The 122,792-nt window shown below is 42.9% G+C and overlaps 1 protein-coding gene across 1 annotated transcript; it reads left to right on the plus strand.

Moving 5' to 3' along the window:
• The first annotated feature begins 17,680 nt into the window (after window positions 1-17,680).
• PRMT3 (protein arginine methyltransferase 3) lies at window positions 17,681-105,642 on the plus strand. Its single transcript, XM_063438619.1, has 16 exons — window positions 17,681-17,770; window positions 20,453-20,588; window positions 21,617-21,699; window positions 22,454-22,503; window positions 22,589-22,691; window positions 24,762-24,915; window positions 26,080-26,224; window positions 35,356-35,421; window positions 37,751-37,872; window positions 61,838-61,937; window positions 68,035-68,113; window positions 75,726-75,913; window positions 78,346-78,432; window positions 98,914-98,964; window positions 99,157-99,244; window positions 105,412-105,642. The coding sequence occupies exons 1-16, from the start codon at window positions 17,749-17,751 to the stop codon at window positions 105,519-105,521; spliced, it is 1,584 nt and encodes a 527-aa protein (XP_063294689.1). The 5' UTR covers window positions 17,681-17,748; the 3' UTR covers window positions 105,522-105,642.
• The last annotated feature ends 17,150 nt before the right edge of the window (window positions 105,643-122,792 follow it).

Here is a 122,792-nt window from a genome sequence, read left to right on the forward strand (position 1 = left end):
TGTTGCTGCCGTTGTTGGCACCTCCACACTCCTGGGTCGGTGGCCTGGTTGCGGCGGTGAGGTTGTCGTCGGAGTTAGGAGTCCCAGTGTTGCCATTAGAGCAGGTCCTTCGGAGGGGTCCATGACCTTATAGTGCTTGTTGTCTTTGGTAACCCACAGGGTTCCCGGAGTGGACCACTTGTAGGCGATGCCTGCTGCGTGGAGTGGTTTAGTAAGTGGGTGCATTTGCTTACGCCATAGAAGTGTGGCTCTGCTCAAGTCCTGGAAGAATGATAGTCGGCAACCCTCAAATTCCAGAGGTGTCTTTCCCTGTAGCGCTGCTAAGAGTCCTAGCTTGTCTGACATGGACTGGCACCGTAGTATGATGTCTCGTGGGGCTGCAGTAGGTGCTTGCGGGGATTTTGCAATTCTATATATTCCATCGAATAGGAAGGTTTTGGCTTGTCTGGCCGGGAGTAGTGCGGCTACGAGGCGTCTGATGAAATGTGGTAGTTCCTCCAACAGTACGGATTCCTGCACCCCCCTGATTTTGACGTTTTTGCGTCTCCCCCTGTCGTCCAGCAGGTTGACTTGTCTAGATAGGGTAGTCTGAGTGGTGTGCATTTTTTGTACTTTCTCCTCCAGCTCTTGTAAGCCCTGTTGTAAGGTCCCCACTACCGTTTCGGTGGCTTGTGTACGTGCTGTCACTGCAAGCACATCACCTTTCAGCGCTGCCAGGTCAGCCTCCCACATTTGCTTGAGGTTCTGCTGTAGGCCTGTCAGCATAGCCTGGATATCGTTCCTGGATGCTGGGGCATTTTCCTCTGTTACCCGTGAGTGAGCTGGGTGACAGGGAGTGAGTGGTGGGCTATCTGTTGGGTCTTCCTCCTCTGAGGGTGGTGGTGAAGCATCTCGTTGAGACGTGGGCCGCGTTGCGCCTGGGGCCTGTAGCATCTGGCTTATGTCACGCTGTGGCTTAGGGGTATGTGTGGGTAGCTTCTGAGATTTGCGCCCCATCTCACCTGTGTGTGGCAGGTTAAGGTACCAGTCGTCTAGGTCTGGTGCTCCCCAGGGCCAAACTCCTTCCCCTGAGTCTCTCTGCCGTCCGCCCGCGTGGTAGGCCTTGCCGCCTCGGCGTCGTGTTTTTGAGCCGGGCGTGTGGAAGAACGGCATCGGCAGTGTCGGCTGTCTGTCCCGGACTCAGACCGAGATTCTGCGACCCAGGTTGGTGTCGGATGCCCTCAGATTGGCCGGATTGTAGAAATCCGAGCGGGAGCTGCAGCGATGTGCGACCGCTCGGTTCCGTTGTCAGGCCCCGCCCCCCACCCTTGCTCTTATAAACCTCATACTGTTTAGATCGAATGGCACAGTTTCAGCGGGTGGAGCAGGTTGTTAGCTCTGCCACATGTAGGTGACACTGTATCCCAGCAGCAGATATAAATCCACTCACACATAGAACAGTTAACACTTTACAGTGAATTTTCAACCTATTTGCTAAATGTACAGTTGTCATGTTACCAAAACTCACAGTTTAGTGAATAAATCCCTTAATTTGGCATTAGTATATGACCCCTAACAGTAAATTCATAACAGAGCTATAAATACTCTTGGAGATGTCAAACGTTGTTTTTTGGTGTAGAATTATTTTTTTTTTATGAAGTATTTGGTGCTTCAAGGGATTATCGATGCTATATTATAGAATGTATTTAATATATATGAATATATATATCAAATAAAATTGAATTTGCATGGAACCTAATATGTTGTATAGTCTGTTTAGCATGGCATAAAGAGGTAGAGGAATCATCCGTGACACAGGCTCTCGATTGCCCCAACCCCCATAATGGAACAGTTGTGGTAATGTGTGGATTTCATTTTGGGCATTGTCTCCCCATACACTGCTAAGGTGCTTAGTGCCCCTAAAACTGGTTCCAGTCCATACATTCAATACTGGGGACATAGTGCCAATACATAAAATTGTTTCAAAAAAACACACATATGTAATGATATTAAATATGCGTTCAGACAACAAGCAAAAACACAGTAAATTGAGACGCAAAAATTCTTAATAGTGACTGATCCCCCCCCCCCCCCCATCAGTCCAAAATGTACAGGAAAAATAAAATAAATAAATAAAATGAGGTGCACTCGTTGACAATAGCTATCAGTTTGTATCCATCCTTTTTATAACAATGGTGAATATGAAAAATAAAAAACATAAAACAATAACCGTGCAGATTGCTTTATACAACCTAATCAAAATAAGTGTAAAATAACAATCTAGTTTAATAGCAAATATATGGACACATCCAATATCATAGCCCGTATCAATATGTTGTAAAGATACCAAAATGCACTCACTGTGTTTTATAACATATTGTTTTATTTTATTATTTAAATACATATTGTTTTATTTTTACCTATGATACATGGCCACCATTATTTCTGGGGTTATATGAGTTCCCTAAAAATACCAGAGCAGAGGTGGCTCTCTAATGAGACAATTTAGGTGGCCACCTAAGGCCTTCGCGCTGATGGGGGCCTTGCGGCCGCCTAAATCGCCTTAGGGCAGACTATCATGTCGGGTCCTCAGTCAGAGACCAAGGACCCGACACAAGAGGGGGCCCGCCGGCTTGCCCATAATGCCGCCGGGTGCGAGGCCCCTCCTGTCAGTCTGCCCGGGAGAGAGCCAGCTGTCAGTCTGCAGCTCTGGGAGTGAGTGTGTGAAGTGTGTCGGGATCTCCTGCCTGTCAGAGCGTTGCCGTGGGTTACCATGGCAACGCTCTGACTGGAGATCGTGAGATTTACCACGTGGTCTGCAGCTCACTCCCGGCGAAGCTGCAGACCAGAGAGCTGGACCACCGGGAAGAGAGGGCGCCCACAGGAACACCAAGGAAGGTATTTATGAACCCCCTACACCCTGTTACTGCCCCTCCACCCCCCCTGTTACGAACACCCTACCCCCTGTAATTTCGGTTTGGTTCGGAAATTTGGGTAAGTAAACAAATTTGTCGGCTTCGGCAATTCAGACCATTCGCATTCGGTTCGGCAATTGACTTCGGCAATTCGGAACTTTGGTAATTCGGACCCTAACCCTAAACCCTACCCATAACCCTTCGGCAATTCGGTTCGTTTCGAGACTTCGGAAATTCAGCAATTCAAACTTCGGACATTCGTAAGCATCCGAATGTCCAAACTGCACAAGAGAGCTGGACCACCGGGGAGGTAGGGCGCCCACAGGACCACCATGGAAGGTATTTATGAACCCCCTACCCCTTGTTACTGCCCCTCCATCCACCCCATTACTACCCCCCTACCTACTGTTACTGCCCCTACACCCCCACTACCTGTCACTGCCCCTCCACTCTCTTACCCCGTTACTACCCCTTGTTACTAACCCGTGTTACTGCCCCTCCACACCTCCTACCCCCTGTCACAGTCCCTCCACCCTCCTACCCCCTGTTACAGCCCCTCTACCCTCCCTACCCCTGTTACTGCCCCTCCACCCCCTATCACAGTCCCTCTACCCCTTACCCCCAGTCACTGCCCCACCACCCCTTACCCCCTGTTACTACCCCCCACACCTCCTGTCACTGCCCCTCCACACCCTACAGTCAGTCACAGCCACTCCACTCCCCACCCTTGCACAGCCCCTCAAGCCCCCACACCATGTCACAGCCCCTCCAGACCCCTTACCCTCACAGCTCCCCTACAATATCACAGCTCCCACACCCACCCTGTAACAGCCACCCATACATATTATCACAGTCCCCACCCACCCTGTCAGAGCCCCCCACCCACCATGTCACAGTGCACCCTACCCTGTTACAACCCACCTTACTGGCTGTGGGATGACAGCCCCCCCCCCCCACCCTCCCAAACTCCCTGTCACAGTTCCTCCATACACACACCCTGTCACAGCCCCTCCACCCCTTACCCCCTGTTACTACCCCTCCATCCCCCCTACCCCCTATCACAGCCCCTCCATTTCCCTACCCCCCGTCACTGCCCCTTCACCCCCCTACTCCCTGTCACTGCCCCTCCACCCCCGTCACTGCCCTTCCACCCCTCTACACAGTCACAGCCACTCCACCCACACCCTGTCACAGTCCCTCAAGCCCCCACACCATGTCACAGACCCTCCAGCCACCTTACCCTCTCACAGCCCCCCTACCATGTCACCCACACATATTGTCACAGCCCCCCCACCTTCTCACAGCCCTGCCAACCTGTCACAGTCACCCCCCTACCCAGACACAACCCACCTTAGTGGCTGTGGGATGACAGCCCCCCCACCCTCCCACATACCCTGTCACCCCTCCACCCAGACCCTGTCACTCCTCCACACACACACCCTGTCACAGCCCCCTCCAAACACTGTTACCCTGACACACACACACAAACACTTTGTCACCCCATACACTTTCAGCCCCCACACATTGTCTTCCCCTTCACCCAGCCACACTCAAATGAAACCCTCCAAATCCTGTTACTCTCATCCCCTTCAACCATACCAAACCCACCCACGCCACAATTATCCTATCACATTAACCCCCCTCAATCCTGTCAGACTCACCTTCTCTTGCACTGTCACACACAGTCCCCAACCCTGTCACACTCATCAGTCTGTCCCACTTAACCCATTCCCCCTGCCACACTCACATAAGCCCCTCCAATCCTATCCTCCAACTGTGCCACATTCACCCCAAACTCTGTCACACTCTCCCCCCAACCCTGCCACACTCACCCTTCCACATTAATCTAATCCTGCCACATTGACCCCCTTAATCTTGTCACACTCACCTTCCCTCATTCCCTCATGTTACACTGCCTCCTCCAAACATGGCACATTCAGCCTCAGATTTTCCCCATAGGAGAGCATTGAATAATGCTTTCCGGGGGCAGAGCCAAGCAACGAAAACGAGCAGTCGCATGCCTCATGAGCTCCGACCAAAGGGAGCAGAAAAAGCGAGATTTCACGGCACAATCGCCCGAAAAACGAGGGGAAATATCTCTAACTACCATGGGTCGCAAGACCAAAAAGCAGAGAGCAGACAAACCGTCGGAAGGCAGGAATATTGAGGAATTTCTCAACCGGGCTCAGGGAGCCTACGGGCCCAAGATGGCCGCCGACATAGAGGGCTACTCTGACTCCTCCGAAGAACTCCTGCAAAGCAGAGGGGCGGCGGACCTAATACCCCCGCTGCAATCATACTCGGTCCCACGGAACCCGGGCCCGACGCCAGTCACAGCAGCCACACTGAAGGAGATGTTGAATGACCTCCAGAAAACACTGCAGGCAGATGTGGCTGCACTCCGGGCCGACCTCACAGGCATGGTTGGGCGCCTGACAACGCTGGAGATAAAGTCAGACAGTCACACACAGAAACTAGAGGCCCTGGAATCTGAGGTACAAGCTATGAAATTACAACACGCGATTCTGGCACAACGCTTCGCACAGACAGAAGACGCCAGACGCCGCGCTAACCTGAAGGTGCGCGGGCTGGCGGAGGAGATCCCTAACGCGGAGCTACCACACCTCATGAGAAGGCTGGTGGGGTCTCTCCTGCCACCTAAACAGGCGAAGAACATCACCTTTGAAGGCGTATTCCGGGTGCCGAAGCCACGAGGGGCAACGGCGTCGGCCACCAGAGACGTGGTGGCGCGCTTCTCCAACCTCAGAGATAAAATAGCGGTACAGGCCACGTTAAGAGGGGCCATGCCAGTCCTCTTTGAAAATATGCAGCTCACCTTCTATGCCGACCTCACGGGAGACACCATGCAGTGGAGGAGATCCCTGCAGCCCCTCACGGCACAGCTCAGAGCCAAAGAGATCAGCTACAGATGGAGGTCACCTCGGATGTTACTATTTCAACATGGAGGCACCACTCACACAATCCAGGGCATACACCAAGCGGCTGAGGTAATGGAGACCTTGGGCCTCTCAGGGGACATTTTGCCGAGACCTACCCAGGGAGAGCCCGTGGCGCCGCAGTGGCAGAGGGACCCAGGGCAGCCGGTCCCGCCGAAATACCCGAACACTAGCCTTAACACAAAGGCAGTAGCCACCACCTGATGTGCAGCGCACACACCTTAACCCCTTAAGGACACATGACATGTGTGACATGTCATGATTCCCTTTTATTCCAGAAGTTTGGTCCTTAAGGGGTTAAACAAGGGGAAGCCCACTACCGCCATGTGAGTGACCCCCCATGGCACGGCTGCTGCCGCAGAGAGAACTAACGCCCATCACACGTTGTATTATTTTTTCGTATGTTTTCTGTTTCCTCCCTTTCTCCCCTTTTACTCTGGGCACATTAGAGCTTAGGCTCTCACCGACCACAGAGGCCGACAATACTTACCCAACACCCTCACAGACCGGTCGAGACTTACATATAGCGCTTTCTCGCATGGACAGTAGAGAGCCCACGGCCATAGCGGCTCCCAACCCCCCGCCTCTGCATTATATGCAGCGGCGTAACACATAAGGTCAATAGCCCGACCTCTAAACCCTCACAGACATAAAGTGCGGACCTTAGATCGTGGCCTACTCGCTAGCCCACAAGTCAGCCCACACCACATGACAACCACAAAATAGAATGGCACCACCGAGATAGTCTCAAGAGACACATCAGACCTTAACTGGCTCCACGGCCTTCACTCTCGAGCATCTCCCCACTTACTCAGGTGAACATGCCCGCAGGCAGAGCATACTCACAGCGAGAATTGCTCCCTCACCGACATATACCACATGAGCCGCGGACCACAATTAGACCTGAGCACATATACCAGACGTTAGCGATTTCTCTTATACACAAAACCCCCAACTCACCAGTTTTCCAGTTGTATTATACCTAGTTGGAAGGACTAATGTCAGACTATGCTTGTTTCTTATACAATGTTTGTACCGCAATAATATGCCCTTCTCGGACTCACGAGTAAGGGGAATAAATAAAGAATTTAATAAATAATGCTTTCCTATGGGGAAATACTAATGCGAGCGCGGTCTTTGCCGAGCATGTGTATTAGGTCTCCCGCGCCGGCTGATGTCGGCTCTCCCCACATTGCAGGTGCCTACTCTGCTAAAATGTACCAGGCCGGGGAGGAAAGGTTGCCAGTGGCAGCGAGGGAGCTCAGTCTTCCTGCTCCTCACGCGCTCACTCTGTATTGATGCCGGGTGTCAGAATATTACATGATTCCGGCACCCGGTATCACTAAATTGCGCATGTTAGGGAGCAGTGAGGAGCAGGAAGACTGCTCCCTCACATGCGCAATTTCGCACTGGACCCCAGGGAGAGGCCATACACCAGCTCCCAAAGGTAGGGAGCAATAAATAAAATGATGTGAGTGTGTGCAAGAATGTGTAAATGTGTGTGTGTGTCTGTCAATGTTTGTTTGTGTGTCTGTCAGTGAGTGTGTGTGTGCGCCTGTCAGTGTGTGTGTGTGTGTGTGTGTATCTGTCTGTCAGAGAGTGAGTGAGTGTGTCTGTCAGTGTGTGTGTGTCTGTCTATCAGTGAGTGTTTGTCAGTGTGTGTTGGCCACGGCTGGACAGTGGAGGATCTGGAGGTGCACGGGGGCATGCAACGCAACGTCAGATTCCGATGTGACGTCAACGTGCTCCACCTTCACAGGTTTTCAAGGAGTAGCGGTAGGATCTGCTTTGGCACAGGGTGCGGATGGCGCCATTGGGGGTATACCAGAGGCTGGACTCCGGAGTCGCATACTCGCAGCGGCAATGTGAGTGGAGTCTGCTTGTTGGCTAATATTTTTTTTAAAACAACGGCCAGGGTTTAGTAGAGGGGGATGCTGGGATTTAGTAGAGGGGCGGTGGGGGGGGGACTGGGATTTAGTACAGAGCTGGGAACTGGGATTTTGTACAGAGGGGGTTACTGGGGTTTAGTAGAGGGGGGGAGGGGGCTGGGGTTTAGTAGAGGGAGGGCTGAGGTTTATAGGGGGATTTGGGGTTATTAAACAATCTGCACTATTAGTGTTTTATGGGTTTTTTTTGTGTGCACCATTGTTGTACAAAGGATGGATACAAACTGACAAGAATTGTCAACAAGTCTATCTCACTTTATCACTTTTCATTAAATTGTGCCAAGCCTATCAATGTTACACCAAAGGGCACCAAGAATTCTTATAATTGTGTTAGGGGTGTGAGTGTCTTTCCTAAACTTGCCTTGAAATGAAAAAAATAAAAACCCACACAAATATTCTGAATGATCTATCACAAAGTGGCCCAATGATAGCCATGTATTCTCATCATAGACTGGAACTGATGCTTCATCTAAGTGAATGGATTTTATTAGAAGGTGTAGTGTCTTTTTATAGAGCATTACACGCACTTAAAGGATCATTAAGAAACTTCATCTCAATAAAGGGGTCTGGGTGAAGTGGCCCTGCAGTTTTAACACACCAATGTAAAACACGGCCGCTTTGTAGAACGTACAATATTTCCATTGCAGGGTTAAATTACACTGCTAAGGCTGCCTTCCCGACAGCCACTTTCACAGTAACGACTAAAACCCATGTGACCAAACGCAGCTCATAGCAAAGCATTGAATTTGCTTGCGCATCTGTCTCCGATGTTTCTCTACGATGATTTCATGGGAGGAGGAGAGGCAGCAGCATTGATGGTGTCTTGGTGTTTGCGAAAAGGTAAGTAAAACCGGCAAATAATAAATTGTATGCTAGATAGAAAGAAAAAAAAAAAAAAGAAATTCAGACTAAAAAAAGTAAATATTAAAACATAACCCTTCTTAAATTGTGTATGATTGCCAAATCAGGAAATAATAAAAAGGTATCAATGTAATATATAACACGCTAATCAAATGGAATGAAACCTATCCTGTCATAAATATATATTGTTTGGTGAAATGCTAATGGCAGGAGTAGAGAAAACAAGACTTGCAGTGTCTACACTACAAATATTAAGTAACCAAATAAGGGCACACAACGCGTAGTTAGTATGAATTTGTATCAAAACCAGACATAGAAGTAGCAGGGATAATTGGTATAAAATAAGAGCAGGGAGAGGCAATGACGAAAGAGATATAGTCGCTAGTAATCTGCCCCTGAAAGTGCAACATATGAGCTTATAAGGAGTGATGCTCCACCACTGGTGAGTGGGCACTGTTTATAAAATACGTATTTGTGAATTTGTATATACTGCCAATTTTACTTTTTTGAGGGGAATTGGTCCCATCATACCTATAGAGGTACACACTTGGTGGCATCATCAGAATTGCCGATTTTTAGCCAACCCAATGCTTTGGATTGGCTAAAATCGGCAAACGGGCAGGGCCAAACACTGTTTTTGCCAATCAGCAGCTCCTCATAGAGATGCATTGAATCAACAGCTTGGAAAGGTTGTGCAGACAGCATAAAATATGCATGCAACAAATTGATTCTAAGTTTATCTAGGGGGCATTAATAGGCAGGGTATTCTTAGACTAGGACGGTGTAGAGATAGGGCCTTACTAGAAGAGGGGCAACAAAGATGGTCATGTGCCATACTACGTATGCAACGTGCTTTCGATGTACAAGGTTGTTACTCTTATTATTCAGCTGAACAGAAATTAACCACTTCATTAAGCTGTAGTGGTTCAGGGGACTACAGTGTCCCTTTAAGAATTATAATTTTGTTGTTAAAAATATAGCTTTGTTGGTTTTAGAAAAAACAACAACCTGGCTCCTAACTTTTTTAGCTGGCTCCAAGATTCCAATGGAATTTGTCAATTCTTGGGCAATGGCGACACTCATGTATACATAAGTGCCGGTGTGTGTATTTCTGAGTGTGTCTGACATTGTCTGGCTGTGTATGTGCCTGAAAGTTTGTGTCTGACTGAGAGTATCCCTGTGTGTGAATGTATGTTTTTGTGAGCATGTGTCTGTGACCTTTGTGTGTGGGGTAGCTGCTTGTGGTGTGTTGTATTTATGGGGGCTGCCTGTGGCCTTTGTGCATTGTGTTATGGCACAGCTACGTTTCATGTCTGTGTGTGTGCGAATGATGAATGTCTTCAGTTAGTGAGTGTGACAGGGTGGGTTTGACATGGTTAGGGGGGTAAACGAGACAGGGTTGGGAAGGTGAGTGTGACAGAATGAGGGAGGGTGAGAATGATAGGGGGTTGTGACATGGCTAGAGGAGGGAGTGTGACAGGATTGGAGGAGGTTAATGTGACAGAGTGAGTGTGGCATAGTTGGGGGTAGGAGTGTGACAAGATTAAGATCAGTGTGGCAGGGTTGTGGGGGAGAGTGTGACAGGGTTTGGGGTGAGTGTGACAGTTGGAGGACAGGATTGGAGGGGGTTGTGTGGAAGGGTGAAGGGGGTGAGTGTGACAGTGCGAGAGAAGGTGAGTCTAGCAGGTTTGGGGGATTATTATGATAGGGTAAATGTGGCAAAGTGAGGGTAGGTGAGTTTGGTATGCTTGGAGGGGGTGAGAGTGACAGAATTAAAAGGGGTTAATGAGAGTGGAGCTGGGTGAAGGGGTGACAGTGTGTTGGGGCTGAAAGTGATGGTGATAGTGTATGGGTGTCAGTGTGTATATGGGGGATGATAGAGTATGTGTGGGGGTGACAGTGTGTGTGGGGGTGACAGTGTGTGTGGGGGTGACAGGGTGTGTGGGGGTGACAGGGTGCATGTATGGGGGTAGTGACAGGGTGTGGGAGAGGGCTGTGACAGGGTGTGGGAGAGGGCTGTGACAGGGTGTGGGAGTGGCTGTGACGGTGTATGGGGAGACGGGGTGGGAATGGCTGTGACAAGGTGTGTGTGGGGTGACAGGGTGTGGGGTGAGGGTATGTGGGAGGGTAGGGGCTGTGAGTGGGTAGTGGGGCAGTGAGAGGGTAGGTGGGCTGTGAGAGTGTAGGAGAGCTGTGAGTGGGTATGGGGGCTGTGAGTGGGTAGGGGGCTGTACGCAAAATGAAGGTAGCGTAGTTACAATCCCTTCCTCCCAAGAACTAGACGACACATAGCTTGGAGGTCAACTGAGGTTTTTAATTACAGGCACAGTATTTGTGTGGTTACAGATATACAGGGTTTCCCAAGTCCCAATGCAGGGTTTGTCCAGTAGGGGACTACATGGGGGACTGGGTTTTACACATCTTTTACCCAGCATACATTGCTGTACCAAGGAGATACTTACCCCAGCATGCATTGCTAATGGGAGTATCCCTTGGTACCAAGGCCAGATTAAGAGCCCAGTGGGCCTGGTGCTGACAATTATGATGGGGCCTAATTACAGAAACTTATCGACCAAAAACACTAAAACATTCATACCTCTTAAGAGTCATGTATCTGATGGAGTTGTGGTTGGAGGGAAACTCAAAGGATGCAGCTATAAGAAAACACATACTCTATGCTAATCTCTTTATCTAATTAATGCTTTCATCTTTCAAGTAAATCCATACCCCATAACAGCAGTGTCCATGGGCGGGGTAAAAAGGTTGCACCACTTACGCGAATCACGTGAACAGAACTGCCAAAAGGGGCGAACATGCCCAAAAAGGGGTCATGTCTGTCCAAAGAATTGGAAGCCAGCCTGGAATCAGAGTCCCTATGCATCACAGTGTCAATGTCCCCATGTCACCCAGTCCCCTAGTCTCCCAGTGTCTGTGTCCCCATTTCTCCCAGTGTCCCCATGTCTCAGTGTGTCCAATGTCACTAGGATACTAGGGGACACTGAGAGACCCGGGGACACTGAGAGACATGGGGGCACTGGGAGACATTGGGGCACTTGTGATTACAGACATGGGGACACTGGGAGACATGAGGACACAGTCATTTGGGGACACTGGGAGAAATGAGGAGACAGACACCAGGGACACAGACATGGGGACACAGACACTAGGGACACTGGGTGGGAGGCATGGGGACACAGACACTTGGGGACACTGAGAGACATGGGGCACTTGTGGACATAGACATGGGGACACTAGGAGGCATGGGGACATTGAGACATTTGGGGACACTAAAGACACAGACACTGGGAGACATGGGGACACTGAGACACTAGGGACACAGGCTGGGAGACAGGGACACTGGGAGATATGGGGACACAGACACTAGCTGGGAGTCATGTGGACACAGAGACGGGGACACAGACACTAGCTTGGAGTCATGTGGACACAGAGACAGGGGGACACAGACACTAGCTTGGAGTCATGGGGACACAGAGACATGGGGACACAGACACTAGCTTGGAGTCATGGGGACACAGAGACATGGGGACACAGACACTAGCTTGGAGTCATGGGGACACAGAGACATGGGGACACAGAGACATGGGGCACTTGTGGACATAGACATGTGGACACAGACATTTGGGGACACTGGGAGACATGGGGACACTAAGGACATAGATACATGGGGACACAGACACTGGGAGACATGGGAACACTGAGACACTAGGGACACTGGCTGGGAAACATAGGGACACTGGGAGACATGGGTACACTGGCTGGGAGACATGGGGACACAGAGACACGGGGACAAAGAGACACGGGGACACAGAGACACGGGGACACAGACATTTGGGGAAACTAAGACACTAGGGACACTGAAAGACATAGGGACACAGACACCAGGGACACTGGCTGGGAGGCATGGGGACACAGACACTTGGGGACACTGGGAGACATGGGGCACTTGTGGACATAGATATGGGGACACAGACATTTGGGGACACTGGGAGACATGGGGACACTAAGGAAACAGAGACATGGGGACACAGACACTGGGAGACATGGGGACACTGATACACTGGCTGGGAGTCATGGGGACACTGATAGACATGGGGACACTGAGAGACATGTGTCTACATCTCTCTGCTGCCTTTCCCCCCATCCTTCACATACCTGAGCTTTAGTCTGTCTCTGCAGGCAGGGAGCTGCTGTCTGGACTCTCTGTGCTGTGTAGCTGCTCCCCCGCGGATCAGTGAGCAGAGAGAGGCTGTAACTTCCTATCCCTGCCTATCTCCACACACAGTGACCCCTACTGGCCGGTGCTGGTTGTAACGGATCGCTTGGCACCCCGACTGGGTACCTCCATTGAAGGATGCTCCTAGCACTTACAGAGGACTCCAAGCACTCCGCAGACCCCACGAACCGCCGCAGCTTGGTTGGGGTCTCGCCGTCTCCTACCCACCCTGGACCAACGACAAGGCTCCAGGTTCCAGTGGGTGAACCTCTCCTCCAAGAGAGTGAAGTGAGCCTAGAAGTGATTATCCAAGGGAGCATGCAGAACATAGCAATCCCTTGTAGTGATATAGCAATTCCCCCAATAAGAGACAGGACTCTAGATTGAGGGTGAAGAAGAACTGACTGTGCTGGCACACCCAGCCTGGTTTTTATTACGGTCTGGTACATACAGTGACCGCGCACAGGGAGACACTCCCACACAAAATCCTCCCCTCTGCCTGTAATATGATTACTGAACACAATGGGTAATCTCATTATCACAGGCAGAGGAATACAGTTTTATAAAACATATCACAGGGACCCCAAAACATGCAATAACCCCATATAAAGTATATCCTCAGAACCAGGGGATCTGGGTGAACCACATATCCAAAATTCACCCAGATCCATTCAGTAGTTTGGAAGATACAGTTTAATGCAGATTCCGCAGAACATATACAGATTATATAAAAAATAATTACTGTATAATGTGTCCCCTGTTGTATAGTGTAAAACTACTGCACGATGTCTTTGTGTACCAAATACCGGCGAGATGGCACCGTGTAGAAAAGTCACAACAGTGTCTGTGAGTTAAAATGGCCGCCATCCATTGTTCTCACCATGTGCCTCTGATACATGAAATGGTGGCCACCCAGTAACTCCACAGTATGTCCCCAGATGGTCCTTAAAGGGCCAGTAGCAGCATAATATAATACAACATGCCCAAATAAGTTATTTCAAAGTACAAATTTACCAGGGGCCATAGTCAGCAGGTAGGAGGCGGGCAACCAGGCTCCTCCAAAAAGCAGTGGCGAAGTTACTTTCGCCACACTGGTATTGCAGAGTAATCTCCGTTTATACGGAGAAAATTATTTGCATTTGTATTGCTGGTATTACTGCAGTGCTGTCATGGCCAGGCAGCCTCCAATACCAGCTGTGCCTTAAAATACCAGTCAGGTGGTAAACCTAAGAGTAGTCTGTAACAATGGGCCTATTCCATGGGCCTGGAGCTCCATCAGGCCCTAAGTTAATCCGGCCCTGCTTGGTACAGAGAAATAGTTTTTTATATTAAAATCCATAACTCACATAATTTTCCTGATATACAGCTTTTTAACCCCTCATTACATAGCTGAAACCTGGACGCACAGTTAAGTGAACTTGCGCCCAGATCCAAGCACAATTGACCGAACGCCGTTCAGTTTCCCTTATCAGGCTCAATTCGTTTAAACGATTGCCTGAGTTGAGGGACTAAAACTACCGAAAACGGTAAACTCCCGAACGGCTTGGAAGTCCAGCGGGGCTTGTGTTGCCGAGTAGCCGATTTTAGTTCCAGGCACTCGACGACAAAACCCCGCTGGCTTTCCGCGAACAAAGATGGCCGCCGCCTCGTGGTCGGTACACGAATGGCAGCCACCCGCAACAAACCACAATTAACTTCGATACAATGTTACAAAGTACCTAATTGGAGACACACGACCGTCTATGGGTGGTCTCCCATTCGGTACTTTGCTTAACTCACGAACAGTGCGGGAATACACTGTTCGTGTAGATGTAGATTTAACATTAGCGGTATTCGTGTGTTTGAAACACATGAATGCCGCATACATGGTAAAATACAGAACATAGCAAGAACATTACATTAGTCCGTTTAAATCACAATTTACAGTTTCTGAGTGGCTGAATTTGCCACAAGGTGGGTAGGTGGGATGAAAGGTGGGACGGGGGCTGTGAGATGTGAAGGGGGCTGTGAGATGGGTAGGGGGCAGTAAGGTGGGTAGGGGGCAGTAAGGTGGGTAGGAGGTTTTTGAGTGGGTAGCGGGCTGTAAGGTGGGTAGGTGGTTGCTGTAAGATGGGTAGGGGGGCTGTAAGGTGGGTATGGGGCTGTATAGTGTGTAGGGAGGCGGTGAGTGGATAGGGGGGTGTAAGGTGGGTAGGGGGGCTGTGAGATTGGAAGGGGGCTGTGAGATGTGAAGGGGGCTGTGAGATGTGAAGGGGGCTGTGAGATGTGAAGGGGGCTGTGAGATGTGAAGGGGGCTGTGAGATGTGAAGGGGGCTGTGAGATGTGAAGGGGGCTGTGAGATGTGAAGGGGGCTGTGAGATGGGTAGGGGGCTGTGAGATGGGTAGGGGGCTGTGAGATGGGTAGGGGGCTGTGAGATGGGTAGGGGGCAGTAAGGTGGGTAAGGGGCAGTAAGGTAGATAGGGGGCAGTAAGGTGGGTAGGGGGCAGTAAGGTGGGTAGGGGGCAGTAAGGTGGGTAGGGGGCTGCTGTAAGATGGGTAGGGGGGCTGTAAGGTGGGTATGGGGCTGTATAATAGGTAGGGGGGCTGTATAGTGTGTAGGGAGGCGGTGAGTGGATAGGAGGGTGTAAGGTGGGTAGGGGGGCTGTGAGATTGGTAGGGGGCTGTAAGATGTGTAGGAGGGCTGGAAAGGTGGGTAGGGGCAGTGAGGTGGGTATGAGGGCAGTGGGGTATGGGGGCTGTGAGGTGGGTAGGGGGGCTGTGAGTGGGTAGGGGGGCTGTGATGTGGGTAAGGGGCTGTGAAAAGGTAAATACCTGGTGGTCCGGTAAACTGCTTTCCCTGGTGGTCCGGTGGGCTGCTTTTCGGTCTGCAGCTCCACCGAGTGTAGACCAAGTGGTAAGTCTCGCAATCTCTGTAGGGGATAAAATCAGCTATACACAAAACCCTCTTTCTTAGATGGATATTTTGTCGGAGCCACACCCTCCTAGATAGATAGACAGACAGCATCCTGGGAATCAGTCAAGAAGACAAGAGATGTGTTCTATAACCAATTCAAATTGTAATTATACGTCAGTTGCATTTATACCCCATTTTCATGTCGGTGGGGGAGCATTTAATTACATAATATGTTTTTCACAAGTTATAAACAGCTGTTTCTAGTTATAATCTTTCGTTATATAACGCATTACATATTTGATTAAAACCAGATATTTACAAATACCGATATCTTGGACAATTAACAAGGACATTTCGAAATCATTACTTTTCCCGTAACTAGGATTTTATATAAATTCTATTTCTGAGAATAGGAGATAAAATGCCAAATTTATTCTTGGTTCAAATGAACCCTTATATGAACAGCTAGGATAGATAGCAAAATGGATAGCACGGCAAGTCAGAGAGTTGCCGCTGTAACCCGCAGCAAAGTTTGCGATACTCCTCAGTCTGCAGCTCTGCACTCGGCGGAGATGCAGACAGGAGGCTGTCTCTCCGCCAGGGCAGGCGGTGTGTCGGGTCCTTGGTCTCTGACCGAGCACTCGACATGTCACTCTGCCTAAGGTGATTAAATCACCTAATTAGAGAGCCGCCCCTGTCCCTGGATTAAGTCCACATAGTAGCAGGTGTGGTTTGTGAAATAGGAGCCAGGGCATAAGATGCTGCCCACAAAGTATTGTGTAATGGACATGTCCAAAGTTAGTGTGAACTAGATCAGCTGTGTATTGTCCTACAAGCAAAGTAGAATATCCAAAAACGGTCAATGACTGCATTTTACTCCTTCTAGATGTTTAAAGACCACACAGTTTAAGGTGGGAGGGCGCTATAAGTCCAGTGTAGATGGAAGAATATTGAATAAATAAAATAAAAAAAGATTAACAATGTTTCTATGATGTGTCTTGCCTTTAGAACAGTGGCAAGCAGATGTAAGTAGTAAACACAGTGCCATATACCCATCCCGCTTTACAAAGTGTCAGATAAAATAAACCAGTTTTCTTTATTTTTCCCAATCTTTGGCTGACATGTCCTTATCAAAGTGTATGAAAATGCCCATGAAAAAACTACAGCCAACGGACAACAAGCTACCACAGCCCTTGCAAAATAAGCGGCCTACCCCAGACTATAAACCTTTTATTTTATTTTATTTTTGTAAATGTCCAAACCTATTTAATCTGTAAAGCACATGGTTGACTAGTAATAAATTAATACTTGACTAGTAGGCAGCGCCATTTTCTGCTACACCAAGTTTTACAAACGTTCTACAACATTTCTACAGACAGCCAGGAGTTTCTGCAGCCCAGATGAAGACTGGTTGTGAGTAAATGGTTAGAAAGACCATAAGGTTGATTACAGACCACACAGGTGTAACGTTAAAGGGCACTGTGTCGGGATTTTTATAGGTGGCGCTGAAAGACATTGCGCCTCAGATCTCAGTACGTGCTGTCTTGTGCTTCACATAAGTTAAAATCATTCCCTTTGGCTGAGAAGTTTGCAATCAATAAAGGTCCATTAGTGGTATAAAAACTAGGAATTCGTATCCTTGTAAAAGATCACTGTTAGCTGAATAAAAACTATCCCTGTAAAGGATCTGTGTGAGCAGGAGCTATAAAGGTCCTTTATCAGGATAGGAACTAGCTCTCTCACTGTGAGCATGCAATTTCCTATCCTCAAAAAATACAGGGTCCTTCCATATGTCTATGGGTCCCTCATAGATTATGTCTCTGTGTGTATAGAACTTGACATACACTGACTCCCATGATGCTCCGCTCTTGCAATAGTGTCTCCTGATGCTTTGCTTCGGTCTCTATAGCAACCGGGACACGTGGTCCCCATCCCAGCAGGCAGCGGGCGGGGCCTGTCAAGATGGCGCTGCACAGGGGAGCACGTGAGTCCTGGGAGAGCGCCGCGTATAACGGGGGTATCGGCCCTTGTAAAGGGAAAGGGCGGGGCTGGCGGACCTTATACACAGATAAAGAGTGTGCCCGGCGCTGTACAGGGAGAAGACAGCTGTAATATCCTATAGTATAGCGATACCCACCCCAATGCTTTCTGTATAAAATGACATGTTACAACCACCCCCTGTAATATCCTATAGTATATAGATACCCACCCCCAATGCTTTCTGTATAAAATGACATGTTACAATCCCCCCTGTAATATCCTATAGTATAGCGATACCCACCCCCGATGCTTTCTGTATAAAATGACATGTTACAATCCCCCCTGTAATATCCTATAGTATAGCGATACCCACCCCAATGCTTTCTGTATGAAATGACATGTTACAATCCCCCCTGTAATATCCTATAGTATATAGATACCCACCCCAATGCTTTCTGTATGAAATGACATGTTACAATCCCCCCTGTAATATCCTATAGTATATAGATACCCACCCCAATGCTTTCTGTAAAAAATGACATGTTACAACCCCCCCCTAATATCCTATAGTATATAGATACCCACCCCCAATGCTTTCTGTATAAAATGACATGTTACAATCCCCCCTGTAATATCCTATAGTATAGCGATACCCACCCCAATGCTTTCTGTATAAAATGACATGTTACAATCCCCCCTGTAATATCCTATAGTATATAGATACCCACCCCCAATGCTTTCTGTATAAAATGACATGTTACAATCCCCCCTGTAATATCCTATAGTATAAAGATACCCACCCCAATGCTTTCTGTATAAAATGACATGTTACAATCCCCCCCCTGTAATATCCTATAGTATAACGATACCCACCCCAATGCTTTCTGTATAAAATTACATGTTACAATACCCCACTTTAATACAGTATCCTATAGTATAAAGATACCCACCCCCAAGACTTTGAGCAGTGAAGTGTTTCCATTAAAGGAACCCATCTGACACTATATAATAAATTCATTGGAATGTAGTTGTTATGGTGTCAAGAGGTCCCTGGTAGCGGCTTACCTTTAGGTGTTAAACTGTTAACAGTTTAACCACAAAGTGTTGAATCCAGTGCCAGTTATCTCTGGTCATTTTTTTCCCCCTAGGTCTGAAACAGAAAGCCTTGGACAAGGGCGCTGCTGATTGGCTTAGAGCGTTAGTGGATGCTTTAGTCCTCAAGTACCACCTACCATTCCAGGATTTGGGGATTACCTTGATGTGTCCAAAGTGTTTTTTTTTTTTCTCTTCTCCACTACTGGGTAATCCCTAAATCCTGGACTTTTAGGGTGTACTTGTGGACTGGGCTGGGAACCACTGCTCTAAGCTAATCAGTAGCTCCCCATTCATCAAAAGGCTTCTTTTTCTCATGGGGAGCTACTGAGCTGACACTCAACTCTCTGTATCACTAGTACCCCTGTCCGAGGCATCCTATTTCAAACCTTGGAAAAAGTATAGAGCTAACCAGCACTGCAATAATGAATGGTTTAAAGGACCACTCTAGGCACCCAGACTACTTCAGCTTAATGAAGTGGTCTGGGTGCCAGGTCCAGCTAGGGTTAACCCATATTTTTATAAACATAGCAGTTTCAGAGAAACTGCTATGTTTATTAATGGGTTAAGCCTTCCCCCAAATCCTTTAGTGGCTGTCTCACTGACGTGCTTTCCTATGCGACCGGCTGAATGCGCGCGCAGCTCTTGCCGCGCGTGTGCATTCAGCCGACGGGGCGGAACGGAGGAGGATCGGAGGCAGAGATCTCCCCGCCCAGTGCTGGAAAAAGGTAAGTTTTACCCCTTTTCCCCTTTCCAGAGCCGGGCGGGAGGGGGACCCTGAGGGTGGGGGCACCCTCAGGGCACTCTAGTGCCAGGAAAACAAGTGTGTTTTCCTGGCACTAGAGTGGTCCTTTAAACCATTAAAGTAAGCTGGCTCATGGGAACTCCTGGCACCAAAACAACTTTGTTCCAATTATGTTTGGGGCAGGAAGGTCCTTTTAAGGTTATATACACACAAATTTGGATAACTTAGCTAGTTATAGGTTTTCAGTTTCTCTGTATAACAGCCCTCTGAATTATACTCCGTGTGTGTCTCTATTAACATTCTTTTGGATTGAAATGGACATTCAAAACTGCAATATCCAGGAAAAAAAAAATCACCATTATTATTTTATGGTTTAATTCTGAGCTTTTCCTTTTATTCCAACTACAATTTGGACTAATTTGATGTTTGATAACAAATTAGTCCAAATTCTGTACTCATGATCCAGAATCCTATTCAGATTTTGGCCATTGGATATATTTCAAATGTTCTGCTTTTTTTTTTTCTTCATTGTGAAATAGGGAAAAAAACCTTAAGGATTAAATGGTAGGGAAGTACCGGTAACTAAATATTTTTTGGGGGTAGGATTTATAACCTGTTTTTTTTTCTTTCTCAGAAGCTGACAATTAATATGTTTGAGTCAGTCATTCTTCCCTGTCTGTTAGAATTTTCATCTATGACAATTTAATATTAATTTCATAGGCATGTCTGTGTTAACAGTTTGAATTCAAGGAAATAAATTAAGTTGTTTAGGGATATACAAACGGTTTGGTGAAAGTGTCTCCACAAATCTGTCATGTGTAGTAATTGTGTGTCTGTATTTACAATAAGATCCTGGAACAGAAGACTGTGATGATTTACCCGAGTTATCGGACAGTGGAGATGATGCTGCGTGGGGGGATGACGCAGCCTGGGAGGATGAGGATGGCGAGTCTAAAATTGAGGTTCAGTGCTTGTTCTGTGATAGGTAATTTATTATTATATCATCAGCATTATATTTGTTTCCACCAGTAAAATGAGACATGACAACAAACCTGGTTTGATGGCTTTAATAATACAAGGTTTTATCAAATGCGATTACATTGACCTCACATCTGCCTGGCTGCTGTACTCTGGGGTGCGATGACTAAGACATCCAAATATTTCTTCCACAGAGGGGCCCTAAAACAAAACATTGGACTAATAGAGAGACAAAAAGATATAGTTAATATATACCTGGGGTGCCCAAAAGGTAGATCCCCATATGTTGTAGAACTACAACTCCCATGCTGCTTTGCATACCTTTACAAAGCCTTTAGAATGACAAAGCATCATGGAAGCTGTAGTTTTAAAACATCTGATATATAGACCATTTTTGGCCAGAATGAGAGCAGCTGGAGATGGATGGTAGGTAGTGAATGCATTTGGAATGGTAAGGTAGGTGGGCAGAGCAGGTGGAGGTGAAAGGCAGGACGAGCAGTTGGAGGGGGAAGTTAGGGTGGAAGAGCAGAGCAAAACAGTCCTTACATCACAAGTAAGAGGGGAAAGGTAGGTGGGATGAGCCAGTTGAAGGGGGATTTAGGGAGGGAGAACAGTTGGGAGGGGGAATGTATAAAGGCACTGAGAGTTTAAATGGGCTGTATGAGTCAGGAAGGTTTGAGTAAGGAGTAGCAAAGTCTTGAGACCATGATTGTTCACAGAAAGCAAATGTATCATTAATTTTATTCTTTTCAATCTTCAATTATTTCTGATGACCAGTTAATTAGGTGTGCCCTGCCCTTAGCTTTGCTCTTGAGGGTTCATTTGTGATAAATATTCCTCTGTAGCCTTATATCAGACAATCTCCCAATAAACCACATCCAAACATTTCCCTTAGATGAGCCAGTTTACTGGAACTCCTGTCTGATACGGAGGACTAATAAAACTGCAGCACGTAATTTACTGATTAATGTTTTGTCCACGTTGTGCAATGTATAAGGATCATGGTAACTTTTTAAAGCTCTCCTGTCTCCACAGGGTGGATCATTCTGCACAAGAGACTTTTTCACATTGTAAATCGCATCATCACTTTAATATTAGTGCATTTGTAAGGAAATACGGTGAGTGCGTGTTTTCATGTAACTCTTCTAAGAACTAATATTCTATTATTTTTTAAATATTTCTTGGCATATTTTTTTTTTTACAGATAAGATATAAGTAAATTCTATTTTATAACATGTAATTACTTTATATTCCAAACCAAATACAAGCTAAATACCAATTTCCATACTTATTACTCTTAAGTCTGCGGTAATGGCTTTTACCTCTTCTGTAGATTCCCGTCTTCAATCCATCTTGATCCCCTCTTTGTTTACTTTCTGCCTCCACCTCTCTAGTGCCTTCCTTATTTGTTCCAGAATAGAATCCAGAGCCGCATGCAACATTCTCAGTCTTCAGCGCTCTAACACTGCGCCCCAGCCTACAAAGCCCTAACTCATCCTAAACTTCGTAACGTTCACTCATACCCAAACAGACACCCAGAGAGTCACTGATACATTTACTCCATGTTTACCATACTGGAATGCTATGATCATTACTTTTTTTGTGCTAAGCCTACTTTATTGTTTATTCACTAAACAGTCACTTGTGATTTGAAGACTGAATTCAAATATTTGAGGCTAAAATTGCAAAACTGTGATAGTAGTGCGGACAGAGAATTTTTACAGATCAGCTGTTTTGCAATTCGGCTTGCAATCCACTGTTTGATGAACAGACCCCTTTCTGCTTTTTAACCTGATATACAAAGTACTGCTAGGTGCCGCTTGCCCATGTTGCTAGAATTAACGATCTATTGTAAATGTTTTATATTTTCAGGTCTTGATGACTACGGATACATTAAGCTGATTAACTATATTCGATCCACTGTAAGTACAGGTCTGTGTGTTTGTTCCTCTGTGTAATTGTACTCTGTTTACTGACGGCAGTTACATGCTGATTGTGTTTGCACAGAAATGCAGTGCAGAGTCTCTGAGCAATGTCAAGGGCCCCGTCCCCTGGTTAAACGAAGAATTCTTTATGCCTGTTATAAAGGACGACGCGCTCCTTCAATTTGGTAAGAGTTTCTTACGTGATAAAACTTACAGGGTTACTTAGGATAATGTTTTTAGATTATGGTTAATATTATCTGTACCCAGTTACAGGAGGATTATGGCCGTTTGTTATTGCCTATTTTCTCAGTGTTGAGCAGACCTATGCCAGTAACCCTCATATGATGTATGGCGGTAGTAACGTTGTTTTAGTGAAGCCTTGTGGGGGGAAAAAAACCCTGATTCTGGCTACACCATTAACTCAGTGTAAGATGTGTGATAAGTAATGTATGGGTCTGCAGAATGTTCCAGATCACTTTATATAAAGGGTTACTCCAAACACCATGACCACTTCAGAGATTTGAAGTGGTCATGGTGCCTGCAGTCTGTATATGCAGTGTTTTTACTATGAAACACTGCATGCACATTCAAAGTTTAAGCCCTCTTCTGTCTGTGGTGTAAATGTACCTCTGGCAGTGTTATTGGGGTGTCTGGAGTTCTGGGTGGCTGATGTCAATACTGTGCAACTTTCATTGCTCAGAATGCCAGTCATTGGCTGAGAGATATCAGCTGACACTCTCAGCCAATGAATGGTGACGACCATGTCTTCCGCGGCTGTGAAGAAGCCAAAAAAGCGCCAACAGACCACAAGCACCGGAGCCAAGCCGGGACCCAGAAAGGTGGGAAAATAACTGCTAACTGGTTTGCCCCATTACTTGGGAACTAGTCCAGGGAACTCCTGGCAATAATACCACTACAGTGTGTTGGTAATGATGATTGGAGAATCTTTTAATCACCATCATGAATTTGATGTTATAAAAGTGAATCAAAAACTTGTCTGTGAATAAACAAACAAACCCTGAAAATAATAAAGTTATTATGACATTGTGTCGTAGACTGAATCCCAGGAATACATAAAAAGGACTATTAAGTAGCTGAGATGGAAAATAGCTATTTTTTTTCCATTTAGAATATTTTGGCCTAAAATCTGAAAAGTTTCCTAGTCACTTACTGAGATTTTCTGACATTTGAATAACATGACAGTGTAGTCACCAAAACAACTTTAGCTTAACCCCTTAAGGACACATGACATGTGTGACATGTCATGATTCGCTTTTATTCCAGAAGTTTGGTCCTTAAGGGGTTAATAAGGCCGTTCTGGTGTATAGATCATGCCTCTGACGTTTCACTGATCAATTCTCTGCCATTTAGGAATTAAATTACTTTTGTTTCTCTCCTTGTAGCTCTAGCCACACCTCCCCTGGCTGTGACTGACACAGCCTACATGAAAACAAAATGGTTTCACTTTCAACCAGATGTAACTTTCTTTAAAAGTTTTTATCTCCTGCTCTGTAAATTAAACTTTAATCACATACAGGAGGCTCCTGCAGGGTCTAGCAAGCTAGTAACAGAGCAGGAGATAAGCAGAAATTCGAAACCAAACAGAATTTGCAATAAAGGAAGTATAAACACTAGATGACTCTTTACAGGAAGTGTTTAGGAAGGCTGTGTAAGTCACAGGGATGGCTGCATAAACAAAGTGGTTTAACTCCTAAATGGCAGAGAATTGAGCAGTGAGACTGCAGGGGCATGGTCTATACAACAAAACCGCTTCTTTAAGCTAAAGTTGTTATGGTGACTTTACTGAACCTTTATTTCAAAGTGTTTCTTTAAATTCTAGGTCAAATAACTGAACTGCACACATACCTCACCTAATTCAGTCTGTTGTCCTAAAATCCGAAATGTCCTTTGAATTCACGCTATATGGGTTTATATGGGTTTATTCACTATAGCAAAATGCCCCCAGGTGGGATTAGCAGGAATACTCGGAGTCTATCTGGGGAGATTTGGAGTGCAAAATCCATGTATTCTTCTGAGGACTTACCTATATATCCTTTAAATTAGATTCAAGGTAGTCTGAAATTCAGCCTGCCCTGATTCAATCAAACAGCTCTCATCTCAGCGATTAGATACAGTGATAACCAGACAGAATTGTCAGGTGTAACCATGATGTCTGTGACACAATGTTACAGTTTAAGTTTCGCTTCCTCGTCTCCTCTTGTTCCTACCATTTATTATCTGTTTCCATTCCCTAGATTTAGATGATCTGGAGGACAGCATGGATGTACCTGTGAGTGATGAGTCCGTAAGGGATTGCTCGGCCTGTGATCGCTGTCAGAATGCTGAGAAGCGTGCGCAGGCAGCGGAGGCTAATTTAGCGCTGGCTTTAGAAGACCTTGGTAAAATGAGGTACGTAACAGAAATTATAAAGGGGCATCCAGCCTGCAAATAACACCTTTTCCTTTTTTACTGCATTATGTAGATAATTCAATCAAAAACCTAGTGTAAAAAAATAATTATTGTCCTGAAAGTTTTGCAGTTTGCATGGTCTGTTACTTCCTGCACACTCGGCTAATCGGTGCATACACATACAAGGAAATCTTCTGGCTGGGAGAGGGGGAGAGGGGGAGGGGCATTCCTTAATCAATTCATAAAAGTGCAGGATTCTCCTGAAATTTGCATGTTTATGAATTGGTTGAAGGGGGACACGTGGTCAACCCCTAAAGCACTTTAACAAACACACGATGTGTCACCTGATCCATCAGATGTGCTCTTTGACACTTAAGAAATCCATGAACTTTCATTTTAGTCAAATTCCTTTTTTTTTTTTTTTTTTTACTGAGAGATCATCAACCTATTGTTCATGTCAAAATTTGTAATAGTTTGTCTCATCCCCCCTCTCATTATATTGTAAAGCACTGCAGAATATGTTGGCGCTATATAAATGCAAATAATAATAATACTAATATATATATATAGAGAATACATAAAAATATCTAAAAAAAAAACAACAACCTTACATTAAAAATAATAATAAAGAAAACAAATCCATTTTTACAAATTACAGTTCTTTCATTTTTTGGCTTTTCTGTTTTTGGAGATATATCTATTCAGTCATAACTGCCAATCATGATGCTCTATAACAGGCGGCATGGACTACATCTCCCCTGATGCTTTGATAGCATTATAGGCGTTAAGAGCATTATGTGAGATGTAGCCCACAACATCTGGAGTGTCAAAGGTTGCCCATGCAACATTCATGTGCTTTATGGGCACAGCAAGTTGTCTAGATGCTGTAGTTCAATTGTTTTCTACTGTTCCACTTTTTCTAAAGATCAGTTAGATGAGTTGCCTTGCACTTCTAAATAAAAATAACCAGTAGCAGCATAGTCCCATTATGACAGCTGGCTTGACCTTTGCATGACATTGTAAGTTCTTGGTGTTCTGCACATTTCTGCCCAGTAGAGGGAGCCATTGCTCATGAGAGCTCCCCCTTAAACCAAGTCCCATCTGTATATTCATTTCCATGGTTCGCTGAACCTGTCTCACGGGTGTGTTTGAAATTGATTACAGACAACTTGCACAGGATTTTGTGATGAACGCAGATGTCAGGCGTTGTTCGTCTTCCAGTGGGGCTGTAGCAGACCTGGATGAGGATGAAGATGGCGCTTACTTTAGCTCCTATGGGCACTTTGGAATACACGAGGAGATGCTGAAGGTTAGGGGCTTCTGGAGGGGTGATTATTAAACAGATGTGCGGGGCAACTGATACAAACTGCCCTGTGTGCTCTGCTGGTGTTTATCTGTCTATAAAAATGATGGGGAGGGTAGTTCAAAAGGTAGGTCTGCAACTGTTGTAGAATTACCTTAAGTCTTCTGCAGTGTCAACTGTTCCCCCTTACACAAATTCAGCAGTTTCTGACTAATGTAACATTTCACACCTTCCCAGATCACTTTTAATTAATTATCTGCAACAATGAAGTGGCGGGCACGAACGCTGTAGCGCAGGCACAAATGCTGATCACATTTCAGGCTTGGTCCTTTGTTATGTGACTTAATATCAAACATGTACAGAGTTATGGGGAGATAATAGCAGTTTCTGCTGTATTCATTTACTGCATCAGACACTTAACATAGTGGCCAAAAGGCGGATACAGTTCTTCTCTAAAGGCAGACATATTGTGCAATGTGGAAAGTCAGAAGCAGAATCTGCAAAATCCAGTGGAACATCCCCCCTCGTTTTTCATTTCAAGGCCCCTGTCGAAGTGCAAGGTTACTTGGCTACCTTAGGGTCATTAACTAAACGCTAAATGTGATCCTGGTGTAAAAAATACTTTGAAATGATTGGATTTACACTAGATTTGCAGTTTATTAGGTAAATTCTGTAGAAATGTGGTCATTGGCACCACATGAGCCAACTTCTGATTTTGGTATAATCTGGTGTCTGATTTAAAAACAGCAATTCTTTAAAGTATGGGATATGCATGTTTATCAAACAGCAGATTTGTACCAGATCTGCTCCAGATGGAGGCAAATACACAAAATCGAATTTACTAAAGGCTGCTGTATATGCCACGCTGTCTGCTTGCAGTGCAAATGGTTAAAAAACCCTCAGAGATATGGGGGTTAAAAAATGTAGAGGCGGGACAGCTACCGCTTGCTGGTCGTCACACTAAAAGTAAAATAAATGAACATTGGGCTCAATATGGAGCTTGTTTCTTGACCAGGTTTATAGGATTACCTGATCCTTCCTTCCGATCTGAAAAGTGGAGGAAAACTGGGAAATAGATATTAGAGTAATTTAAAGGAGCACTCTGATGTTAAAAATAAATATATATATTTTTTCAATAATTATTAAAATGATTACTGAGTCCCCCGCAGAAGTTAATAATGCCATAAAACTTACCTTTATTCCACTTCTGGGTCAGTCTCCACAGAGAGAGAAATGGTGCTTCTGTCCAATCCAAGGCTTTGATTGGCATACTGGGGACAGGGGGCGCGTGTCGCGCTGATTTAAATGCATCCCTATGAGCACTAAGAGCTTTCAGTATCATTTTACTCTATGTGATGGCACCGACATGAAGACCATCATTTTTTTGAAGGTCTTTATAAGGATCAGGTGGTTTGGGTGCCTAGAGTGATGGGGACATCACTGCTTGGTGTGTGGTGGCTCAGAGGTACAGGTATGGGGCTTTATAGTTACTGTAACTGTACACCGGCTTTTTATTTGTTCAGTCACTGACGCTTCTTCCACCAGGAACCCACATCAGCAGTGTATTCTCGGACAACACTAATGTCTATGGAAGATTCCGTGAGATTGTAGGAACTTCCCTAGACCTTATCTCGCGATGAGTGAGATATTGCCTTACTCCTACAGCCATTGCAATGTATCTGTGCACACATAAACTACACATTATCTGACACTCACACACAGGTTACCGGCAGCGACCTGGATGTTCTGCAGTGGGTGTGCAGCCTGTCCCATGCTCTCTCTGCCACGTTGGCTGCCGGGATATGATGTCACAGTGTATCCCAGCAGCCTTCAGCTCTGTGCTCCTCCATATAAGTGGCAGCCTGCCCCAGCTACAGCAGCCACCTTGGGGCCAGTCTGGACCTACACTCCCTGCCAAGCACCAATCCGCTGTCACCAAATGAATAAAAAACAAAACAAAAAAACTTCCTGTTCAACATGTCCTGGGTGTCGGACGATATAAATTTCACTCCTGAGAGGTGGAGTTTAAAGCACAACATGAATGCCTGTGTAATTTAGAGTATTGTATGATTATTAGTGGTGGACTGTATAGCTTTGTGTAATTATGGGTGGTTTGGTGTATAGAGCTGTGTCCTATTGAGTGGTGGGATTTTTAGTAGTGTATGAATATGGAAAGCTAGGGGTTTCTAGAGCTGTGAGATTATATGGATTTAGAGTGCTGTGTGAACTTGTGTGAAGACTTTAACGATGTGTGATTGGGGGTAGTGGGTACAATAGCGTAGTGTGATTACTAGGATAATATAGGCATCAATACAACTTTAGCTTATTGAAGCAGTTTTGGTGTATAGTTCATGCCCCTGCAGTCTCTCTGCTCAATTTCAGCCATTTAGGAGCTAAATCACTTTTTTTCTGTTAATGCAGCCATAGTCACACCTCCCCTGACTGTGACTGACACAGCCGGCATGAAAGCAATATAGTTTAATTTTCAATCAGATGTAACTTACTTTAGACGTTTTTATTGCTCTGTATGTTGAACACACAGGAGACTCTGCCAGGCTATTAACAGAGCCAGAGGTACACATTTTTAAATGACACAGAGGAGGTTTTCTCTTTACAGTAAGTGTGTAGGAAGTTGGCATAAGTCCCAGCCAGTGAGATGTGACTCTAGGGCTGCATAAACAAAGTTATTCAACTCAATAGAGAATTGAGCAGTGAGACTGCATAATCTATACACCAAGACTGCTTAGCTAAAGTTATTTTAGAGCCTATAGTATCCCATCAATAGCACAGTGTGATTATTGGGGGTGGGATTAATAGTGCAGTGTGATTGTGGGTAGTGGAATTAACAGTGCAGTGTAATTGTGGGTAGTGGAATTTAACAGCGCCATGTGATTGTGGGTGCTGGGATTAATAGCACAGTGTGATTGTCGGTACTGGGATTAATAGTGCAGTGTGGTTGTGTGTAGTTGGATTAACAGTGCAGTGTGGTTGTGGGTAGTGGGATTAACAGTGCAGTGTCTTTGTGGGTAGCAGGATTAACTAGCGCAGTGTGATTGTGCTTAGTGGGATTAATAGAACAGTGTGATTGTGGTTAGTGGGATTCTGGGTAGTGTGATGAATAGCTCAGTATGATTGTCGGTAAGGGTATTAATAGCGCAGAATCACAAACAGTGTGATTGTGGGTAGTGGGATTACTAGCCTAGTGTGGTTGTAGGTAGTGGGATTAATAGAGTGGTGTGCTTGTTGGTAGTGGGATTAATAGCGTAGTGTGATTGTGGGTAGTGGGATTATTAGCGCAGTGTAATTGTGGATAGCGGGAATAATAGCACAGTGTGATTGTTGGTAGTGGGATTAATAGAGCAGTGTAATTGTGGGTAGTGGGATTAATAGAGCAGTGTAATTGTGGGTAGTGAAATTAAACAGTGCCATGTGATTGTGGGTGCCGGGAATAATTGCACAGTGTGATTGTCGGTACTGGGCTTAATAGCGCAGTGTGATTGTGGGTAGTGGGATTAATAGTGCAGTGTGGTTGTGGGTAGTGGAATTAATAGTGCAGTGTGGTTTTGTGTAGTGTGATTAATTGTGCAGTGTGATTGTGTGTACTGTGTTTAATAGTGCAGTTTGGTTGTGTGTAGTGAGCTTAATAATGCAGTCTGATTGTGGGTAGTGGGGTTAACAACGCCTTGTGTTTGTGGGTAGTGGGATTGTGAAGAAACTACCCCTGATATTTGGTACTTTCGTGTTTACTTCAAAGCAAACCGTAAATTTAGTGCTTTCCCTGTGTGGCCGCCTTTTGTATAGTCGAACGCCACGTGCAAGAGAAAATGGCGGCCATCTTGTCCGCATGAAAGTAGGCAGCGCGGTACTTTGTCGTTGAGTGTTTGGAACCAAAATCGGACACTTGACTTCCCGAACACTGGTCAAACTTCATGAACGCCTGCTTCCATTCCCAGACCAGCCAGGAGAGCGCGATTTGGTAAAATTGTTCCCACTAAGTAGGGGAACAAACACTACGTATGAGCCAGGGGAACCATTTGTGGATTATTTCGGTTTTTGTACTTGTCTAAATGGACTGACCGCACAGCCTAATTTCATGGAACTACTTCTGGGCAGGAGCATCATGTGCGGTCGGTCAAATTAAGACCTTCATGTAACTTTTGAACCCCTGAACCGATCTGGGTAATTTTTTATATGTTGGTCCCCCAGATGGGGGCTATCAGGGGATATGTCTTTTGTAGGGTTCCCATGGAGTTTGGTGTGCTTTCTAAAGTGGAAATGCATGTTTTTTTGTGTTGGGATATAATTGAGTTTAGTAAATTGCTTGACTCAATTATCTCCAGTATGTAGGAGTGTCCTGGACCTGAGAGCCAATGGATTTGCAGAATGTATTTTGTCACTGTTCCCTCTCAGGTCCAGTGGGGAATGCCCCTGGAATATGTCAACTGAAACCCTGTGCATTGTTCACTGCATGAAAGCCAGGCAGTTAGCCTGAATAAAGCATTCCTGTTATACCCTTCATCTGGTTTCGACTGATGTTTGGGTACCTGTACTTTGCTGGGAGAATATACTTGGAGGCTGTAATTTGGGTGTTGATTTGAACGCTTCTCCAGATGAACTGCGAGCTATAATCACTCAAGCTCTAGCAGTTCGGGAAAAAATAGGCGAACGGGTACCTGCAATACCAGCGTTTGTTACAGGGATTAACAGAGCAGTCTCGTTGTGGGTAGTGGGATTAACAGAGCAGTGTGATTGTGTGTAGTGGGATTAACAGAGCAGTGTGATTGTGTGTAGTGGGATTAATAGCGCAGTGTGGTTGTGGATAGTGGGATTATTATCGCAATGTGATTGAGGGAAAGGGGATTAATAGCGTGGTGTGATTGTGGGTATGGGGATTAATAGCGTGGTGTGATTGTGGGAAGGGGGATTAATAGCGTGGTGTGATTGTGGGAAGGGGGATTAATAGCGTGGTGTGATTGTGGGAAGGGGGATTAATAGCGTGGTGTGATTGTGGGAAGGGGGATTAATAGCGTGGTGTGATTGTGGGAAGGGGGATTAATAGCGTGGTGTGATTGTGGGAAGGGGGATTAATAGCGTGGTGTGATTGTGGGAAGGGGGATTAATAGCGTGGTGTGATTGTGGGAAGGGGGATTAATAGCGTGGTGTGATTGTGGGAAGGGGGATTAATAGCGTAGTGTGATTGTGGGAAGGGGGATTAATAGAGCAGTGTGATTGTGGGTAGTGGGATTAATAGCGCAGTGTGATTGTGGGTAGTGGGATTATTAGCGCAGTGTGATTGTAGGTAGTGGGATTAATAGCGCAGTGTGATTGTGGGTAGTGGGATTAACAGAGGGGTGTGATTGTGGGTAGTGGGATTAACAAAGTGGTGTGATTGTGGGTAGTGGGAATAATAGCGCAGTGTGATTGTAGGAAGGGGGATTAACAAAGTGGTATGATTGTGGGAAGGGGGATTAATAGCGCAATGTGATTCTGGGTAGTGGGATTAACAAAGTGGTGTGATTGTGGGAAGTGGGATTAATAGATTAATAGCGCAGTGTGATTCTGGGTAGTGGGATTAACAGAGTGGTGTGATTGTGGGAAGTGGGATTAAAGTGGTGTGATTGTGGGTAGTGGGATTAATAGCGCAGTGTGATTGTGGGAAGGGGGATTAATAGTGCAGTGTGATTCTGGGTAGTGGGATCAACAAAGTGGTGTGATTGTGGGAAGTGGGATTAATAGATTAATAGCGCAGTGTGATTCTGGGTAGTGGGATTAACAGAGTGGTGTGATTGTGGGAAGTGGGATTAAAGTGGTGTGATTGTGGGTAGTGGGATTAATAGCGCAGTGTGATTGTGGGAAGGGGGATTAATAGTGCAGTGTGATTCTGGGTAGTGGGATCAACAAAGTGTTGTGATTGTGGGTAGTGGGATTAACAGAGTGGTGTGATTCTGGGTAGTGGCATTACCAGAGTGATGTGATTCTGGGTAGTGGGATTAATAGCGCTGTGTGATTTAATAACGCTGTATATTTGTATGCAGTCTATGTGGTTTGGGTAGTATAGTCATTTGGTAAAAGGGTTTGGAAAGGAACCCTCAATATTTATTGAAGAAAACTGTGCATTTTCTTGTTTGCAACCATGTGTTTGTTCCTCTCAAGAAGTCGATAAATAAGAGAAATTAATGATCTGGAGAGTAGGGATATGCAATGCGCTCGGTGCGTAATTCTGGAAAACCTTGTCCTTATAGTGAATTATTTTTCTTTGTGACGTATGATGAGAAGAGGCAGACAATGGCTTCTCTCAGATCCTGATTTCATGACTACGGTAAATTGCTTCATCATTACAAATTCTGTTTATTGGAAATTGTAGAGAATTGATCCAAAAGAATGGGTGGGTTGAGAAGAACTTTTCTAATTTTGTTTTTTTCAGTCTACATTTTTGCAATTTGTTTTTTATGCCACAATTCTTTTTATTTTAGTTTATTTAGTGCGAATATATGCTAAGATAGTTCTACAAAGGTCATTTTTATATTTTGTATCCTGGCAGCTCTAGGTTCTTATTTGGTGTGAGTCATCTATAACAGTTTAATGAAGAGAGAGTCATTTTTTTGGAAATATTAATCTAGAATGAGAACCATTTTACCCCAGTCATCACAATTTATCTCTACCGTCCATATTTGGGCAGATCTGTATGTTTTATAACAGAGATAAAATTTCTAATTATCTCGCAGCAGTGGAGAGCTGTGGGTGTCTGGAGAGGGAAAACTGACAAAAACAATGTCATCCTACAACTCTTTGCACCACGATCACAACATCATATTAAATACATAAAGGGAATCAACACAGTAAAGGAGGAGACTATATTTAAAAGAAGAAAAACTACCACAACAAGAGGACATAGTCTTAAATTAGAGGGACAAAGGTTTAAAAATATCAGGAAGTATTACTTTACTGAGAGGGTAGTGGGTGCATGGAATAGCCTTCCAGCTGAAGTGGTTGAGGTTAACACAGTAAAGGAGTTTAAGCATGCGTGGGATAGGCATAAGGCTATCCTAACTATAAGATAAGGCCAGGGACTAATGAAAGTATTTAGAAAATTGGGCAGACTAGATGGGCCGAATGGTTCTTATCTGCCGTCACATTCTATGTTTCTATGTTTCAATATTGCAGTGGTTATAGTGCAAAGTGATGTTCCTCCGTTTATGATACTTAGTGTCAATTTTAAATCTGCTGTTTACCAAATTGAGATATTGCTGTGTTTCATTGTCCTGCTTACCTTGCAGAATTGTATTTATTTTAATGCGTAACTGTTTTTGTCGTCTATTGCACTGGAACCTTAAAGTTAAAGTTTGATGGGTCCAAGCAAGAATTTTTCATTAGGTTATCACACTCTGAAACTCGCTTTAAAATGTACGCATTGCAAACCAAGGGATTACATATCCGATTCCTGGATTGAACTGCCAATAAAAAAAGCAAAAAATAAATAAAAAAAAAAGCCAATAGATTTGCTGACGCCACTACCAAATAAGTCAAAGGTTTCGGCATCAATCGGGTGATCATCTAGCTGGGAAATGTTCTGCCTTCTCTGTGAACCGTATCATCAGCCTGACTTAATCAATTTTATGCGTGTGTTTGTGGTCTTGGCTTGGCACACACTACACTCTGGCCCTTACAATTCATTGCCTGTCGCCATTTAACTCCATAAGATAAAACTGTAGAACCAGTCCACCATACAGAAATGCATCGTGCTTCTTTTCCCTTAGCCCAATTCCTCCTTGATTGTAAGCGCTTTGATCACTGCCTTAACCTGTGCCGTATGGAATTACTCCTCACTACTCTGGCATTATCTTTCAGGGGTCATTGTGAAACTAGGACATTTCACAGATAATAATCACTTTATATCAGGGTACAAGGGTACAACACTTTGGTTTGATTTTCTTTTCCGTTTATTATATTTCCGTACTTATCGGCATCATTCGCCTGTTAAGATCTGTGAGGTCGCGAGCAGATGAACCATTTAATATAGATGGTCCACAGATTTTGCATAAAATAAAATACTTTTGTATCTATTTTGTAGTTACTAGATTTAAAGGTTTGGCCCTTGAGGTCGTATTTTGAGATCCCAGTTAGTGCAGATTTTGCTTATGGAATGGACGTCGGGAAAGAGAGTGCAGCAAGAGCCTTTTTTTTCCCCGAGACAACATAAAAACCTACATGTTTAGATATATTCACACAGATGGAATAAAACCGCCTGACAGAAATGATTTAAAGCTTTGATTTGTCATTTTAATAGATCACCTTTGCAAGCTTCACGCTTGAGATAACAAACTCAATTTGCATTGTATTAGCGTTTAATTACCACTGGCGATCACTTAGTGGCTATGATCTGCGCTCAATGGAAACCACACAATCATTACATGTAATTAAGAGTTTCTCTCTTTGTGTAAAAAAAGTAACACGTCCAATCTGTGCAAAAAGAAGAAAAAATATCGCAGGTTGGAAGGAAATAAGAAATGTAGGAAAAGTAAATATAATATAATATAAATACAATATACTATTTTTTTTTTATTTACTTATCTTTATCATTAATAAAAGGAACTATTTAAAAAACAACAACTTCTTGATAACCTAATATTATGTAATATTGTCTGTTATTGTGACATTAAGTACTAATCACAAGTACATTTATTTAGTAAATTTGTATTTCTTTAAGAGGGCAAGCATAAAAATGTATTTTGTTTCATAACATCACTAAGGATTTTATAATGTACTTTTTTAAAATTATTATTCCTTAATGATGTGGATTTTTATGCTTCCTCTCTAAAAAAAAAATAAAATACAAATTTATGAAATATATGTGCACGTATTATTAGCTTAGTTTGCTTTTTTTTTTAAGTTTTTAAATTTAAATTATTTAAACACGTTTTAAATTCTGTTGCATAGTTTTTACAAGACAAATTTTGCATTAACTTTTGAATTTTTCCACGATATATTACTTGCAGTATTTTGTTTGATTATACCCAACAGCCTCATGTGCATCACAAATATGGCTTATTATATTTAATTTCAAATAGTATCTGTTAGTTTATAAAGAAACCCATATTAACATGTCCCTGTTAAATGTGTTTTTGTTTTATTTGTAGGATACCGTTCGGACAGAAACATATCGGAATTTTATGTATCAAAACCAGCATCTTTTCAAGGACAAGGTAAGTCGCTTTGCATGGTAGTCAGACAGTGCCCGATGAGAAATAAATTAATATTCTTCATCTGTTTTACCCCAGAGAGCGGGAGTCAGATGCCTCGGAGTGTAAAGCTCTGATAACACCACTCTGGGTCATTGCCGAAACTGTTCAGTGTTTGGTCGTCGTTTATTTATGTGACAACCCAAACTTACACTGGATTTTTTGCAGTCTGGTAGAGATAACTGTTTTTGCTGATCAGCACTAAACACTACTCACAAATAAATGTAAATCAGATTGGGATGCAGAAGGAAACTGATAATCTACTGAAAATCCTTTGTCCTGGAACATTATAACTGAGTGTAAAATTTATTTTTATTTTTTGTATTTTATAATATGCATGTGTGAGTTTTTATATATTTATGTATTTGTCAAATCTCATGTACCAAGAATAGTGTTTTACCAGGTATGTTTATCCAAAATAAATTTTTATTTTTTTTACTTACTAAATCATTGTTCAGATAATTTCAGTATGTTTACAATTAATATTTTAAAAGTATTTACAGATTTCTTTAATTCTTAAAGTAATTTTAGTAAATCATCAATATCTTTTTTTATATGGTGGGTATTTTGTTATGTATACATCTTACACAATTTACGTGGCCAATTATTATGTAGAAATAATATAAATTTAAAATCAAGACATTTTAAAAGCAATATATGTATATGATGTACAATTTGCTTTTACGATATCAGAAAATGTAACATCCTATTGTATACCAAATATATGTACACACCGATATTTATAATATAAGTATTATATTATGTCAGTATTCACAGATTATATTAACTAAATATATTTTATATATATATATAATGTTTTATTTTCATTTACACATACTTTTAAATATTTAAAAACTTTTTTACTTTTGTTTAATGTTTCTTTAATTTATAAATAATCAGGATCTTACTATTGCATTTTATATACAATGTTTTACATATTTGAAACCCTCCTCTGTGGCATATGTTGGCACTATTAATAATATGTAAAATATTTTTTCCCCTTATCACATTTTTATGTTCAATTAAAACCCTCTTTCGATACAATCCCTTTTCTATATCCCTTTGTATAATTATAACTCTAATCATCGTTATTCTTTTGAAATGTACTCTAATTATCATATTCATGTGATGTCCGTAACTAGGGTTATATTATAACATTCCGATTGTTTATTGAACCGATACTAGTGATTTGCCTCGGTTTTTGTCTAATTCAAGTATATCTGCCTGTGAACAGTTACCTTGTAACAAGCTTTCAGACTGTTGTTTTGCCCTATCGCAGAATCCTCAGTCTAATGTTGAAAGCTGGTGACGTGAAGTGCTTTTACTGATTTATGTATTTATACATCAGAAAATTCCTTTGCTATTTAAAAAAAAACATATTTTAGATTGTTTTATATTGAATAAGCATATTTTAGTTTTTTTTTATATTGAATAAGCATATTTTAGGTTAACCCCTTAATATAAATGAATCATTTGGAACCATTTTTGAGCTGCAGAGATTGTGTTCTGTTATGTAACACGTTGTATGTTTTGTTATATCGTTGCATTGTGTGACCATAAATCGGTCCTACACGTTGCTGCAGGAAGACCCCTGTTTGCGGCATTTTTGGCGGCTGGATGTTGTTTAAATAACGTTCATGTGGTAGACAGACCACACCTCCAGCTATGCAGTGCTGGGCTCTCATCTGCTCTCGCCGCAGTATGCTTGCTGCAATCCTCCATTACACAAGAACACGTTCCAACCACACAGAGGGACGAGAGAAGTCTGTTAACACTTTCAGTCCCCCAGGTTTATCGGACAGTAGAGAAAAGAATCCAGAGCATCGAGAGAAAATCTGCAAAAAATTAAAACGCGAAAAGACGTTACACGTTTACAGTCCCTGTATTCTCTGTATACTGTAAGCAATATATGTAGCTAGAGGTAGGTGGGCAGTAAGTTGCTTTTACACCTGCAAACAATGTACCTGTAACACAGTAAATGTAGTATGTAAAAAAATATCTGAGAGTGTGCTGGTATCCTAAAATCAGTCTTCCTGCCCCTTTAAAAGATGGCGATGTTGTGTTGGTATATTTGTAATCTGTCTTGTATGACCTGGTAGCACGTGTTTTACCCTGGTAACATGTTACATGACAGTAGAAAGAATGGCCACAGTGAAGGTATGCATGTCCAGTGTAAAGGTGGCACTTTTCTGCAATGAAAGCTTCCTATGGTTTTAAATCTTGTGGTTTTTGGTCTTCGTGGGACGTGGATGTGGATTCCCCACTAATGCCATGATCTTCCTTTGTAATGCAGGTGGTACTGGATGTTGGCTGTGGCACTGCCATCTTATCAATGTTTGCAGCAAGAGCCGGAGCAAAGAAAGTAATCGGTGTCGATCAATCGGATATTATTTATCAGGCGATGGACATAATAAGGTAGGTGCACTCCAGGCAGGATTTGATTTAATTTTGTATTCATTTTTGCCCCTGTCTTCCCGCACACTGTATTAAAACTGCAGCTGTAAAGTTATGGTGTAAGGAGGTGGTTACCTGTCCCTGTCTCCCTGCACACAGTGTATTATAACTGCAGCTATAAGGTTATGGAGTAAGGAGGTCATCTGTCCCTGTCTCCCTGTACACAGTGTATTATAACTGCAGCTATAAGGTTATGGAGTAAGGAGGTCATCTGTCCCTGTCTCCCTGTACATAGTGTATTATAACTGCAGCTGTAAGGTTATGGAGTAAGGAGGTCCCCTGTCTGCCACACACAGTGTATTATAACTGCAGCTATAAGGTTATGGAGTAAGGAGGTCATCTGTCCCTGTCTCCCTGTACATAGTGTATTATAACTGCAGCTGTAAGGTTATGGAGTAAGGAGGTCCCCTGTCTCCCACACACAGTGTATTATAACTGCAGCTATAGGGTTATGGTGTAAGGAGGTCCACTGTCTCCCTTCCCACAGTGTATTATAACTGCAGCTGTAAGGTTTCGGTGTAAGGAGGTCCCCTGTCTCCCTGTACACAGTGTATTATAACTGCAGCTATAAGGTTATGGAGTAAGGAGGTCCCCTGTCTCCCCGCACACAATGTATTATAACTGCAGCTATAAGGTTATGGTGTAAGGAGATCCCCTGTCTCCCAGCACACAGTGTATTATAACTGCAGCTATAAGGTTATGGTGTAAGGAGATCCCCTGTCTCCCAGCACACAGTGTATTATAACTGCAGCTATAAGGTTATGGTGTAAGGAGGTCCCCTGTCTCCCAGCACACAGTGTATTATAACTGCAGCTATAAGGTTATGGAGTAAGGAGGTCTCCTGTCTCCCGCACACAGTGTATTATAACTGCAGCTATAAGGTTATAATGTAAGGAGGTCCCCTATCACTGTCTCCCTGCACACAGTGTATTATAACTGTAGCAATAAGGTTATGGTGTAAGGAGGTCCCCTGTCTCTCTGCACACAGTGTATTATAACTGCAGCTATAAGGTTATGGAGTAAGGAGATCCCCTGTCTCCCAGCACACAGTGTATTATAACTGCAGCTATAAGGTTATGGTGTAAGGAGATCCCCTGTCTCCCAGCACACAATGTATTATAACTGCAGCTATAAGGTTATGGTGTAAGGAGATCCCCTGTCTCCCAGCACACAGTGTATTATAACTGCAGCTATAAGGTTATGGAGTAAGGAGGTCTCCTGTCTCCCTGCCCACAGTGTATTATAACTGCAGCTATAAGGTTATGGTGTAAGGAGGTCCCCTCTCTCCCAGGACACTGTGTATTATAACTGCAACTATAAGGTTATGGAGTAAGGAGGTCCCCTGTCTCTCTGCACACAGTGTATTATAACTGCAGCTATAAGGTTATGGAGTAAGGAGGTCCCCTGTCTCTCTCCACACAGTGTATTATAACTGCAGCTATAAGGTTATGGTGTAAGGAGGTCCCCTGTCTCCCTGCACACAGTGTATTATAACTGCAGCTATAAGGTTATGGTGTATGGAGGTCTCCTGTCTCCCTGCACACAGTGTATTAGAACTGCAGCTATAAGGTTATGGTGTAAAGAGGCCCCCTGTCTCTCTGCACACAGTGTATTATCACTGCAGCTATAAGGTTATGTTGTAAGGCGGTCCCCTGTCTCCCAGCACACAGTGTATTATAACTGCAGCTATAAGGTTATGGTGTAAGGAGGTCCCCTGTCTCCCCGCACACAGTGTATTATAACTGCAGCTATAAGGTTATGGAGTAAGGAGGTCCCCTGTCTCTCTGCACACAGTGTATTATAACTGCAGCTATAAGGTTATGGAGTAAGGAGGTCCCCTGTCTCCCGCACACAGTGTATTATAACTGCAGCTATAAGGTTATGGAGTAAGGAGGTCCCCTGTCTCCCGCACACAGTGTATTATAACTGCAGCTATAAGGTTATGGAGTAAGGAGGTCCCCTGTCTCCCTGCACACAGTGTATTATAACTGCAGCTATAAGGTTATGTAGTAAGGAGGTCCCCTGTCTCCCGCACACAGTGTATTATAACTGCAGCTATAAGGTTATGGAGTAAGGAGGTCCCCTGTCTCTCTGCACACAGTGTATTATAACTGCAGCTATAAGGTTATGGTGTATGGAGGTCTCCTGTCTCCAAGCACACAGTGTATTATAACTGCAGCTATAAGGTTATGGTGTAAGGAGGTCCCCTGTCTCCAAGCACACAGTGTATTATAACTGCAGCTATAAGGTTATGGTGTAAGGAGGTCCCCTGTCTCCCAGCACACAGTGTATTATAACTGCAGCTATAAGGTTATGGTGTAAGGAGGTCCCCTGTCTCCCAGCACACAGTGTATTATAACTGCAGCTATAAGGTTATGGTGTAAGGAGGTCTCCTGTCTCCCTGCCCACAGTGTATTATAACTGCAGCTATAAGGTTATGGAGTAAGGAGGTCTCCTGTCTCCCGCACACAGTGTATTATAACTGCAGCTTTAAGGTTATAATGTAAGGAGGTCCCCTATCACTGTCTCCCTGCACACAGTGTATTATAACTGTAGCTATAAGGTTATGGTGTAAGGAGGTCCACTGTCTCTCTGCACACAGTGTATTATAACTGCAGCTGTAAGGTTATGGTGTAAGGAGGTCCCCTGTCTCCCAGCGCACAGTGTATTATAACTGCAGCTATAAGGTTATGGAGTAAGGAGGTCCCCTGTCTCCCCGAACACAATGTATTATAACTGCAGCTATAAGGTTATGGTGTAAGGAGATCCCCTGTCTCCCAGCACACAGTGTATTATAACTGCAGCTATAAGGTTATGGTGTAAGGAGATCCCCTGTCTCCCAGCACACAATGTATTATAACTGCAGCTATAAGGTTATGGTGTAAGGAGATCCCCTGTCTCCCAGCACACAGTGTATTATAACTGCAGCTATAAGGTTATGGAGTAAGGAGGTCTCCTGTCTCCCTGCCCACAGTGTATTATAACTGCAGCTATAAGGTTATGGTGTAAGGAGGTCCCCTCTCTCCCAGGACACTGTGTATTATAACTGCAACTATAAGGTTATGGAGTAAGGAGGTCCCCTGTCTCTCTGCACACAGTGTATTATAACTGCAGCTATAAGGTTATGGAGTAAGGAGGTCCCCTGTCTCTCTCCACACAGTGTATTATAACTGCAGCTATAAGGTTATGGTGTAAGGAGGTCCCCTGTCTCCCTGCACACAGTGTATTATAACTGCAGCTATAAGGTTATGGTGTATGGAGGTCTCCTGTCTCCCTGCACACAGTGTATTATAACTGCAGCTATAAGGTTATGGTGTAAAGAGGCCCCCTGTCTCTCTGCACACAGTGTATTATCACTGCAGCTATAAGGTTATGTTGTAAGGCGGTCCCCTGTCTCCCAGCACACAGTGTATTATAACTGCAGCTATAAGGTTATGGTGTAAGGAGGTCCCCTGTCTCCCCGCACACAGTGTATTATAACTGCAGCTATAAGGTTATGGAGTAAGGAGGTCCCCTGTCTCTCTGCACACAGTGTATTATAACTGCAGCTATAAGGTTATGGAGTAAGGAGGTCCCCTGTCTCCCGCACACAGTGTATTATAACTGCAGCTGTAAGGTTATGGAGTAAGGAGGTCCCCTGTCTCCCTGCCCACAGTGTATTATAACTGCAGCTATAAGGTTATGGAGTAAGGAGGTCCCCTGTCTCCCGCACACAGTGTATTATAACTGCAGCTATAAGGTTATGGAGTAAGGAGGTCCCCTGTCTCCCTGCACACAGTGTATTATAACTGCAGCTATAAGGTTATGTAGTAAGGAGGTCCCCTGTCTCCCGCACACAGTGTATTATAACTGCAGCTATAAGGTTATGGTGTATGGAGGTCTCCTGTCTCCAAGCACACAGTGTATTATAACTGCAGCTATAAGGTTATGGTGTAAGGAGGTCCCCTGTCTCCCAGCACACAGTGTATTATAACTGCAGCTATAAGGTTATGGTGTATGGAGGTCTCCTGTCTCCAAGCACACAGTGTATTATAACTGCAGCTATAAGGTTATGGTGTAAGGAGGTCCCCTGTCTCCCAGCACACAGTGTATTATAACTGCAGCTATAAGGTTATGTAGTAAGGAGGTCCCCTGTCTCCCGCACACAGTGTATTATAACTGCAGCTATAAGGTTATGGAGTAAGGAGGTCCCCTGTCTCTCTGCACACAGTGTATTATAACTGCAGCTATAAGGTTATGGTGTATGGAGGTCTCCTGTCTCCCTGCACACAGTGTATTATAACTGCAGCTATAAGGTTATGGTGTAAGGAGGTCCCCTGTCTCCCTGCACACAGTGTATTATAACTGCAGCTATAAGGTTATGGAGTAAGGAGGTCCCCTGTCTCCCGCACACAGTGTATTATAACTGCAGCTATAAGGTTATGGAGTAAGGAGATCCCCTGTCTCCAAGCACACAGTGTATTATAACTGCAGCTATAAGGTTATGGTGTAAGGAGGTCCCCTGTCTCCCAGCACACAGTGTATTATAACTGCAGCTATAAGGTTATGGTGTAATGAGGTCCCTTGTTCCATTGCACTTTGTTGTTGTTTTTTTTTTAATTCTTTATTTTTGTATTGTGTAAGCTTTAAACAGGCGCATGTGAGGTACCCCAAAGGCAATCCTCCAGCGTAATGTAAACAGTTGAACAGAGGTACATGGTATATCTAACATTTTTTTTTTTTTTTATGTAAAGATAGGTTAGATGATGGACATTTTAAGTTTTCGTCGTTTAAGTTGCTTAGGTGTTCTCATAACGCATTGTAACAACGCTTTTCTATCTAGTCATGACCATTTTACGCTGTGTCCAGAGCTAGTGTGTGAATGCAGGCTATGTTTAGGTTTAACGATGCGTTTACAACGTGCAACGTGCACAGGCACCTGTAAATGAACTAAGTGCTTTGTTTTTGTGGTTTAACATTAGTAATCCTGCTGGTGTGGCATATGGTCAAGTTAGGTATGATTATTCAAGGAATAACAATATGGTGCAACATGGCAGATATTAACATTGTATGATCAGAGCTGTCTGATTAATTACACGTTAAACTGTTTAGCCACATGGGGAAACATACTTCTCTTCTGACTAGGTATAGAGTATATGATTACATGTTGCGCTAAGCTTAATCTCGCTAGTTAGTAATTAGGAGGCAAAGGTAATAAAACAAAATAAACCAAACATTAGCATATTAAGATTGCCCTGTAGCTCTTCCACCCCAAGTGGATTCCATGTCTGCGAGGTGATGTTCAGCGGTAGTATATTCGGAGACCCTTCTGAGGACGTTAGGGAACTTTAAATTTGGCAGGGAGTCTGGAGGCTGTTATGTTGTTTCTAGTCCCCAAGTGTCAGTGTAGTATGGTAGTACTTTTGGCTGATCTGTCGTCTAGTCGGGTGCCTGTTTTTAGGCGGGAGTCCATTCCTAGCAGCAGTATGCCGGCTGTATGTTGCGGAGCCTCGTGTGTCTGCCCCCTTGTGGTGATCTGAGTGGTATGGCAGGTAAGGCCAGAGCGCTGTGGCTGCCTCCCTTGCCGTGGTTTGCGGCTTTGTTTTGCGCTTTTGGGTTTGCTCGAGGCAGCTCCAGCGTTGCTTGACTCGTGGGGTTATGGCTTGAGTGTGCCCATTTACTGTCGGCCCGTAACTGTAGAGCCATGTCAGGAGAGATGGGTGCTCCGTTCAGCCCTCGATCGTGGGTGCATGTCACACAGGCTCCGCCATTTTGGATGCGGCCTCTGTACACAGTGTCCGCTTAGCTGGTGATTTGGGTGCCGGTGTTGCGGCACTCCGATGGGCCTCGGGTTGGGGACTGGGATCACCCCTGCCAGTCCAGGGGGGGGGGGGGATACGGGGCCAGATCCACCTAGCCTCGTGCTTCTGCCTTGCCGCTGGTGGGCCGGGTAGCTGGGCAGCGGCCGTCCGCCCCTCTCCCCGTCCGAGCAGTCCCATGCGGTTGGCAGGGATCGCCCCTCCGAGGGACTAGAACCGGTCAGCAAGCCTCACCTCGGGACCAGCGTGGCCTCATGCTTTGGACTAAAGTTGTCAGACGTCGGGTGAGTCGGAAAGTAGCATTTAATCGCCGAAAATTGTTGATTGTCTCGGGAGCTACACCATTGTGCGTCCGTTTAGCATGGCGGTCCGGCCCCGCCCCCCGCACTTTGTTGTTTTTAAATGCCAACGTTTGCCAATATCACACCTTTATAAGCCCAGTAAGGAAATAAGTAGGAATTGCATAAACATTGATTAAATAACGAACACAACAAATCTCCCAATGTTTCTCTTTCTGCTCCTTCAATGCCAGGAGTGAACTAGGGTGTGATGTCGATTGCAAAAAATGTTCATACCTTTTAAAATACAGGGCATCATATGTGGAAAAAAAGGTTAACGCAAGTTATTGGGGATTTTCTGCAGTGTTTTATGCAGAAGTATGATTTCCAGAGAAGAGACGTTTCCCGTTTAAATGGGTGGTTAATGGTTATTACAAGGACCTGTCCATTGTGCCAGTGAATATTTAGTTCATTTAAATTGAGGGCTGATGGCACAGTAATGGATTTTGTCAAAATAGGAGACTTGAGGAATAAATGGCAGCCCGTACTTTTACTGCCCAGTGCTTTTTTGTTTGTTTGTTTGTTTTTCCTCCATATTGTCCAAGTCTCTGGAACTGATGCAATGCTTTTTTACGTGTTGTACCTAATGCGCTGGCTGCACAATATGCTTTATGCATTGCTTGCTGTGCATTATAGCCTCCCCCTCCATGTCGCATGATGTTGGAGGAGGCAGAGGGACATGGGGTAAGCGACAAAAGTTTTTTTTTTTTTTCAAATTTATATTTTATTATTTTTCAGCAAGTATGATGCGGGATACAGAATGAAGAAGGGGAGGGTAAACAGGGGGTTACATTGATTTACAGTTCTCGTATGATCATATAAACATCGTCGTTGGAACAGAGGTTGACACTAAAAGGTAGTTACCACATTGATACAATACAGATTAGCGAGTCTATTGTTCACGTGATTAGGTCACGGTTCGGTGCCTGCGTGTCATCGTTTCGTGTAATGAACGAGCTAGAGCTAAATTATGAATCGGGGGATGGATGGGGAGGGTGGGGGATATATATCGGGAGATGATGGATTAGTTAGGGGGGGGGGCTTGAGAGTACCTTAAGAAAACCTTGCGCCTAGTATTCTACGCGCTGTATGAGTACAATTCTTCGATTAGCATGGTCTTGGTTTACCTGGGGCATGTTGGGGGACCTGGGGAGATGGTTGGTTGTGTCTTCGTGTTAATGTCAACACGGTAGTCGAGTCCAGAGATCCTACTTGTGTCGTTTGGTACCCCTTCCCATTGACCCCATCCCGTGTCAAACGCTAATTTCTTTTGTGGAGACATAATTGCCATTCTCTCGTATGTCTTATATTGGGAGATTCTATTCTGGAGTTGGGTCAAGGATGGGCAGGTCTGAGATTTCCAGTTTTGCGTCAGCAGATTTCTTGCTGCCAATATAGTGATGGCTGTTATTTGTTTTTGTGTGATGGAGAGGTTGTCAGGGAGTATTAGTAGGAGACAGGAGGTTTTTGTCAGGTGGAATTTGGGGATCTGCAGTTGGTCTAGTGTTGTCGATACTGCGGTCCAAAGAGGCCGGATATCGCTACATGACCACCACAGGTGCTCCAGAGTGCCCACCTTGTCATTGCACCTCCAGCAAGTGTGTGGTGTGTTGGGGTATATGCGGTGGAGCCTCTGGGGGGTCATGTACCAGCGGTATAGGAGCTTTCTGTGGGCTTCAATGTGCGTATAGCACTTTGTCCATTTGGAGAGGCCATTGAGGGCCCGAAGCCAGTCTTGGTCTGTCAGTGTCGTTTCACAGTCTGTCTCCCAGTGGGTCTTGTAGGGATATGACGTGGTGGAGTAGAGCTGTTGCCAAGCTTTGTAGCACAGTGTGAGTGTTTTGGGTTTCGTGGGTGCCGTCCAGCACCTACTCAGAAGTATGGAAGGGGTAATATTGGTTGTGGATGGTGCGATATGAAGTGGGAGCGTGTGTGCTTGTAGTGCACTTTTGATTTGTAAATAGGAGAATATTGCCTTGTTCGGGAGTTGCCACTGTTGCTGAAGGGTTGGAAATGGGATCGTACCATTAGTGTCTAACAGCTGTGACAGTGTTGTGATTCCTGCTGTGGTCCATACTTTTAAGGGGATATTGGGCACTATAGCCCGTAAGACGGAGAGTGGGGATTTGGGATGCAGTCTGTCTCTGTGTCCCACTTGGTCCATAAACGTATCCCATGTGGATATTGTGATTTGTGTGGTCGGGAACAGGTCATTGCGTTTGGCCCTAAATTTCCTCGGTGTCCCTAGGTATTCTATCAGGGAAGCATCTGTGAATTGTGCCCTCTCCATGTCCACCCATTGTAGCATGCCTGGGTGTGCATGTAAGAGCACGCCTGCAGAAAGTATCGCGGCTTTGTGGTATAATTGCAGGTTGGGGAGTCCCACCCCTCCCAGTCGTGGTGCTGTTTGGAGAAGCCTCAATGATACCCTTGGTTTTTTCCCGTTCCATATGTAGGTGCCACATAGTTTTTGTAGGGCTTTACAAAATTGGGGGGTAATCCCCAGTGGTATCATGCGAAAGATGTACAGGATACGTGGGAGGATCATCATCTTATACGTGTTAATTCTCCCTAACCATGAGATGTTAGTGTGTTTCCATCTGCCCATTTCTACCTTACATGACGTCAGTAAAGGTTTATAATTCAAATGTGATTTGGTAGAAATTGAGGCGGCTATTTTTACTCCTAGGTACGTGATCGAGGTAGACTTCCAATCAAACTGGTGGGAAGTTTGGAGCGAGGATAGCAGGGGTTTAGGTAGGTTTATTGGTAAGGCTTGGGTCTTATCTTGGTTAAGGCGGTAGTAGGATATATCTCCAAAGTGATGTAGGAGGTCTAACAAGGGGGTGAGGGAGCGGTTTGGGTCCGACAGTGCTATAAATATATCATCGGCGAACAAGGCCAAGCTGTATGTTTTGTTGTGGATATCAACGCCTATTATTTCGGGGTGAGATCGGATCTTCTGGGCTAGGGGCTCTAGTGCGAGTATGTATAGAAGGGGTGACAGAGGACAACCTTGTCGGGTACCATTTGTTATCGAGAAAGCAGTGGATAGGAATCCCCCGTGTGAGACTTTTGCTGCTGGGCGGTGGTATAGGGCCATAATGCTAGTGACAACGGGTGCCGGGAAGTTAAAGTGTGTTAGAACTTTGGCCATGTAGGTCCAGTTGAGGTGGTCAAAGGCCTTCTCCGCGTCTAACGCGAGAAGGAGGCCTGGTGCTTTCCTGGATTCTAACGTCGAGATCATATTTAGAATTTTTCTGGTATTATCTGAGCCCTGTCGGCTCTGGACGAACCCCGACTGGTCATTATGAATTATTTTATGGAGGAGGGGGGCTAGCCGGTTGCTGATCAGTTTTGCATACAATTTGGCGTCCCCATTTAGGAGAGAGATGGGTCGGTAGTTTTTGCAGTGTGTTGGGGGTTTGCCGGGTTTGGGGAGAGTGGAGATGTGTGCCAGGAGCATTTCATCAGGTAGCGCTCCTTTAGTGGCGCACTCATTGACTAGTTGGAGGAGTAGTGGTGCTATGGTAGGAGAAAATGTCTTGTAATATTCGTTTGTGAGGCCATCTGGGCCTGGTGATTTATGTGCTGGGAGTCGCGAAATTGCTTTCGTGAGTTCGTCTAAGGAGAAGGGTCGTGTTAAGGGTATGAGGTCTTCTTCTGTCAGTTTGGGTAGGTGGAGTGAGGATAGAAAACCGTCTATTATATCTGGTGTCGGCTTAGTGACGTTGGGGTCATTTTTCAGGTTATATAGGTCGCCATAGTATTTGGCGAACTGGTCTACGATAGTTTGGGGGTTCGTCACTTTCACACCCTTTGAATCGTGGAGGAAGGCGATCCTGGAGGCGACCGTTCTTTTCTTTAGCTGCGACGCCAAAATAGCCCCAGCTTTGTTGCCACTCATAAAAAAATTGTGTTTAAGTGTGTATGTTGTTTTTGCCAGTTCGAGGGTGTTTAGCTTGTTATGAAGGGTCAGGAGTTCTGATTTTGTGGTGGGGTTTGGGTCCCTTTTGTTATGGTGAGTTAGATTGCGGATATTTTCTAAGAGGGTGGTGTATTCAGCCGTTCTCCGTTTTTTGGCATGGCTAGCATGTTTTATGAAGCTGCCTCTGATGACCGCCTTATGTGCTAACCAGATATTTTCAATTGAGGATTCACCAGTTTTGTTTTCGGTGATATAGTGTTGTAAATCTTGTGTTATTTGGGACACTACCGATGGGTCTGTTAAGAGGGATTCATTGAGTCTCCAGGAGCCTGAGCCCCTGTTGGAGAATGTCTCGTTGATGCTGAGTGTGATGGGGGCATGATCTGACCATTGTCAGGGTACCTGAGGCCTCTACCTCTAAGGGAGGTAGAGACTTGGTGGTGTATCCGTCCAGGCGAGCTGTCTCCTCCGTTCCTCGCGGTTCATCCAGTCACTTAAACACCGGCCGCGAGGAATCCACGTCCTTTTCTAGCAGGACGCTCAATACGTGACGTCATGACGCTAGCACGAGCAATCTGTCACTCAAGTGTCCGATATCCAATCGGTACTTTTCAGAGGCGTGATTTCCATCCAGAACCAGGGTATTTAAGCTTACTCCTTACTTCAGCTCATTGCCCTGTCGTGGTTCTAGCTTGTCTAGTCACTCAGTGCTCTGGTATTCTAGTTTGCTCTTTTGGTTTTGACTCGGCTCGTTGTACTACCCTGTTTCTCTGTTATCCCTTGACCCGGCTTGTCTCTCGCTTATCTGTCTTCTCGTTCCCTCGACCTCGGCTTGCCTCTGACTATTCTTTACTCTCGGTACGTTAGTCCGGCCATTCTAAGGCCCGGTATACGTACCTTTCCACTCTTTGTACTCTGCGTGTTGGATCCCTGTCCCGATCCTGACATTACGACAGGGCCAATGGATCCTGCAGGTACAAACAGTCAGCTTGGTTCTTCGGATCCCAGGTTTGACGCCATGGAACATAGGATGGATCAGATGGCTTTGGCACTACAGGCACTTTTGTCTCGTGCTAGTAATCCACCTGAGGAGACACGTACTCCTTCTATCTCTCCTGCAGTCTCAGGTCTAGAGGTAGCCACTGTAGGTGCTTCTTCCCGTATTACCCCACCAGTACGTTATGGCGGGTCACCGGAGAAGTGTCGTGGCTTTCTAAACCAGATTAGCATCCATTTCGAACTACAACCCCGCTCTTATCCTACAGATAGAGCAAAGGTTGGATTTATTATTACTCTGCTCATTGAAAAAGCTTTGAGATGGGCCAATCCTTTATGGGAGAATGATAATCCACTCGTCTATAATTATAATGCCTTTGTAGCTGCGTTTAGAAGAACTTTTGACCCTCCTGGCAGAAAGGTCAATGCAGCTAGATTAATGTTGCGCCTTAAACAGGACAATCGAACACTTGTGGATTATGCACTAGAGTTCAGATCCTTGGCGGCAGAAGTTAAGTGGAACGAACAGGCTTATATAGATGTGTTTCTGAATGGGTTATCAGATGTAATTCTTGACGAGGTCGCTACTAGAGAACTCCCTGAAAATTTGGAGGATTTAATTTCTTTTATATCCCGTATTGATGAACGCTTAAGAGAGAGGCAGAACACTCGAGATAGGACCCGTAGACCCTCCTTTAAACTAGCGCCTACCTTTCAAATCTCTGAGTTCGAAGACTTACGTATTCCTGAACCTATGCAGATAGGCAGTACTCATCTCACTGAAAGGGAGAGACAGTACAGGAGAAGGGAGGGTTTATGTATGTATTGTGGAGTCAGGGGTCATTTACGCCTAAATTGTCCCAATCGTTCGGGAAACGCTCGCACCTAAGTTCCTCTAGAGGACAGGCCTTGGGTGTTTCTACTTTGTCCTCTATTCACAACTACAAGGAGCTCAGGCTTGTGTTACCCGTTTCTTTAAAGTGGGAGAAGGGAGTAGTTAAGACTATGGCACTAATCGATTCTGGAGCTGCTGAGAGCTTTATAGATCAGGGTTTTGCTGCCAAGCATGCTATTCCATCCCAGTTAAAAGAGACACCTCTGGCTGTTGAGGCCATCGATGGTAGACCGTTACTTGAGCCTGTTATTTTTCATGAGACCATACCGATTAACTTGACTGTTGGCATCCTGCATAAAGAGGATATATCCTTGATGCTCATTTCTTCTCCGTCTATTCCCATAGTTCTGGGGTACTCCTGGCTGAGGAGACACAACCCTATTATTAATTGGGAATCAGGGGAGATAGTTTCATGGGGAGAGAATTGTCAAGAAAAATGCTTGCGGAAGGTCTTACCTCTTGGATTAACTAATACATCGAATACCTCTGACAATCCTACAGAGACACAAATTCCGCCTCAGTATCTAGATTTAAAGGCAGTATTTGACAAAAAGAAAGCCGATACCTTACCCCCACACAGGTCCTTTGATTGCAAAATTAACCTACTCCCTGGTACCATGCCTCCCAGAGGTCATGTATACCCATTATCTATAAAGGAGAACTCAGTCCTAGAGGAATATATTCACGAGAATTTAGACAAGGGATTCATCAGGAGGTCCTCCTCCCCTGCCGGGGCTGGATTTTTTTTTGTTAAAAAGAAAGATGGTTCTTTGAGACCTTGTATTGATTATCGAGGCCTGAATAAGATAACCATTAAAAATGCCTACCCGATTCCCTTGATCACCGAACTCTTCGATCGTTTGAAGGGCTCTACAATTTTCACCAAGTTAGACCTCAGAGGGGCATATAACTTGGTGAGAATCCAGCAGGGACATGAGTGGATGACGGCATTCAATACTCGATATGGCCACTATGAATATACCGTCATGCCTTTTGGGTTATGCAATGCACCAGCAGTATTCCAAGATCTGATTAATGAGGTTCTTAGGGAATTTCAGCAAGAGTGCGTCATTGTATACCTAGATGATATACTCATTCATTCTAGTGACATTGAGATTCATCACAAACAAGTCAGGAGGGTTTTGCACAAGCTTCTCCAGCATGGCTTGTACTGCAAGTTGGAGAAATGTAGCTTTGATCAAACCCAGGTAACCTTTCTCGGCTATGTGATCTCTGGGGAGGGATTTAAGATGGATCCGGATAAGCTCCAATCCATTCTAGAGTGGCCTTTACCCACAGGTCTTAAAGCCATACAGAGATTTATTGGTTTTTCCAATTATTATAGGCGCTTTATTAAGGGCTATTCTTCCATTATTGCACCTATCACTAACATGACCAAACAGGGGGCTGACACTAAGAATTGGACTACTGAAGCTCTCCTTGCGTTCAAGACTCTCAAGGAGCTTTTCGCTTCCGCTCCAATTTTAGTTCACCCTGACACTTCTCTGCCATTTTTGCTCGAGGTAGACGCATCAGAGACTGGTTTAGGTGCTGTTCTATCTCAAAGGTTGGGTGTTGATAAACCATTACATCCATGTGGATTTTTCTCTAAAAAATTGACCGGTACTGAAAGCAGGTATGACATTGGTGACAGAGAATTACTAGCGGTTATCAAGGCTTTGAAAGAATGGAGACATTTATTGGAAGGTACATTACATCCTGTTACCATCCTGACAGACCACAAAAACTTGTCTTATATCGGAGAGGCCAAGCGTCTGTCCTCCAGGCAGGCTCGTTGGTCGTTGTTTCTTACCCATTTCAATTACGTTCTGACTTACAGACCTGGGTCAAAGAATTCTAAAGCCGATGCGCTATCTCGCCAATATGAACCCTCTGCTTCAGTTGAACCACTTTTGTCTTCCATTGTACCCAAATGCAATATTATTGCTAATACCAGTCTCAAAATTCATTCCCCGCTACTTGACCAGATCTTGAAGTCACAACATCTAGCTCCCGGAAACACTCCTGAGGGAAGAAACTTTGTTCCTCCTGAACTTCAACTGGAGCTCTTACAATGTTTTCATGAAAGTAAAATAGCTGGTCATCCTGGTATTCGCAAGACGTACTCTCTGATATCCAAGGATTTCTGGTGGCCTTCACTTCGTAAGGATATTGAGGAGTTCGTCGCAGCTTGTGAGACTTGTGCCAAGACTAAACTATCTCATGCATCCCCATGTGGCCTGTTACACCCCTTGGACATTCCTGAGAAACCTTGGTCCTGTTTGTCCATTGACTTTATCGTTGATTTGCCTGCTTCCAAAAGACAGACTGTTATTCTCACGGTGGTGGATAGATTTACCAAGATGGCCCATTTCGTGCCATTACCTAAACTTCCGACTTCCCCTGAATTGGCGGAGATTTTTGCGAGAGAAGTTTTTCGCCTACATGGGATCCCTTCAGAGATTGTTTCTGATAGAGGTTCTCAATTTGTCTCACGTTTCTGGAGATCCTTTTGTTCTCAAATGGGCATCAAATTGAACTTTTCCTCTGCCTATCACCCTCAGTCTAACGGAGCTGCTGAACGTACTAATCAAAAGATCGAACAGTATCTGCGTTGCTTTGTTTCCGAACACCAGGACGATTGGGTCGGTCTGATTCCTTGGGCGGAGTTCGCACACAATAACCTTGTTTGCGATTCAACTCGCTCTAGCCCTTTCTTCATGAACTATGGCTTTCATCCTTCGATTTTTCCTTCGGTTTCCTCTTCTCAGGGGATACCGTCGGTTGATGATCATGTCGCCAACCTGAAGAAATTATGGGATCAAACTCGACAAATTCTATTACATAGTTCCTCGCGGTTCAAGAAACACGCTGACAAACATAGAAGAGCGGCTCCTGTTTTTGTTCCTGGGGATAGGGTATGGTTGAGTACTAAGAATATTCGCCTAAAAGTTCCGTCCATGAAATTTGCTCCTCGTTACATAGGTCCTTACAGGGTTCTCACTCGTATCAATCCGGTTGCGTATCGCCTTGCTCTGCCACCTGCCTTACGCATTCCTAACTCTTTTCATGTCTCCTTGTTGAAACCCCTCATTTGCAACAAATTCTCCTCTAAGGTCTCCTCGCCTCGTCCTGTTCAGGTGGAGGGTCGGGAGGAGTACGAGGTCAGCTCCATCATTGACTCCAGAATTTCAAGGGGAAAATTGCAATATCTGGTCAACTGGAGGGGATATGGTCCTGAGGAGAGGAGTTGGGTACCTCAGGAGGACGTCCATGCTTCTCGCCTTCGCAGAGCATTTCACCTTCGCTTCCCATCTCGCCCCGGTTCATTCCGCCCGGTGGGCGTATCTGAGAGGGGGGGTACTGTCAGGGTACCTGAGGCCTCTACCTCTAAGGGAGGTAGAGACTTGGTGGTGTATCCGTCCAGGCGAGCTGTCTCCTCCGTTCCTCGCGGTTCATCCAGTCACTTAAACACCGGCCGCGAGGAATCCACGTCCTTTTCTAGCAGGACGCTCAATACGTGACGTCATGACGCTAGCACGAGCAATCTGTCACTCAAGTGTCCGATATCCAATCGGTACTTTTCAGAGGCGTGATTTCCATCCAGAACCAGGGTATTTAAGCTTACTCCTTACTTCAGCTCATTGCCCTGTCGTGGTTCTAGCTTGTCTAGTCACTCAGTGCTCTGGTATTCTAGTTTGCTCTTTTGGTTTTGACTCGGCTCGTTGTACTACCCTGTTTCTCTGTTATCCCTTGACCCGGCTTGTCTCTCGCTTATCTGTCTTCTCGTTCCCTCGACCTCGGCTTGCCTCTGACTATTCTTTACTCTCGGTACGTTAGTCCGGCCATTCTAAGGCCCGGTATACGTACCTTTCCACTCTTTGTACTCTGCGTGTTGGATCCCTGTCCCGATCCTGACAACCATGTCATTACTCCAATTTTGGCTCCTTCTATTCGGGCCATTGATACGGAAGGAATAAGGAATCTGTCTATCCTGGAATAACTGTTGTGGGCTGCCGTGTAGCAAGTGTGGTCTATATCAGTTGGGTGTAAAATGCGCCACGGGTCTACTATGCGTGCTGCGGCTAGTGTAGAACATATCTTTGTTGTAAGTGCGTGCCTGTTTTTGAGTGTGCAACTTTTGACTTGAGCTGTCGGAGTCCAGGGTACTTGAGGAGTCCAGGGTACTATCTACTAAAAAATTTGTGTCGCCTCCAATGATCACCTCCCCATGTTTATACATATCAGTTAACGCTAAAATCCTCAGCAAAAATTCGTTTTGGTTACCGTTAGGACTATACACATTAATGAGAGTATATGGAGCATTGCTCAGCATACATTGTATAATGAGATAACGACCCTTCTTGTCACTAATCTTTCTAACTAAGGAGAACACCACATCTTAGCCAATTACTATGGAGACTCCCCTTTTTTTGGCCGAGTAGCATGAGTGGAAATCGTGCGGGTACCACTTGGAGGTAAATTTGGGTCTAGAGCCCCATTTAAAATGGGTCTCTTGGAAAAATGCCACTTGGGCTCCACTTCTCCTTGCCTCTTGAATGGCCAGACACCGTTTATTTGGGGAGTTAAGCCCTTTAGCATTGAGGGACATTATTTTAATTACCATTTAACCAGTGCGTGGCGTGCTGCGCCAGTGGTTCGTGAAATGCAGCCCAGTCTGTCAATTTCTCATTCAGGCCATGCTGGGGGGTATTCTCGTGTTTTGTAGCCCTGATAGGTATGGGCGGTTTGTAATATTGTGCATGAGTTAGATTGAGTTTGCACGATACTCTCATCGGGGGGGTGGGATAGGGATGGGAAGCAGAACAGGGGATTAAACTATATACATCATTCCGAAAGTCACATTCTGGTGACATGTGGTTGCCTAAGGCAACGGAGACGAAAGGCTACTAAGGCCTTGGGGGTGTACCACACGAGGTGTAACACTAAGGTCTCGGTGCGTGTGAGATCTATAATATCATAACATAGAGCATGGTGCAGCCGGGTGTTACTCACCCGTAGCGGCTAGGCTTATGGCCTTTAGTCAAACCCTGGTAGGGTGATCGGTGGACATATTATAACATAAACATAACATATGAACGGTATAAACCTGTATTCAAAGTCCTTAATAAAGGGTGACCTGGCAGTGGTCAGATATTCTCAGGTCGGCGCCTCTCCTGGATCTGTGCGTGCTTGGGAGGCTCTAGACACTCGCGACCAGTCCTTCTGCAGTGTCTTAGGTGTTTGGGCCGGGGCTGGTTTCTTCTTAGGGCTGGTGGTTACGAAGGGTACGTCCCAGTCTTGTAGCGCCTTTTTGCCGTCCTCAGGGGTCATGATGGGTCTGTCGATGCCATTCCTTTTAACGAGCAGTTTTGTGGGGAAGCCCCATTTGTAAGGGATATTTGCGCTTCTTAGTGCTTCGGTTATTGGTGCAAACGTGCGTCTTTTGGTCATAGTCGCCGCAGAGAGATCTGTAAATAGTTTGATACTGTTCTGGCCACTTGTTCGCGGTCCTAGAGGTCTGCATGATCCTGTCTTTGACAGTGAAATGGTGCACTCTAGTGATTGTGTCTCTTGCAGTTTCAGGTGGGAGATGCTTAGGCTTGGGGAGTCTGTGAGTTCTGTCGAGTATGAGGTCAAACTCCGACAGTGATGGGATCAGGATTTTAAACAGGTCTTTAACATACCTGGGTAGGTCCTGTTGCGTTATGGTCTCAGGTATACCCCTTATACGGATGTTATTCCGCCTGCTTCTATCCTCTTGGTCGGCCATCTTGTCTTCCAGAAACTTAAGCTTGCGTTCAAATTCAGTGTAGGCCTCAGCCAACACGTTGTGGGCATCCACTAATTCTTCTGACTTGTCCTCTAAGGAGGCAGTGCGTTCTCCTATGCTGTGGATGTCAGCTTTGATGTCCGCAGTCATTTTTTGGATGTCAGCTTTGAATGAAGATTGCAGTTCCTGCATGATTAGCCTGATTGAGGCGTTTGTAGCTGGGCTGTCAGGTGCAGTTTGATATTCTCCTGATTCAGAGCTGTGGATAGGAGAGTGCCGATCGTCGGCGCCATCTTGGATTTTCGGCTCCGCGGTTTGGGGCCGTTCCAGGTGCAAATTTAGGGTTTTTTGCTTAAATTTTTTCGATGCCATCTGTGCTGGGTGTTCACCGCTGGCTGGGTGTTTCTGTCCGTCCGTTTTCAGGGTTTAACTGGCTTGTAAAGTCGATTAATTGCCGCGGACCGGGAGAGCTCCGTTTCGGCACGTCCGCTCACATGTGCAGTCAGGCCACGCCCCAGGTTTTTTTTTTTTTTTTAACCTTAGACATGGTGGGGTGGGGTTGGTGGGGACCAGAGGGCTCTATATTGTTAGAAATACGGGGGGCGTGGCCTGACTGTGAAGCTGTGAAGACGCACAATCCAAGAGCTCCTGGGCCTAGGGCCAATTATTGACTAAATCCGGGGGCAAACTAAAAATCCTGAACCCCAATTCTCCACAACTTGCTCCGCAGACACTGGCGAACAGGGAGATACCTCACATGACCAGAAAACCTGCCGGAATGACCAAGCTGAGGCCTGGGGCCTATGCCAACCAGGGCAAGGGAGAGGCGGCCGCTCTCCCGGCCCATAACGACCCTCAGAATATATGCAGGGTCTGTAATATGGCCTAAGATCCTGGTACATGGGGTCGTCTCTCCAAAAAAGGCGTTGCTGAGCCTTCCCACGGTGCCACTATAGTATCTGTTTAAATGCGAGATAACCATATAATGAAAAATATTAGACACGCTAGTGTCATTTCAGTAAATCCTCTCATTTAGTTATTTCTTAGTGATTTTTCTTCCAGAAACTGTTCTTGGCACAGTCTACATCTCCATTATAACTCTACGCCACCATTTCTGCAGTCAATCTCTCTGCCTTACTTAATTTTTTTTCGCACCAGAGCCTATAACTATTCGATTCTATTATTAAGCAATCCCAGATATAATGAAGGCCAGGTCAAGAGTTCACGGCCCCCTTCACCCGTCCCGTAAGATCTTCCAGTTCTCCCGTGGAATTCTGTGTTTCAATTACCCTTCTAATGAGATTCCCTTGGTGGCCGGAGATGGCTTCGAAGGAGATAGCAGCGTAGAAAAGACCATGATAAGGATACATTATATTGTGGTGAATAATGGCCGGGCTGTAACATTAACTGCCATGATAATCACATATAGAGGGAGATTGATTCTGTCCTCTGCGAGAACTGAAAAACACTACTTAAACTCAACCACTATCTTCTCTTCTTCATGCATATAAACCCCTGGGGCCATTTAAGTATGTTTAGAACCAAGCTTTGGATTGAGAACAATCTTTTTTTTTCTTCTTTTTTTTTTCTTTGTTTGTTGTGTATATTATTACAGAGAGGCTAGTGGTGCCTCTATAGCAAATACAAGCATATTCATTGCAAACATAGGAATACGAAAGCATGGCATTAAGACAATAGCACATTTTTTAGGTAATGATAATAAATAAGAAGAAACACAATGCATGTCATCTAGATAGAGCTAAGAAGATTGTGCTAGAACATGCTTTCAGTAATAGGTTGTCTATAACTCCTGTATCGCTCCCTGTAACTCCTCCTATTACTCCATATAATGCTCCCTTTTTAAAAATTCTATCTCATTAGACGAACATGTCGAAACTCGGGTAAGACAGTGCTGTATAGCACACGTAATATGCTGATCAAAAAAATAAACTTGCATACTTAAATAGCAAGAGTTGTTCTGATAGTAGACTAAGCTAGTGGATAATATAATCAATGCAAGTGAGAAATGAGAACCACTGAGACTTCCTTTTACAATAAAAATAAGAGAACTGGCAAGGTATTGGTAGCCAAGGGCTAGCGCATAAACATGAAGTGGGTGTGGATGTTGGCTACATTCCCTAGATTTCGAGCTGCAGCGTTAATAGGAGTAAAAACCAAGTAAAAGACGAAATGAACTAGTGTAACAGGCTCAGGGAAGTACGTTGGTGGTCGGCTGCTGTGCATGTTAATCAGGGTAGCTGGCTAAGTGAGAGTATTGTATGAGGGTGAGCTTACGAGTGGTGACACTAGGACACATAGCAGGGTTGTGAGATCTAAGTGTTGTGTGTTAGTTGCCTTGGCTCAGGCTGGACATGTTTGGCTGCAAGATAGACAGAGTAAAACTGTCTATCCGTGTTACATGAAACTGATATTCTCTCAGTGTCGGGACAATTAAAGGCATGGTATACACTGATTGCCCAATGATATGTAGCTGAGATCTGTGAGACCTGTATATTGGTTTACTGACATATTGCTTAGAAAAAGCTTGTATTAGGTGCCACTGTGCTCCTCTGTCTGAAAGGCATAAAACAGTATGCACTGTTTTACAACAGTATGTAAAATGAATTGTGTTAATTTTAAGAAAGCATATTATAATGCATTAGGACTTGATATGTGTTGCTCGTAGTCTCCGCTTAGGTGGTGACCACAGCGTAGGAGTCTGGTGTTGAGCCTCTTGGGATAAATGGGGCGATTATTGCGGGATACCAGTTGCAGGTAGGAGAAGTTGGGTTGTGGAATCTCTCCTGAGTGAGTGAGTCTTGTGGTAGACCCAGAGTCCGCAAAAGATCTGCTGTGTCTTGGATCTGATGGGAGTCAGTTCTGTGTTGTACGGTGAGTGTTCGGGAGAGTCGACAACGGTCGACCTGGTAAGTTTGGGGACCCTAAAGAGGTCTGAATGTAGATCACTGTATTATTAACCGATAACTCTGTTGATAACCTTCCCCCAGCAGATAACTGTATTATAACCCTCCCCCCGCAGATAACCGTGTTAATAACCATCCTCCACAGGTAACTGTATTAACAACCCTCCCCCCGCAGATAACCGTATTAATAACCCTCCCCCCAGATAACTGTATAATAACCCTCCACAGATAACTGTATTAACAACCCTCCCTCCCGCAGATAACTGTATTATAACCCTCCCCCTACAGATAACTGTATTAATAACCCTCCCCCACAGATAACTGTATTATAACCCTCCCCCTACAGATAACTGTATTAATAACCCTCCCCCACAGATAACTGTATTATAACCCTCCCCCCACAGATAACTGTATTATAACCCTCCCTCCACAGATAACTGTATTATAACCCTCCCTCCACAGATAACTGTATTATAACCCTCCCTCCACAGATAACTGTATTATAACCCTCCCTCCACAGATAACTGTATTATAACCCTCCCTCCACAGATAACTGTATTATAACCCTCCCTCCACAGATAACTGTATTATAACCCTCCCTCCACAGATAACTGTATTATAACCCTCCCTCCACAGATAACTGTATTATAACCCTCCCCCTACAGATAACTGTATTATAACCCTCCCTCCACAGATAACCGTATTAACAACCCTCCCTCCTGCAGATAACTGTATTATAACCCTCCCTCCACAGATAACTGTATTATAACCCTCCCTCCACAGATAACTGTATTATAACCCTCCCTCCACAGATAACTGTATTATAACCCTCCCCCCACAGATAAATGTATTATAACCCTCCCTCCACAGATAACTGTATTATAACCCTCCCCCTACAGATAACTGTATTATAACCCTCCCTCCACAGATAACCGTATTAACAACCCTCCCTCCTGCAGATAACTGTATTATAACCCTCCCCCACAGATAACTGTATTAATAACCCTCCCTCCTGCAGAAAACTGTATTAATAACCCTCCCTCCTGCAGAAAACTGTATTATAACCCTCCCCCCACAGATAACTGTATTATAACCCTCCCCCCACAGATAACTGTATTATAACCCTCCCCCCCGCAGATAACTGTATTAATAACCCTCCCCCACTGATAACTGTATTATAACCCTCCCTCCACAGATAACTGTATTATAACCCTCCCCCTACAGATAACTGTATTATAACCCTCCCCCCACAGCTAACTGTATTATAACCCTCCCTCCACAGATAACTGTATTATAACCCTCCCCCCACAGATAACTGTATTATAACCCTCCCCCCACAGATAACTGTATTATAACCCTCCCCCTACAGATAACTGTATTATAACCCTCCCCCTACAGATAACTGTATTATAACCCTCCCCCCGCAGATAACTGTATTAATAACCCTCCCCCACTGATAACTGTATTATAACCCTCCCTCCACAGATAACTGTATTATAACCCTCCCCTACAGATAACAGTATTATAACCCTCCCCCCACAGATAACTGTATTATAACCCTCCCCCCGCAGATAACTGTATTAATAACCCTCCCCCACTGATAACTGTATTATAACCCTCCCTCCACAGATAACTGTATTATAACCCTCCCCTACAGATAACAGTATTATAACCCTCCCCCCACAGATAACTGTATTATAACCCTCCCTCCACAGATAACTGTGTTATAACCCTCCCCCCACAGATAACTGTATTATAACCCTCCCCCCACAGATAACTGTATTATAACCCTCCCCCCACAGATAACTGTATTAATAACGCTCCCCCCACTGATAACTGTATTATAACCCTCCCCCCACTGATAACTGTATTATAACCCTCCCCCCACAGATAACTGTATTATAACCCTCCCCCTACAGATAACTGTATTATAACCCTCCCCCCACAGCTAACTGTATTATAACCCTCCCTCCCGCAGATAACTGTATTATAACCCTCCCTCCCGCAGATAACTGTATTATAACCCTCCCCCTACAGATAACTGTATTAATAACCCTCCCCCACAGATAACTGTATTATAACCCTCCCCCCACAGATAACTGTATTATAACCCTCCCCCCACAGATAACTGTATTATAACCCTCCCCCTACAGATAACTGTATTATAACCCTCCCCCTACAGATAACTGTATTATAACCCTCCCCCCGCAGATAACTGTATTAATAACCCTCCCCCACTGATAACTGTATTATAACCCTCCCTCCACAGATAACTGTATTATAACCCTCCCCTACAGATAACAGTATTATAACCCTCCCCCCACAGATAACTGTATTATAACCCTCCCCCCGCAGATAACTGTATTAATAACCCTCCCCCACTGATAACTGTATTATAACCCTCCCTCCACAGATAACTGTATTATAACCCTCCCCTACAGATAACTGTATTATAACCCTCCCCCCACAGATAACTGTATTATAACCCTCCCTCCACAGATAACTGTGTTATAACCCTCCCCCCACAGATAACTGTATTATAACCCTCCCCCCACAGATAACTGTATTATAACCCTCCCCCCACAGATAACTGTATTAATAACGCTCCCCCCACTGATAACTGTATTATAACCCTCCCCCCACTGATAACTGTATTATAACCCTCCCCCCACAGATAACTGTATTATAACCCTCCCCCTACAGATAACTGTATTATAACCCTCCCCCCACAGCTAACTGTATTATAACCCTCCCTCCCGCAGATAACTGTATTATAACCCTCCCTCCCGCAGATAACTGTATTATAACCCTCCCTCCCGCAGATAACTGTATTAATAGTATCTGCTGATACTGTGTCAGTGAGCTATGTTCTTTATTGGCTTAGTTCAGGAGAGCTAACGTAACTCCTGCTTAGGAACTCCCGGCTCTCTGGTGGTGTTAGTGTATGTTGAAATTTTTTATTTATAAAATATTTTACCAGGAAAGATGCATTTAGATTTCTCAAAATATCGCCCAGCAGCCCCTACGTTAAAAAACAAACAAACAAATTGCTGAAAAACCATTTGACATCTTACAATATGTCCGTGTGGGAATCACTGTCCGGTGCTATTTAGTTACATTAACATGTGGATCTTTTTAGAAAGAGACGGTTATTTTATATAGTGGATATGTATAATGTATTTATTGTTTTTCAATTTTAATAGTTATATATCTTATTGGGAATGAATACTGCAGATGTTTTAAATCCTAAACACAAAAAATGTGTTGTTTGCAGATTGAATAAATTGGAAGATACAATATCTTTAGTGAAAGGAAGAATTGAGGAGGTTGAACTGCCAGTGGAGAAAGTGGATATAATTATATCCGAGTGGATGGTGAGTTAGTCTGTTGTTTTATTTTATTGTTTGTTACTTTTATCCATACATCCTGCATAACATATACTTTGTTAGGGGTGGTTTATGTGGGGCTTAAACTCTTTATCCCCAGATCCCCTTTAATAATTCATATCTTCTAATTAAAGCTAAAGTCTGAGATAAACGTGCACAGTTACCGTCTATAATGAATGCGGTGGCGAATCTCATCTTCCTTTCCACCCGCACCTCCCATGCTCTCCCCCCTTTGTCAGTCCCTACATTGGCTCCCGTAAGATATAGGACTCAATTTAAGATCCTGGTACTTGCTTACAAATCTCTGCACAATGCTACTCCGACCTACCTATTCTCACTAATACCCATATGTGTCCTGTCTATACCTAATGCCCGCTATTTGTACTCCTACCTCTGATGCTCTAAAGACTTCTCTAGGGCTGCACCTTCCCCTCTCTGTTAGACTTTCACCCAGTCTCCACTCCTTCAAAAAAATCTTTGAAAACGTACTTCTTCAGGAAAGCATTTCAATTAAACTGTGAACAGCTATCCCTCCCCGCACCCTGATTCCTCTCCTGAAACTGTCATCAAAACAAAACACTAAGCACTCAATGAATACTATCCTAGCAACCTACTTTTCTACCCTACCCTAACCTTTTGTGTCACTATAGCCCACTCCCTCTAGCATCTAAGCTCATTGAGCAGGGCCCTCAACCCCCTTCTCCAGTGTGTCCAACTCGTATCGTTACAATTACATGTGTGTGTTAGCCCACCCATTGTACAGCGCTGCAGAATTTGTTGGTGCTTTATGAATAATAATAATAAAAGGGAGAATGTACTAACACTTTGCTGTGCCATTAGGAATCCGGCCCTTTTGCCCAAGTTACTATCAGGAGGTGGGGTGATGATCATCCTGCTCCCACTGTCTTTTAGACTGCTGGCAGGGCCTGCGGAGAAAGGGTTAAGTGTAAGATATACAGGAGTGCAGGGGTTAAAGGGTTGCTTTGGAGGGTTAAGCTTTGGCTGCATCTGTGAGGGAGGGTTCATTAAATTCCCTATGGGCTGAGGCCTCAGCAGGTAGTTTTGGAATCTAGCAATATCCTTGTGTTGCAGCTCGGATATACTCTTTTTTTTAACCCAATTGTTACTACCCAGCAAATTGCGGTTTCTGTCTGTTAACTCTTTCCAGATCACCTTGCTGCATAACATGCTTTACCAAGATTAATATTCATCGTGCAGCAAGTAAAAGATTAAAAAACAAATTGATCATTTTGGAGTGATACAGCGCCATGTACACCTTGCAAACAAAGTCAGACTTTCAGCGAGAGGCTCGGCCATTAATCTTTTTTTTATCTTCTGAATATCTTAATGGATACGGCTCCATTATGTCAAGGTGTGAAATAGTTCAGGATTTCAGAGCCTCCAGAAATCGTTCACAGTCTTCTCTGCATTTTCTGCGCCCTGCGGCACTGATAGTTGGGGGAAGCGCTTTGCTTTAATGTTTGGTTATTCAGGAGAGTGTGCCATTCTTTTATGTAATACAGCAGCGGGTACATTACAGTCCAGGGAAATGAATGATAAATCCCAGAGCTTAATGGCTTGTCTGACTTTTCAGAAGAAAACTTTGGACAAATGTTTTTTTCATTTCTGTAACTGTTGCTGACATCAGCTTGTTTTATTTCACCGTTCTGTTAAATAAACCCCTGGGGCTAATGTCAAATAGGCACAAGGGCTTCAGAAGGGCTTTAGATGACCAGGGGTGTTTAATTGTGATTGTTATGGCTGAATAGACCAGCAGCCAAGGGATAGCTATAGTCCTTGATCTGTCTGAAAAAATGTAAAATATTGCCAGACACCCAAACAGTGTATATATTCAGCCTGTGTGCTGAAATACCTTGAGACGCTTAACCTGTGTGTATACAGTCTGCCCGCGTGCTGACACACAGTTAATCCTCTCAAACGATCTGTATACAGTCTGTCTACATGCTAAAACGCAGTGAGACCCCCAAACTGTGCTTATACAGTCTGCCTATATACTGACACACTGTGAGACCCCCAAACTATTTACGTAGTATCACCACATGCTGAAACACAGAGACCTCCAAACTATGCGTATACAGTCTGCCTTTATACTGACACATAGTGAGACCCCTAAACTATGTATAAAGTGTGCTGAAACACAGTGAGACCCCCAAACTATCTATATAAATTCTATCTACATGCTGAAACACGGTGAAACCCCCAAACTGTGCATATACAGTCTGTCTACATGCTGAAACACAGTGAGACCCCCAAACTATCTATATAAAGTGTGCCTACATGCTAAAACACAGTGAGACCCCCAAACTGTGCGTATACAGTCTGCCTATATACTGACACAGTGACACCTCCAAACTATCTATATAAAGTATGCCTACATGCTAAAACACAGTGAGACCCCCAAACTGTGCGTATACAGTCTATCTACATGCTGTAACACAGTGAGATACCCAAACTGTGCATATACAGTCTATCTACATGCTGAAACACAGTGAGACACCCAAACTGTGGGTATACAGTCTGCCTATATACTGACACACAGTGACACCTCCAAACTGTCTGAATGCAGTTTGTCTGCCTGCTGAAACACAGTGAGACCCCCAAACTGTGCGTATACAGTCTGTCTCCATACTGAAACACAGTGAGACCCCCAAACTGTGCGTATACAGTCTGTCTCCATACTGAAACACAGTGAGACCCCCAAACTGGGCGTATACAGTCTGCCTGTCTGCTGAAACAGTCAGAACCCCTAAACTGTGTGTATCTATTCAGTCTCTGTGCCGAAACAATGAAACCCCCAAACTGAGTGTATACAATCTGTCTACATGCTGAAACAGTGAGACCCCCAAACTGTGTGTATAACGTCTGCCTGCGTACTGACACATAGAAACTGACTTGTGATTTTTAAAAACACAAACACTTTTGCAAGAACCCAGATTATGACAAGCCATTACCCAATTACATCATAACAGTATCTAAATAGTCAAGTTAATTACACTATCACAATACAGAATTACTCATATTGTAATACTCAATTACACTTTCACAGTACTCAATTACGCTATCACAATACTGAATTACGCTATCACAATACTGAATTACGCTATCACAATACTGAATTACGCTATCACAATACTGAATTACTCATAATACTGAATAATCTGTGAAATAATACTGAATCACCTATATCACAACACACTATGTTCATTCTTGCGGTAATAAAAAGGGAATCATACTATTTCCATATATATATATATTTAATGTGCACATTACATTTAACACTGCAATGCACGTTTTGCTGCTCAGTGCGTGCTGACTCCTTTCTGACCCTGGCTATCCAAAACTTTAATTCTAATTCAGCCCACTCACCAAGAACACGTTTCCTTCAAAGTAATTAATTGTGAAGGTTTTGTCATTTAATGAGACTCACACCCAAAGCATCCTGGGAAATGTCAGGTGTAATTCTCCTTCCAGATGGCTCCCCTACAGGTGGGGCAGCAGCCTGTGAAATTGCCTCTTAAATTACACTCCACGTGAGCAGATAACGATCCGGTGTCATCTAATTCAACATCGTAAACCGTTTCTAGCAAGAGTCAATATCACAGCAGATATCTTTAATTACGTGTTGCACACACTGGGTGTATGTACATGCGTGTGTGTCTGTATGATCTTCCTGTTATTTTAGTGGGCAGGTTTTATCCTATCTCACACTGCATGATGTGACTGATTTTTAATCCTTCTCCCGGTGTCCACATTCTCTCTATGTACATAATTTGCCCATGTATCCATAGTCCCCTTTTGTTGTTCAGGCTCGTATCTTTCTGTATCTAGATCTGCCCCTCTAATGCAGACATGCCCTCCATCCTCTTACAAATTGCCTTTTTCTAGATTTTCCCACTTCTTGCATCCAGACTCTCTCCATTTAGATCTGCCTGGACTCTCACACACGTTTAACGCTCTCTGTCCTCTGCTCTCTCTTAAATCGCTCTTTATCTAGATTTTCACCCTTTTTTTCCCCCTCTGGATTATTCCAGAGCTGTTCTTTAACCCCTTAAGGACACGTGACATGTGACATGTCATGATTCCCTTTTATTCCAGAAGTTTGGTCCTTAAGGGGTTAAAGTGTGAGTTGTTTGTAATGCAAAGTGATATCACAATTTCAGTCCAAAAACATTGTCTGATTTTTTTTTTCTTCTCTAGATGAGAACTTCTCTCTATAATTTCTGACAGTTCGCATTTTACTGATTAATCGTGTCTGTATTTCCGATGTTTTTCACACTCAGTTTCCGAGATCTGTTTCTTAGATATATTATTTTACTCTTTTTATTCAGATTTGTATTCTCTTTATCCAGATTTAGCCAGTGTCCTGTTTTGGTGCTTTCTTATCTAGATTTACCCTAATCCCTTCCCTTTTTACCAAATTATCCTTTTTTTGCTTGGATTAGTCTACCATTGTCTTTTCCAACTTCTTCTCCCTGTCTGTCTCATGATATGTGATTCTGTAAACATTGCCGTTGACTTAAAAATATTTTTTCCTGACACTGTCCTTTTGTGAGATACCTAATTGGCTTTTTTTTGTACGCAGTGTAACTTGGTCATGTAATCAATACTGATTATTTTTTAATCAATTGAGTTGTTTGTTATGGGACTAATTAATTTCTCACAACAGAATCCAACTTTTACACAGGGTCATTTGTGTCATCCTCTAAACTATATGTAAAGATTAATTTATGGAACATTCAGTAACATTATTCTAGAAGATTGTAAAAAAAAAATACTTATCTCAGGAACCTAACAAACAAATAATATAGTGATACCTATCGGGACTGATGGATGACTTACACAGTATTTATGCATTTTTTCTGTCATTGGAAAGATGCTTTCTAGTTCAGCAGAGTTGATTTAGAATATAGGAGCATGAGAAGAGGTTCAGCCTTGGAGCTCTGTTTAATGTATTAACCAGTTGTATATTTGCTGGGTAAGTGCGATTCCCGCACCAATATTTTGGATCTAGAATTGTTAAGTAGTATGCGGCATCTATAAAGGGTAAGGAGTAATATGTGGAATCTAGAAAGGGTAACTGGTATCATTTGGAATCTAAAAGTAAACACTGAGAAATAATTGGACTCTAGAAATGTTTACATTAAATAAAAGGTAACAAGGAGCTTGTATGAATCTAGAGGAAGATGGCACAAATGAGACATTGGTCAGAGCGAAATATTCATGCGCAAACTTCCTACGCTACTAGACAGGCCTAAAGGTTACTCGCCCACTGCAAGTCTGGAGGGTCCATGACCGTCTCACTAGGATGAGTTTCTGCTATCCAGGGTCTCACCCACCAGTGGCAAGTTGTAATTTTGGGATCTAATTTATGGTACTGTAATAATTAGAATCTAAAATATGTAACCAATAATATTGTGGATGTATAATAATATATCAATTACTAGTAATCAGTAACTCTGTGAAATCTAAAATCTGTAGCTAGTCATAGGTACTATCTAGAATCTGTGATCATTGGTATGTGGAGTCTAGAACATTTGATTAATAATAGTCAGAATCTAGGATAAAAGAATAGACATAAATGAGATCTAAAATCCATGAATACTGAAATTTAATGTCTAGAATTGGTGACCATTGATATGTGGAGTCTAGAACATTTCACTATTCATAGTCTTAATCCAGGATCAAATAATAGAGAGATGTGGGATCTGGAATCAGCTCATATTTATATTTAATGTCCAGAAGCTGTGATCATTGATGTTTGAAGTCTAGAACACTTTACTGTTAATATTCAATATCCAAGATCAAGAACCATCTATATGTGGGATCTAGAATGGGTAAATATTGATATTTATTGTCTCTTTTGGACTACATCTCCCATATGCTCTTACAGCCAAACTGCTGGCAAAGCATTAAGGGAGATGTAGTCCCCAACAGTCGGGTTGCTGAAGGTTGACTATCCCTGGTCTAGAAGCTGACAATTGATATTTGTGATTTTAGACATGATTAACCTGCAGGAACCGTACTCGATACATTGTATCCTAACCAGATTGTGTCTTTACTGCAGGGATACTTCCTGCTGTTTGAGTCAATGCTGGATTCCGTTATCTATGCCAAGGAGAAATACCTGGTAGATGGAGGCTCAGGTTGGTATGCGGATTGTGTTTTGGAATATGCTGAACAGAATGTTCCGTCTACAAATGAACGATGGTACCATTAATGCTTGCTTTAAGGCACCCATTTCAAGCTGTGTTAATGTTGGTGCATTAAATGGCATATTTAGATGTGGATTTCATTCAATGCATAACGCCTGCAGTTAGCTATCCTGAAACCAATGCTTTATCTTAGCAGCTAGGATGATGTTTAAAATTTAATATGAAGGGGGCGGGACTTGACCTCCCACATGGCAGGATGTGTTTGCCTGTAGCTCCTCATGATCTGAGCCACAAACACACGAAAACAGTGCAGAATTTGCAAAAAACAAGCTTTTCAACCCTAAAGCTGACACTCTACAACCAAGCAAACCTTGATGTGACCGAATCGGACGGATCGCGGGACAGCGCGTCTGAGGCCCAGGCATCTGGCGGGCCACCAGTGGTGAGATGCAGCTGTCTCCTACTGGGAGGTGCGCAATACACAGCTCAGAGCCCCGTTATCCCCCCCTTGGACCGGTGGGGGTTATCCCTGCTCCAGAAAGCCTGAAAGTAGGAAACTTGCAAGCCACGCGGCATCGCCAAGATGGCCGCCACCTTGAAATCCCAGCACAGCCAAACAAGCCTGATGGGCCAGACCTGGAGTGAGGCCTTTGGTGCCAGGTTCAAGGCAATCTGCCAGGCCTTCTGGGACCGTCTCGCCAAGCGGAGACCCACACCCACCCCTCCCAAGACGACGACCGCCTGTAAAGAAGCAGCCGTTACCTGTTCCTCTTCCAGGCTGGGGGCCCAACTGGAGATTCCTCCACGCCGCAGTCCGCATACCCACGGGGAAGACCGCTACCCGTATGTCCCGAGGTTCCACGATCCCCCGCTCGGAGAAGGGGAATCCATGGACTAAGGGCACTGGCTCCCTTCACAGCCTGGAACCGAAGAGACAGGGACCTGCCACGCGGCAAACAGCTGACCAGTCGCTTGCTACACTTGCAGCACAGCCCGACCTACCGAATGCCGGAGAGGGGGACTAAAAAGAGCAAACACCTAGGACCTCGGTCCAAATGGGAGCTACTCCCCTGCCGAGGTCCACACAACTGGTAGCCACACACCCAGCGTGGAAGTCTGCAATCTCCTGATGGCTACTACAACTACAATCGTGTCAGTACCTGTGACCAGACATGTGACAATACTAGAAATCACCCCGGCACTAGGGCTCTGGCACTATCCTACTCTTGACCTCTAGGATATCATGGGGCAGACATGTTTTATGTTTCACTCTTGGTGGTCCTCAGTGGACCTAATTTCTTGAAATCTGCTTTATAATGTAGCCTGTATACATATCACCCATGCTTTGTTTACCTCGCATTGTGTTTTTTTCTATCCTTTTACCTTTAACAAGAGTGTGGATACACCAAACTACTGTTTACTCACTAATACTTACAAAATGTGCGTGGTTCTTCATGCCATACAATTGTCTTTAAATGTATGTAGAAACACTACTCTGCAGTTTGTTGCACATTAATTTGTTGCGTTCAGAGTCCTTCTACAGCAGTAGTATCCTGAACACTGCTACTTGTAACATTTCGATATATTCATTGTTATTTACCTGGAACTGCGTTATTAGGAGATTGCTGATTACATATCAGATTATTTTTGTTACCTTATGGATTTTATTAATTAGTCATCATTTGTATTGTATCATTAAATACATTTTATTACTTGATAGACATCTTCTTATTGTTTGGTGTGCTCACGCTATAGTTTTTTTATTTCATCCATATTAGTTGCTCTTACACTGTGTGAAGCTGCCCATTTATATTTGTATTGCTATTTACGATTTGTAATATTTTATTTGACATATATATATATATATATATATATATATATTCCTATATATAACCTATATATATATATATATTCTGTAGAAACTCTGGCAACAGCTGTTGTGGCATTGCTAGCTTAGTTGGAACATGTATAATCTATGCACAAACAAAAATAAAGAATTAAAGAAAAAAAAATGTAATATGAAATCGTAATGTTCAAGCACACCAGGCTGCTGGCGTAGGGATCAATCCTGGTGGTCTTGGCCACTTGTGATTTCCACATTTCACTATTATAGATTCCTTGTGGCTGCTTTGCTTTGGTCATGCCAGGGTACTGGAGGCCCCTATGTTCTATCGCAGTCTGTCTCCTCCACGATGATGAGCAGTGTGGCCCCTATATGCCTAGATTAGAGGGGTCTCAACACCTCTGGCAAATGCCCATCACATCACAGATTTACTCTGGTATTGGGGTGCTCTCGTGCAATGTCTGGTTGACAGTGCAGTTTTACCCTACGGAAAATGTAGTGTGGGAGTGCAACTCTCATTATCCTTCATAACCTTGTCTTGTATATTGATGGAAGCAGACTGAGCTTAATTTTAGACTAGCAGCAAGTATAAATAAAATAAACTTAGAGTAGACGTGTAATACACTAAATGGTTTTCAATAAGGCTCCCCCACTGCGAGGGGGTTAACCCTTTTACTACCAGGCACACATTCTCTCCTTCATGCTGCTGGCAGATTATCTGCCTTGCTAGAATGAATGTTCTGGGTGATTTTTTGTTATAGTGCGTTCAATATATTGCTTTGTCAGTGCAGGGAGTGTTCTTTCTGTCGGTTTGTAAGCGATGCTGAGCCTGACTGTGTTCCATTTACTGCTGACACGTCTCTCTGCAGCTATAGCCATCATGTATACAGCATTCTGTTTTCAGCACTATGTGTTTTTTGTCTAATGGATTGTGACGTTCGGCGATCACTGCAGTATGCGTTCGGTCTTTTCGCATTGTGCTGTAATACACTCAAAGGTATGGGGTGAGAAAGGCAACCTGCTGGAATTATGCGAGAAATTCAATTAAACACATGAACATTACACACGCAGCCCCATAATTGGTCATTGTGAATCTCTCGTATCACTGAACGCCATTCGGAAGACGTGTAAAGAATTAGTTTTGTGCTGCGCATTGAATGCAGGTGCATTCATTTCTAAAATGCCAGACAATTTTCAGTCGTGTAGAACAAATGCCGGCTGCTAAATCTGGCACAGCCTCAATAATATAATATTGTGCAGACTTTATATATATAAATATATTAATCCTGATGAAAGTCCACAAGAGGGACTGAAACGTCGATTTTTATGGAACTGGAATAAAAGTTATATTTTAAAACGAAGTACCCGTGAGTGCAGCCATTTACTTTGGATTTATGGACATTTGGCCCTGGTAATGCACCCGGTTTTATTTGCTAAAGAAGGTTAGCTTGTGTGCAAGGTACAACATATATATATATATATATATGTGTGTGTGTGTGTATGTGTATGTATGTATGTAAGATGTTTAGCCATACATAAGTTCAATCCCTACCCTAGAATATACACTTTTAATTGGACATGTACCTGCTTCAGGACTAAAATTTTTCAGATTTAGTCAAATAAAGCTAAAACAATTCAGATGACTAAAATACGACTAAAACTAAAATGACTTATTAGTCAAAAGACTATGACTTAAAAAATATTGAAATTTGCAGCAAAAATTAATACTGCACAGAGGGGCTGTGGAAGGGGCAAAAGAGACAGACCAGGGCTTGGGTGAGAGACACCTAGAGGGGCTGGGAGGACACAAGGAGACACATATAGGGGCTTGGGAAGGGGCAAAAGAGACGAACCAGGGCTTAGGAGAGAGACACCTAGAGGGGCTGGGAGGACACAAGGAGACACAGGGGCTGGGGAAGGGGCAAAAGAGACAGACCAGGGCTTGGGAGTGAGAAACCTAGAGGGGCTGGGAGGACACAAGGAGACACAGGGGCTTGGGGAAGGGGCAAAAGAGACAGACCAGGGCTTGGGAGAGAGACACCTAGAGGGGCTGGGAGGACACAAGGAGACACAGGGGCTGGGGAAGGGGCAAAAGAGACAGACCAGGGCTTCGGAGAGAGACACCTAGAGGGGCTGGGAGGACACAAGGAGACACAGGGGCTGGGGAAGGGGCAAAAGAGACATACCAGGGCTTGGGAGAGAGACACCTAGAGGGGCTGGGAGGACACAAAGAGACATAGAGGGGCTGGGGAAGGGGGAAAAGAGAAATATAGAAGCTTTAACTAAACCCATTAGATTCTTGTCATGTCGACTGAAATCTATTGGAAATTTAGTTGACTAAAACTAAAACAATTTAGATAACTAAAATACTACAACTAAAATAGCTTTTTAGTAAAAAAACTAGGACTTAAAATAATTTGAAATTTGCCATCAAAATTAAAGGGACTCTCCAGGGAGCCCCTGTTTACTCACCTGGTTCCAGCGCCGGGAGCCTCGTGAAGCCGCGCCCCCTATTTCGTCAAAATGACGAAATAGGCGGGCGCGAGCAGGGAGCAATCAGACGCTTCCATTTGGAAGCGTCATTGCTCCCTTGTGCGCATGCGCGGCTTCGCCACACATGTGCACAGACTTCAGAGGGCGGCATTCATGCCGCCCTCTAAAGTCCTCAGCGCACTACCGCGCATGCGCGCGGTGTGAGCGGCCGCGAGCTGAGCTGACTGACAGCTCAGCTCGCGGTCTTTGCCCGCCCCCTCCTCTGCTGACAGGCTGGAGAGAGAAGGCGCGCACACAGTGCCTTCTCTCTCCAGCACACGTCAGACGTATTTTCAAACGTCTGACGTGTACAGGGCCTTTTTAGGGCCCTGCATGATAGGAAGTGCCTCTAGTGGCCGTCTGAGTGACGGCCACTGGAGATATTCCTATCAATCAATGTAAACACTGTATTTTCTCTGAAAATACAGTGTTTACATGAGAGAGGCTGCATGGAGCTATAGATCTCACCTGAACAAATACATTAAGCTGTAGTTGTTCAGGTGACTATAGTGTCCCTTTAACACTGGCATAAAGAATGTTATGGGGTCGGGGGAGCAGGCAATGAATATATGGGAAGATATAAAAGGTCCCCACCTGTGCTTAGCTTTTGCACGTGGTAAAGAAAATAATTAAACAAGTGACATCTAATGCCTTTGGGGTCTAAATCGTTAAATGAATTTTGTGTACAGAAATGATAATTGAGTGAAGTATCCTGGGTATTTTGGAATATGTAAATCTGCCCATTGTAGAATAAATTGTCTGTTGTACCAGAAGGCAAATGAGGAATCTGGCTGCGGACATTCAGTCATGGATCTAAAAAGAACTGAGTTTTCAGTTCTGATAAATTCTGCCATTTAAAAAAAAACAGATTAATATTCTTCAAATACAATTCCTAAACACGGGCAGACGTATATCCTCTCCCATCTTTATATATCATATATTTTCTACAGATTATTTACCGTAGTTAGTAATTGCAATTTAGTGAGTAGTGTTTTTTTTTTTTTTTTTTCTCTTCAATGAGAATTAAATCCATTGGGTTTTAAACCTTTGTATATTATAAATATAATAATTTGTCACAGACAATGTATTGACTTTGTTGATGGGTATCAGTTGGTGCAAGACGCATGATATAAAGATACGGAATTGCGGTGTGCGAAATGCCTCGGATTACTTATGTTGTCTGCTAATGAAAACCCCATTTTCATAGTACCGTGTTTACAGAAGAATACTGTTAAACCTTTATCGTTTGATGTTCGGACAGTGGCTTCAGACGTACAGGACCACTGTCCCTGGATAATGTGTAAGCTTAGCGTGTTCAGTCCCATCAGTGCTTCTTCTCCGATTTGTCATCTCTTTGAAGATAGAGGCTTTTTCTCCACGTGAATTGTTACTGATGACAAACGATTTCTGGGCAGTGACTCGGGAAGGACACAGATGCCATATCCAGGAATCTTTAAATGGGCTGCGAAGGATGCTTTCTGTCCAATCAGCACTTAATTTTACCTGCAAGGAAGCGTAATAAGTCATTTAAAAAAAAAAAAAAACTATTTGAGGGCGGCGTTGTAATCAAATAACAGATACCACGATTGAGGTGCGGAGAGGTACCTGGAGACAAGTTTTGTGATGTTCAGCAGTGATGTGTTACATGGCGGTCAAAGTGTGTATTTTTAGTGCGCCCTGCGCATGGTGTTATTCAGAGGTTACTAAAGGGTTATACCTTCTGGAATCTCTGGCTGTAAAATGCAGATTTCCCGACAATTACATCAATCTAAAGAGAACTAGGGGGATTCAGCTAGTTTTGTGCTTTGAATGTAAGCCAGTGGGATTTAAACCTTTGTTTTACAATGTGACCTTGCTCCGTCCTCGATTATTTTCAAATAAAAATTGTTTTAAAACAACTAATTCATACCATTTGACTATATTGACTGCTATATTGCAATGCAGAAAATGTTCAGTTAAATGTCATTATTCACACAAATAATGGACTTGTAAAATGTTTCTGATAAAGAGAATACAGATGTTCTTAAAATGAGTGACTAAAGAAATGAAAATCCCTTATTCCCATGAAATTGCATTACTGCACATTGGGGTATATTTACTAAACTAGGAATTGTGGAGCAGTGTGTCTGCAACTCAACTCCTGTGTGTGTGCCTGCACCCGACTCTTGGGTGTGTGTGCCTGCACCCCAACTCTTGGGTGTGTGTGCCTGCACCCCAACTCTTGGGTGTGTGTGCCTGCACCCCAACTCTTGGGTGTGTGTGCCTGCACCCCAACTCTTGGGTGTGTGTGCCTGCACCCCAACTCTTGGGTGTGTGTGCCTGCACCCCAACTCTTGGGTGTGTGTGCCTGCACCCCAACTCTTGGGTGTGCGTGCCGGCACCCCAACTCTTGGGTGTGCGTGCCGGCACCCCAACTCTTGGGTGTGCGTGCCGGCACCCCAACTCTTGGGTGTGCGTGCCGGCACCCCAACTCTTGGGTGTGCGTGCCGGCACCCCACCTCCCCAGTCTGCGTGCCTGCGCCCCACCTCCCCAGTCTGCGTGCCTGCGCCCCACCTCCCCAGTCTGCGTGCCTGCGCCCCACCTCCCCAGTCTGCGTGCCTGCGCCCCACCTCCCCAGTCTGCGTGCCTGCGCCCCACCTCCCCAGTCTGCGTGCCTGCGCCCCACCTCCCCAGTCTGCGTGCCTGCGCCCCACCTCCCCAGTCTGCGTGCCTGCGCCCCACCTCCCCAGTCTGCGTGCCTGCGCCCCACCTCCCCAGTCTGCGTGCCTGCGCCCCACCTCCCCAGTCTGCGTGCCTGCGCCCCAACTCCCCAGTCTGCGTGCCTGCGCCCCAACTCCCCAGTCTGCGTGCCTGTGCTCCACCTCCTTTGTTTGCGTAGCTATTCCATATCTCCTGTGTCTGTATAGCTGCACTGTATCTGAGTACCTGCTCCCCACCTCCTGTGTCAGTGCACTCACCTCCTGTGATTTGTTTTTATGTGCATTCCACTCTTATATATGTATACCTGCACCACACAAACATATTTACATACCTGCGCCACATCTCAATGTACCTGCAACCCACCCTCTACTTTATTATTTTTATTTTTTTCATTTTCCCTCTGCATCCATAATGTGTTTTACCTACTTTTTTTTTTCTTCCGCTGGCTATATTATGAAATGTTAAGCTTTTTTGAGCGCTGTTTGATTTTGGGAACAGTCTAATTCTCTTCTTTCCTTTGTTCCCAGTATATCCAGACAAGTACCACATCCAGCTGGTGGCGCTGTGCGACGAGGTTAAACACTCAGGGAAGATTGCATTCTGGGAGAACGTATATGACTTTGATATGTCTTGTATGAAGAAATGTGTCCTTCCTGAAGCTGTAGTGGAAATTGTAAAACCAGACACAGTGATTTCTGAACCATGCAGCATATTGGTAAGAATTAAACTTTATGCAAAATCAGATCTATATACACAATATTATATTAATATAAATATATTGGATCTTTATAATATAGGGAATTTACTACATTAGCCTAATAGAAGGGTTTGTACCATTTCTATTTCCTGTGCTGCTATGTTTGCCAATTTTGATAATTAGTAGCTTTGATCTATAATCAAATTTAGTTTTGCATCTTTGCCTGCATAGCCCAGTTTAATGCATTATTTCTGTTCTGCTCTGTTTGGGATCTGGAGCCTTCCTCTTTGAAATACTGGGTGTCTCATATAATGTGAGGGCAGAACAGAACCATTCAGCCCTTGTAGTCTGCTCAATTTTCTAAATACTTTCATTAGTCTCTGGCTTTCTTATATCTAGGATTGCATTATGCCTATCCATCGCATGCTTAAACTCCAACTCCCCTGTCCGTGTGCCTGCACCCCCAACTCCCCTGTCTCGGTCACCAGTTTCAGTGTTATAGTATTGACTATCTCATAATATGGATTGTGCAGGTGGTGTATATAGTGAACATCGATATATATCTTGGTACATTTTTCCCATGTGTTTTCTAAATCCACATCATTTAACATGGGCTCTGTGACGTTTGGATTACCGGTAGGTAACTTATTGAAAAAGGTTCCCACCCCCATCAGAATACACACAGATGTTTTTGCACAGACAAGATGTACTGGTTCAAAGTTTAGATGCTTAAATATAGTTCCTAGTCTAAGTAAATGGGGCTTTGGTCAAACCATGTGGACATACTGTGTCAAACCCTGAGCCATTTTACCAATTCGGTGGCATAGGTGGACCCCTGTCTGGGCCAGGAGTTCTACCACGAGGGGCCTCCATGAGCCAGCAGGGAGACCTTTTCGGCCCTGTCCTCTCCCAATACCTTTGAGAGAGGGTTATGGTTTTCACTAATATTGAGTGCAGATCATTTTAAAAATTCTCTCGTGGTCACCCGGCGCTTCTCTCTTACTCTTAGCACCAAAGCCAGCACTCTGAAACATTGGCAGAGCGTCGGCCCATGATGGAGCGGTTTAAGTGATCTGCCCCTTTTATTGGTGCAAACCACAATACTCCTCCGACTTACTATGAGGGATCTAGCTCTTCAGCCTGCACATTCATCTCTGTAGTCTCCGCATCTTGAGAGCAATCCACTTCACTCACTGTTTACTCTTCGTTGAGACCAAGCACAGAATCTGCATTCTGGTAATCTTTTAATGAGCTTCTCTGAAAAGGTACCGTTAACATCGAAAAGCCTGCCGGGACATACTATAAACCCCAGAACAACAACATGAAGCTGTAGTAGTTCTGGTGACTGTAGTGTCCCTTTAAAGATTTAGCAAATTACATCATAACCCAGTTAAGTCCTGGCACAGTCTGGGCACACAATGCAAATGAAGAGGAGAAATAGAAACATTGTTTCATTTCTCCTCTTTCTGTATGCTTTCTCTATGCTGACTTCCAAGTGCGAAGGACAGAGCTTATAACAATAACTGACGGGGCACTTAGATGGAGGTGTCCAGTTGAAGGATAAAGAGGAGTGGATTTCTAGATTTAATTTAATTTTTTAGACGTCACAAATATTAGATGATGTTAGATTATTATTATCTAACTATTTTAAGATATAGGGATAAGTAAGCATTATATAAAAAAAAAAAAAATATCTTCCGTAGTGACGGTTCCCCTTTAAATCAGGCAGTCCTATTTATTTTTTAGAAATTATCTCCGTTCGTTAAAAGGGTATTCATGGTTAGCTTCCCCCAGCGTCATGCATCATTCAGTCCTCTTATTGGTAAATGTATTTTTACAGGAAATCTTGGTTATTGTATTCATTCAGCATGTGCGATAATTAATATTATTGGAGGAAAAAAACTGCAATCATCCAAGCTATAGATAAACATTCAAGATTGATTTTTTTTTTTTTTTCACATGAAATATGTATTGTCTGGAGAATGGAATTGTAATTAATTACTGCAGCAGTAACACAGCGGAAATAGGATTTTTTCTGTGAACAGTAAAAAAATAGACTTGAATGAAGAGTCTGTGACACACATGAGGCGTACTTCCTAAACTGGAAATTGCTCGACAAAGGAATTGCAATTTTTACCCCAAAATAGCGGTCTTTGAAACATAGCTCGATTGTTTGTTGATTTTGTTCTAAAATGTGCCGTTCTTTTATAAACTCCCACATTTGCCCCACTAACATTTTGCATGTTTTTTTTTTTTTTTTTGCTCATTCCCCATTATTCTCGATTCCCCGTCCCTATGAGGGCTGTTAGAACCAGCTGAACATTAAATAAAATACTATTTTGGCACATATCACATTTGCTAGATTTGTCGATTTCTTTCAATGAATCTTCACTAGACGAACCTGTTTTCTAAAACATTTTTGATTTGTTCCTCCTTTTTAATTTGTTTAGAACATAAACTGCCAGAAGATCGCCATTAAGGATTTAGATTTTACCTCTGAAATCTTACTGCCAATAACAAGAGACGCCTCCTGCACGGTAAGGACGCTGTGTTTTAATCTAAATTAAACTGCAATTAACAGCACAATATATCACTGAGTTTGTTCTAAATATGACCTTTCCCTCTGTACAAAATGTATCTATTTATTAAACTGACCTTCTTTTTATTACATAGACTCCACTTTTATTACTGCCTACTTATTACATGCCTAACCTGCATATATCACTGCCCTGCTATGTATTACATTCCCATGTCCCCTATATCACTACCCTGCTATTTATTACATGCCCATGTTCCTTATATCACTGCCCAGCTATGTATTATATACCCAGACTCCCTATATCACTACCCTGCTATTTATTATATGCCCAACCTGCTAATGTCACTGCCCTGCTATGTAGTACATGTCTAGGCTCCCTATATTAATACGCTGCTATTTATTACATGCCCAACCTGGCTATATTACATGCCCATGTTCCCTATATCACTACACTGCTATTTATTACATGTCCTTGCATTCTGTTTTGCTATCTTGCAGTTACAGAGACATCTTATATGACTATCATTCCATTTATTACACACACACACACACACACACACACACACACACACACACACACACACACAGACTCTTCTTATAACCCTGCCTTGCTAGTTATTGCATGTCCAGGCATCTTATATCACTACCATGTGAAACTGTTTTGTGAATTGCGAGATGGATCATTTTTTCCTAATACTTTTTTTATTAAAAATATATTGACTGTTTTTGTAAAAACATTTATTTTTTTTTTTTTACTTTTTTGCTTTTTAAGTTTCCATTGTAGAGTAAAATCTTCCAACTTGCAGCTGATAATTGATTAAACAGCCCCAACATAAAGCTGCCTAGCTCACAGTCCATGATTCCAGGGTTTTCCATTCTGCATGTTTAGCAGACATCTGTCTCCCTTTAAAACAAATCTGTGTTTCTCCAGCCCATATATACAATTTCTACGCTTGTACAAGTGAACTAAGGCATGTTCTCTTGGAATAATAAGTTTTATTAGTGATTTACTGCAAGGTTAGGCAGCTGGAGATGATGAATGGAATGCCAAATACTAACTAACCTTCATCACAATGGGGGGGGGGGGGGGGGGGTGTGCGCAATCTATGTAAATCCAATGTTATACTTGCTGCTCCATACATGGACTGCACCTCGGTCCTGACACAATATTCCAATAAACGGCGCACTCTGTAAGACCTTTATTTCACCATATAAATACCGGCAATGTTTCACCATCCTGGTTCTTTATCCAGCCTGGTGGATTTCATTCATCACACCCAGGGCTTTCACTTACTAGAATAATCCTGAATAAAAACTGGAGAGAGAATAATATGAAAAAGGTTTATTTATTTCAGGAAACTTCCTGCTATGTATCATACCTGTGGCCCAGAATGGAACATTTAGCCTATCGATAAAAGGAATAGTCATCTAGCGCGTCTCCAGACTACGTCATATTCCATACTTATGGCCTCATGATTGAGGGACTTGCTTTGATCCCGGTCACTGCATTGATAGCCACTCTGGGAGGCTCCAGCTCACTGAATTGATAGCTACTCTGGGAGGGTCCCGCTCACTGCATTAATAGCCACTCTGGGAGGGTCCCGCTCACTGCATTAATAGCCACTCTGGGAGGCTCCAGCTCACTGCATTAATTGCCACTCTGGGAGGCTCCAGCTCACTGAATTGATAGCTACTCTGGGAGGGTCCCGCTCACTGCATTAATAGCCTCTCTGGGAGGGTCCCGATCACTGCATTAATAGCCACTCTGGGAGGGTCCCGCTCACTGCATTAATAGCCACTCTGGGAGGCTCCAGCTCACTGCATTGATAGCCATTTTGGGAGGGTCCCGATCACTGCATTAATAGCCACACTGGGAGGGTCCAGCTCACTGCATTAATAGCCACTCTGGGAGGGTCCCGCTCACTGCATTAATAGCCACTCTGGGAGGGTCCCGATCACTGCATTGATAGCCACTCTGGGAGGGTCCCGATCACTGCATTGATAGCTACTCTGGGAGGGTCCCGATCACTGCATTGATAGCCACTCTGGGAGGGTCCAGCTCACTGCATTGATAGCCACTCTGGGAGGGTCCAGCTCACTGCATTGATAGCCACTCTGGGATGGTCCAGCTCACTGCATTGATAGCCATTCTGGGAGGGTCCCGCTCACTGCATTGATAGCTACTCTGGGAGGGTCCCGCTCACTGCATTGATAGCCACTCTGGGAGGTCCCGCTCACTGCATTCATAGCCACTCTGGGAGGCTCCCGCTCACTGCATTGATAACCACTCTGGGAGGTGCAGCTCACTGCATTGATAGCCACTCTGGGAGGTGCAGCTCACTGCATTGATAGCCACCCTGGGAGGTCCAGCTCACTGCATTGATAGCCACCCTGGGAGGTCCAGCTCACTGCATTGATAGCCACCCTGGGAGGTCCAGCTCACTGCATTGATAGCCACTCTGGGAGGGTCCCGCTCACTGCATTGATAGCTACTCTGGGAGGGTCCAGCTCACTGCATTGATAGCCACTCTGGGAGGGTCCAGCTCTCACTGCACTAATAGCCACCCTGGGAGGGTTCAGCTCACTGCATTAATAGCCACTCTGGGAGGGTTCAGCTCACTGCATTGATAGCCACTCTAGGAGGTCCAGCTCACTGCATTGATAGCCACTCTGGGAGGGTCCCGCTCACTGCATTGATAGCTACTCTGGGAGGGTCCAGCTCACTGCATTGATAGCCACTCTGGGAGGGTCCAGCTCACTGCATTAATAGCCACCCTGGGAGGGTTCAGCTCACTGCATTAATAGCCACTCTGGGAGGGTTCAGCTCACTGCATTAATAGCCACTCTGGGAGGGTCCAGCTCACTGCATTGATAGCCACTCTGGGAGGGTCCAGCTCACTGCATTGATAGCCACTCTGGGAGGGTCCCGCTCACTGCATTGATAGCTACTCTGGGAGGGTCCCGCTCACTGCATTGATAACCGCAGTGGGAGGGTCCCGCTCACTGCATTGATAACCGCTCTGGGAGGGTCCCGGTCACTGCATTGATGACCACTTTGGGTGGGTCCCGATCACTGCTTTGATAACCACTCTGGGAGGGTCCTGGTCACTGCATTGATAGTCACTCTGGGAGCATCCCCGTCACTCATTGATAGCCGCTCTGGGAGGGTCCCGGTCAATCTGTAGTGTTGTCAGCTGATCACTGCTTTCCAAGGCTTTACGGAGTCACATTTGATAACGGGGTCATTTCCATAAAAAAGGAATGGCATCAATAGACTCATTGCACCATGACCACTGAAATTAGGTATATTAATACAATCAGCGGTACTGGTTATTATACTTAGTGTTCCTGTAACTGTCCATAAACAGGCTTTGCTGGCAAATCGTGTTAATTGTTTCCTAAGGTTATATTTAGTTTGTGTTTTATGTTTTTTTTTTTTTACTTTTTTCTTTTTTTAATTCAAAGAACCTTAAAGCTCTGAATACTAGTCTATATTCAAGACACGCACATCTTTCCACCCAATCCTGCAGTCCCATTACCCCTGCTGTTTTCATTATCCTCAGAAGTCGTTTTCTGTGCAGAATCCAATTCTTGTTTCCGTTTGCAGACTTTAACAGAATGTACAGCACGCGGGCAACGTACAAACTGTGCCCATTACAGCTTTCACAAGTACTTTTTGCTGCTCTGACCTTATGTTGACCTTGCAAATAGAATTCAATAAATTAATTATTCCTAAAATTCCTAGTGGTAAAAGAAAGTATGATAAGTTCATTAACATCAAGTACATATTCATTTTATTTTTTTTATTTTAAAGTTTTATCTTTTTATCTGTAACATATATTATTTTGCCGTACGGGAAGAGAATGTTGGGATTTTAAAATGCAAATTAAGGCAGAGAGGACATTACACTCTATGCTATAATAACAAAGTTGCAAAAATAATCGCTTCAGGTATTACCGGACAGGCCGCGGATAATGTCCAGCAAAACTATGACTGTCAATCAAACCACACATCCCTTCCTGCAAGATTATGGGTATTACGCAATACAGAATGTCAAGTTACTAATATATTTCTCTACAATTGTCAATGTCAGTTGAAAGTACCTTCTACTTTACTGTCGGGCTGCGTTTGGCACTTTTATAACAGCAGTACAGGCTTATGACATCCTGAATTCCACAGGGAGGCATGGTCGATGTGGCTGCCTGACTGGATTGTGTATATATAGTTATTCTTGACTTGATTGACATGCTGAGGGTTATCACCTAAAGCAGCGGTAGGCAGCTTAGCAGCACTGTGTTTTTTTTTATTACGTTTGTCTATGTTTCTGTGTGCTGCTTGTGTTAGGTAGGGGTGCTGCGACTGCTTTGTTGGGTTTTTTTATGGGTATGCGGGCTTTGTTATTATATGTGTGTGTGCGAGAAGTTTGCGGTATTTGTGGTACTCCTACAACTGTCAGGGTACACAGTTACACATTGCCGAACACTGCTAGACACAATTTTAAACACACAAACAATCACTCTGCTAGGGACAAACAAACTGCAAGGAACACACATTGTAACACTCACTGCTACTACACACACTAACACTCACTACTACACACACACATTGTAACACTCACTACTACACACACATTGTAACACTCACTACTACACACACACATTGTAACACTCACTACTACACACAAACATTGTAACACTCACTGCTACTACACACACTAACACTCACTACTACACACACACATTGTAACACTCACTACTACACACACATTGTAACACTCACTACTACACACACATTGTAACACTCACTACTACACACACACATTGTAACACTCACTACTACACACAAACATTGTAACACTCACTGCTACTACACACACTAACACTCACTACTACACACACACATTGTAACACTCACTACTACACACACATTGTAACACTCACTACTACACACACATTGTAACACTCACTACTACACACACACATTGTAACACTCACTACTACACACACACATTGTAACACTCACTACTACACACACGCATTGTAACACTCACTACTACACACACGCATTGTAACACTCACTACTACACACACATTGTAACACTCACTACTACACACACACATTGTAACACTCACTACTACACACAAACATTGTAACACTCACTACTACACACACACATTGTAACACTCACTACTACACACACACATTGTAACACTCACTACTACACACACATTGTAACACTCACTACTACACAAACACATTGTAACACTCACTACTACACACACATTGTAACACTCACTACTACACAAACACATTGTAACACTCACTACTACACACGCATTGTAACACTCACTACTACACACACACATTGTAACACTCACTGCTACACACACACATTGTAACACTCACTGCTACACACACTCACTACTACACTTACACATTGTAACACTCACTACTACACTTACACATTAGCACTCACTGCTACACACACATTAGCACTCACTGCTACACACACATTAGCACTCACTGCTACACACACATTAGCACTCACTGCTACACACACATTAACACTCACTGCTACACACACATTAACACTCACTGCTACACACACATTAACACTCACTGCTACACACACATTAACACTCACTGCTACACACACATTAACACTCACTTCTACACACACATTAACACTCACTGCTACACACACATTAACACTCACTGCTACACACACATTAGCACTCACTGCTACACACACATTAACACTCACTGCTACACACACATTAACACTCACTGCTACACACACATTAACACTCACTGCTACACACACATTAACACTCACTGCTACACACACATTAACACTCACTGCTACACACACATTAACACTCACTTCTACACACACATTAACACTCACTGCTACACACACATTAACACTCACTACTACACACATTGTAACACTCACTGCTACACACACACACACACACATTGTAACACTCACTGCTACACACACGCATTGACAATGCTGATATTTTTAGCCTCCACTTTTGCTTACTATTTAGCAGTCGAATGATGGCTTCCCTGGCGTCCAGATGGGACTAGGATGGCCAGGTACATGGCAAGGGCAAATGTTTCAGCATGCTGCTCTACTCTTGCTCGATTTCTCCTTGACAAGGACTGGGATGCGGTGAACTGAGATCTGCCGGAAGTGAATTGAGTTCTGCTACTCACTGCACTGCTGGAAGTGAATTGAGTTCTGCTACTCACTGCACTGCCGGAAGTGAATTGAGTTCTGCTACTCACTGCACTGCCGGGAGTGAATTGAGATCTGCTACTCACTGCGCTGCCGGGAGTGAATTGAGATCTGCTAGTCACTGCGCTGCCGGAAGTTAATTGAGTTCTGCTACTCACTGCGCTGCCGAAAGTGAATTGAGATCTGCTACTCACTGCATTGCCAGGAGTGAATTGAGATCTGCTACTCACTGCGCTGCTAGGAATGATTTGAGATCTGCTACTCACTCCCCTGCCGGGAGTGAATTGAGATCTGCTATTCACTGCGCTGCCGGGAGTGAATTGAGATCTGCTAGTCACTGCGCTGCCGGGAGTGAATTGAGATCTGCTACTCACTGCGCTGCTGGGAGTGAATTGAGATCTGCTACTCACTGCGCTGCCTGGAGTGAATTGAGATCTGCTACTCATTGCGCTGCTGGGAGTGAATTGAGATCTGCTACTCACTGCGCTGCCTGGAGTGAATTGAGATCTGCTACTCACTGCGCTGCAGGGAGGGAATTAAGGTCTGCTAGTCACTGCGCTGCCAGGAGTGAATTGAGATCTGCTACTCACTGCGCTGCCGGGAGTGAATTGAGATCTGCTACTCACTGCGCTGCCAGGAGTGAATTGAGATCTGCTACTCCCTGCGCTGCCGGGAGTGAATTGAGATCTGCTGCTCACTGCGCTGCCGGGAGTGAATTGAGATCTGCTAGTCACTGCGCTGCCGGGAGTGAATTGAGATCTGCTATTCACTGCGCTGCCGGGAGTGAATTGAGATCTGCTAGTCATTGCGCTGCCGGGAGTGAATTGAGATCTGCTACTCACTGCGCTGCCGGGAGTGAATTGAGATCTGCTACTCACTGCGCTGCTGGGAGTGAATTGAGATCTGCTACTCACTGCGCTGCCGGGAGTGAATTGAGATCTGCTACTCACTGCGCTGCCGGGAGTGAATTGAGATCTGCTACTCACTGCGATGCCGGGAGTGAATTGAGATCTGCTAGTCACTGCGCTGCCAGGAGTGAATTGAGATCTGCTACTCACTGCGCTGCTGGGAGTGAATTGAGATCTGCTACTCACTGCGCTGCCAGGAGTGAATTGAGATCTGCTACTCACTGCGCTGCCGGGAGTGAATTGAGATCTGCTACTCACTGCGCTGCAGGGAGTGAATTGAGATCTGCTACTCACTGCGCTGCAGGGAGTGAATTGAGATCTGCTACTCACTGCGCTGCAGGGAGTGAATTGAGATCTGCTAGTCACTGCGCTGCCAGGAGTGAATTGAGATCTGCTAGTCATTGCGCTGCCGGGAGTGAATTGAGATCTGCTACTCACTGCGCTGCCGGGAGTGAATTGAGATCTGCTACTCACTGCGCTGCCAGGAGTGAATTGAGATCTGCTACTCACTGCGCTGCAGGGAGTGAATTGAGATCTGCTATTCACTGCGCTGCCGGGAGTCAATTGAGACCTGCTACTCACAGCGCTGCAGGGAGTGAATTAAGGTCTGCTATTCACTGCGCTGCCGGGAGTGAATTAAGATCTGCTACTCACTGCGCTGCAGGGAGTGAATTGAGATCTGCTACTCACAGCGCTGCAGGGAGTGAATTAAGGTCTGCTACTCACTGCGCTGCCAGGAGTGAATTGAGATCTGCTACTCACTGCGCTGCAGGGAGTGAATTGAGATCTGCTAGTCACTGCGCTGCCGGGAGTGAATTGAGATCTGCTACTCACTGCGCTGCCGGGAGTGAATTGAGATCTGCTACTCATTGCGCTGCAGGGAGGGAATTAAGGTCTGCTAGTCACTGCGCTGCAGGGAGTGAATTGAGATCTGCTACTCACTGCGCTGCCGGGAGTGAATTGAGATCTGCTACTCACTGCGCTGCCGGGAGTGAATTGAGATCTGCTACTCATTGCGCTGCCAGGAGTGAATTGAGATCTGCTACTCCCTGCGCTGCCGGGAGTGAATTGAGATCTGCTGCTCACTGCGCTGCCGGGAGTGAATTGAGATCTGCTAGTCACTGCGCTGCCGGGAGTGAATTGAGATCTGCTACTCACTGCGCTGCAGGGAGTGAATTGAGATCTGCTACTCACTGCGCTGCAGGGAGTGAATTGAGATCTGCTAGTCACTGCGCTGCCGGGAGTGAATTGAGATCTGCTACTCATTGCGCTGCCGGGAGTGAATTGAGATCTGCTAGTCATTGCGCTGCTGGGAGTGAATTGAGATCTGCTATTCACTGCGCTGCCGGGAGTGAATTGAGATCTGCTACTCACTGCGCTGCCTGGAGTGAATTGAGATCTGCTAGTCATTGCGCTGCCGGGAGTGAATTGAGATCTGTTACTCATTGCGCTGCTGGGAGTGAATTGAGATCTGCTACTCACTGCGCTGCCGGGAGTGAATTGAGATCTGCTAGTCACTGCGCTGCCAGGAGTGAATTGAGATCTGCTACTCACTGTGCTGCCGGGAGTGAATTGAGATCTGCTATTCACTGCGCTGCCAGGAGTGAATTGAGATCTGCTACTCACAGCGCTGCAGGGAGTGAATTAAGGTCTGCTAGTCACTGCGCTGCCGGGAGTGAATTGAGATCTGCTAGTCACTGCGCTGCCAGGAGTGAATTGAGATCTGCTAGTCACTGCACTGCCTGGAGTGAATTGAGATCTGCTACTCACAGCGCTGCAGGGAGTGAATTAAGGTCTGCTAGTCACTGCGCTGCCAGGAGTGAATTGAGATCTGCTACTCACTGCGCTGCCGGGAGTGAATTGAGATCTGCCACTCATTGCGCTGCAGGGAGGCAATTAAGGTCTGCTAGTCACTGCGCTGCTGGGAGTGAATTGAGATCTGCTACTCACTGCACTGCCAGGAGTGAATTGAGATCTGCTACTCACTGCGCTGCCAGGAGTGAATTGAGATCTGCTACTCACTGCGCTGCCAGGAGTGAATTGAGATCTGCTACTCACTGCGCTGCCGGGAGTGAATTGAGATCTGCTACTCACTGTGCTGCCGAAAGTGAATTGAGATCTGCTACTCACTGCATTGCCAGGAGTGAATTGAGATCTGCTACTCACTGCGCTGCCGGGAGTGAATTGAGATCTGCTATTCACTGCGCTGCTGGGAGTGAATTGAGATCTGCTAGTCATTGCGCTGCCGGGAGTGAATTGAGATCTGTTACTCATTGCGCTGCCGGGAGTGAATTGAGATCTGCTATTCACTGCACTGCTGGGAGTGAATTGAGATCTGCTATTCACTGCACTGCTGGGAGTGAATTGAGATCTGCTACTCACTGCGCTGCCAGGAGTGAGTTGAGATCTGCTACTCACTGCGCTGCCGGGAGTGAATTGAGATCTGCTACTCACTGCGCTGCCGGGAGTGAATTGAGATCTGCTACTCACTGCGCTGCCGGGAGTGAATTGAGATCTGCTATTCACTGCGCTGCCGGGAGTGAATTGAGATCTGCTAGTCACTGCGCTGCCGGGAGTGAATTGAGATCTGCTAGTCACTGCGCTGCCGGGAGTGAATTGAGATCTGCTACTCACTGCGCTGCCGGAAGTTAATTGAGTTCTGCTACTCACTGCGCTGCCGAAAGTGAATTGAGATCTGCTACTCACTGCATTGCCAGGAGTGAAATGAGATCTGCTACTCACTGCGCTGCCGGGAGTGAATTGAGATCTGCTATTCACTGCGCTGTCGGGAGTGAATTGAGATCTGCTAGTCATTGCGCTGCCGGGAGTGAATTGAGATCTGCTAGTCATTGCGCTGCCAGGAGTGAATTGAGATCTGCTAGTCATTGCGCTGCCGGGAGTGAATTGAGATCTGCTAGTCATTGCGCTGCCGGGAGTGAATTGAGATCTGCTACTCACTGCGCTGCCGGGAGTGAATTGAGATCTGCTATTCACTGCGCTGCCGGGAGTGAATTGAGATCTGCTATTCACTGCGCTGCCGGGAGTGAATTGAGATCTGCTACTCACTGCGCTGCCGGGAGTGAATTGAGATCTGCTAGTCACTGCGCTGCCGGGAGTGAATTGAGATCTGCTATTCACTGCGCTGCCGGGAGTGAATTGAGATCTGCTACTCACTGCGCTGCCAGGAGTGAATTGAGATCTGCTGCTCACTGCGCTGCCGGGAGTGAATTGAGATCTGCTACTCACTGCGCTGCAGGGAGTGAATTGAGATCTGCTATTCACTGCGCTGCCGGGAGTGAATTGAGATCTGCTACTCACTGCGCTGCCGGGAGTGAATTGAGATCTGCCACTCATTGCGCTGCAGGGAGGGAATTAAGGTCTGCTAGTCACTGCGCTGCCAGGAGTGAATTGAGATCTGCTACTCACTGCACTGCCAGGAGTGAATTGAGATCTGCTACTCGCTGCGCTGCCGGGAGTGAATTGAGATCTGCTAGTCACTGCACTGCCGGGAGTGAATTGAGATCTGCTACTCACTGTGCTGCCGGGAGTGAATTGAGATCTGCTAGTCACTGCGCTGCCGGGAGTGAATTGAGATCTGCTACTCACTGCGCTGCCGGGAGTGAATTGAGATCTGCTACTCACTGCGCTGCTGGGAGTGTATTGAGATCTGCTAGTCACAGCGCTGCTGGAGTGAATTGAGATCTGCTACTCACTGCGCTGCCGGGAGTGAATTGAGATCTGCTACTCACTGCGCTGCCGGGAGTGAATTGAGATCTGCTACTCACTGCGCTGCTGGGAGTGAATTGAGATCTGCTAGTCACAGCGCTGCTGAGAGTGTATTGAGATCTGTTACTCACTGCGCTGCCAGGAGTGAATTGAGATCTGCTTGTCATTGCGCTGCCTGGAGTGAATTGAGATCTGCTACTCACTGCACTGCTGGGAGTGAATTGAGATCTGCTAGTCATTGCGCTGCCGGGAGTGAATTGAGATCTGTTACTCACTGTGCTGCCGGGAGTGAATTGAGATCTGCTACTCACTGCGCTGCCGGGAGTGAATTGAGATCTGCTACTCACTGCGCTGCCGGGAGTGAATTGAGATCTGCTACTCACTGCGCTGCCGGCAGTGAATTGAGATCTGCTACTCACTGCGCTGCCGGCAGTGAATTGAGATCTGCTACTCACTGCGCTGCCGGCAGTGAATTGAGATCTGCTACTCACTGCGCTGCCGGCAGTGAATTGAGATCTGCTAGTCACTGTGCTGCCGGGAGTAAATTGAGATCTGCTACTCACTGCGCTGCCGGGAGTAAATTGAGATCTGCTACTCACTGCGCTGCTGGGAGTGAATTGAGATCTGCTACTCACTGCGCTGCCGGGTGTGAATTGAGATCTGCTACGCACTGCGCTGCCGGGAGTGAATTGAGATCTGTTGCTCACTGCGCTGCCGGGAGGGAATTGAGATCTGTTACTCACTGCGCTGCCGGGAGTGAATTGAGATCTGCTACTCACTGCGCTGCCGGGAGTGAATTGAGGTTTGCTACTCACTGTGCTGCCGGGAGTGAATTGAGATCTGCTACTCACTGCGCTGCCGGGAGTGAATTGAGATCTGCTACTCACTGCGCTGCCGGGAGTGAATTGAGATCTGCTACTCCCTGCGCTGCCGGGAGTGAATTGAGATCTGCTACTCACTGCGCTGCCGGGAGTGAATTGAGATCTGTTACTCACTGCGCTGCCGGGAGTGAATTGAGGTCTGTGTTACTCACTGCGCTGCCGGGAGTGAATTGAGGTCTGTGTTACTCACTGCCAGCTTCAGTTGTTCTCCAGCAGATATTTGAAAAAGTCCTCCTGCAGCCCTGTTGGCAAAATATTGCTGACAAATGCCGTAAAGTGTGAGTTATCGGAATTAAAAAATGTTTTTAAAAGATCACTAAAGGCCCCCTTGACCACTTAATCTTAATGAAATGATCTGGGTGCTGTGTTCCATTAGTTTGAAGCCTGCTATGTAAAACATTGCAGGTTTAGTACATATGGCAATGCTTACATTTCAGGCTTAAATATGCTTCTATTGACTGTCTACCAGTCTCCGTTCTCACAGGTAGCCTCCATTAGCAGCTCAGTGCGGCCACGCGTGCTTTTAGTCTCCAAATAAGGTAAATAATACCCTTTTTTACCTCATTTTTTAGTTAGAGCCCTGAATCTAAATACAAAGGAAAACACTATAGTGTTCGGATTACACTATGGAATACAATACACTATACGCCTTTTCATTTCAACTTTTAAGCCAAAATTGTTGGAAAAACTCAAGTCCCAGCTCATGTTTCAGCTCAGTGATTTGGGAATAAATGTTGAAATTCAATTTGATTTCCCAGCAATTCAAACTTTAATGAGTGATACTGATAATCAAAGATTTTACTGACTTGAATGGCAACCGGAAGTTAGTCCTGGTTTGATTAACATCCCGCATTAAGGGTAAGGATATACCTGGTGGAAAGGGAAATAGTGCTTGGAGTTTTCCTTAAATCAAATCATTATCATTATTTATAAAGCGCCAACATATTCCTCAGCGCTGTACAATAGGTGAATTAACCAACAAGTTGGACGTATGGAAACAGAAAGTGCCGAGGGCCCCGCTCAGTTCAGCTTACATTCTAAGTGAAATAATAACAGAATAAGCTGCTTTCTCCCCCTAAAAAATGTGTTCTAAACTGGTAGCTTGGCCATTTCTTTCTCTAAACCTCAGAGATTGTATCTTTTAAATAAAACATTAAATCCACGACTGCTGTTGTGTTGACGTTTTCACTTGAAGATACTTATTGCAATGCACATTTATATTAAAACAGTAACACCCGTTTGTAGTTTAAAAACAACAACAAAAATAAGGCACGTAAAACATTCTGCTGTGTACATGATATCTGGTGTCCTTATACTGTAAAATATTTAACTTTTTTTTTTAAAGAAGCTGTTATGACATACCCAGCACTTCAAGTGGGACACTTTGTATTTTAGGAGTATTGCTGGAGATGTGACCTTGACCAGAGATATTTTAGGTCAATGTTTGTGACATCATGACCCACTGATAACCATTTCTGGAACTAAAATGTAATATACAAATCATTGTTTGTGAACATGATACATTGATCCTATTCTAAACACATTTATTGTAGTTTAACCCCTTAAGGACCAAACTTCTGGAATAAAAGGGAATCATGAGGTGTCACACACGTCATGTGTCCTTAAGGGGTTAAAGACCCATTTTTGTTCGTATAATTGCTGCAGAGCTCTGTTAGACACCAGCAATATGGAGCTCCTAGAAAAGAGGGACATTGGGAGAGAAAAGAGGGATAGAGGGATTAGAGCCCAAAATAGAGACTGTTCCTTCTAAATTGGGACCCTTGTTTTTTTATTTTTTATGTATGTGGATCTAAACCTCATTGAATTGCATTCTGTGTTGAAGTAACCCTGTGCTGGCAGCTCCTGGGCCCTGCGGACACTGGTACCATGATTACAATCACTGCCTCTTCATGGTCAGGTAAACCCCATCAGTAGCACATTATCTGCGTGCATTGTGTAGAGACAGCCTAATTGTATCCTGTTCAGCTCGCAGACTGCCGGGACGGCAGAGCAGAGACTATCACAATGATAAATTGCTCTCTCCAAATGAAGAGGATGATCATTTCTAATTTCCTTCCTCCTCGTTGAATTGAGAAGTCTGCGTTCTTTTGTGTTTTATAATCTGCTGTGTTTAAAGTTCCCCATGCCTTCTGTAGATCTGGCATTTACCCTGCGCCGCTGTGTTGTGACCGATATGATCCATTAATAACGGCGGAGATCTGGGTCAGATACTGTATTCAGTCCAGTACATGTTTGGGAACTAATAAAGAATTTTTTATAGAAAGCTGAGTGCTTTGCAGGGACCTTTATATTGAAGCTATTTTGAATTGTTATAATGAGCCCCATTTTCATTATAGAATCTGCACAGCATAGTAGGTAAATAAATGTAACTGAAATTAAATTATCATCAAAATCTAGGCAGCATAACCTGCCTATTTTATCCTACATTTGCCAATTCAGTTTACAGTTTGCTGCAATTTTGCTTTTCGTGAATTAATTTTGTGGATATCGTCATATTTATTTCTTGGAATGGTGGACGCAAGGACGGTCCCAGTAGTTGGATAAGTCTTCTACTAAACTCTCAAAATATGCAAAAATTAACTATTTTATATTTAAAACATTTTATATAAGAGTTCCTATGAAATGGGTACCTGTGCAATTTTAGAGGGTCCCCAAAAGGTTACTGTGACATGAAGAGTCTAATGATAATTAGTGAAATTTCTTCTAACATAATATTACCATTTTGTAGCTCATTGTCTAACCTTAGAGTCTCATTGCACCCCAAGAACAGTCTGAATGGGAGAGAAATTAAGGAAGCTAAATTCATGTTTATCTCTGCAAATGGAGAAGGTATGGCTCTGAGTGCTGAGCGAACCTTGGTTTTATTTTTTTAAATTGTTTTTGTTATTAATGTCAAAACACTTAGATCTAATAACATGACTTTTTATTTAAGTTTAGAACCGCCAACCTTTGTAAATGGCTGTGGATGCAGGTTTGATGTAAGGAAGTTGAAGTTGTTTCCAGAAACCTTAATTATTATTCAGAAAGCATTATATCCCACAGCACTGTACAATGCGTGTTGTATATTGTTTTACACTTTCTGAGATCGACTCAATGCAAAGACTCTATAGTTTGATATTTTTGGAGAAAGTTACCAGCTATCTGTAAATCCCAACTGCAGCAGAAAAGACACAGGTACAGGAGCGAACTGAATGTCATCGCACCAAATACGTAAGCATTGTGTTGTTGATGGGAATTTACCAGGGAAGAGGAAACCAAAAAAAAAGGAGGCAAATCTTCAAACCGGTATTTCCTAGCTCAGCAATTTGGGCCTGAAATTTTCCAGTTCCCTGGTCCCAGTATAATTATTATTATTTAATTATTTATATAGCGCCATCAGATTCCCTAGCGCGGTACAATGGGTGTATATGAAAACGATACTTAAAAATGTGGGTGAGAAAGCGCTATTAGGTAAAGATCTGTCCTTACATACTGTCATCCTGTCAATCGGGGACGTGGAAGTTCGTCAACCTTTTCATGAACGAAGAAAATGTATCCGCTTTTTCCTTTACTGTGTTATCTGAATTTGGAACTGCCATTTTGCATTTAGTGCAATTTAGTGAAATTATAGAGAATAAGGAAGAAACGTACTCAGAGAACCGTGAGATTACAGCTTATTTTCATGGAAGAGCAGTCTGTAAATCTATAGACTCTATACTCGCGCTTCGTGCTATCTGAGTTTGTTGATTTAAATCAGGCAATATAATCCCTGTGCATCTTTCAAGACGCTGCTGTGCTCGGAAAATTAAATGGGGGGGGGGGGGGGGTCGCAACGAACGTGCAGGGTGACAGTCACTGCCGATAGACCTTGATTTTTATTTTTTATGCTGGTAGGAAAGTGTGCACGTGGCTGACTGAAAATCAATTCGGCAAGTCAACCATAGCTGAGCCAGCGTTTTCTATTACGCGTTTTGGGCAAATCGCTGATTTTATTGCTGGTGGACCCACCGAGAGCCAGGCCCAAGTTGATTAAATAGTTTACTGCTGGAACGCACTGTGTGATTGCCAAGGAGTCTTTCAGCTCAGGAATCCGTCACTGCAGAAGTAAAATGCGCAGGAAATATGCGCAAAGCATTCTACGTCTCCCGTAAAACCGTAAATTTAACCGTAAATCTGCCAGCGCGTAGAATGTGATAAATACTTTTCATTTTTGTCCTGAAAGCTCATACTCTGCAGCTGAAGGGCCATTAATGTCTTAACACTACTATTAAACTAATCTAATAACATTTGGAATTAAAAAAAATAATAATAATTTAATGATTTGAAAACATGTTAACATGCACCTGCTTCCCGGCTGCCAATCACATCACTCCTCTGTAAAATATGTATTAATTTGCGCAGCTAAACTCAGAAAGGCTACAGTTTCCATGTTGTCCGATCTGTTATTTAAAAAAAAAAAAAAAAAGTTTGTCAGTGATGTGCCATTCTTATTTTTTTTTTTTTATTGATTTTTTTTAACTATTGCCTTTAGTACTTCATGATTCACTGGAAGCCCCCCCTATGTGTCTGAAAGAGAAAGCAGTTATCTTATCACAGTTGGAAAGTAAAATATCCTGCTGTGAGATTGTCTACAAAACTGAATGGATGTCTTGCAATCCCACTCTGCCCCTTTAACCCCTTAAGGACACATGACATGTGTGACATGTCATGATTCTCTTTTATTCCAGAAGTTTGGTCCTTAAGGGGTTAAATACGTTTAATTTATTTTTTTGCTTTTTATTTGGTGGGGGGGGGGAAGGGAGGTATGGTAATGGAGTCTAGCAATACGTTGGGTAAGCCGAATGTAAAAAGATGGAGAAACTATTTCATTAGCAATAATGAGTCCTATTAGGGGATGGGGGGAATGGTGGGGGGTGGGAATGACCATATGTAATAGTTAAAACAACAGTTACATATTTTGTCCAACACCTACTTCATGGTGCATTCAGTCATTGACAACTGATCGGAGGTTTTCCTTATCTTCCAGATCTGAACCTTCTTGTTATTCTACGTATATTTGCATATTTTCCTTTGAAATAAGTCTTGCAAATCCATTTTTAGCAGAAATTAAGTTGTTGTTTTTTTTTGTTTTGTTTTTTTTGGCCTGGGGGTTCCCTTTCCTATTTTATCTGTTTTTTTTTTTGTCTTGTTTTTTATTTTATTTTTTTCCAGGCTTTTATTTTTAAGATCTCCACGGATTTCTTTTGTTTTGGGATGTTTTCAGAGATGGATTCGATTTCTGGAGCAGAAGTAATTAGTTTCAGTCCACTGATTGCAACGAGTCAGTGGTTTTTACAGCCGTCACAAAGCTGCAAAGGGAGTCGAGGCCCAGAAAATGATGTGCATGGAATAGTGCATTCAGACTTTTAGCAACATAATAATTGATATGATTTGAGGACACACTCCGTCTTCATTATTACCTCTAGATTCAGATGCACAACAACGAACAATAGGTTCTGAGTTCGACGCAGTCATTCAGTTTTTACTGCCTCCCTTTCACTCCAAATCTGGACCCAGGATATTTTACAAATGCCAGTAATGACTTGGCAATGACTCACAGGAAAGCGCCGTTGGGTATGCCAAATCACTTTGTATTGTTTCGAAGGCCGAAAGCTCGGTTTATTGCGAGGCAGTGTCTTTGCAGAATTGTAATGCTGCGCAAATATTTACAACAGAAACATAACTGTGTCCCTTTTTGCCGTTTTAATGGATGGACGGTTACATTGTCTTACAACTACCACAAAATACTTTTGTTCTTTCTTTACGTTGATAGGTTCAAAAATCCGTTGCACAATTTAGAGGAACTGTCATTACGAAGGGACAGGCGCGTTTATAATGGCTAGTTTTTTATTTTAAAAATCCATATTTTTTTTAGCTAAAGCTCTGAGCCAATGAGCTAGCCCAGCATCACAGGGCTTAACTCAGGAGGGCTTGGCGAACCTCCTAAGAGGACCTTTCTTATATCACTGGTGGAAGTGACTGGTGCAAGTAGCAAGTTCTGTATTTCAATATGGTTTTCAGTTCTTTAGAATTTGGTGTTTAGCGAAAAAAAACTACTTTTATTTACATTAATGCGTTTCTCTCCACTTTACTACCGGTATTATTATTGAAACCCGCAATGGGTTTTTGGCACTTTCTACCTTTAAAAAGGACTGCGAATACGTCTGTACCGAGCTTGGCTGGATATATCAGGAAGTATCACTTTACTGAGAGGGTAGTGGATGCATGGAATAGCCTTCCAGCTTAAGTGGTAGAGGTCAACACAGTGAGGGAGTTTAAGCATGCGTGGGATAGACATAAGGCAATCCTAGACTTAAGATAAGACCAGGGACTAATGAAAGTATTTAGAAAATTGAGCAGACTAGATGGGCCGAATGGTTCTTATCTGCCGTCACATTCTGTGTTTCTATATTCACTCACCTGTTGTTTTCTTATTTTTTTATATTGCCACTGTCCGCTATCCTGTGTGCCAGTATTTACACAATAAATAGGTGGGATGCTGTATTCTGCTGTAGATCTCCTGTGTGTCTTACAGCAGCTAGGTAAAACATAAATATATTAGAATGACATGTCTATGACATGTCTGTAACTCCTGCAATGCGGCAGTGACATATAAAGGGCTCATCTGGTATTTCATAGGTTTAGTGTTCTGACCATCACAAACACACAAAAAATGTTTCTTTAAAATAAAGCCAGATGTTATTATTATTTTATTTTAAATCTTTATTTAGAAATAAAGTACATTTAAATGAATTTAATTATTATTACAAAATTCTCCAATGTGAGTTTTTTTTATTTTTGGTTCTATATATAATATAATTGCTGTTTGCTGTGATGCTGCATGTTTTATACATATTGAAATGAAACGTCTTTTTTTTTTTTTTTCATTGATAAAAAAAAAATGAAATCTAAATGAGTTTATTTCTGTATTTTATTTTTGATGATGGTTGTGTAATAATTTATATCTAGTGCAAAGTGTTATATTTTCAGTCCTAGCAAGAAGTGTGAAATAGCCAACACGAAAGTGCAAAGTACAATATATAATATCACTAAAGATATAAAACAGTACAACAAAAATCTAAACATAATTAGAAATAATAATTTCAATAAAGAAACAGTTCAAACCAGACACTCCCCTCAGTGCCTAATCTCAATAACAATAGATGAGCGCTAAAATATTAAACTCCCCAGATAAAAATACAGAGTGCAATCAAAAAACGCAGTCCTATTAGTTTAAAGCAATGGTAAAAAAAAAATTAAACTTATACATTTCGGTAAATAAAAATAAGCCAATATTACTGCAACCAAACAGTGCAGGGAGGGTGAGGGGGGAGGTGGGTTAAACACACAGAGGGGCTGGGAGGGGGGAATGAGACACATGGAGGATGTGTTTGATTCTTTCATGTGTCTCTCCCCCATCCCCATATGTACCTGCTCTTGTCCATGAAGGATGGCGGTGCAGACAGCGGTACCTTATCGGACAGGAAGTGCTCTCAGCGAGCAATTCCTGTCATACCGGGTAGAGAGACACAGGGAAACCTCTACCAACAGTCTGCAGCTTGGCCACGCTGCTTGCTGTGACCGGCAGGAGGGGAGCGCTGTGCTGTGTTCTTCCTCCTGCAGGTAACCCGGCATTTGCGTGCCCTGGGCCACTGCGATAGTGCACCTTCCTTGAAGTTATGCCGGCCCATGGTAGCAGGGGTCGACAGGACGGGCGGGGTCTTTCAGGAGTGATGGGTCTGGTCACAGGTGTGACCCTTGCGGCAATGTTAGTTACGCCACTGCTTCAGGGGGATGTTCTATACACCAAAGCTGCTTCATTAAGCTGAAGTTGTTTTGGTGACTATATTGTCCCTTTAAGAAGATCAAATATAGGTGCTCATAGCGTAACACAGCAGGTTTATTTGACAAATTTAAAGAAGGAATATATTAAAACCCTTACACTAAATATTGGTGGGTTACTTAATGAAAAGACCCACAAACGGCCACAAGTGCATTAGTATCCACATGCAAGCATTCAGATCAGTTATGAGGGCGGCGCAGACAGTTTGTATTGTGCTGATATTTCACCTCACAAATGGCGATTTGCCGGCTGGCAGAACTTGAGAAACACACAGCCGAAATATTGTGGAAGCTTCCTAATCAACGCGTTTCGCTGAGCTTTTCTCACAGAGCTGTGGCTGCAGTAATATTGCCTTCTTTTATTACAGAAATTTAAACACAGCACTCATATTAGTACTGTATTCATTTTACACCCTTGCTTTAAACGGATAGGACGGCCTTTTCTTGTTTGCACCAGCAAATGATTTTCTAGTATTTTCAAGCGCTCATCTATAGTTATTTATTTGTTTGCATAGAAATAAATATATTTAATTCCACCGCCTCTCCCAGAAAAACTTTGGGAATACGTACAATTAATAATATGCAAAACAAAACTGTGATAAAAAAGTGATAACTTTTACTACTGATTACTGAACCCTTGTTAGCGCTTTGCTAATAAGTGCAACTCGTTACTACCGATAAACTTTTATTTACAATACTTTGAACCTAAATTTCCTTAATGCGCTCTCATTTGCCCAAACATCACGCTGTAGAGTGCTGGGCAACGTCTGATTTTAATTTGATTATCACTGCTGTCGTCATCCCGGCTGACTTATTGTCTTTTTTTTTTTCTTTTCCAGGCTCTTTGCGGTTACTTTGACGTATTGTTTGAGGAAAACTGCCATACGCCAGTGAGTAGTAACACGAGGCAGTCCAAATTAATTATGTAAAGAAATTGTATTTCATTTCTCGCCTTGGGGTATTTGGGGGGGCGAAGCTTGTTTTGCTGCTGTAAGCATTTAGCGTGTGTGTGTTTCATGTGATAAACTAATGTAGCATGATATTACAAATGCTGTTCTTCATCTGGGATCCTGTGTCAATAGGTTTCGTTCTCCACCAGCCCCTCGAGCTCCAAGACGCATTGGAAACAAACAGTCTTCATCCTCGAAAAGCCCATTTCTGTTAAAGCAGGTAAATGTCTTCATGGTAGGTCAGTGCCCACTATGGTAAGTGGTCAGTGCCCACTATGGTAAGTGGTCAGTGCCCACTATGGTAAGTGGTCAGTGCCCACTATGGTAAGTGGTCAGTGCCCACTATGGTAAGTGGTCAGTGCCCACTATGGTAAGTGGTCAGTGCAAAACGGGAAAAAAAAAAAACCATCCACTTATGTACAATTCTTTTATTCTAATAAAATTGTAAGTTTTAACGCATGTGTCCAAGAGACCGGGCAGCAGCCTGTAAATATTTTCTAAAGAAAAAATTACTTGCGCACTGTCCCAAATTTCTATGCACATTTAAATAACTGGAGGGTTTTAGTGTCACTAAGCTCACCTGCCACGTCAAGGCAAACCTCTTAGGTGAGTCGTACACTTACAATTCACCTTCCTTCTTTTAGATTCAGGTAAAAACATTTCTAATGAGATAAAGAGGGGTATTTTTCTAAACCCCTGCATACTTATTAACTATTAATAGGAAACACATGGGGTGGGCAGCAGCACTTTAACATGGCTGCGTAGTACAAAAGCAAATACTAACATACAAAATCAAACCGTGCGCTCGAACTCCCACTACTGCTGGGCGTCAGCAGTGACTATAGTACACACCAGCACCAATACATACAATAAAAATCAAAGAAAAAGATACGTGTGCACTATCCAAAATACCTATACACATTTAAATAGCTTAAAGTTTTTTAGTATCACTCCAATAACCATTTAACTGTAAGCTCACCTGCCACATTTAATGGCCGTAAGTTTGAGTGCAGGGAAAATGTGTGTGTGTTTTTAGATAGGGGATACATAACGATAACCTGTGTATTACTGGAAAGTAATGCCATCAATGCATCTTAGTAAACCACAGGATCAAATGTTGAGTCTCTAGCAAATCGAGGTGGCGTTATTTTTAGGGCAAAGATAAGTGGGTTAGGATTTGGGGTATTTTATTCTTAGGTCAGCACTGGGGCATATATGTCCTGGTCTGTCCAAGATTACTTCCAGGTGGCAAACGCAAATAGCTACAGCTTCCGTCCAGGACAGGAACTCCTACTTAACGTATTGGTCTTGGGCACACCACAAGATTAGGAACCCCAGTCCTGGGATGATCTCCTACATAGTCTGCCCATTGAAATACCAACTAAATCATGTACTGTATACAGTATGTTTTTAAAGAGGCTTTTAAAACCCAAGTACTTCTACTATTCCACTAGTTCAGCTAAAATGGGCTTTGCAAGATAGTTTGGATGATTGTCTCTCTTCTGACATATTCTGCACCTCTTTTAAATGACATGCGCTCCCAATATTTCCTGCAGATCGCCTTTACCATGTCCGGGCTGTAGGCCTGCACTTCTGTTTGTGAAACCCAGGCCGTTTGTGCCAGATTGATTATATGCTGCCATACTCCCTCGTGAATTGTGATGTCAGCTCTGATGTCAGACTCCAATTCACTGGAGGTTCTAGAGGTCAAAGCACAGTGGTGTGAAATCTCTGGATTATCTGCACGCTTCAAAGTTGGTTAGATTACATGTCAGAAATATCTAGAGCTGTGAGAATACAGGATTTTTTAAAATTAGTTTTTGGATTAAAGTAGCACATTTCTGTGCCAGAATGGAATATACATGGTGTGTGAGAAAGCCAAACGCGTAGAACGGGGGTAGATAACCTTCGACACTCTAATTGTTAAGGACTACATCTCCCATGATGCTTCGCCAGCATCATGGCTGTATTTGCATTAGGGGAGCTGTAGTCCACAACATCTGGAGGGGCCAAAAGTTGCCCACTCCTGGTGGAGATATAGGTACTCTTAATTTTCCTCTGAAAAACGTGCTTTAAAATGTGGAGCAACGTAAAGCAATGCACAGTTACATAAACAAAAATACAACCAAGTAACATGGAAATGTGTATGTGTGCAGAATGAATCTATGTGGAATTCTCCAATAATTGTGTAAATTTCGTACACATTAAACTTTTTTAGGCCATTTCATAACTCAGGGCTGTGTAGTGAGACATTAAACGAGTCATTTTAGGGAATATAATGCTCGCCATGATCTAGAACAGGGCTACCCAAAATGTAGATCCCCAGATGTTTTAAAACTGCAGCTTCCATGGTGCTTTGTCATTCTGAATGCATGCAAAGCACCATGGGAGTTGTAGTTCTGCAATTTCTGGGGACCTATCTTTTGACATTTACCAAATCTACCTAGGTGACATTTACTAAATAAAGTTGCAAAGAGCTGTATTTATACATCGTTGGTACATCTAGAGCTTATTTCTGGACACTGTCTAGCTTTAATGCCTAATTGTGGTAATGTCTCGGATCCTGGTGTCTCCTTCAGTAACCACGTCACCTGGAGCACAGAGTTCCTGGTGTATCACTTTATTTGACGTCCAGAAGTCACTTCTCTACAAATACTAAGTTTCCTTTTATATATTTTGCTGATGTGATTTATTGGCTCATCGTCCAGGTTACCTGAATTGCCACCACTCCATGCTCCAAGAATGCACCGGTTTGTGCTTTCAGTATGCTGAATCCTTCTAAAAATAATCTCGATCAGACGGTTTTCTGACTCCATTTGTTCCGGTCTTCAGCGTTTCTTGGCAATTCTCTGCTATGCATCATCCATTAAATACCTGCTTGGCAGAGAAACAAACAAACTAAAAAGCAACCTTTGTTCTGTCTTCAGATTTTGCATTCATTTACATAAGGGTTGACATGTCAGGTGCCATCCTCTCCTTGCACTCATGTAATATCTATAAGTATAGGTTCTGCTCCTCATATTACTTACACTAGTCTCTCTAGCTCTGGTTTCTAATTCTCCTCTAACATCTGCTTGGCTTCTACTCCTTGCATTGTTGTGGTGCTTTTCCTGCTTCTTACCCTTTCATTCATAAATTGTCTGTTCCACATTTTGCTCTTTTCATTCATACACCATTTGCTCTGCATTTTGCCACTTTCGTTCATGCACCATCTGCTGCACATTCTGCTCCTTTCATTCATTCACCATCAACTCTTCGTTATACTCCTTCCATTCATAGACCATCCTCTACACACATTCTGGTACTTTATTTATTCACCAACCGTTCCGCATTCTGCTCCTTTCATTTATACGTCTGCTCCACATTCTGCTCCTTTCATTCATACAGCATCCACTGTCCATTCTGCTGCTTTCATTCATTCATTTACCATTTGCTCTGCTTTCTGCGCCTTCCGTTTATACACCATCTGCTCCACATTCTGCTCTTTTTCATTCATACACCATCTGCCGTACATTTTACTGTTTTCATTCATACACCATCCACTGTACATTCTGCTTCTTTCATTCATACACCATCCTTTCATATTCTGCTACTTTATTCATTTACCATCCATTTCTATTCCTTTCATTCATACACCATCCGCTCCACATACTGCTTTCATTCATACACCACCTGCTTCGCATTCTACTCCTTTCATGTATAAACCATCCACTGTATATTCTGCTACTTTCATTCATACACCATCTGCTCCTTATTCTGATTGTTGCTCATTCTGTTCCTTTCATTCATTTATCGTCTGCCCTGCATTACGTTCCTTTCATTTATTTAGCATGTGCTCTGCATTCTGCTCTGTCCATTTATACAAGATCTGCTCCGCTTTCTTCTTTTTTTCATTCCTTTCAGCATCAGCTCCACATTCCGTTCCTTTCATTCATTTACCATCCGCTCCACATTCTGCTCCTTTTATTTATACACCATCAACTTTACATTCTGCTCCTTTCATTCATACACCATCCGCTCTATATTCTGATTGTTGTGTCTATATACCATCCACTCCACATTCTGAACAAAATGTCCATACACCATGGAACAGAGAGATTGAGGGCCCTGCTCAGTGAGCTTACATGCTAGAAGGAGTGGGGTATAGTGACACAAAGGGTATAAGTAGGGGTAATGAAATAAGTTGCTAGAAGGGGAGGTGTGGGCGGACCGGAAAATGAGCCTCGCCGCCGCATTCATTATAGATTGCAGCGGTGCAATCTGGGAACACGTAAGACCACTGAGAAGGGGATTGCAGTAGTAAAGGCGAGAAAGAACAACAGCATGGACCAGCACCTTAGCTGCATCTGGTGTTTAGTAGGGGCGGATGCGAGCTATGTGTTTGAGAAGGAAGCGGCAGGATTTGGAGATCGACTGGACACGAGGGGTGAAGGAGAGGTTGTAGTCAAAGAGAACACCTAGGCAGAGAGGATGGTAGCGCCATTGACTTGGAGGGAGACAGACACGGGACTCCAGGAGTAGCGCAACACTTGAGGGAGGAAAGACCAGAAGTTCTGTTTTGGACAGGTTGAGTTTAAGGAAGTGAGGACATCCATGCAGTGTAATGCATTCAGTTATAAAAGGCAAGAGCATAGTTGGCTACACATATTGAAAATGTCATGGTTTCCCTCTGTGTGTAGGATGTGCCGATACATCTAGTCACACGTGGTGTTCGGCTGCATGTTAAGCGTTCAAAAGTGTGTGGCTGCATATTAGTACTACAAAGGTGTGCCGATTAGTGTCAAGCGTGTTATGGTGTACCGCAATGTGCAAGGGTGTGCTGCAAAAACGTATCCACTCAAGGATGTCTCTACATACTTAGAGTGTAGGCTATTTTGCCGCATTCCTGCTGTGCAGTTCACTGCAGACGCGTGTCTGATTCATTTTTAGTTATTTCCCTTTCAGTTTGCTATTAATGTTGTTGTGCTGCAGAGTTCTCTTTGTCCTCATAATACCATTGAATGAACTAGACGTATGCTCCTTCCGGGGCTTCATCCGAGCCTGACATTTTATTATTCTTTTCTGTTGCTGCAGAGATTTTCACTGTAATGTAAGATGGTCCTTTTTCCCAGAGACGCGATAAATTAGAGCAAGAAACAAACCCATTTAAACACACACGTAAGATCAGCCAAATTGCTGTGTGTTTATTTGTAAGCACAATTAACCAGTCTTGCAGGGATGAATAAAAGACTATAATTGAATTAATTTTGTCCTAATCTCCCGGCAGCACCGTGGTGCAGTGTTCAGCTTGCCGCGGGGCCATGATGGGGACAAGGTGATGCTGCGTTATCCCAGAGAGAGCTTTCTTTCCAGCTCAGGGGGCAGTCGAATAGCTGAAAACATCAGTCATTTGATATCTACATGACACTGATTAATTGTTACGATCATGGGTAGTTATGAAGCTCCCGTTTCATTCGACTGTGAGACGCAGACCAAGAGTTTGCAAATTCCAATCTATATATTTAACTCTGCAGTGTTCCAAGAGTTCTATAGTGTTCATTTATATTGAGCATATTTTGTAAAATGTTTATCTTTTCTTAAAACTTTTTTTTTTTTTTAACGTATAGGCTTTATTTTAAGCTGGCTATATACGTATTAAATAAAAATCGGATTGGGGATATACTTTCAGAAGTTCATTGTTTAAACAACTTGCAGAAATGTAATAAAATTGTTGCTCTGCAATTATTGAGAGCTGAAATAATGTAACGTAAGCTAAATAATGTGCGCATGGATTGCGAAGGTTTGATTAACTCTTATGCAACCAGATATCTGTCTGGCTCACGACACGGATACACGTGTAGTCATGCAGATGTTGTGATGCGCTCCGTGTCATCAATCACGCAATGCAGTACTCACGCATTTACTGCCAAACTTGTCAACGCAGCAACCAAGAGATTTGCCCTTTCTGTAAAATCGTTCTACCCTTCAGCAAAATGATTTTATCTGAGTTATCTGATTTTATGTTCGAAAAGGTGTGCAAAAGTGAGTCATTTTTGGAATATCAGCTGCCAGATTTAACATAAAATACATTTCTTTTAAATTGGTGGATAATTCTGCTTTTGAATAAAATGAGTTGTACCAAAAGTGCTATGTCTACAGCGCAGTGAAGTCATTATAGATCTTCTGTCTATTTATAATGTGTAGGTTTACAGTCTATACTGTTATGTATTGGTTTTCATTGTTCGTCAGGAAAGGATACTTTTTTTTTTTCATTCCTCGTGACGCACAGCTTAGATTTTTTTTCTGAGCCGTTCACTAGAACATTAGATTTAAATTTAGAACGCAATCGGTACGGGTGACATATTATCCCAGACCTTGATTACAATCAAATGATTTCTTCTCTTGCAGGCGAAGTCTTGGACGGCAAGATAACGGTCCGTAAAAATAGAAAAGACCCTCGTTCTCTCATCATAACTCTTTCATTAAACAATGTGACACAGACATATTCTCTTCAGTAGAAGCCATTCAGCTGTCTCCAATGTTCTTCTAGTAACCGGATTCTGAAATATTTTTTACTTTGAATAAACTTGTTTATTGACAAAAGATGTGTCGATCATTTAAAGACATGCCGTTATGTTAGAAAATCATATCCAGGAAGATTGATTTGTTGTTTTTTTTCAATCATTTAAAGGTCTGCTACACACTTAATCGGCAACTTGAAAAATCACAAGTAATCTCAAAAGAACAGAACAGAAAGTTCCACTAGGGTCAGCAAAACAGGCAGAGACCGGGACTGTACGTTTTACAGATCATTTTGAAAATGTCACCATTTTAATATCAAGGCATTATTTTTGTTTTAGTGCTATCATATTAGCCCCATTTTCAGCAATTTGTTTGTTTTTAATTTGCAAATTCCAGCATTTCATTAATACCTTCTGATAAATGTGGAGTCATATATTTTTATATAAGCAATAAAATATACAGACATTTATTTCACCTTAAGAAACTAGAAAATTAAAATGGATTATTTTTTTGTTGTTTTTGCTAAAACATTGACTTCTTCTAAATGTGAAATATGACAAAGTGGAAGCATGATTACATTATTATTCCACATCACAAGGGAAGTAAGGGATGTACTTTACCACCCATTTAAGCGGCTAGCGACCCTGATGAGCCTGATAGGGATTGTAGTCAGAAAAGGCTAGGATAGGTGTGCTCAAAAGGTAGATTTCCAGATATAGTAGGAGTACAACTCCGATGATGCTTTGCATGCCTTTAGAATGATAAAACACCATAGCAGCTGCAGTTTTAAAACATCTGGGATCTACCTTTTGGGCACCCCTGGGCTAGGAGATATCTGGCAAACAACACAACACATCCTCAAAGGACGGTTCAATGATTGCACCCCATCTTGGATTTGCTTGATGCGAGTTGTAATGATTACCAGTGGCTCCTGCACCATTACCTATTGATCTAATTTTAAGTAGGTTCCTGATTGTATCAATCCGCCCAAAAGATTCCTGCAGCCTGCAGGTGAACATGATTTAGGAGAATCTGCCCCTGTGCTATTGCTATATAATCATACTACAGTAATATGTTGGGAGCTGACCTGTTCTGGCTGTACCATGTTACATCCCGTTATTAATTGGTCAGATTTCTATTCACCAAAATCCAGAACCACAACCTTACTAATCATGTGATTAACTGTAATCCAAGCGATTTTCTATTTTCTAATCCTGATTGTATTTTTCAGGCTATACTTTATATTGGCATAGCATGAATAAACTATTTTATATAATGAACCACTATAAAACTCCATCTCGCAGACAGGTGGGGGGTATCTGTGTTTATAAACCATTCAAAAATATAATTAAAACAAAAAAATAGGGTAAATATACTTTTATTTATTTAACATTGAAACCTAATCCTTTCTACGGATTCCTGAATTGGCAGAATTTGGCATTGAAAAGGAAGGGTTTTATGATGAGCAGCTACTGAAAACGTTCAATTTCTGTGGGGCACATGCCTCTAAGGTTATATAAAACATTTAGACAACCTTTAAGGGTTTATTCGCTAAAAAACAATTTGTAGTAAATTGAAAGCCACATTGCAAAATTCAGACAAAACAGCTAATTTGAATGAATTTATATTTTCAGTTCTGTTTTACATTGCTTTGCAGCCAGATTTATATTTGGCTGTGTGTGTTAATGTGAGATTGGTGTTTTAGTGTGTTTAGTTCAAATGGGTTAAAGGTATGTGGGGGTGAATAACAGACGTGTGTCATGGGAAAACAATTAAATATACGTGTGTCATAACCCCCCCCCCCCCCCCCCCCCCCCCAACCAAACTTCCATTCACACACAAGGCTAAATCTAATTTTAGTCTACATCAGTGGTTCCGAAACCTAAACCAATCCTCAAGGCACCCCTACAAGTCCAGGATTTTGGGATTACCCAGTTGTCTTTAAGGTTTTTAGAAAGAAAATAAAAAAAAAAAACATCTTAGACACAACTGGTTTCCCTAAATCCTGGACTGGTAGTGGTGCTTTGAGGATTGGTTTGGGAACCACTGCTCTAAGCCAATCAGTAGCTCCCCAAAAAATACATTCCCATAAGACAACTCTCACCTACTAATCATTGTTGTATCTTGCATGCTCACAATTTGTTTACAGAGGAGTGATAATAAACTATTTACTAATCTTCTAACTAAGGTTAAAGGGACACTATAGTTACCAGAACCACTACAGCTTAATGTAGTGGTTCTGGTGTTTATAGCCCGTCACTGCAGGCTTTTTAATGTGCACATTGTTTTATATTGCTGCCTAGTAACACATCTGGGTAAAGTCACTCAGACAGCCACTAGAGGTGCTTCCTATACGGAGACGCTGAATGCTCCCCGTAGAAATACATTGATTAAATGCATCTGTATGAGGTGATGCTGATTGGCGCAGCAATCAGCATGCACAATAGCCTCCTAATGCTTTCCTATGAGAAAGCATTGGATTGGCTGAGATCATCAAGATTGATTATTTCAGCCATGGAGGCAAGCGCAGCTGTGGCGATGGAGAAAAGATACGTTTTAAATACTTTTTCACTGCAATCTGAGTGGGATGTTGGAACCTAAACATCCACTCCAGTTGTTAGGAATACATGTTTATACTTGAATAATTATGTCTCTGGCATTTGATGTTTTATGCATCTAGCTTTGTAGACCACGGACTCATTTTTTTTCTTATTTCTTAAAAGCAATCTCCATGTTTCATCTAAATGAATGTACAGACAAATCTGGATTTTTTTTTTTGAGAATTAATTAAATATTAAAAAAGACATTCCATATTATTTTTACAACTGGCAAAATAAGATTTAGCCCTTTCCAATCCTTGTAGCATAATTAACTTGTGTATATTTATATTGTTAATGTAGCAGAGGTACTGCAGTTCATGAAAAGCACAATTAATATTTTTATGACTGGAAATCTGTAAATATGATCCTATAGCTGTGACTGATGACATTTATATGGACTTCTGCAGCGCTTTGCAATTTAACAAGTTTGTAGACATATTGATGTATGGGAAATATTACATGTACATTTAACATGCACATAAATACATACTGACAAGGAATATTGCATGCCCTGATATAGTGAGAAGTTTGGGGTTGATAGTGGCAGAAGATGAGGGAGCTTCTATAAAGGTGGTGGGATTTTGAGGCAAGGTTCGTTGGAATGATGAGATGGCTAGTTGGAACATGGTAAGAGAATTTTGCCATTTTAAAGAATAAGTTTGGCAGATATTTGGAGGGGTGTAGCTGTAAGCATCTTAAAATATTGTAGGTGGGTCACTACTTTTCAACAGATTAACATTTTATTTGTACGCAGTGTTGGTAATAGATGAACTCTGGAGAACTTCATTGGTGAAAGTTGTTGCTTTTTAAAAAAAAACAAAAAACGATTAAACGTTGGGTTGAAGGAAAGTGCTGAGTCGACCGTAGCTCCGGGCAAGCTTCAGATATCGACAAGATTGTGGTTTTATCAATCATAAAGGTCATTTCAATTGACAGGGTTAACGTTGAAGGGAAATTGCCAACAACTCAATTTATGATATGGTATGCTTTTAATTACGGGATAACGTACAAGAAGAGATTTGAGAACTACAATTACTATTACTATTAGAGATTAGAGAATTGGGATAACTAGTGAAAGTTATATAACTGAAGCCAAAAAGAATCTATGAATCTATTCTAGAGAAGAACAAGTGAGCAGGACTTGATGGCCACCAACGGTGCCTTAAAGAGCAACAAAGCTACCACTTTTAAAGCAGCCGAGAGGAAGACACTAAGGAGAATCTCCGAAGTCCAATTGCTCTATTTGTGGGGGCCTTCGGAATGCAAAATCCAGAAATTGTTCATATATTTATCAATTAATTTAATGGGGACGGGAACTTGGGGACCACTAGACACCTGAGGAATACATACTAAAGCAAAGGGGTGGAAATGAAATGTCCACCACCACTTTATTGTACTATTACCCCACCCTATGTCCATAGCTGGGGAGAGAATGACATGTGCCCCCCCAGGTACATAAATACTTCAATCCCCACTCACTACACGTGGGTGGGGGAAGGGTGGAAGACAGTGACAAATTAACACCCTGTTCTTAAAATGTAGCTCCCACTTGATGCTAATTTGTGAGATTGGTGCCCATTTAGTGACTGGGCAGCAATGCCATAAGTTGACATCTGTGCTATGTAGACGTCAGGACCCTATACTTTATATAGGATTCAAATGCATTCATTTAAAATTAGATACTGAATGGATCCGGCTGGATAGTGCTTATTTGGTTGGAATGACAGAAATTCTCTGAGTTTGACTTTCGTAAAAATGAAAATTGCCAATCTGTTAGGAATTCAGTCATTTAAGCTGAATTTTGTCCATCCAGTCAAAAATCAGTGTTTAGTGAATAAACCCTAAAAGAACCATTCAGTAAAGTGATACTGTATCACTTTAGCCTGAGGGGACTTTGCAGAAGTCCTGGATAATCCTCTGTTTCAGAGTTCCACGTTGCTGAGCAGCTTTGATTTGCAGATCCCTTGTCTGAATCCTTTGGAACCCCTCCCCTTTTAACCCCGCCCAGACCATATGTAGCTGTCCAATCACAGACTTCCCAATGCAGCTCAATGAGAAGTCTTTGCAAAGCAGGTGCTCTGGGCAATTACTGCCTCTTGAGTTTAGAGACTGAGCCAAACTCGTCATCATCACGAGTGGGACACAATGCACATGCGCTGTGTGCACATTGGGCCTTCCCCATGGTGATTTTCAAGGCGCTGGACTTCCTCATACATAGCGTGACGGCGTCCAGTGTCATTTCATGGAGTTAAACTCTGTGAAACAGCCAAAAAAAAAGCCACTAGAGGCAGTATTAGCGCTGCAATATAAACGTTGCAGTTTCTCTAAAACATGTTTTACATTGCAGAGTTAAGGGGACTGGGACACTGCACCAAGACCACGTCAATGAGATGCAGGGGTCTGGGTGTCTTAAGTGTCCCTATAAGTCAAGGAGGCATTTGGCCTCTCTTCTCTAAGCTGCAATAAAGAGAGTAAAATTAATTTAACAGTGACTGCTTTTTGGTGACTGTTTACACATCTATGCATTCACCTCCTGTGGAGACACTAAGACACCTTTCCTACAATCCACCGTAGGCATTAATCAAAATGTGCTTTAATTAAACTTTTTAAAAATCTTTTAGATCACTTTTTACAAGCCTTCCTTCCTGCACCAGTGGGAACCTTCTTACCCCAGGCTAAGATACAGCTGTGCAGCAACCGTCCTGTCCTTGAAGGGACAAAAAGTATATTTCTAGCTCAGTCGGAGACAACCACGGAGAGGCTGCTTTTAACACCAGAGATGACATGATTTTTTTTTAAAAATCATTCCTTAAAATGAGGCATCATGCCAATACCAGATAGTAGCTGCAGCTGTACAGTATTGGTACGTATATATACATATTGAGCCATCATGTTTTCACACATAATGAGCTGTTACAGGACATATACAAGCTCTAGCTTCATAGAAGTGGTTGTAGCTACCTCAATTATTTTAGCTTAATTCTGGGCAGACAGAGTTTTAAATACTTTGTAACATTGATAAAAAAAAAATCTTCTTTTCTATATTTACTTTTTTGAAGTTATTTCTATACTAATTTAATAAGAACCATTAACGTTTTAGTTTTGATTTTAAAAAAAAATATTTTCCTTTATATTAATGCTTCTCACACAGGACTAAATTTCTTTAGCATTATGATTCGTTATTGAAATCTGTCCATTTCTCTTTGCCACTCGATGTCTCCAATTCTAAGCGGTCTAATTTCTGAAGTTTTTAAGTTTATGAAAACTTGTTCACGCCACATTAATTCCTCATCTAGGAACACTGTCATTGACAATCATTTTTAAATTCTGTTTATTTATCCCTGTGTTTCACAAACATGTATTTGTGAAGTGTGAAAAATAAAATTTAAATGTAGAAACCCAAAAGTCTTAATCCTGCAACTGGGCGACTTCATCCTAGCTCCTTGTCAATTATTGTTATAAGCTCTGTCATTTGTGTCTGACAGTCAGCGAGGAGAGAACAGACAGAGAAGAGGAGAAATTAAACTACGTTTCGCAGTGTTTACCTTAATTTCTCTTGTCTGAGTTGGATTATGATATAATTTGCTAAATCGTAAACATAACGTTAAAGGAAAACAGAGCACTAAAAGATTTATCAGATTTTAAGTATTTTATTCAATAGTGTGTATTCCAAGAAGTGACCGTTCTGTTTTTAATAACACCCCATATTTAACTGGAAAGTATCAATAGAGGCCAAACACCTTTACTGGGGGGTGGGCGGTGGGGGGGACTCTATTGAATAATCACAGTCGTTGGTAATTAGGTCGCAAGTGGGCCCTGGGGGTAAGTCTCCCTGAGCTGTATTTAAGCCGGTTTATTATAACACAAAGTTTGTCGATATGAGAGTTTGGTTTGGCTGCAGATCAACATGCTTACTGTATTTCAAGTCAATGTTTGAATTTATTTATATTTCCTGCCATGCTTTATACCAATTAGCTAAATTATAATAAAAAATATCCCCACAGTTTGTGCATGATTGCTATTCATGTATTCGACTCTTTAATTTGATAATTTGTAAACAGATGGGCTTTTTTAATTTACATTAATAAAATAACTGCAGATACAATGTACGGCGCTTCCAGGTCTTTAGGTGACTTTTGATCACCTAACGGACGCTGGACGTCTTCACACCAAGCATTGAGCAATGCTTTCCTATGAGGTAGTCCTAATCTGTGTGCAATGTTCGCTGCGCATGCGCAATGTAAATTATGTTTTCCGTTTGGCTCTTTTTGAGTATATTTTGGGGGTAGTACGGAAAAGGACTGTTCACCTATTCGATACAGGACTTGCAGTAGGTGATCTTTTTCTATTAACCCCTTAAGGACCAAACTTCTGGAATAAAAGGGAATCATGACATGCCACACATGTCGTGTCCTTAAGGGGTTAAGACTAAGGTTCTCAATCAAGACCTCAAGGCACAGCTATAGTCCAGGCTTTCTCAGTATTCCTATAGGAACTGGACTCAGAAATGTCCTGGCCATTTAAGTATGGGATTAGAAACCATTGCCCCAGGGAACAGGTTGTAGTGACCTTTGAAGTGTCATTTCTAAATGGATTAATGAATGTCTTGATATGAACACAAACAAAGAAGGTCTCCTTACTGAAATAAGTCAATTATTTGGGGTGCCTGAAAACCTGGATGGATTGGGGTTTAGAAACATAGAACAAAGACACCTGCTACATTAAGTGGCCCAGAATGTCTAGAATCGAAGATATGGACAATCCTCAATGATTGAAGAGCCATACTCCTATTGAATTCAATGGAGTAATTGCTGTGGATCACCATTGGGAAAATTTATCTCTGGTTATAAGCAAGACGCCAGAAAACAAACTTAAACAATAGTGTGGAGGTGGGGGGTTGCTATACTATATATAGTTTAGATTTAATTGTATCTTTAAATTAACTAACTTTTTTGGTCTACCAACATATTTATATTGCAACACATTATGACTCCTATATTTTATATATTTTTTTGCACTCACAGCAATATCTTAATATTATATATTTATTTTCATATTATAATTATTATCCTTTCGGTTCCCCGCAGACAGTGCCAGGTCAGCGTAGTACATAACATAGCTGTGGATTCAATCACTCAATGTACTAATCTGTGTAAAGTCTCTCTTAGTACGACACTAGCGGTGGAGTAGCGTGAATTCACTCACGACCTAGACTCAAGGATTACCAGGGGGCATTAAACATTTCTTACACAAATCCTCATTACAGGCTGAACCCCTAGAGTAATTCCATGTCAAACTGCACCTGCAGGGCATGTTTCTTAGTGGGGAGTAACAGGAATCTGCCTCCAACTGCAATCCTATCTCCATATTTCAGAAAAGATGTTAATCCAACCTTGGAAAGGACAGAATCGTTTTTTTTTTTTTTGTGCTTCAAATCATTCTTTGTTTTTCTCAACGTGTAACTGCTCTATTTATTGCTGTAGATTTTATTTCCCGCAAGAAGAAAGCAATAAGCGAAGGCCTCATGGGTGTAAAGTACAAGGATCTACGATTCTGGGAAACTCCACATGTACGATTTTTATATAGGGAGCTGCTCGCACAGAATCAGGAAACAAATCATTGAAAAAAAATGGGCAGAAAAACAAAATCATAGCAATTACCTGAAATTTGAAACGTTACATTTTAAAGCGGCAGTGTGTGTTATCAGTGTGAACATGAGTTATTTGTGGATCACTTTAATATATGAATAGAAGTGACACATAGGTGGACACTCAAACAGTGAAAGAAACCTGTTTAATAAGTGAACTATTTTTTTAAATATATTAAATGGATGTTTACATGTTTGCGATTGCGTGTCGTAGTAGAATCGAATGTTTCATTTTATATAATTAATATAAAAAGATTTAGCCAAGAGAGGTACAATTTAGTTTTTGCTACATTTTACTACCGGATTTAAAGGGATATTCTTATCAACATAACCACCTGCTGTAGTTGTTATATTGCCCTGCTGTCATCCCCAAGTTCTGTGTCACACTGTTTTCCAGTGGTTTGGCTAAAACCGTCCTTCCATTCGGTCTGAAACCATTTTTAATGCTGTAAAGCTGAAGAAAAGTCCCCAGCAGGTAATGTACTCTGTGCTGGTTGGGCTAATGAGGAAACTGTATCTCTGGTTATAAGCAAGACACCAGAAAACAAAATTTAAATATTTTGTGGGGATGATGGGGCTGCTATATTATGTAGAGTTTAGATTTAATTGAATCTTTAACTAACTTTTTTTTGATCTACCAACATATTTATATTGCAACACATTATGACTCCAATATTTTATATATTTGTTCCACTCGCAATGGGCAACTGTGATTGGCTGAGAGTGTCAGCTGACCCTTTTCAGCCTGTCACAGTGCCCATTGCTGGTATGAATTGGTATGGCTAGAAGGAAGTGTGTGATCTCTGCCTTAGCCACACCTCCAGCGGGGGCTGGGCTATGGGTGGACAGGGACCTTTAGTTAGTGTTAAACTGCTCAAAAAAGTTTTAATGGAGGGACAGCACCAGGGGACTCCAGGCATTATAACCACTTTAATTATATGAAAAAGGTATAGTGTTGCTTTAATCCTGCAGATTCCCTCCCATTCTGGTATCATGCCAACAACCATAGCAAGATAGTTGCCAAGAACCACAACAGCAAGGCAGGGACTCCTGTGCAATGGCACAAAATAAAGGAAACATGGAGCTGCTGGTAAGCCACGATATCACAATATCAATTGAAACAAAGCAAACATTACCTAACCTACCCAGCGTGTAAAATGGCCGGACCATGACCTGTCATTTGGATTTCAGAATGGTAAACTCTACCGTGTGTGGATGGTAACATAATAATAAAAAAATGGGAAACTGCACACAAACAAATATAAAATTATACATTAAAGGCCAAATAAGCCTGTTGCACTCAATGGACCAGTTGAGGAAGACACTAGTTTTGTGCTGGAACTTTGGGGTAAGGGACTCATACGACTCCGTGTATTGTAATATATTGTTGCTTGACTGCTATGGATATGTAACACACTGGATTTTCCATTTTTGGCCTTTGGTGTAAAGTGTTATATTAGTTTCATTAAAGGTTTTATTTAGTGGTTTTATACACTGGAGTGTGAAGGCACACTAATGTACAAAGTGGCAGACACCCTCTTTCTGTTATGAGTAGTAAACTATAATGTATGAATGTGTGGCTTTGTTACGGGGGTGTGTGGCTAATCAGGTGTACATGTGGCTAATTAGGTATTGTACTCACCCTAAAGACTAATAATCACCACATTCCCCTTTGTATTTGTGTGTGCAACCAACTGCCCTTTTGTCATGCCCACAAAACACCAACAGAGAGCCAGATTGACCGGACACAGCCTTAACTGTGGTTGCAGAGATATTGCCAGGCGACTGTTCGTGAAATTATTGGTATTGTTGAGCAATCTTAGGTTACCAGACATTGGACGTGCTGTATCTCTTTGACTTGGTGATGACTGGAAGGAAAGGGTTCAGGTAGACTTTAAAGCAATAGTCTCTTTATCAGATGCTATAATGCAGTGACTGCTCTTTGCTCTTAGTTAAACTTTATGGTAACACAGTGCTACATAATATCCAGCTACATCTACACTAAACAATGTAAGTATCCCAGTATCTAATATCCAATCACATCTGGACTTGGTGGAATGAGTATACACTAGTAATAGGGCATTATACCTACAAAGGACATTCCCCTGTAAACCCAAGATAGCATTTTGTCACCTTGACCTGTCACCTTGACCTGTCACCTTGTCACTGACCTTGATGGCTAATGTCACTTTATGGATGAGCCTATTGACACCACAGGAGACAGCTATGGATATCTGGATAATCAAGTCTCTGCTTGTTGTATGAGTTAGTACTATCCAAAAATAAACGTGTAGTTTACAAGTTATTGGAGGTTACATTGGGAACCTCGGTCAATACTGAAACAGCAGTTGCAGTTGCCACTATGGACTCAGATTACCAAAAAGAAAATGAAGGCCGGCAATGCAATATAATGCAAACATCAGCTATGGTATATTTCATTTTATTTAGGGATGATAAAAATGATGCATGCTGCGGGACTGCATTAATTTTACAGGAGTCAAGCAATGCAAATTTTCAAAAAGTTTTTTTTTTAGAAAAAGTGAGATAAGATTACCTTTTCTTACGCTTTGCGGTTCCTATTAATTGATATAAATATATATTTTAAGTACTGTGCATGGCTTCAGTTTGAGAACAAAAAGAGTGGAAAGTGGAACAAAAGTGCAACAAAACAGTGCAGACAAGCCACTATCAAGATCACTCCAAAAATTCCATTAAAATATATAAACCAAATATGTGTATATTTTTATAGGTTTATATGAATTCAGTTTAACCCTTAAAGAACCAGTTCCATGCCAATCATGCCATGGTATAAAAGAATATAGTATGCAAAAAAATGGTTCAGGCACTCCTAGATCCAGAAATGGCGAATTTATTGAAGCCCAAAGTCACACAACGTTTCGATCGGTCTAAACGTTATGTCATTTTGGGCTTCAATAAATTTGCTATTTCTGGATCTTAGAGTGCCTGAACCATTTTTTGCATACTATATTATTGTCACTGGAACCTGGTGCTTGGTCCTGGTTTGGTTGCACCCTGGCTCAGATTGATGAGATTGAGTGCAGTTCTTATTGTCTATTGAAATGGTATAAAAGAATGTCAAACACCTGGTCCTTAAGTGGTTAAAACCTACTTCTAGGCTCTGACATAGATTTGGGGTCCTGCTGTTAGCTGGGTCTGTAGGCAATTCTCTGTTGCAAATTAGCTGTATTCAGGAGGACTCCAGGGGATCTCTTTGTAAACAGAAAGCCTTTGAAAGAGACGCCATATGTATTTAGAGCAGAATTAAATGTAACCCAAGACTCTTGTCACTTACACAGATTGTGTCAGGCTGGTACAAATTAAAAGAGATCACAGCCACGTGGCCAGTAAGGAGAAAGATATAATGGTAATATAATTAGCAATTAAAAATCGAATCAATTAGCAGCTGCCAGAGATGATTCTTCACTTAGTCTCTCACCTACACTTAGAAAAGTTTCCAATCAATGTCACTAAACTTATTGATATAAGTTCTTGTTGCAGTAAAGGTGACTCCGGCCTGCAAATATGGGTCTTCACTGCAAAGTGCTTGTCTATGTTATAATACAGGAATAGTATGGGGCTTGTCTATGTTATAATACAGGAATAGTATGGGGCTTGTCTATGTTATAATACAGGAATAGTATGGGGCTTGTCTATGTTATAATACAGGAATAGTATGGGGCTTGTCTATGTTATAATACAGGAATAGTATGGGGTTTGTCGATGTTATAATACAGGAATAGTAAATGGTATGGGGCTTGTTTATATACAGGAATAGTAAATGGTATGTGGCTTGTCTATGTTATAATACAGGAATAGTATGTGGATTGTCTATGTTATAATACAGGAATAGTATGTGGCTTGTCTATGTTATAATACAGGAATAGTAAATAGTATGTGGCTTGTCTATGTTATAATACAGGAATAGTATGTGGCTTGTCTATGTTATAATACAGGAATAGTAAATAGTATGTGGCTTGTCTATGTTATAATACAGGAATAGTATGTGGATTGTCTATGTTATAATACAGGAATAGTATGTGGCTTGTCTATGTTATAATACATGAATAGTATGGGGCTTGTCTATGTTATAATACAGGAATAGTATGGGGCTTGTCTATGTTATAATACAGGAATAGTAAATGGTATGGGGCTTGTTTATGTTATAATACAGGAATAGTAAATGGCATGTGGCTTGTCTATGTTATAATACAGGAATAGTATGGGGCTTGTCTATGTTATAATACAGGAATAGTATGGGGCTTGTCTATGTTATAATACAGGAATAGTATGTGGCTTGTCTATGTTATAATACAGGAATAGTATGGGGTTTGTCGATGTTATAATACAGGAATAGTAAATGGTATGGGGCTTGTTTATATACAGGAATAGTAAATGGTATGTGGCTTGTCTATGTTATAATACAGGAATAGTAAATAGTATGTGGCTTGTCTATGTTATAATACAGGAATAGTATGTAGATTGTCTATGTTATAATACAGGAATAGTATGTAGATTGTCTATGTTATAATACAGGAATAGTATGGGGCTTGTCTATGTTATAATACAGGAATAGTATGTGGCTTGTCTATGTTATAATACAGGAATAGTATGTGGCTTGTCTATGTTATAATACATGAATAGTATGGGGCTTGTCTATGTTATAATACAGGAATAGTAAATGGTATGGGGCTTGTTTATGTTATAATACAGGAATAGTAAATGGTAAGTGACTTGTCTATGTTATAATACAGGAATAGTAAATGGTATGGGGCTTGTTTATGTTATAATACAGGAATAGTAAATGGCATGTGGCTTGTCTATGTTATAATACAGGAATAGTATGTGGCTTGTCTATGTTATAATACAGGAATAGTATTGGGCTTGTCTATGTTATAATACAGGAATAGTATGTGGCTTGTCTATGTTATAATACAGGAATAGTATGTGGCTTGTCTATGTTATAATACAGGAATAGTATGGGGCTTGTCTATGTTATAATACAGGAATAGTAAATAGTATGCGGCTTGTCTATGTTATAATACAGGAATAGTATGTGGCTTGTCTATGTTATAATACAGGAATAGTATGTGGGTTGTCTATGTTATAATACAGGAATAGTATGTGGCTTGTCTATGTTATAATACAGGAATAGTATGTGGGTTGTCTATGTTATAATACAGGAATAGTAAATGGTATGGGGCTTGTTTATGTTATAGTACAGGAATAGTAGGGGGCTTGTCTATGTTATAATTCAGGAATAGTATGTGGCTTGTCTATGTAATAATACAGGAATAGTAAATGGTATGGGGCTTGTTTATGTTATAGTACAGGAATAGTAGGGGGCTTGTCTATGTTATAATTCAGGAATAGTAAATAAAATGTGGCTTGTCCATGTTATAATACAGGAAAAGTAAATGGTATGCGGCTTGTCTATGTTATAATACAGGAATAGTATGTGGCTTGTCTATGTTATAATACAGGAATAGTATGTGGCTTGTCTATGTTATAATACAGGAATAGTAAATGGTATGCGGCTTGTCTATGTTATAATACAGGAATACTATGTGGCTTGTTTATGTTATAATACAGGAATAGTGTGTGGATTGTCTATGTTATAATACAGGAACAGTGTGGGGCTTGTCTATGTTATAATACAGGAATAGTAAATGGTATGTGGCTTGTCTATGTTATAATACAGGAACAGTATGGGGCTTGTCTATGTTATAATACAGGAATAGTAAATGGTATGTGGCTTGTCTATGTTAAAATACAGGAATAGTAGGGGGCTTGTCTATATTATAATACAGGAATAGTATGTGGCTTGTCTAGGTTATAATACAGGAATAGTAGGTGGCTTGTCTATGTTATAATACAGGAATAGTAAATGGTATGGGGCTTGGTTATGTTATAATACAGGAATAGTAAATGGCATGTGGCTTGTCTATGTTATAATACAGGAATAGTATGTGGCTTGTCTATGTTATAATACAGGAATAGTATTGGGCTTGTCTATGTTATAATACAGGAATAGTATGTGGCTTGTCTATGTTATAATACAGGAATAGTATGTGGCTTGTCTATGTTATAATACAGGAATAGTATGGGGCTTGTCTATGTTATAATACAGGAATAGTATGTGGCTTGTCTATGTTATAATACAGGAATAGTATGTGGGTTGTCTATGTTATAATACAGGAATGGTATGTGGCTTGTCTATGTAATGATACAGGAATAGTAAATGGTATGGGGCTTGTTTATGTTATAGTACAGGAATAGTAGGGGGCTTGTCTATGTTATAATTCAGGAATAGTATGTGGCTTGTCTATGTAATAATACAGGAATAGTAAATGGTATGGGGCTTGTTTATGTTATAGTACAGGAATAGTAGGGGGCTTGTCTATGTTATAATTCAGGAACAGTAAATAGAATGTGGCTTGTCCATGTTATAATACAGGAAAAGTAAATGGTATGCGGCTTGTCTATGTTATAATACAGGAATAGTATGTGGCTTGTCTATGTTATAATACAGGAATAGTATGTGGCTTGTCTATGTTATAATACAGGAATAGTAAATGGTATGCGGCTTGTCTATGTTATAATACAGGAATAGTATGTGGCTTGTTTATGTTATAATACAGGAATAGTATGTGGCTTGTCTATGTTATAATACAGGAACAGTATGGGGCTTGTCTATGTTATAATACAGGAATAGTAAATGGTATGTGGCTTGTCTATGTTATAATACGGGAATAGTAAATGGTATGTGGCTTGTCTATGTTAAAATACAGGAATAGTAGGGGGCTTGTCTATATTATAATACAGGAATAGTATGTGGCTTGTCTAGGTTATAATACAGGAATAGTAGGTGGCTTGTCTATGTTATAATACAGGAATAGTAAATGGTATGGGGCTTGTCTATGTTATAATACAGGAATAGTAAATGGTATATGACTTGTCTATGTTATAATACAGGAATAGTAAATGGTATATGACTTGTCTATGTTATAATACAGGAATAGTAAATGGTAGGGGGCTTGTTTATGTTATAATACAGGAATAGTAAATAGAATGTGGCTTGTCTATGTTATAATACAGGAACAGTATGGGGCTTGTCTATGTTATAATACAGGAATACTAAATGGTATGTGGCTTGTCTATGTTATAATACAGGAATAGTAAATAGTATGTGGCTTGTCTATGTTATAATACAGGAATAGTATGGGGCTTGTCTATGTTATAATACAGGAATAGTGTAGCTTCTTAGTGCTTTTACCAGAACAGACATCAGGGTAATGGGCAGAGAAAAGCATGGTTTTACTGAGAATTACCTCATCTGCATTTAACCCCTTAAGGACACATGACATGTGTGATATGTCATTATTCCCTTTTATTCCAGAAGTTTGGTCCTTAAGGGGTTAATGTGCATTTGTGCATTACTCCACCCAAGTCTGTAGATTGTAAGCTCTTTGGGACAGAGCACTTCAATCATATCACCCTGTAGATATTTCCTTTTGGATGAATCATGGCATTGCACTGCCAGTGGGTGAATGACATTTATGCACTTAGTGGCATGAGGGTATGGTGGTACTTAGACCCTGTATTGGGATTAAATTCATCCAGGGGTAAGGCTGGGGGTTATGGGAGTTAGGGTTAAATATTAGAGGTAGATAATGGGTTAGGCCGGGTTATGCTGGATAGGAAAACAATACATGTCATACCCTTAGTTGGCTCACTAAATTATATATCATTTATCAAGATTAGCACACATGCAGTGTTCAATCTGACCCTGGCACTGACGGTGTTAAATCTGAATTTTGAGCCAGGTTCAATAATTTTATATATATATATATATATATATATATATATATATATATATATATATATATATATATATATATATATATATACACACACACACACACACATACAATCCCAGGGTAATATTACCCCATCCCAGGGATTTTAGGGGTGTCCCATTAATCCTGCTTCCTACACAGAGGTCATACCCTGCACCTATCCTCTTCCTCCCAATGCTGTCTGCTCCTTATCTGTGTAGAGGGCAGGATCAATGACTATTCTTCATCTTTGACAAAGTAATTAAGGCGGTGAAGTGCTGTTAATTTAGTGTGAATGGCGGCTGCTGTGATGGATGCAAATTAAGAGGCAGTTTGGGAGCAGATTATCTCCCTGTACAGGCAGTGATCAGTGATTTATATCCCAAGGGGGTACACACCATTTATACCCCAAGTGGGAATTCTGCACAGGTAAGGGGTTTGTGGTTTGGGGGGAGTGGTGGGGGGAGCTAACGAAGTCTACTGATTTAAACTAGTGCAAACACATGGCACACACAGACAGTTCATCCAAAATAAAGACAAAGAGACATACAATATCAACCTCCACACACACAATGACAATGAATATAGAAAATACACACGCGCATTCCTGAATTGTGACACATTCACACACACACACACTCCTAAACACACAGTCATAAATAGTGACAAATTCACACACACACACACACACACACACACACACACACACACACACACACACACACACACACACACACACACACACACACACACACACACACACAGTCATAAATATTGACACATGCACACACACACACACTCCTAAACACACTCACGTTTCCTTACCTATTATAACTGGACTTTAATGGCAGATTATTCCAGCATGTGAATGGTTAAAACTGTGGGATTTATTTGAAAACTGTGAAGACAGGGGCACTGTGACCCAGTTCTCATTCCCATTCCACACAAGCCACAGTTTAGTGAGTAAGCCCTAGTGTAATGGGGGGGGGAGAAAAAGGGGAGGGGGAATATAGAGCAGGAGGATGATGGCCATTCAGAACGCAAATATCTATAAATAGGGTGCTCTAAATGGGGGAAAGGTCTGCAATCAGTTTTACAAAAAAAAAAAAAAACAGAAAAGCAGAAAATAAAACCATTACCAAAATAAGCAATAACTTAATAAAC

The sequence above is a fragment of the Pelobates fuscus genome, chromosome 12, assembly GCF_036172605.1.
Source record: "Pelobates fuscus isolate aPelFus1 chromosome 12, aPelFus1.pri, whole genome shotgun sequence".
NCBI classification, from domain to species: domain Eukaryota; kingdom Metazoa; phylum Chordata; class Amphibia; order Anura; family Pelobatidae; genus Pelobates; species Pelobates fuscus.

Bases quoted from the DNA above. Each gene is read 5' to 3' on its own strand.
- PRMT3 (XM_063438619.1), top strand. From the start codon at position 17,749: ATGGCGCTGCACAGGGGAGCAC. The intron at 61,938-68,034 runs GTGAGTTAGTCT...TCTTTACTGCAG, and splicing joins TAATTATATCCGAGTGGATG to GGATACTTCCTGCTGTTTGA. The intron at 98,965-99,156 runs GTGAGTAGTAAC...CTGTGTCAATAG, and splicing joins AGGAAAACTGCCATACGCCA to GTTTCGTTCTCCACCAGCCC.